This window comes from Aulostomus chinensis, chromosome 21 (genome assembly GCF_037954235.1).
Source record: "Aulostomus chinensis isolate RoL2024-O1b breed Wild chromosome 21, RoL_Achi_v1.0, whole genome shotgun sequence".
Taxonomy (NCBI): Eukaryota; Metazoa; Chordata; class Actinopteri; order Syngnathiformes; family Aulostomidae; genus Aulostomus; species Aulostomus chinensis.
The window spans coordinates 15,024,516-15,151,350 of NC_141340.1; the positions used below are offsets into that span (position 1 = coordinate 15,024,516).

The 126,835-nt window shown below is 45.2% G+C and overlaps 7 protein-coding genes and 3 non-coding genes across 12 annotated transcripts in view; 6 read left to right on the forward strand and 4 right to left on the reverse strand.

The window, feature by feature from the left end:
- Positions 1-3,135: 3,135 nt before the first annotated feature.
- On the reverse strand, positions 3,136-3,241 carry LOC147241825 (U6 spliceosomal RNA). The gene has a single exon (XR_015111098.1). It is a non-coding gene; the product is annotated as a U6 spliceosomal RNA (small nuclear RNA).
- A 6,946-nt stretch (positions 3,242-10,187) lies between these two features.
- trnaa-cgc (transfer RNA alanine (anticodon CGC)) lies at positions 10,188-10,259 on the reverse strand. Its single transcript has one exon. It is a non-coding gene; the product is annotated as a tRNA-Ala (tRNA).
- Positions 10,260-12,872: 2,613 nt separating this feature from the next.
- trnas-aga (transfer RNA serine (anticodon AGA)) lies at positions 12,873-12,954 on the forward strand. Its single transcript has one exon. It is a non-coding gene; the product is annotated as a tRNA-Ser (tRNA).
- A 17,433-nt stretch (positions 12,955-30,387) lies between these two features.
- Positions 30,388-32,300, forward strand: LOC147241828 (uncharacterized). Its single transcript, XM_086192361.1, has 5 exons — positions 30,388-30,614; positions 30,872-31,199; positions 31,287-31,514; positions 31,605-32,042; positions 32,247-32,300. Exons 1-5 carry the CDS (start codon positions 30,388-30,390, stop codon positions 32,298-32,300), a joined length of 1,275 nt encoding a protein of 424 aa, XP_086048487.1.
- A 46-nt stretch (positions 32,301-32,346) lies between these two features.
- On the forward strand, positions 32,347-33,179 carry LOC147241829 (uncharacterized). Its single transcript, XM_086190903.1, has 3 exons — positions 32,347-32,459; positions 32,551-32,840; positions 32,921-33,179. The coding sequence occupies exons 1-3, from the start codon at positions 32,351-32,353 to the stop codon at positions 33,065-33,067; spliced, it is 546 nt and encodes a 181-aa protein (XP_086047029.1). The 5' UTR covers positions 32,347-32,350; the 3' UTR covers positions 33,068-33,179.
- A 6,528-nt stretch (positions 33,180-39,707) lies between these two features.
- On the forward strand, positions 39,708-95,578 carry hecw1a (HECT, C2 and WW domain containing E3 ubiquitin protein ligase 1a). Of its 3 annotated transcripts, XM_086190915.1 has the most exons (30): positions 39,731-39,863; positions 47,730-47,787; positions 53,313-53,628; positions 53,866-53,973; positions 56,753-56,847; positions 61,583-61,658; positions 62,798-62,967; positions 68,064-68,206; positions 68,554-68,654; positions 70,032-71,014; positions 71,702-72,281; positions 74,825-74,923; positions 77,028-77,181; positions 77,979-78,082; positions 78,217-78,323; positions 79,301-79,486; positions 79,577-79,711; positions 81,081-81,195; positions 81,880-81,976; positions 82,255-82,338; positions 82,471-82,577; positions 85,234-85,348; positions 85,853-85,966; positions 87,009-87,161; positions 87,624-87,722; positions 88,742-88,871; positions 89,269-89,415; positions 89,504-89,618; positions 90,213-90,411; positions 91,145-95,578. In XM_086190915.1, exons 2-30 carry the CDS (start codon positions 47,761-47,763, stop codon positions 91,254-91,256), a joined length of 4,971 nt encoding a protein of 1,656 aa, XP_086047041.1. In that variant the 5' UTR covers positions 39,731-39,863; positions 47,730-47,760; the 3' UTR covers positions 91,257-95,578. The 3 variants fall into 3 exon arrangements, with proteins under 3 accessions (XP_086047040.1, XP_086047042.1, XP_086047041.1); XM_086190914.1 differs by lacking the exon at positions 47,730-47,787 and having other exon boundaries at positions 39,708-39,863; XM_086190916.1 differs by lacking the exons at positions 47,730-47,787; positions 74,825-74,923 and having other exon boundaries at positions 39,708-39,863.
- A 3,683-nt stretch (positions 95,579-99,261) lies between these two features.
- Positions 99,262-108,922, forward strand: vopp1b (VOPP1 WW domain binding protein b). Its single transcript, XM_086191249.1, has 6 exons — positions 99,262-99,499; positions 99,891-100,126; positions 103,423-103,481; positions 104,361-104,438; positions 105,055-105,188; positions 105,983-108,922. Exons 1-6 carry the CDS (start codon positions 99,262-99,264, stop codon positions 106,207-106,209), a joined length of 972 nt encoding a protein of 323 aa, XP_086047375.1. The 3' UTR covers positions 106,210-108,922.
- Positions 108,923-109,243: 321 nt separating this feature from the next.
- lancl2 (LanC lantibiotic synthetase component C-like 2 (bacterial)) lies at positions 109,244-118,100 on the reverse strand. The gene is made up of 10 exons (XM_086191958.1): positions 117,883-118,100; positions 116,845-117,049; positions 115,498-115,615; positions 115,182-115,389; positions 114,944-115,091; positions 114,273-114,419; positions 113,351-113,533; positions 112,979-113,155; positions 112,059-112,131; positions 109,244-111,455 (listed from the first exon to the last, which is right to left on the reverse strand). The coding sequence occupies exons 1-10, from the start codon at positions 118,014-118,016 to the stop codon at positions 111,379-111,381; spliced, it is 1,470 nt and encodes a 489-aa protein (XP_086048084.1). The 5' UTR covers positions 118,017-118,100; the 3' UTR covers positions 109,244-111,378.
- Positions 118,101-120,353: 2,253 nt separating this feature from the next.
- Positions 120,354-121,200, forward strand: LOC147241833 (uncharacterized). Its single transcript, XM_086191729.1, has 2 exons — positions 120,354-120,921; positions 120,967-121,200. The coding sequence occupies exons 1-2, from the start codon at positions 120,477-120,479 to the stop codon at positions 121,080-121,082; spliced, it is 561 nt and encodes a 186-aa protein (XP_086047855.1). The 5' UTR covers positions 120,354-120,476; the 3' UTR covers positions 121,083-121,200.
- A 5,146-nt stretch (positions 121,201-126,346) lies between these two features.
- LOC147241834 (uncharacterized) overlaps positions 126,347-126,835 on the reverse strand; it is a 983-nt gene continuing 494 nt past the window's right edge. The window contains exons 1-2 of the mRNA XM_086191614.1: positions 126,624-126,835; positions 126,347-126,578 (exon numbers count right to left, since the gene is read on the reverse strand). The exon at positions 126,624-126,835 is cut by the window's right edge and continues 494 nt beyond it. Of these exons, the coding sequence (XP_086047740.1) occupies positions 126,463-126,578; positions 126,624-126,835 (328 nt within the window). The 3' untranslated portion in view covers positions 126,347-126,462. The remainder of the gene's footprint in view (positions 126,579-126,623) is intronic.

Here is a 126,835-nt window from a genome sequence, read left to right on the forward strand (position 1 = left end):
TTCTACAATTCTACAATTCTACAATTTCATTTAGCAGACGCTTTTGTCCAAAGCGACGTACAACACAAGCAAGAATTTAGACTTAATTAAGGAAAAGTCCATAGGAAGCGCAAAAGTGCTTCAGTTGTGATTTGGTCACAAGAACAAATCAATACAAAAAAAACAACAAAACAAAACGCAAATTCATTCATTATGATTTGAATCACAATGCATCAAAGCTAAATGACTAAACAGCTCTTACAAATTTTTAACAGCATCCTGAATATAATAATATACACAATACCTTCAAGGATTCAAGGATTCAAGGATTCAAGGATCTATATTGTCATACCGCTTACATTTCCATGTTGGTGGTACGAAAATTGAACTCAGGTCCCGGGATAGCAAGAGATAGCATAATAAAGAGACTGGAGGACAGAAATAGGAATTTACAGAAGGATGTAAGGAGAGTTTCTGCACCAGGGTCTGTGGGAGGATGGTGTTGAAGGTGGAGGGAAAAGTCCAGGGAGAGCAGGCGGACGTAGGAGTTCCTACTTTCCAGATGGGTGAGGGCTGTGTGGACCACTGATGAAATGGTATCATCAGTGGAGCGGTTTTGCCTGCAGGCGTACTGGTGGGGGGCCACAGAGACTTCGATGGAGGCCTTGATGTGGGCCTCAGAGGTCCCAGCCTCTCACTTTATGACTACCGGGGTGAGTGCAGTGGGTCGGTAGTCATTTAGGCCTACAATTCTACAATTCTACAATTCTACAATTCTACAATTCTACAATTCTACAATTTCATTTAGCAGACGCTTTTGTCCAAAGCGACGTACAACACAAGCAAGAATTTAGACCTAATTAAGGAAAAGCCCATAGGAAGCGCAAAAGTGCTTCAGTTGTGATTTGGTCACAGGTACTGCCATCTAGTGGCAGAGGAAGTGTCGCCCCCCCTCCCTTTTTTTTTTTTTTATATAACAGACATACAACATGACACAACACAGTTAGTGCTACATAATCACCAAGTGCTGGGTCTTGGACCCTCTGACTGATTCTACCCCACAGGACAAAGAGGAGAAGAGTCAGGTTCAGTGCCTCGGTGCCCGCTGAACAATTGAGTCTTCAATTGTCTCTTAAAAGTAGAAAGGGACTCAGCAGAACGCACAGAGTTCGGTAGTTCGTTCCACCATTTGGGAACAACAGAAGAGAAGAGTCTGGCTAGAGATTTGGAGCAGCGCTGGGCTGGAAGCACCAGGCGTCTTTCGCATGCAGAGCGTAGTGGGCCAGAAGGAGACTAGACCTGGATCAGGGATTCCAGGTAGGCTGGAGCCCTTCTTGTGATTGTTTTGTAAGCCAAGAGAAGTGCCTTGAATTTGATCCTGGCTGCCACTGGAAGCCAGTGAAGAGAAACCAGCAGCGGGGTGACATGTGACATGATCCAGAATGCAGCAGCACGTCTGGTCTTCAACCAGCCCAAAAGGGCACATGTCACCCCGCTGCTGGTTTCTCTTCACTGGCTTCCAGTGGCAGCCAGGATCAAATTCAAGGCACTTCTCTTGGCTTACAAAACAATCACAAGAAGGGCTCCAGCCTACCTGGAATCCCTGATCCAGGTCTAGTCTCCTTCTGGCCCACTACGCTCTGCATGCGAAAGACGCCTGGTGCTTCCAGCCCAGCGCTGCTCCAAATCTCTAGCCAGACTCTTCTCTTCTGTTGTTCCCAAATGGTGGAACGAACTACCGAACTCTGTGCGTTCTGCTGAGTCCCTTTCTACTTTTAAGAGACAATTGAAGACTCAATTGTTCAGCGGGCACCGAGGCACTGAACCTGACTCTTCTCCTCTTTGTCCTGTGGGGTAGAATCAGTCAGAGGGTCCAAGACCCAGCACTTGGTGATTATGTAGCACTAACTGTGTTGTGTCATGTTGTATGTCTGTTATATAAAAAAAAAAAAAAGGGAGGGGGGGCGACACTTCCTCTGCCACTAGATGGCAGTACCTGTGACCAAATCACAACTGAAGCACTTTTGCGCTTCCTATGGGCTTTTCCTTAATTAGGTCTAAATTCTTGCTTGTGTTGTACGTCGCTTTGGACAAAAGCGTCTGCTAAATGAAATTGTAGAATTGTAGAATTGTAGAATTGTAGAATTGTAGAATTGTAGAATTGTAGGCCTAAATGACTACCGACCCACTGCACTCACCCCGGTAGTCATAAAGTGAGAGGCTGGGACCTCTGAGGCCCACATCAAGGCCTCCATCGAAGTCTCTGTGGCCCCCCACCAGTACGCCTGCAGGCAAAACCGCTCCACTGATGATACCATTTCATCAGTGGTCCACACAGCCCTCACCCATCTGGAAAGTAGGAACTCCTACGTCCGCCTGCTCTCCCTGGACTTTTCCCTCCACCTTCAACACCATCCTCCCACAGACCCTGGTGCAGAAACTCTCCTTACATCCTTCTGTAAATTCCTATTTCTGTCCTCCAGTCTCTTTATTATGCTATCTCTTGCTATCCCGGGACCTGAGTTCAATTTTCGTACCACCAACATGGAAATGTAAGCGGTATGACAATATAGATCCTTGAATCCTTGAATCCTTGAATCCTTGAAGGTATTGTGTATATTATTATATTCAGGATGCTGTTAAAAATTTGTAAGAGCTGTTTAGTCATTTAGCTTTGATGCATTGTGATTCAAATCATAATGAATGAATTTGCGTTTTGTTTTGTTGTTTTTTTTGTATTGATTTGTTCTTGTGACCAAATCACAACTGAAGCACTTTTGCGCTTCCTATGGACTTTTCCTTAATTAAGTCTAAATTCTTGCTTGTGTTGTACGTCGCTTTGGACAAAAGCGTCTGCTAAATGAAATTGTAGAATTGTAGAATTGTAGAATTGTAGAATTCTTTTTTCAGGATTGTTGTGCTTTTATTTATCCACAAGATGGCGCGTCAAGCAAAGCAAACAACTCTGGACTGAATGAGATGAGGCTTTGATGTAGGAAAGATATGTTGTTTGTAAGATGTATTATTTTATAAATCGTAAAACACAACAAAGTGGTATTAAATGCAAACAAAATGAGCTTTACAAATCAGAGAAGTCTACTGTAGTAGAAGTCTCCTGCTTTTATTTTACCACAAGATGGCGCCTCAGGCAAAATAGAAAATGAGGAACGCTTCACGAATTTGCGTGTCATCCTTGCGCAGGGGCCATGCTAATCTTCTCTGTATCGTTCCAATTTTAGTATATGTGTTACAGAAGCAACACGGTTCTTCTCTGTCGCCGCGGCCATACATAAAGGGCGCGCCTGCACAGGCCATCTGAGTCAGGGTGATGCACACTCAACCTCAACAAACCACATAATCTACTGAGATGAATATGTAGACATCAGCGATACATATAAATTTGAGGTGTTCGGTTATTATAATTGATCTTTAATGCTTGAAAATACTTTCAAACGTTGTTTTGCAAACGTAATCAGGCAGCTGCAAGGAATGATGGGTAATCGGTGCAGCCGCTCTTCCCGAAAGCCAGCCACGACTCGCTGCCCCTCCTCCCACTTCCCCTCGCTGTATCTCCACCCTCATCGAGGCGGAGCAACCACCCCCGACTGAACTGCATGGGTCGCAGTTCACACGCTGCTGATTCAGAAAGAGACAGAGGAAGACAACATGGCTGTCGCTATTCTGCCAGTGTCCTTTATCAGGAACTTCACAGTGTCAAATGAGCTATCCGAGACGTGAAATAAAAGGAGGAACGTGAGGATTTTTTTGAAATCACTACTTTATGGTGAACAGTGTTACCATCATCAAAGCAAACAGCAAGGATTCAAGGATGCAAGGACTCAAGGATCCTTATTGTCATACCACTCACATTTCCATGTTGGTGGTACAAAAATGAAACTCAGGTCCCGAGATAGCATAATAAAGAGTGTGGAGAACAGAATAGGTATTTACACAACAGAACAGACAGATATTTACTGAACAGAATAGTATTTAAGGGTATCGACCATCGAGGAGATATATACCATATATATATATATATGTATATATATGTATATATATATATGTGTGTGTATATATATGTATATATATATATGTGTGTATATATATGTATATATATATGTGTGTGTGTGTGTGTGTGTATATATATATATATATATATATATGAAAAGACAGAATGTATATGTACAAGTTCAAGTTGAGGGATACTGTGGGTGGAAGAGGGTGGGAGACTACAGGGCACGGCTCCAGTTCAGCAGTCTGACAGCTGCAGGGAAGAAACTGTTCCTGAGCCTGGTGACGTGGGGAGTGAACACCGGGGAGCTGGTGAAGAAGGCCCAGCGGAGACTCTTCTTTCTGCGGACCCTCAGGAAAACCGGCCTACCACAGAAACACCCCACAAACTTCTACCAGTGCACCGTAGAGAGTGTCCTGAGCTATGGATGCACTGTGTGGTTCTCCAGCTGCACCTCAGAGGAGAGGACAGACCTGCAGCGAAGCATCAAGGCTGCCCAAAAAAATCATCGGCACACCCCTCTCCCACCCCTGGGTCAGATCTACTCCGCCCGGCTGGAAAACAGAGCTGGAAAAATCAGGTCTGACTGGACTCACCCTGGACAAGGTCTTTTTGACCCCCCTTCCCTCTGGCAGGCTCAGGGTCATGAGGGCACGGACGGAAAAACTGAGACACAGCTTCTTCCCCAGGACTGTGAAAGCTCTGAGGGCAGCCTGAACCGCGCTGTTCTTGCACCTCTCATCCTGCACTTTACTTGTGATGGACGTTCAATTCGCGAGCCTCCATCACCACTGGACTCACTGCGCTATCCTCTATCCTTTATCCGTATTCTTTTTCTATCCTGTTACTGATTTTCCGTTCTTAATGATCTACTTATGCTGCTGTGTGTCGGACTGTGTCCGACTACATGTCATTGTACAGAAATGTTCAACCTTCAACCTTAAATGACACTCGGGTAGTCATCTGAATTCATGTCGGCCTACTCAAGGGCCCCCTGCACAGTTTGTGCCTGTCGTTGCCTCTCTGGCACAGAACCACATCTGTTACTGGTCGAATTCTGACAAGCATTGGTGAACTGTGTCACTCTTATCAAGTCCAATTGATATTTTCAACAACTATTTTCACTTCTCACAAAGGTTGGTGAGCGCGTACACTGGAGATCCCATCAGACACCGAAGGCAGCCTGTCGGAGGCGCTTCGTAATGTTACCGTTTACACTCTCTCTCCACTACAGAGCGGGGCCAGGTGAAGCTGGGCCAGCAGGAGACTGGACAGGTGTGTGGAGGCGTAGGGTGGCCATACGTCCCGGATTTAGGCAGGGCAGTCCGGGACTGAGATGCCTTGTCCGTCAGGACTCTCATTTGTCCTCTTTTTTGCCGTTGCATTTGAACGCAACGCAGCACATCGTCCAATGGTGTGAGAGTGGTTAAAAATGATTGGCTAAAAACGGTGTCACTCAATCATCTGACTTCTCGTTGGTTGAAAATGTAAACAAGCCGCCCCCTTTTCCCACGTGCTAGCTGTGCCCGCGGCGTCTCTTCTCGTTAGCGGGACGTTGACGAGCCCAGAGGACGCACCTCGTTCAATGCCCGAAAGGTCAAGAGAGCCCACGTCTGTCAGCAAATGTAGCAAAGACGATTCGCGTGCGTTTTGCTCACTTTGTCGCTCTGACGCGGACGTCAGCGCACAAGGAAAGACGGCGATTGAAAGGCAAAACAGTTGTTGTTTTTTTTATTTGTTAAGAACTGAAATGTGCATTTTTGGAATTTATTTATGTTTACGTATATTTCATTTGCACATTAAAGGCCATCGGTGTGCTGCTTTGCCGCACTGCACTTTGCCAGACAGATGTATCGAACAAATACTGTGAACAAATACTTTTTCTCAGGAATATTTGTTCCTCTTCTGTCTCACAGACACCCTGATATGTCCTACATTCATTGTCTCGAGATGAACACGCTGTCTCAGAATCACTGCATCGTCATACCGTCGTTATCGTGTTCGAAATTGTATCCTATTGTCACACTCCAGATTTGGATGATGCGATTCTCCTGTCCTCGCTAGATGCCGCAAAGCGTCCTCCTTTTCGCTGACGAGGCAATGGCCACCCTAGAGGAGGGCAGTGGTGCATCTCAGGCACTTGTGGCAACGTTCCCTCCTGCCGTCGTCCAAGGAAAACCACATGACGGAGACTCAAGTGTCAGGAGGCTACTCGGGCTCCAGTGCCAGCAACTTAGCTTGACAGTGCCTGCACTGTTCTTGATTTTCCCCGATTAGACTACAACAATGCCTGTGCATTGCACATAAGATGTTGTTGTTGTTATTATGATTCACGGTGTAATGCTTGGCCTAGGAGATTATTGCTCCAACAAGCTAAATCTCTCGGCGTAGCAGCTAGCGTGAGTGCGACAGCGTGGTTGAAATGGGCACAAGCTAGGCCGACATGAAGAATTCCATCCGTCGTCTTCCACTTCTTCCCGTTTGTTCCGCTGACGACAAGTTAAGTTTCCAAATGCGGGTCGTTAAGTTTGACGCTATCAGAACCAGGAGAAGACGAATGTACTGTGAGGGAAGAAACCAGTGCTGATATTCAACCGGGATCGCCCACAATATCAGATGAACAAGCGTCGCTGCCACCAGGTCCCACGGCGGGAAAGGGGCCCTGCTTCCACTCTTCCCCGATGTTCTGACGGCTGTTTTTCCCTGGATGAAATGCGGAGATGGGCGGCAGCCACTTCCCAACTGCGGCGAACGCTGACTCGTCTAAACGAAGTCGCCCTGCTCTCTTCTTCCTCTCGCCTGGGGTGTGAAGCTGACAGAGCGCCTCCCTCATCATCCTGCGGGGTGAGAGAGACCAGAGAAGTCACAGTGGAAGGGCAATGAATCAGCGCATGTTCTTGAGAATCCCAACTTCGTTCACCCGCCAATGACGTGACAGCAGCAAATGTACATCACTCCTCTACGTCACTCTCCTTGTTCATTCGTTTACTCGGTTCTCTCTTTATCTACTTGACCGGTGCAATGGACACTCATCCACTTCCATCCTTCGTACCTGGGCAGGAAGTCCTGAAATATGAATTCTCCTGTTCAAAGCAGATACCGGGCTTTCATCCCCGATCTTCAGGATCACTGCATTTTTCCCTGGTTTTTGTTGCCAACGTTCACAGCAGCACAGCTGCCGCGTAGTTCAAGACTCGGGTGTGTTCTTGGTCTCTTTGGAAAGGCGACATTCTCAGGTGTTCAAATAAAGTCGTTTGAGTTCAGCCCGACTGCTCTGTCTGAATGTTGACGATGACAAACTAGGTCCATGACCCTCTAGGGCCAAACAGACATCACCCGTCCACAGACACAGGTCCTGACTTCCTTCCGTCCAAATCTGAAGTCAAAATGTCCAAAAATGAACTGTAGACAGCGTTTGGCACACAAAAACTCCTATTTGGAGACTCCAAAAGGACATCTGGATACCCAAGCAGTAACGTCCCGTCGTAACATAATCTTGGTCTCTAATGACAAAATTGACAAATTGAAAAGCAGATGTGTGTGAAAAATGGCCCCTCTTCCTCTTACACAGACCTGCGTAGCCGCCAGGCTTGGTGGAATTCAGCCTGCGTCCCTACCCGGGAACTCCTGGGTGAGCTGGTTGAAGCCGTGCTCCATCTTGGCACTGGAGCAGCGCAGTGTCTCCTGCTGGCTGCACTGAGGCCCTGGCCCAGTTTCGTTCCACCTCACCAGTCTCTCCAGCAGGTAAGCCTGGAAGTGGAGGAGGAAGCAAGAAGTTAGGTGGACAGAGACAAAGAGCGCACAAGCGGAACACAGTGAATGACTTGTCTCACCTGGGATGAGATGGCACTGGTGGAGGTGGAACATTTGGCGCGGTGGAAGATGAAGAGTCTGACACCCCCCACTGGTGTAAAGGCTCGCTCCCTCTGGATCCTGGATGCAGGCCAGGGGATGATGAGTCCTCCACGTCTCCTCCATCCAACAGCAGTCAATGAGGTTGCCCGTGGTTTCTGTCTGTACCCGGAAGGAGTCCAGCAGCTCCATCTCCCGGGCTCCCCTGGTCCAACAGCAGCAGTGGCGGGCCAGCTCCCCGAGTGTCGTGTCTCCCCAGCGTCCCTTTCTTGACGAGACTGCTTGGCCTCCACCAGGCGGCCATGTCACTCCCATCCCACTCCGAAAAAGAAAAGCCAAAAGCCAAGCAGGCCATGAAGGTGGCGCACAGCTGCTGACACCCCTCATGAAGCGGTGACACACAAGCTGATCCCAGTCAGCCAACGTTGCTGCAGAAAGACAAAGAGTTTTCAAGAGCAGAGCAGCCAGTGTGGCCTCCACGGGGCAAAGCCACTTGAGTCTGGGGTGAGGACTGGCTTCCCTCTTGGGCCCTGTGTGAGGACTAGCCAGTCCTGGTTCTCCAGCACCGTCTGCCTCCAGCCCTTGGGCAGCAGCGGGAAGCTCACGCTGATCAGCAGTTTGGTACATAAATAAATGGTAGGGGTTTATTTCAGTTGTTTACATGCATGCACACTGACACTGAAATACCTGTGCACCAGAGGAGGATGAGGCAGGGGTCTTGGGCCGTCCTCCTCAATTCCCAGAAGGCTCGCCAGTGGTATGGGGGGGGGGGGGGGGGGGGGGGGGGGTCCAGGTGGAGTGACACCTGCCCTCTGTCACCAACCTATGTACCTCCTGCTTGTTTGACTTACAATTTCCAAACAATGTAGACATCCAAAGCCAAATAATGTTTTTGATTTGTTTTTGTTTTTTTTACCAGGGAAAAACTTCAAAACTGCGATGATGTGTCCGACTTAAAAATTGAAAATCTTTCAAAACAAGTCAGTTTGTAAAAGTCTCCATCCGGCTGGATTTTGTTCCTACTGTCGTACAGGTAACCCGCCTCCGTCGCTGCAGCAGCCCTGTACCGCTGACAACGCCTCGGCGCAGGTTCAGTGGAGGGTATGGCCACAACATCCACATTCACACACACCCAGAAGGTTGAAATTCAAAAGTCTTCATGTCAGCACAGACCAACTTTTTTTTATCTTCTCACAAACACAAACTCTGTGTGTGTGTGTGTGTGTGTGTGTGTGTGTCATTGGTTTTGAATGAGAAGAGAAGAAGAGGACTTTTTGACTCCATTTTTGTCGTCACTCTTCTTTTCATTTTGTTTCCCTCATAAAAATGAAGCTTTGACATGTTTATTTGTCTTGTGTGTCAACAACTTTGGTCTTGAAAAGTCCTGACAAACACACCCCATGTCACACGTTTGGTGTATTAAGGACATAAATAATAACATCATCGTGTTTCAGGTTAGATGGCGTCATGGCGCTGAGGTCGAGTGGCTGTCTAGCAACTGAATGGTCGCAGGTTCAGTCCTCACTTCCTCCCGTGAACATGTTGAAGTGTCCCTGAGCAAGATACTGAGCCCCTAATTCTTCCTGATGGCCCTGTGACAGACTGGGGACCTGTCCAGGGTGAACCCCGCCTCTCGCCCAGTGTCAGCTGGGATAGGCTCCACCCCCCACAACCCTGGAGGGATGAGCCGGACACTCAGATGAAAACAGTATCCAGTAGGGATGTAGCAGTCGCGGAGAGACCAAGGAATGAACAAAGAACCGTGTGTCATTGTCTGTGCTCAGGGGGGAAAAAAGACAACAATATTTCTACAGAGGAGAAAGGACAATCCTGGGCAGCCGACCAGTCACACACACAGAGGCCAACACACACACACACACACACACACACACACACACACACACACACACACACACACACACAGCTGAGATGAACAGGTGATTTGTCCAAAAGTCAACATCAGATTCATGTCCAATCTGTGGAAGCATTTTCATCTTGAGGTTCCAGGTAAGAACAGCCGGCTGTGGGCTGACACAAATCTTTTCAGGAGCACTTCTATGCACCAAACCTGCCAGGTTGAATTGTGTCTGTATTCTGAGGGCAGCAGGAGGACGGAGGAGTGAGGACTCACACATTTGGGAACTGACAGCAGCTGTGTGTGGGATTTCCCCAGCAAAGATAAAAACAGCTCCTTCATGCTGACGATGAAGGCTTACAGTCACACTGACTCAGCTACAAATACTGTGATAGACAACAGACTGGTTTCTCTTCAGATAGTTTGTTATTCCACTTTTGTCACATTGATGGATCAATTTAGCTGATAAGATGGAGGCTGCAAAGGAACTGGAGATGCCGGGGATTGAACCCGGGGCCTCATACATGCGAAGCATGCGCTCTACCACTGAGCTACATCCCCGCTGTTAGAAGTGAAACTTAACTGATCCATCAAACACAAATACAGAAAAAACTTCTTTTTCTTTAAGTATTATTCTTAATTTTAGGGGAAAAAAAGGAACTCAGCCTGTCATCTCAAGGGCTCTGTGATCTCAGTCGTCTCACTGTGATGTCAGCCCTCACAACCTTAGACCACGGAGGCAAGTCAGGCTCCAGGAAGCTGAGCGCTGCTCCGTTCTCAGTCCAGTCCAGAGTGAATGTTTCCCTCTCAGAAGCTTTACAATCCAGCCCAGATCCTCTCTGACTCGCAGGAGACTTGGACCAAGAAATAATCACGATATTGAACGTCTGATCATCCTTAGATTGACGTAAAAGTATTTGTGTTCCTAAAATAATCTACAGATGCGAATATCAATTATTAACATTGATTGACAGCTCTAAACTGACCCATCATCACTGTACAGTTGCAAACTGAGAACTGGAATATTAAAAAATATTGCAAGGAAGCAGCAGGGCCCTCATCCGCCCCGGTCCACCCGACTGTGTCCCCTGAGACAGAAGACAGCTCACTTGTGGCAGAGGCAGTTGGGTTGAGGACCGGTAAGAGACAGGATGGTCATGGACATAAAATAGAGGCCTAAGAATGCAAAAGAATGGTTGTCCTGACTGAAGTTGAGCTTGAGCTTTTTAATTTGTTACAAAAGGAAGTCTTTGTTCAAGTAAAGGCAGGTGATCTTTCCACAAATGTTCAAAATGAACTTTGACAACCAAAAGGTGAACCAAGACAACAAAATAAAAAACACGACAGTACAAATGAGATGGAGATTAACAATCATAGCAAAATAAGAATCTGATATGGACATAATTTACTGTTGTCATTGGCAGGTGGCGGCACGGTGGTGCAGCGGTTTGCACTGTTGCCTCACAGCAAGGAGGTTCTGGGTTTGAGCCCTGGCTTTGTTAGACACTACTAAGTCACTGACTCCTGCAAGGAAAAGCTCTGTATTCCTCCACCCATAATTGCAGACTGGATATTTGTTTTGTACGTATGCAACTCTGTATAGAATGTTCTTCTCCTCTCTTTGGATATATTCATCTTTAACTTTCTGTCTTTCTTTCTTGTAATTGAGCTGTGGTAACACACAAATTTCCCTGTTGTGGGTTCATTAAAGTATCTATCTATCTATCTATCTATCTATCCATCCATCCATCTATCCATCCATCCACCTATCTATCTATCTATCTATCTATCTATCTATCTATCTATCTATCTATCTATCTATCTATCCATCTATCTATCAATCTATCTATCTATCATCTATCTATCTATCTATCTATCTATCTATCTATCTATCTATCTATCTATCATCTATCTATCTATCTATCTATCTATCTATCTATCTATCTATCTATCTATCTATCTATCTATCTATCTATCTATCTATCTATCTATCTATCTATCTATTTATCTATCTGTCTATCTATCTATCATCTATCTATCTATCTATCTATCTATCTATCTATCATCTATCTATCAATCTATCTATCTGATGTAGGAACTGAAAAACGTAGAGCTCCGGTCCTTCGTTCCTTCCGACATCGAGCAGAACAAACACAGAATGAGAGCAGTTCCTCCTACAGTTCTTAGAAAAGTTCCCTCCATTCTGAGGGCACCAAAAGATAGCTGGGAAATGCAATCTATGTTTAATTAATTTACAAACACATTATTTATCAATTCATTTATTTCATTGTATGTTATCAGAGGTAGAACTCAATAAGCTGCCATCGACCTTGATGACGAACTCCTTCACTGTGGGTGTGTGGTTCAAAGTCCCCGGTCTCCCTGGAGCTTTGAACTGAGCCTGTGTTCCTTGACATATCCACTAACAGGCGGACACTTCATCACACCGGGGGACAAACATCAGCTCTCGTCACACAGCAGCTCCTCTGATCAACAACAGAAGGAGCTAAAGTCTTCCGGAGAACAAGGGCATCAGTCCCTCCACCGCTCACACGCTAAACCAGCACTCTGCTGTCTGAGCTAATTCCCTTTCTAACGTCGCATACCAGGTGATGCAGCTTCGCCTTCAGGCTGCTGAGAGTTCAACAACTGAAACATTTCAGGAATCCCCTCGTCTTGTTAGAAACGATCTGAGGGAAGAAAACCTTGACACGTGACGATGTTATTATTTATGTCTTTAATGCACAGAAACCTTTATTGTTTTCTGGGGTTTTGAGAGGTTCTGGGAAATGAATCAAAGTTTAAAATGGACAAAAATGTCATGCAGGGTCACTGGGGCCGCACGTTTCACGTCATCAACAGATTAAAACTACAGAGTGTGTGACGTGTGGTGTGTTTGTCAGGAGGTTTCAGGACCAAAGTTGTTGACACGCAAAAGAATGGAACAGGTGAAAGATTGTTCATTTTTATGAGTTAAACTAAAAATTCGTTGCAGAGTGACGACAAAAATGGAGAAATCGTCCTCTTCACTACTCAGTCAAAACCACTGACACACACACACGCGCGCACACACAAATAGTTTGTGTTTGTGAGAAGATAAAATAAAAATCTACGACGCTTGAATGAAGATAAACTGTGGACTATGAATCCTCTACTAATGTACACTGGAGTGTGGTTGTTGTGGCCGAGTGGTTAAGGCGATGGACTAGAAATCCATTGGGGTCTCCCCGCGCAGGTTCGAATCCTGCCAACAACGTGAAACTGTTGGTGTTCTGGAGGAGACATCACCCGCTCTCACTTTAGGTCCCTGTGTCGAAGGGTTACTTTCAAGGGCTGCAGCAGCTGACGATGAGGGAGTAGTGGTCTGAGTTGAGTTTAGGTTCAGATTAGGATTAGACATCATTTGGTGAGGATTAGGATTCAGGTGAAGCTGTACATAAAATGGAAATTAATGCAATGTCCTAACTGGGATAGCTGTGCAAACCTGTTTGTGTGTTTACATGCAGACTTTCCCTTGTGTGACAGCCTCCTGTATAGCAGGGCCTGCTGTGTGTGTGTGTTTTGTCTTACAGGTATCCTGTTGGTGGGCGGAGTCCTCTAACTGGGAGCACCTGGCCAGTCTCCCAGTGGAGTATTTAGAACCGTCCCCTCAGCCCTTCGTGTGCTTTTTCCTCTTGATCCTGACGGCACCATTTTTCTGTTAGGTTGGCTTGGGCCTGATTATTGACTTAGGTTGCTCCATCCAACACTCTACACTCACTATTTTCCACTAATCCATCTACAGACACACTGATGATACTGATTTACACACCTCATACCTTTAAGATAGCTATGTTGCAATTTTCTTTATTAAATATCTTGTTATCCTATTTTTGATCCACGACTGCGCATCGCCATCCTTCGTCATGGCTTGTGAGCCGGGTCGAGACACTCGTGACAGCTGATTTGGTTTGGAAACCATCTCAGTCAGGACATTTTGAGAAAATTCTATCATTTAGTTGCAGTTATTTTGATTTACAACACAACAACAAACAAACAAAAAAGTCACCTCCCCTCCAAAAAGCCTCTTCTTCAACTTTGTACTCGAGTTGTCTCCTCATCAGGCACCACAGGATCCAGGATGTTCAGTCAAAACAAATCATTTGTGATTTAAAAAAATGGCCATCATACACAAAATAAGGCTTCAAATAGGTTTCCAATCTTATTTTGCGTCGACACATTTTGTCCATTTGACATCAGGGCTGCTCCCAGATCATCTCCATGACCTCATCCCCTGCACCAGAGTACCGCCTAAGTTCATCAAGGATGGCCAACATGAGCAGGTCTCGATTCACCTCCATCTTTGTGGGTTGTTGAATTTCCTCCTGAGGACCGTCGGGCTGTTTCCTTACTTTGCTGTGACACAACAGCAGACAGCAACAAGGACTGCTGTGGTGCACTTGGTAAAATCACCATCTGTAGACTGGACCAATATGCTGATGTGATCCTTTGATTAGTTTAAGATCAGGCAGAGATCAAAGACTGAAGCAGGAGATCAATGCTCAGAACCTAGAGATCAAAGACTCCTGGAGCTTTGCCTTCTCTTGTCTTTGGGCCTGGATGTTACTGAATGTTTTACTCCGACAGTAACTTGAGCCACATTGGACCGAGAAAATATAAACATAAACAGAACAAAATGAAAATCTCTAGAGGACTCAAACCAGCACAGTCAAAGACATTCCATTTTACATTCACACACTTCTTCACACTGTCCACTACTGGTGTGAGTGTGCCTGGAGCCTTCAAGCAGCCCTCTTCCTTCACCTCCTCAGGCTCCTTCACCTGCACCTGAGCCCACCCCTGCTGGTTGCCCACCCTTGCTCAATGTCAATCTCAAACAGAGAGACTCAACACAAAGTCAAAGATCCATGATTCACCAGGAGTTGAGTTCACACTGAAGGACTGGAAACATGGAGAGAAACACAACCTCCACATGATGAAACAAATACATTTGAATATTTGAGCTCGTAGGTCTTCCCTCTTACTTGACGTGCACACATCTGACTTTCACTATGACGCTGGACCTCAATCGGGTCCGGAAAGTTATAACCAGGAAGGAATGAAAAGTTACCGGTGCAACATGTTGGTGGTCGTGTTACACTTAGACAACGATGACAACTTTCATCCAGGTGCACAGCAAACACTGGGAACAGAACATAGAAGCAGTCTTGTTTGAGTCTCGGCTTTCTGTGCCGCCATCTTGACCATCTACGCTTTGCGACTGAGTTTGCTTCCTGCTACCATAGGATTACAGCGCCAGTCACCCTCATTACCAAGCCAATACTGACCCCTTCTGACGCAAATGGGTATTGCCCTACAATTACTATACTTCAGGTGAAGCAGGTGAGTCTTTTACAAGTGACACAAAGCGTTTAATGAGAAAAAATAATGGTGGGGGGACCGAGTGAATTACAAGAACTAATCAGGAAATACTTTTGGACATAATTTGAACCGTAGGGTGCCACAGTTGCACTTTAAGAGGATTCCACTGATCGCACTAATATTCACTCCAAATGTGCAAAATCAGCCATTTACAAGAGCTGCTAATCAAGCAGCTGAGGGATCCAAAGACTGTTTTAAAGGAGCAACCTGAAGTACAAGAGGATTTGAATCTCCTGGGGTCAGGCAGAAGGAGAGCATTAGCTGCGCTTTGAATGTTGAAACAACTGTAGATGTTGCCTCCAGAAATGAAACAAACACCTTGTTCTATGTGATGTTTTTTTTTTTCATTGTAAAATTGTGCTACAAGCTCAACGTTTTTGTCCCTCGTGTTGATTTTGCAAGAGAGAATCAGAGACAATCAAAAGCATGGTGGACTTGAAAGTACGAGGTTTGAACAAGAAAAGAATTCTTCAGTTTGACCTTCACGGGTGTTTCTTTTACTGTCTAAATGCTGCAGAAAGAGCCTGAGCAGCTCAGATGGTTGAGCATCAGACTTTTAATTTGAGGGTCCAGGGTTCAAGTCCCTGTTCAGGTGCTGTGGAGTATCATAAGAGAGTCTGGACTTAGGAGTAGGACACACTCACTCACCAATGATTTGCATCACTGCCGTTTTGTGCCAAGGGAATGGTTCCTTTGCTCGCCATCAACTGGTTCAGTTTATTTCTATGCCTGCAAACTCCTGTCACCCCAAAATCATACATTTATCAGCGGATTCTGCAATTGGAAACATCCAGAAAGGATCAGTGATCACGAAAAAGGTGCAGAACATAGACAAAACATGCTTTCTCTATGGCCTAAACAGTGTGAGGCAGAACAGCAGGATTGGAAAGAAGTCCTTAGACGTGTGGTTGCTGTTATCAAATCTTTGGGAGCGAGAGGACTGCCATTTCGAGGCTCCTGCTCTTAGCCTTTTGCAGTCACTGCATTCATACGTCGGCACTCAGCGAGAACAGTTTGCAGAGCTTGAAGAATCAGCGCACGCTGCCAGTGCTACACAACGCTACCAGTTTGACACTCGACATGTGAGAAAAAGAAAGGAGTTTGAGTTGAGAGTCTGCCGATGACAGCGAAGTAGCTTTCACTGATAGCAGTCGAAATTTAAGGTTGAAACATATAAATGTCATTATTGACAGACTTTGTTTGTGCCTGTCCAAGCGCATTGAGGCCTACGCACTTGTGACCTCCTTTTATTTTGGAGGGACTGTGAGGATTGTGATGTGCGTCAAAGAGCCGCGAAGTTGAGCTCCACTTATCCCACAGACACGGCTCTCTCCTCTCTCTCTCTCTTTGCCGTCGAACATGAACTTGTTGGTGGCCTTGATTCCGAAGATATTGTAAACCAGTTTGCACATTCAAAGTCCAGAAAAAATCCAGTGTAAGAGGCGTTGTCAGTGCCAAATGAAATCTAGCATTCCAAATGTAAACACGCTCTTCCCCATTATTTGGGATAAAAACTGGGTGCAGATTGTGTAGCATTTCTTTTTGTCTTGTCTAATTGAGAGAATGATGGATTTCTAAATGTTCATGTTGCACTAAAATGTTTGACCCTTGCCTTTCTTGTTGAATTGGGGTGTGGCAGGTTGTTTTCTTTTTTCTAGCACGTTAAAATGGGTTTAGGACCTACACGTTTATTGGAGCAGATGATACTGTATCTTATTTATTTTTGTCCTTGTGGTGGCTCCATGACAATGTTGTAAATTGTTGTTGAGAGAATGCCAGATTTCAAAATGGTTATTTTTTTTGCACGATAACTTGATTGTCCTATTGAATTCTGAGGTGAGAGGGTGAGATCAGTTTAAAATGAGCTGAAGACCAGAATGTTACTTGATTCTATCAGATTATGGATTATTATTTGTGTCTCATCTGTGGACTTCCTCTGCGATGGCTACCAATTCAATATATTTGTGTTGGGAATAAGTTTTGTTGGTAAATAAATATTGGATGCATTGAAAGTGGTTACTTATTTATTTTTTGTGAAAATGGAGGAAACTTCCCTCCCTCTCTATTTCGCGTCAGTTTAGCCAGATTACACTGATGCTGATGTGTTGTTATCGTAACATCATATATGTGAGTGGCCTTGGTGAGAGGACCTAGCGATGCATTTGTAGTTCTATGAGCATCATCTGCACAGCTCTGTCTCAGCTCTGATGGAGCGGCAGAGGAGGAAGAGGATGAGGCTGCTGCTGCATTGGCACTCGCGATGAGGGAATGGAACAGGGCTGGTGCCAGGGGCCCACGGTGAGTGACGGCCTGACCAGGAGTGCCCTCGGGCTGGTGGAAAGCCAGAGGCTGGTCAGGCTGCCGTGGATTCTGCAGCAGAGCCCTGGCTGTAGTTAGAGGCCCTGTTGCTGTCTTCTGAGCACTAAGGCCAAGCACAGCCATGAGGACGGTCTCCGCCTCCATGCCCTTGCTCCGTTTGTTGTGCCTGACATGGACAGAGAAGAGGAGGTTGCCGATGATGGTGATGGTGTCTCAGTAATTATCAGGTGGACATTAAAGCCCATATTTACCACTGTTCAAGAGTCGGCTGGCTCACGCTGAACAGGGGGCGCCTGTCATGAGGTTGTGGCTCTTGAGCACATTGTCTCTGATGATTAGGTAGTCCCTCATGTTGACTCTTGCACAGTGGTAAGTATGTGCTTCACAATGTCCTCGGTACATTTGCTTCAAAACGGATAACGACCTCCTGTCGCCTTGGCGCCGACGGACCAATAGGAGCGCGGCTATTCAGACTTCACTCTGGGGTCGTCAGCCTGCTGACCTTTGACCAATCACTGTACTCAGAACTTTTCCGTGGATCTTCCTGATTGTTCTCTCACCTCTGCAGGCAGCACAGCGGGGGGCAGTCGTTCGGTGGGGCAACTGCCATCTCCTGGAAGAAAAGGTGTCGTTCAAGACAAAGACATTCCTAGGAAAGTGCCCGTCAGGTTGTTGGGTGATCAACTCAAAGTGCGAGTACTGATTGTTTGCAGGAAGAGAGGGAGGAAGGAAGACAGGGTGTGGAGCACCTTCACGGAGCCAAAGGGCTGCACAAGTGTCAAACCTGCTTGACAGCCTCTTGCTGTCAGTGCTGTCAAAGATCAGACTGAAACTGTCACACACTGTAAGGAAGGAGCTGTCAGCTCGGTTGATGGGGTCCCAGCAGCAGAGTTTGACGGAGGTGGGAGGCAGAGTGGGACCGACTGCGTTACTTCTGCAGATGATGACAACTACAACAAACAAACTGTTGGCAGTCAAATTAAAAAAGAAACAACAAGAATATAATTTTTGTAGGGTTAATCAACTAACTCACCTTTTTGGGATCCTCTTCTCTATAGCTGAGACGGCAGAGGCGGCGGAGGTTGATGTAGCAGCAGCATCGGGGCAGAGGCTGATGGAGTGGTGGCAGAGGCGGAGGTTGATGGAACAGCAGGGGTTACGGAGGGGGAAGAGGATGAGGCTGCTGCATGAAACATGTCCGGTGCCAGGGGCCCACGGTGAGTGACCGCTCAACCAGATGTGTCCTCTGGGTGCTGTAATGCCAGAGGCTGGTCAGGCGGCGGTGGATCCTGCAGCAGAGCCCTGGCTGAGGTTACAGGCTCTGCTGCTTCCTTCTCTTCACTGCACCCTGGCACAGTTACCAGGTCAGTGTGTGTCCCCATGCTCTCACTGCGTTTGTTGTACCTGCCACAGAGAGAAGAGCCGATGATGGCGATGAGGAGGTTGCTGGCGGTGTCTCAATAATTATCAAGCGGACATCTTGAAGCACAGGCGTCCTACCACTGTGCAAGACTCGGCTGGTTGACATGGAACAGCTGTATGGGGGCACCCGCCATGAGGTGTTGACTGTTGAACACATTGTCTCTGATGCGAGAGTAATCCCTCATGACGGCCCCCCAGCGGTTGACCCGTACCCTGGCAAAGGTTCTGCCCTCCTGATTGATGCGGCACAGCTCCAAAAAGATAGCTTCCACTATCCTGCTGACGTTGGGAAGCTGCGCCGCACCTGCCCTCCGTCTGAGGTAGGACCTGAACGGGGAGCAGAGAGACAAGAATCAGAGACAAGAATCTGTCAGTTTGATGTGTGCAATGAAATTATTGTGAATGATTGTTATCATTGTTATTATTGTTGTTTTTGTTCATAATATTGTTTCATTAAACTGCTGAGCAGTTTGTGAATAAATAGACCAAACAAACGTCTGACAGGAGGAGCTAAAATCAAGAAATGACCCGTGAAATTCTCATGACAAACCGCTTGATGCTGTCCACACCCGGAAGCCGTTCCTGGTGGCGGGGAGGGAAGGAGATAGGGTCCTTATCATGGTCCCAGAGCTTCTGCCACAGCGCCACTATCTCTCTCACCTGTCTCTCCTTCAGAAAAACCCTGTGACACAGCTCCACCAGGACTTGTGCCAGATGCACTACGTGTTGGTAGCCTCCTCGGCCATCAGGCCCCAGGACTTCCTGCAACAAGTGGAGCAAGGGGTTCTTAAGGCTTTTGAAAGTGCAGGGCCGCCATGTAAACACACAGAGGCAGGCAGGCGGCGTATCTCTTCCTCCTCAGCAGGCTTGGCACCGATGATGTGCTGGCAGCTGGCAGGGGTGCGAGAGACTGTTTGGCAGCAGCAGATCCATAAAGTGGTCGGAGAAGGTGAGGTCTCCCAGACTGTCCCCCTCCTCCTCTTCCTCCTCCTCCTCCTCCTCCTCCTCCTCCTCCTCCCTCTGGTGCTCCTCCTGGTAGCCCTCAGCCGTCATTTCACTCCACTGTTCCGCCTGGTCCAGCTGGTCTGGACTGTCTGGATCCTGGCACTACTTCAGACGTACTATGATCCTGTGGAGGCCTCTGCAGTGTGCTACGCCATTGTGTGCTACACCATCGTGTCCTACGCCATTGTGTGCTACACCATCCTTTGCTGGGGTCGTGAAGTGACGGACCGGGGCAGGAAGAGACTGGACAAACTTTTGAGGAGAGCCATCTTTATCCTGGACTGTTTACTGGACTCCATCCAGGAGGTGGTAGACAGAAGGATGTCTGCCAAGATGACATCCATCATGAACGCCCCCCACCCCCTGCACCACAGTGTGGTGACCCTGAGCAGCTCCTACAGTTTCAGACTGCTGCACCCTCAGTGTAAGAAGCAGCGCTACCACAGGTCATTCCTGGCTGCAGCCGTCAGCGTGAGAACATTCACTTGTGTGTTTTTCAGCCATGAGCAATTCATGGTGAAACAACATATTCCTATTTTTCATACTTTCAATACTTTTTGGGAAATTATCCAATATAAATGCTAATTTTTATTTATTTTAGCTTTTGTTTGTTTCTTATTTCTTAAATATTTTCTTTCTTTTAATTGATATTATTCTTTCTTCTTCCCTCTGTAAATGCTGCTGAAACTATTTAAATGTCCCTTGGGATTAATAAAGTATCTTATTATTATTCTAAATTGTTCTGGGCCTAGCACAACAACTTCAGCTTTATCAGAGTTTAATAAAAGGAAAATGTGTATCATTCATGTTTTTTCACTTCCTAGTTTAAACCAATGGTACCTGGCCTTTTCCAACTCAGCGCCCACTTTTAAGTCTTGAAAATTGTCCCTGCCCTCCTCCAACAGCTGTTGATTCACCACCAGTGTCTTTTCTCTCTTTCCTTTTAATTCTCCGTTACAAGCCAGCTATCCACCCTTACACTCAAGCCGCAGCCATCAGAATCGAACGTAAACAAGTCAAGCACAATGCATTCCGCTGCATAGTGGTCCGGCCAATAAACACACACACCACTTTCATCTTTAAAACAACACACACATATACATATATTTACATATAAATAAAGATATACATATATTTACATATATATATATATATATATATATATATATATATATATATATATATATATGTATATGTATATATGTATATCTTTATTTGCAATTTACTTATCTACAAAAGCCACACAGTTACTAGTCCTGCCTTTACTTCTTCTTCTCCTCTTCCTCCTTCTTGTCACGGGCTCTCTTACGAGCCAGCCAGAGCTCAGGGTCTTGTCCAGAAAAGAAGGCACAGAATTTCTGTCCAACACCTGTGCGGAGGTGTGTGACAAGTGGCCATAAGTCCTTCTTGTGCCACAGTCCTTCTCCTCACTCTTCCTCCTCAAATGTATGGTCATTCAGGTGGGGTGTCTGGATGAGGAGAAAGAGGCAGATGGTGGCTGCTGCTGCTTCTGGCTGCCGCTGTACAGGGGAGGCAGCAGTCGCTGGCTTCTTCCTCCCTTTTGCCCAGTTGGTACTCCTCCTCAGGTTGTGGACTCTGCAAAAGAAACAGGCCCATGGACAGAGAAAGCGATCATTAAGGCTTGAAAACTCAAAAGGTAGCCACACAAACATGAACGGGCAGCTTACAATTTCCTCTTCCACGGGCTCTGCATGAGACAATGGCGAGGTGGTGACAGCGGGCAGGGGCATGAGAGGTTGGCCCTGCAGCAACAGAGGCCCAATGTGGTCTCCAAATGCCATGTCCCCCAGAGTGTCTTCGTCATCGCCATCCTCCTCCTCCTCCTCTTCCCGGTAGCCCTCGTTGACAAGTACTTCCACCTGTTCCCCCTCGTCCATCTCATCTGCCGTGTCTGGATCCTGGTCTGTCAGAACAGCGCCCGTCTGGGAGTACAGGTACTCCACCCCAATGAGTTCTCCTGGACGGAGCACACGTGAACAGATGCCATGACATTAAACATGAGAACAGATGCGTGTGTGACAAAGGAGTGCTCTTCCCTGACAGCATACCTGTGTACTTCCCAGGCTGAGTGTAGTTTTCAACCAGCGTCTGACCCAGAAACTCCTGGGTGAGCTGGTTGAAGCTGTGCTGAAACTCTGCACTGAAGCAACGCAGCATCGTCCTGCCACCTTCCTGCACTGCCGCCCTGGCCCGGTCCTCATTCCACCTCACCAGTCCCTCCAGCAGGTAAACCTGGAAGTGGAGGGAGTTGGCACTAGTGCCTGTGAGAGGAGGAGGAGGAAGACCAAGAGTAAGAAAGGAGTTAGACGGACAGAGAGACAGAACACAAGCAGAACACATAGTGAATGATGTGTCTCACCTGGGATGAAGAGGCACTGATGGAAGTGGAATGACTGCAGGGAAGAGGAACCTCTAGCACAGCGAAAGATGGGAAGCCTGACCCCCCCCCCCCCCTTGTCACTTCCCCCACCTTTGCATAAAGGTTCACTCCCTCCGGATCCTGAATGCAGGCCAGGTGATAACGCTGTGTCCTCCATATCTCCTCCATCCTGGCGCAGTCAATGAGCGGGAGGCCTGTGCTGTCCGTCACGTCCCAGAAGGAGTCCAGCAGCTCCTGGATGAGCCGCTCCGTCTCTTGGGCTCCCCTGGTCTGACGGCGGCAGTGGCGGGCCAGCTCCTTGGCTGTGACCTTCACCTGGGCATCTCTCCCCTGCTGGGACTGCTTGGACTTCATCAGGCGGTCCATGTCACCACTGTCCCACTTGAAAATGGCAACGGACAAACGGGCCATGAAGGTGGGGTACAGCGGGTGGCTGTTGGTGGTGACGCCCCTAGCAAAGCGTCGCATGAGACCGAGCACATCGAGACGCACCACCAGCTGTTCCCAGTCCGCGAACATTGCTGCCACCTGTGGAAAATGTGGAAAATGCATTTGCACTTTGTGTGGGAATGGAAACAGTGCTCCTCTCCCTCCCCCCACTGTGAAATGGCTTCTTACTTTGCAACGTCCTCCGCCAGTGACACAGCAGTCCTGGTCCACGTACAGGACCCGAGGTGGGGCCTTCCCCGCCTCCCGGTATCGCCGCATGAGCCCAGCCGCCATGGGCCAAAGCCCATTCCCCTTGGCGGCTGTGAGGACAGACATGAGCACCTGCCCCTGCTCGTTGCCCACGTTGGTCACACACTCCGCTGTCCCGGCTGCATCACCTGCCAGCTTCTTGATCATCTGTGATGGAAGAGAAATTCAAGTTATTCCCTCATGGTGTCCAGTCACATGTCAGCACCCAGACTTTATACAAGCAAAAAAGCTTGCCTTCTTGGTGGATTCCCTCTTCAGGATGTCACCAAAGATGGACGTGACCCTGGCTTTGGACTCCGTCAGAACTACAAATCTGTTCATTCGTATCTCACATGTTGTATTATCTCACAGACACTCAATCTCACAAACCTTTTCGAAAAACAGCATCAACATACTGAGAACTAAATACTTAAAATTCCCCGCAACTCCTACAACTAAAGAAATTCATTTTTGAATCTCAAAAGTTCAGGGTTTCCAGCATTTCACAGCAATTTGCAGCCACCACACAAAACTGCCTAGAATCATCAGAAACTCACGTGGGCCTTGCTTGGCCAATGACCCCCCCCCCCCCCCCCCCCTCAAATGCGAATCAGGGTAGCAGGAGGAGTTTTCTTATTTGGGGAGGGGAGTACTTGTACACTGTGTGACGCTGTCAGTCTGCTTCATCCACTGTACTGACAGCTGTTGTCAATGGAGTTTGACACTTGTGCAGATCTTTGCTTCAAAGTAGTTGTTGCATTGATGGACTTCCTGCATACACTCAATACTCTCACTCTGAGTTGATCACCCCACATCCTGCCTGGCAATTTCCCAGGAAGTCTCTTTGCCAAGTCTCTCATGACATCTTTTCTTCCAGCAGATGACAGCTCACACATTTCCCTTCCTCCTGTGGGGACGATGATGTCAAGTCGGCTCCCCTACTTAACGACTGCCCCCCGCTGTGCAGCAGAGGTGAGAACAGCAAGATAGTGGTTGGTCAAAGATGAGCTGGGGACCCCAGAGTGAAAATGGTGCAAGTAAAGTTGAATGAGAAACAGGCAGGTTTAAATCCATACAGAGTAGAAATAATCAAGATGAACTCCCACGATGTACAACAAAGCTCAGTGGTGAGATACGATGTTGAAACAACAGTTTCTTTTGCAGTGTCTGCAAGATGTTAACATACATGTTTACACATGACTGACAACTACTGATATTATTTGACTTAAAAATATTAAATATAAGCACAGAGAGAAACATGGGTATTGGAGGTATGGGTAGAGTGACATTTCGTTATTGCTGAGATACCACAGGAAATGGATTTACACACCATATTAAATTCACTGGCTCACACAGGGAACTGGTGATGAGACAAGGAGTTTTCTGTTGTCATGAGGCGACCTTGTTTGTCAAAGAGATGCCTAGAAAAGATCTGCCATGTGCCGGCCAGGACGACATGAAGAGGGATTTCTTCCTCACTGAGATAACTTGATTATTCCAAAACAGCTCCCTGTGTGGTGAAAAGTTGCGGACACGGACCAGTTTCCAAGATAAAAGGACCCGTTGGTGAAATTTAGACAATTTAAGGGGGAGCTTTGAGAGAGAGTTGTTACATTAAAGAAGAAATTAGACCTCCGTGTTTGTTTAAATAAGTTACAACTAATAAAATGCCATCAGGAGTTCTCACCACTGAGGAGACATGCAGATGATTTTGAAAGTGTGATTCGTAGCAATAAAATCAATTCCCTCAAGGACACCTTCGGATCAACTATTAGATTAAACCGACCTCTTCAATTTGTCCAAATCAAGTTTTTTGAAGGTGGAATTTGAAACAAATATGGAAAGAGAACAGAGTACAAAGCAGGACAAACCTTTTGACTTTCCAGTGATGGACAGATCTCCTTGGGGCCACATGTTACAGATACTTCTGGTTATTTTCAATCAGGGTTAAATTTTAAATCTTGTCGAGTGGAAAGGTTTTTACAAAAGTGAACACCTGAGTGTTCGATCGTGTCTTTCACAGGATTTCCATGTTCAAGTTTGTTGTCAGGGTTGTGAAGACAAGGGGCTTCACAATTCCTCGGATTCAAACACGGACCAGAGGCAAAGGAGAAAGATCGATTATTTTGGAGCGTTAAAGGAATTTGACCTTTGACTCTTAACAGTAGCGCTGCCGTCTGCTAGCTGGGAGATTTTAATGTCTCTGTCAAGGATGGGAATACCCTTCAAATGCACGTCGTTAAGGACAGAGATGGACATGAGTTCTATTATGAAGAGGAGAAGAAAGGCAGGGGTGGGGCGTCCCTGTCTTACACCTCTATGCTTATCAGACTAAGGAAGCAAATAGAAAATTCTGCTCTGCTGTGTCCAAGGCTTTGCAGAAGTCTAGAATCAAAATAACAGCGTGTGAGTGGATGAAGTCTGCATCGTCAGGAGATCCAGCACAGGCCTTATGCTGCAGCTGATATGAGGACCTCTCATGAAACCTGCTTGTGTTTCATTAGCGAGACGTCGTAAGCCTGTTTTGAGCCTGTTAGCATAAACTAAGGCAAGTCACTTGTATTCAGCAGTTAATAAACCTACTGGACGCCAGTTATCTGTCAGAGAGGAGTCTTTCCCAGGTTTAGGAATGAAGGAATTCACTCCTTGCTTCATTGTAGTCAGCATTTCTTCTTTCTCAAGGCATTCATGGAAAAAACAAAACATAGGTTTCCTCTGACAGGATCCAAAAAAAACACCGACAGGAAGGTCGTCTATGCCTGGAGTTTTGCTCTTCTTCATAGATTTCATAGCTTATTTCAGAGTACCAGCATCACCTTGCAGTGACAGGGCAGGGCCAGACCCTGAACAGTGTGTGTGTAGAGGGGAGTGGAAATAAGTAAGGAAGTGCAAGAGAGCCAGGAGACCAGCATTAAATAAGGACAATATGACATTCAAAAATATAACACAAATATAACAAATAACATAACATGTACAACAAATATGCCACAAAAATGCATTCAAAAATATCTCAACTCTGGGCAGTGAGGAGTAAAACTCCTCCTGCTACCCTGATTAGCATTTGTGAAGCTCACAGCACTTTCATTTACATGTTAAAGCCTCACCCAGAATTAAGCTTGGTTTGTGCTTCTGCGTGGCGGCGACGGCGTATTGACGGCGTAGACCCTACGCCGTCACTGAGCATTCAAAGTTATGCGTCGAGGAAATGCGTTGCTCTGCAGTTCACCGCCAAGCCGCTCGGGGTGTGTGGCTGTGTCTTTGTATGGTTTCGGGGGCTCTTGTCGGATTCCAAAACAAAACTATTTAAAGTAAGTCCAGTAAAGAAAGTCCAGTGCTTTTCTTGGAACGACTGTTTGCTTTCATGAATCGAACTGTAAACTTTGAACATGACAAACATGACTTCTTGTGGCCATTTTCTTCCAGAGACGCACGTATTTGTCGCGGAGGTTCTTCCACCTCTTCATGCATTCGGCGACCTCCTCTGAGCGGACCAATCACAGTCCTTGACGTTCACGTCACTACGCGTCGACGTGACGCCTAGTCAGGATTTTTTGGAGATGCACGTTAGGCTACGGCGTGGGGTCCGCGTAGGTGTCTGTGTCGATGGCGTAGGCACGGCGTCGCCGCGACGCAGAAGCATAAACCAGGCTTTAGAGGAGGGGGGTCATTGGCCAAGCAAGGCCCACGTGAGTTTCTGACAATTCCAGGCAGTTTTGTGTGGTGGCTGCAAATTGCTGTTAATTGCTGGAAACCCTGAACTTTTGAGATTCAAAATAAATTTCTTTAGTTTTAGGATTCACGGGGATTTCTAAGTATTTAGTTCTCAGTATGTTGATGGTATTTTTTCAGAAAGGTTTGTGAGATTGAGTGTCTGTGAGATAATACAACACGTGAGATACGAATGGACAGATTTCTAGTTGTTTTGAGTGGAATTTTAATTTCATTAAAGTCACAGCCTCCAACTAAAAGTGGTGGGAGACAGGACATGATAGCGGTAGGATTTGTCACAATACCTTTAATTAAACAATGAATAGATTTAGGGATGGCATTAGTTTTGGGATAAAATGTTTTGTAGCTGCCAGTCAAGCCGTATCTATGGTAAAAAAAAAAACAACTTTATATGACATAATATTAACTCTACTATCAACGAAGTGCGTTACCGACCAAATTCTCCATCCACTCCCTGTTACACAAAGACCTGTTTTTAATCATAACATATCTACGATTCCATATTGGTGTATGATGTGAGGGGAAATTATGATCATACAAAAGTTTCCAGTATAACAGGTCTTGCTGGTGTAAAAAGCATCATTTAACAGGGAATCTTTGAGTTGTGAAATCATAACTAGGTAAAAAAAAAAAAAAAAATTCTATACCTCCTAATTTCTTGAAGATTCGGCTGGGGATATGAAACCAGAAGTTATTATTGTTCGGAAAATATTTTAGCCCGTTCATTTTCAAAGTTCCATTCTTAAAGTCAAAATCAATGGCTTGTAGGCCTCCATCTTTAAAGTTTTTGGTCTGGAAACCTGAACTCCCACAGCAATTTACCTGCCGCAGAGCAACGATAATCCCACTGTTGATGCAGTGGTGGAAACAGCCAATAGGAGGCCTCCCTTCGAACTGGCAGCGTCTGATTGGTCGAGCACTGTTCCTCTTAATCCGCTGCCAGCGACAGGAACGTCATTCTCTGAGAGACAGAGAGAGACAGGTAAGTTGCACTGCCCCGCTTCTCCCGCTTTAATTAGGGCCTGAGCCCGGAGGCACTCCGGGGCGAAGACCCTACTAAGTTTTTAAACTTTATTTTTCAACACCGAATACAGAATGTGTCTTATATACTAGATGATTGTTGGTACTGTCGGTCGTCTTGTTCGAAGTCATAGTTTTCCCAGTTAATGATGGTTTCACACGGAGTAAAATGAGTAAAAGTTCATTTAAAGTTCATGAAAAATTCATACACAGAACAGTAAACACCACGAGTAAATGTCGGCGTCTTATCCTGAACATTTGGTTGTGCTTGAGGTGACTTTTTGTGTTACTTTTATGAGTTCGTATCCTCACAATGGACATTCGTCTATGCGAGACTATTGGACGATGGCGGACGCTGCAAAGATTCTGCCTCTGAAAAATTCTATAAATGCCTTTAAAAAATGTATTAAGCCGCTCAGTAAAACTGAGTGGATTTACCATGAACGTCCGCGCGCACGCGTGTCAATGCGCATGTGTGTGTCGGACTTGGCCGTGAATCTGTGTGTCTACTATACTCCTGCATGACTGAGCTCGGCAGCATTTCTACATTCATACGGGTTTATGAAAGTGTAATTGAGTCAATAGAATCAGCAGTGAAGGCTTCCACAAGAAATCTAACATTATTCCGCTAAAGCTAATACCCCTTTCACACGGACAAACGCGGGTTAAAGCGGGTTTCGTATCCGCGTTTGCTCAGCATGAGAGCGCATTCACGCTTCCAGCGGACGCGCGTCTGACCTCCCGCTGTGACGGCTGCGTGCCTGTGTTTTTCCCTCTCGTACGTCTTCGCGCTGACAACCAGTGCTGCCAACTTGGCGACTTTCTCGCTAAATCTGGCGACTTTCCAACTCTCCATGGCGACTTATTTTTTGTCAAAAGCGACCGGCGACAAATCTAGCGACTTTTTCCAGGTGTTATGGGAGACTTTTCTGACACTTGGAGACTTTTGTAAAAGCAGTATCTTTGTTCCGCAACTCATGTTCTCAGCGAGCAGTGGGCTCTTCCTGCTCCGCCCGAAAGTAGTCACACACAGGCGAACACCGCCTCTAGCAGTGGGCAGTCGAAGGAAGCTGCAGTCAGGAGAGGAGCAGAGACCCTCACCCCTGTGCGTCCAGGCAGCAAATGAATCGCGCATGCGCTAAGTCGCCGAAGAGTGGGCTCGGACAGCGGGATGTAAACGTAAAGGTTCATTCAATTCATTCGTTGCCACCAAAACACTGCAGTATGCAGTGTTATATATGTATATTATATTATCTATACTATGTAAACATTTAATATAACATTTTTAGTTTTAGACACTTTTTGTCTCTACTGCGAAGTCTCGTCGACATCATCCATTGCGATCCCTTGCACATTATGCAAATTCGGCCATGACGTCATTTGGTGACTTCTGGCGACTTTTAGGACAGCCAATGGCCACTTTCCTGAGTGAGGTGTTGGCAACACTGCTGTCAACGCCATCGTCGGATCTCCTCTTCACTGCGGATGGCGATCAGCTGGCGGACTTCAGGATCTTGCCAGTGCGCTGCCATGATCGATAAAAAAGATGTGAAGATCGCGATACAAGTTGTTAGAAACAGGATGTCGCTTGCTAAGTTCACGTGAGGGTTCTCCGCTTGGTGGGAGTTCCAAAGCATAGATTACTTCACGGAAGATCATACACACATTGTTTGACAATAAAAAGAGTGAAGTAGAGTCTCGGGGACACCAACAGGAAGATTGGTGTAATGGCAGAGGCCAAAACTTAACAAATGCCAGTCGACACTTTTCCAAACACCCAGGTTCTCCGCGTTTTTGGTGCAGTGTGAAAGGTGCCTAAGATGACACAAAAAAGATGACTTAATCGTGTAAGTTACCCAATCAGTTCACCGCTAAGTCACATTTTAGTCCCTGCTCGGCTCCCTTGGAGCCCCAGCAGAGTAGGTACCGAAATGGTAACTATGAGTACTGTGTTGGGGCTGTTGGAAACGGGGCCAAGAAGGAATGCGCTCTACAGAAATGAGTCCATTCACCATTAACGTGTGTTTGTGTGTGTGTGTGTGTGTGCGTGTGTGTGTGTGCATCTCTGTGCATGTGTGAGTTTACAGGAGCTACATCGATCAACCCCTCCAAGATTGAAGATCACCTCACTATTGCCATGGAAGACACATCTCGTGAGTGAATAGTAACTGAAATGTTACTGTTTCAGCAGTTCTTGTTTATGATGTATTCGTGTGTGTGTGTGTGTGTGTGTGTGTGTGTGTGTGTAAAATATACAGAGGTTGGAGATAGCAGGCCAGTTGACACTTCATCTGGACCCTCCCACTCTGGTGCCCCCCATCCCGCTGGCCAGCCGGGTGTTGAAGGAGGACAGCCTGCGACCCCTGCCTCTGGTGCTCAGGTACAGATTCACTGTTGATGTGTGTGCTTGTAAACAGCTGAATCAAAACCTGAAGGTTTATGTCTTAACATAACTGGTGATCAATGTGACGGTCGCAGCTGCTGCCCAAGGGCTGGAGGCAGACGCTTCCAGAGGAGAACCAGGATTGGCTGGGCCGGGCTCTCTTCACATGTGGTGCAAGAGGGCAGCGGGTCCTGACCACAGACCTCCGCATGTGGTGGTTTCCCCCTGGGCCCCAGCCTCTGTACGCACAGCCCCCCACAACAAACCACGCCTTCTACCAGTGCCGGTTCTTCCTGTGGCTGCCATACAAGATGTGGGCATACAAGCTTGTGTGCCCCAGCTGTAGCCGTAAACTGACTGGAGCCGGGCTCTACAGGACGGTCCGGAGGGTCCTGGACATGAGCGGGTGGTACTTCATGGGCACGGAGTATCTGGAATGCCGCTCTTGTCGCAGGAAGTATGCGGCGTGGGCACAGACCATGGTGAGCCAGCTGAGCCTGGCCCACCAGACAGTGTTCCCAGCGGTCCTCACATATAAGTAAGTGGACAGATGAGACACCAGACATTTGGAATTCTCCTTTAACGCAGCTCTGCTTATTTACAAGTGTTATTAACGTTAAAGTTGTTCCATTCCAGTTTCTTCAGTATACATTGGTACCAGATTCTTATTTTCCCAAAAGCTTAAGCTGATGGTGTTGCTGTATCAGCATATTTTATGCCAAATGTCAGTATTGTCTGTCACGTGAGAATGCATTTTGAATATTTATTCTTCCATCCTCCTCCCCTCTCTGACAGGCTGTCCTGTGACAAGGTTGTCATCGGGCAGCTAAAGCAGCGCACCCTGGGCAACTCTGTATCCCGCCTCCATGCCATCCTGGAGGAGCAGCACACCACTGAGTGGATGTCACGGTCGATGCAATACCTCTCAGTGTTGCATGGGCTGCGGGTTCCGGGTTTTCCCCAACAGCCAGGGCATGTGTCAGTCCCGCCTATGCACCCGGTACCCTCTGTCCACTGGCTGCTGTCTGTCTACGTGCGGGACGCCCTCTCTCGTCTGACGGAGTCCAAAGCTAGGGTCACGTCCATCTTTGGTGACATCCTGAAGATGGAATCCACCAAGAAGGCAAGCTTTTTTGCTTGTATAAAGTCTGGGTGCTGACATGTGACTGGACACCATGAGGGAATAACTTGAATTTCTCTTCCATCACAGATGATCAAGAAGCTGGCAGGTGATGCAGCCGGGACAGCGGAGTGTGTGACCAACGTGGGCAACGAGCAGGGGCAGGTGCTCATGTCTGTCCTCACAGCCGCCAAGGGGGATGGGCTTTGGCCCATGGCGGCTGGGCTCATGCGGCGATACCGGGAGGCGGGGAAGGCCCCACCTCGGGTCCTGTACGTGGACCAGGACTGCTGTGTCACTGGCGGAGGACGTTGCAAAGTAAGAAGCCATTTCACAGTGGGGGGAGGGAGAGGAGCACTGTTTCCATTCCCACACAAAGTGCAAATGCATTTTCCACTTTTTCCACAGGTGGCAGCAATGTTCGCGGACTGGGAACAGCTGGTGGTGCGTCTCGATGTGCTCAGTCTCATGCGATGCTTTGCTAGGGGCGTCACCACCAACAGCCACCCGCTGTACCCCACCTTCATGGCCCGTTTGTCCGTTGCCATTTTCAAGTGGGACAGTGGTGACATGGACCGCCTGATGAAGTCCAAGCAGTCCCAGCAGGGGAGGGATGCCCAGGTGAAGGTCACAGCCAAGGAGCTGGCCCGCCACTGCCGCCGTCAGACCAGGGGAGCCCAAGAGACGGAGCGGCTCATCCAGGAGCTGCTGGACTCCTTCTGGGACGTGACGGACAGCACAGGCCTCCCGCTCATTGACCGCGCCAGGATGGAGGAGGTTTGGAGGACACAGCGTCATCACCTGGCCTGCATTCAGGATCCGGAGGGAGTGAACCTTTATGCAAAGGTGGGGGAAGTGATCAGAGGTGGGGTCAGGCTTCCCATCTTTCGCTGTGCTAGAGGTTCCTCTTCCCTGCATTCATTCCACTTCCATCAGTGCCATTTCATCCCAGGTGAGACACATCATTTACTATGTGTTCTGCTTGTGTTCTGTCTCTCTGTCTGTCTAACTCCTTTCTTACTCTTGGTCTTCCTCCTCCTCCCCTCACAGGCACTAGTGCCAACTCCCTCCACTTCCAGGTCTACCTGCTGGAGGGACTGGTGAGGTGGAATGAGGACCGGGCCAGGGCGGCAGTGCAGGAAGGTGGCAGGACGATGCTGCGCTGTTACAGCGCAGAGATGCAGCACGGTTTCAACCAGCTCACCCAGGAGTTTCTGGGTCAGACGCTGGTTGAAAACTACACTCAGCCTGGGATGTACACAGGTATGCTGTCAGGGAAGAGCATTTCTTTGTCACACACGCATCTGTTCTCATGTTTAATGTCATGGCATCTGTTCACGTGTGCTCCGTTCAGGGGAACTCATTGGGGTGGAGTACCTGTACTCCCAGACTGGCGCTGTTCTGACAGGCCAGGATCCAGGCACGCTGGATGAGGTAGATGAGGGGGAACAGGCACCTGCTGCCCAGGGCTACCGGGAGGAGGAGGAGGAGGAGGAGGAACACAACGATGAAGACACTCTGGAGGACATGGCATATGCCGATTACATTGTGCCTCTGCTGCTGCAAGGCGGATCTCTTGCGCCGCCCCTGCCCACTGCCACCGCCTCGCGGTTGTCTCATGCAGAGCCCGTGGAAGAGGAAGTGGTAAGCTGTGCCTAACTATGATTGTGTGGCGACCTTTCGAGTTTTAAAGCCTAAATGATCTCTTGCTCTGTGTGTTGCAGGATGTGTCTTTTGCAGAGGAGGAAGATGCCAGCACCAGCTGCGACCGCCGCCTCCCTCGTACAGCAGCAGCCAGCAGCAGCAGCAGCAGCCACAATCTGCCTCTTCATCCTCATCCAGACTTCCCACCAGACTGGCCGCATATATGAGGAGAAACGTTTCCAGCCAATCCTGGTTCTCCTCAGAAATTCTGTGCCTTCTTTTCTGGAGAGGACCCCAAGCCATGGCTGGCTCGTAAGAGAACCAGTGACAAGAAGGAGGAAGAGGAGAAGAAGAAGTAAAGGCAGGACTAGTAACTGTGTGGCTTTTGTAGATGAGTAAATAACAAATAAAGATATATTAATTTATTTTTTTTCAAAGATGAAAGTGGTGTGTCGTGTTGTGTTTTTTTTTTCTATCTTGTCATATTTTTTAAACACTGAATGCTGGCAAAATCTAATGCACACACATGAGGAATTTTTCAATCTTGATATATTGATGATATGATATGCGATTCATGATCCTCCCTCCTCCTCTACCTGCGTTGCGGTAAGCGTGTGACCTCACTTCCTGTTTGTGCATTGCTGAACGTAGGGCCTTGCTTCGTAGCGCTCGCTGAAGTGTGATCGTCCCCGCTAATTCCTTGTTCTTTGACAAATTACCTTCCCAAACTAAATATCTACTTGCTGTATTTGGTCTAAGTTTAAAGACCATCTGTCTTGCAGCGACAGCCTTTATTTCTGTGAATTCTCCCCTCCAAGCTAGCGATGGCTTCCCCCTCTCGCTCCCCTCTCTCCTGCCCAGTGTGCCACATGCTCGGTTACTCCTCAGCCTCCTTTAGGGAAACGGAGAAGTGCGTTAAATGTAGTTTGTTTGAAGCGTTGGAGGCGAGGCTTAGCGAGGTTGAAATGGACCTGCGACGGCTCCGCACCGATGGATCCAAACAATTAGCCGCTCTAGCTAGCCAGTCCCCGTTAGCTGGTGCGGACCGTTTTAGCTAAGCCACAACTACCGTTCCCCCGGCAGCTCCCGAGCAGCCGGGAATGCAGGACGGCTGAGTGACTGTCCGAAGGAATCATAGTCCGAAGCAGAAGCCTGCTGTCAGTGGCAAACCATCGTTTCACGTCGCGAATAGGTTCTACCCACTCGGCGACACACCCGCTGACAAATCTGGTAATTGGAAGTTCCATCCTCAGAAACGTGAAATTAGCGACACCGGCGCCCATAGTCAAGTGCATTCCAGGGGCCAGAGCGCCGCTGTTCCAAGATGTTCTTGCTGATGGAGAATTGTTGGGTGTAAAGTCATTGAAGGAGTGTGGCACTAGAACTGCTCCACTACTTAAGTGTCATGAGAGAACTTAAAGTTGTGATTTGGCGCTACTTAAATAAAACTGACTTGACCTGACATATATTGCTTCAGACTAGATCTGCCTTTCAAAAGGGACCATTTGTTCATCAGCAGATAACATTCGATCTAGAGGGAGATCCTGACATTTCTGGAGAAGCGAATAAATCAGTGGTCTGACTTTGAAAAGCTTCTCTACACCGATGACTGCCAAATCCCTCTCCTCCTGCCGACAGTTGGCACCACATCATCTATAACCTGAAAGGCAGCTTTAGAACCGGCCTTAGACCTGGATAGCTTTTCTCCTATGAACCTTCAAGAATTCGCACAAGAATTTCCTTCTCCACCCATTTCCGAGACCCGATCCCAACTAAGCTGCTTGAAGACTCTCTACCCCTCGTAAGCCCTGTTAAATTGTTACATTCCACAGTCCATAAAAGTAGCAGTAATTAAAGCTGCAAGCAGCGTTGTTAGGGCCTGAGCCCCCGCGCGGCCGTACACCGGCCCGAATCCAACGGTGTAATCGGCAAATCCCTAGGCCTTGTAGTTTAGGAGATACGAGCCTCAGTGCGCTGCACAGCGTGACTGCAGAGCTGAGAGCTGGCCCTTTAAGAGCCCCTCCCTTCTCTGCTCGCTCTCTGCCATCTCTGTCAGAGCTGAGAGCAGAGCTGAGAGCAGAGCTGCCAGCTGGCCCTTTAAGAACCCCTCCCCCGCTGCACTGTGTCTGATCTGTGCTGGAGTGGAGAGAGTGGAGGATTAAGAGAAATGTAGTGTGTAAAAGCTGAATAAGTCGGCATACGTTGGTCAAAAGTCACACAAAATACCATATTTCTGTAGGGATTTTTGTCAGGAATACAGTGGTGTGTTTTTAAAAGCTGTGGAATGTATGGTGTAGATGTGAGAAGCATTTGTTTGAGAGTATGTACCCTGAGAGGACACGCTCTCCCCATAGACTTCCATTGTAAGGCGAAAAGTGTCTCCCCCACTTTGACGGCTCATAAAATCCAAACCGAGCGCGTAGTATATTAACCTTGAACAACTTTTAATCAGCACAGTTGGGAGAGTAATGTGTGAAAGTTTGGAAGCCCTGGCATTTACGGTTTAGGAGGAGATAGATTTTGTTCGGGGCGCAAAATTGTCCAAAATTAGACATTCGTGTCCAAATTGTGGACATCCTGTTACAGTTAGGTCAGGGGTGTGAGTGTATGATTTATCCGTCTTGATGAGACAAGTTCAATGGTGTTTGTCCCATGTCTGTAGGACATTCCTACAGTCTGTGGCGTGGTTTTTTGTGTATGTAGGTGGCGCTATTGAGTAGAGCGCCTCTTTTTTTTTTAATTATCGAATTTTTCGCCGCACCCGATGTGCTTACCAAATTTGGTGAGTTTTCATGCATGTTTAGGGGGTCAAATTTACTTTTTAATTGGCGAGTGTGACTTCGAAACATAATAGGGTCTTCGCCAGGGACTGGCTCAGGCCCTAATTAAACCCCTCCTTAAAAAAAACCCAACTCTGGATCCAGAAGTTTTGGACTGATACTGACCAACATCAAATCTTCCTTTTCTCTCCAAAATTCTGGAGAAAAGGCGGCACGGTGGTGCAGTGGTCAGCACTGTGGCCTCACAGCAAGAAGGTTGCAGGCTCAAGTCCAGGCTTGTGCATGGGGTCTTTCTGTGTGAGTCTGCATGTTCTCCCTGTTCCTGTGTGGTTTCTCTCTGGTACTCCAGCTTCCTCCCACAGTCCAAAGACATCAAGAGGGGACGAGGCTGATTGATACTCTAAATTGACAGTAGGTGTGACTGTGAGTGTGAATGTTGTCTGTCTCTATGTGTTGGTCCTGTGATGAACTGGTGACCTGTCCAGGGTGAATCCCGCCTCTCACCTGAAGGCTGCTGGGATAGGCTCCAGCCTCCCTGCAACCCTTATCAGGAATAAGTGGAAGACAATGGATGGATGGAATTCTGGAGAAAGCAGCACTTAAACAACTCTGTGACTTCTCCACAGCAACAGCCTATTAGAGGATTTCCAGTCAGGTTTCAGGGTTCATCCTAGCACAGAAACGGCACTAGTCAACGTTACCAATGACCTCCTACTGGCATCAGATGAGGGACTCGTCTGTGCTGATCCTGTTAGATCTTAGTGCAGCTCTTGATACCATTGACCACCATATCCTTCTCCAGAGACTGGAACATGACATTGGCATTAAAGGAACCACTCTAAACTTGTTTAAGCCATATTTACTAGGTTGATCTCAGGTTGTACTCACTAATATAATCCCTCTGAAACCACTACAGTCAGCTATGGTGTTCCACAAGGGTCCGTGCTTGGACCGGCCCTCTTCACTCTGTGTCTATTTCCACACTGATCACATTAGTAGGAAACACTCAATTAATTTTAACTGTTATGCAGGCGACATGCAACTGTACTTATCAATGCATCCACATCAAACAACTCAGCTGACTAAACTGGAGACATGTCTGAAGCAGTTATTCCCAACCTGTAGGATGCTGCCCCCTGGTGTGCCACACTGGTATTGTAAGTGGGCTGCGAAATAATTTCCAAAATTGTATGATTTTTTGTGGGGGGTGAAAATCCATCCATCCATCCATTTTTTTCTGCTTATTCCTATTACGGATTGCAGGGAGGCTGGAGCCTATCCCAGCAGCCTTCAGGTGAGAGGCGGGGTTCACCCTGCACAGGTCACCAGTCCATCACAGGACCAACACAGAGAGACAGACAACCAGTCACACTCACAGTCACACCTACGGTCAATTTAGAGTATCAATCAGCCTCGTCCCCTCTTGATGTCTTTGGACGGTGGGAGGTACCAGAGAGAACCCATGCCATTTAACCCTGATTTTATTAAACCTCAAATTACTCCTACAAACACTCTCTGTGAGGAGTCTGCAGCCTGCTTCATGAGAAAGATTACCGCCATCAGACACGACACTTTATCCAGTCAAATCACTGCTTTGAACGCGTCTGAGAGTCTGTCTGTACCTGAAGAAACACTGGACAGTTTTGTTCTGGTTAATGCTGAGATGCTCGATGAAGTCTCTGTTTTTTTTAAGTCATTTTATGGAACTTTTAGAGACGAGCTTTGAAATTGCTCACTTCAGACGGGGGTCTTTCCCACTGCCTTTAAAGCGGCAGTGGTGAGGCCCCTGTTGAAGAGGCGCAATTAAGACTTTCATGATTTTAACAATGACAGACCAGTGTCTAACTTACCATTTCTCAGTAAAATTCTAGAGAAACTTGTTTTTGTTCAGCTCAGTTATTTTTTTAAGACAAACATGTTATTCTTGAAGAATGTCAGTCTGATTTAGGGTAAACCACAGTACGGCGACTGCCTCGACGAAGATTTTAAATGATTTTGGATAAAATTGTGATTCACAAAAGGTGACAGTGGTTTATTGGTCAGCCATTATCTGTCTGACTGGCCTCCTTTGGTGGCAGCAAGTGTGACCATTTGTGAGGGATATCGGTAAATTTTGCTGCTCCACTTCTCCCACTATAATCGAAATACTTAAAAATGCTGTCAGTGACAGCAGAATATGTCTAATAATGGCGATACTTGTTGGTACTGTTGGCCATTTTGTCCAACATCAACGACTTCTGCTCATGATGCTGGAGTTTGTACAGGTTTCAGACCGTTCACCTGGTGCAAAATAAATGAAAGCTCATTTAATGTTCGTATAAAATCCATCCATAGCACAATGAACACATATATAAACGTCAGTGGCGTATCGTGAACATTTGTTGTTCTTGTGGTGAGATTTTTATGAGTTCTGAGTGAGGTCATGGACGTCACTGCATGCTGCCGTAAAAGTTCTGCCCCTAAACACCCTTTGAAAGTCTTTTTTTTTTTACAATGTAGTTATTCAGTTCGCATCAATTAGATTTATTCTCGACTATATTGTACATATCTGAGCATTTGACACACTTGTGGATGCTCGTGCGTGAAGGTGGGTTGGTGGGCTTTCATCAGCCGATTGTGATACTCTACTGTAAATCAGCATCATTGATGCTAGCGGTTACTGTGCTCCTCCGGACAGTTGTTGAGAGTACACTGGAAGTTCAAGTTTATTGTGTGTGTGTGTGTGGTAGTGTTGCGCATGGTTGTGTCTACTCTACTACTGTGTGACTGAGCTCAGCAGCTCATGCAGCAGCATCTTCACATTCGTATGAGTTCATCAAAGTGGAAAAGGTCAAGTCAGGTCAGTTTTGTCTGTCTTGCGCCAAATCACAACAAAATTCTCTCATGACACTTTACAGTACCACACTCCTTCAGTGAATCTACACCCAACAACTCTCCATGAGCAGCACATCCTGCAACAGTGGTGATGAAAACCTTCCTTTTAACAGGCAGGAACATCAAGCAGATCCAGGATCAGTGGGGACGGACATCTGCTTTGACTGCTTGGAGGGAACAACCATCAGTCCCATCAGCTACTTGTGTTCACCCAGTCCAGAATCATGCAACGGTCATGTTTCTACACCTCAACACATGTTTGGAGGCTACGGAGTATTCGGATGTGATAAGGTGTTGCACTGGGTTCAGCCACTAGGGGTCAGGAGTGCACAGTTGCTAACTAGAACTGTCATTCTGGATTCATTCCTCTCTCTGACTTCAAGGCAACGTTTTGATAGCCCCTGAGCTCTTGAGGTTGAAACTCATGGAACACACTTCATCTTAACTTTCTAGCTTTTAGAACATGAATCGCCCCCTTGTTGGAGATATTTTAAATAAACTTGGACACTTACTCCAATATTATATAGTGGATTTGCATCTGGGACGCGTTGAAATGTCAATTTACCATATTCAAACATGTGGTGTTGCACCAAATGTATGTGAATAAATCGGTCAAGTACACGACGCGTTTTGTGATGTACAATGACACTCATTTCTGCTCTGTTTCCAAGTAGCCTCGTCGTCCTGCAGATGGAAGGAACAGAAAGTGAAGCTCTTCATTGTTTGGCTGTCATTCGGAATTGAGATTTTGAATTTCAAATTCATTCACTGAGGTTGGGAGGCTGTTAAGGGTGCTTGAAGTGCTGTTTGTTGCCACCTAGTTTCAGACAGTGTTCATCAGATAAATAAATAACGTGCATTTCTTACAGGAGTGACGAAGAGCCACAGGCGGGGAGGGGGCGTTCCCTGATTGGCTCCCTGATGTGTCAAGCGCGTCACCTTTACCCTGAACATGACCAGAAGTGACACTTTCAAAATAAAATAAATACGTTCCAAACACTCTCAGCGCTGTCGACTAGAAAACAGCGTATCTGACGAAGCTGATTGTTGCATACATACTCCGTACTGAATGTTGATAGGGACAGAGGTCTTCGTGAAGACAAACGTGCTCGATGACCACCCAAATCTTCGCGTGTCCCTGTCCTTTATTCTGTCTGTAGCCGGAACACACTCATGTCGTAATTTTGCCCATCTTAACTTTGGTCCAGAGAAAGGAAAGGATGTGACCACAGTCTCCTTCTCGGTCCGCTGTTTATCTCCTGTCCTTCCCGTCAAAATGGGCCTCGGTGGAAAGTAGCAGGCGTGTAACTCTTCGAGTCTTCAGATTCCGGACCGGAGGATGATCCACCGTCACGTTCTTATATCCCAGGTAGGTCGACACCATTGTTGCTGTGTAACGGGAGGTGATGCAGCCCATCACATCAGCAGCGGCCCAGCGCTGAGCTGGTAGCCCGCATGTGTCATTCCCTCCGCTGGGGAGGAAATTCATGTGAATGATATTCAGAATTTGGGAAGATGAAGTGATGTTTATCTGCTACAGCAGACACTGATTTTAAAAGGGGTTCTGTCCTCGCTATGCAGCACATAAGAAGAGCGAAGTGTGTACGCGAGTGTTTATTTATTTATTTTTAAATGTATTTATTTTTTTCTCCAGAGGCGCTTCACCTTAATACGTAACGCCATCCTCTCATAGTTCAGTGTTCAAATGACAACAACAGACACAAATGACTCGTAAAGGTTGAACAAGAGCGAGACAGAAACCGTAATATGAACCTCCATCCACGGGATCAATGTACGGATGTGAGCCCGTGAGGAGCTCGGGTCGCCAGCGGTGATGTACACACGCAACTACTTGTGAGTAGGATTTGGTGGTACTACGTGTCAGCGTCGAGGATGTCAGGGCCTGATGCAGCAAGGGGGACAACCCCCAACCCACTCATATCCTCAAAATCCTCTTAAATGCAGGAGCAACACATGACCTTTTGTTTTGTAGCCCCAATTCCGTTTGTTCTGCTCTTGCTATCTTGCATATAATTAATAATATAGACAGAAATGCAAACCATGGTTTGAAAAATTCGAAACAAATGTATTTTGTCTAGCGCTTACAAGCACAGGCCTATCAAACAAATCTGCCACATATTCGTAACAGCTTCATGCTCCAGAAACAAATGCAAGTCATGTCAAGTTAAACTAACAAAAAAACAAACAAACAGAGAGGCTTCCTAGATAAACAAATATCTCACCTTTTGGCACATTTGCTCTCCCTTTAGAAAATCAGTGACTTGACTTTTCTCTCTGTTCAGACCCATTTTTGGTGCTTCTAGTAATTGATCACTTTGGTTTTGTATTTTTACAAATAAATGTTAATTCAAAAATTATTATTATTATTATTATTATTTTTTTACTGTAGTTTGTTTTGACTGGGAAACAATGAAAAGTAACTGCACCGGAATTAGCAAGCGGCTGAATCACAGTTGTTGTTCCTGGGTACTACCTCACTACTTCATAGTGCAATTAGGCTGAAATACTTTGTAAACCATCTTTGTACGACTGCAGTCAGGAAGATGCATGGTTGTATGTACGTGCATCTTTGAGTCATGTTTTACTTTTCTAGAGGACTTGTGTTAAAGCTGTAATGTCAAACATTGCCCCACGGACTCTGGGCTCCTTCTTGTATGCTAGCTGTCACAATTTACATCAATTTGGGATGCTGACATGTGGAAAGTGACAGGAGCTGCGCAGCTAAATCCTTTATTCTCATTTAATTTAGCGGACAGCAATCGGGGAGTAGTCCTCTTGCCTGTGACCGGAATGGTTTTACTTTCAGAATTTGATCCATTTGGTCCAAAAAGATTTGGGAAGTCTCCAGAAAAACCACGTGTAAATTATTAATCCACACTGGAGTGGTCAGTTAGAGAGGACGACGCAGAGGCAGCTGGGTCGGTCGATGCATCCGCCACCTCCCTGTAGGGTGGATTGCTGCCACGTACACAAACAGCGTCTAGATTCTGAGAGATTCATTTGACCAGGATTAGCTCAGTGAGCAATGTGGGAGTAAATATTTAAATTTGATCTTCGTGTACTGCTGTATTCTTACTTTGTTTCATGTCAGACAGATATTTGTGGTCACTTTGAAAAGGCAGGTCGGAGTTTGCCTTGGAATTCTTCAGTTTCTCATAATTGAGTTCCAGTGGGTCAGGGCAGTCCTGGCAATGGGGGTCAAGAAGTTGTCACCCGCTGTCTGGAGGTTACCGAGTGGGTAATTGAGACAATATTTCAGGTATCAGGAGAAAGATTATTCAGAGTGTTGCGTGCGATAAGGGGCCCCTGAGGTTGATTGATTGCCCTATTGGGAGCCAGAACAGGTGTTGAGGGGTTGCTGTGTTGTGCTCTCTGGCACGGGTGTGGGTGAACGACCGGGCAGCTGAGTTTTGAGATCCAGGGTTTCAGGTACGCTGAAGCGACTGTGTGATCATGGATAGTGAGAGATTGTGGGCCGAGGAGAGGAGGGTCTGGGATGATGATGATGATGATGATTTCTGACTTGCTGCTGCTGCATTCGTGGGAGTTGTTATTCATCGAGTTTTTCTTGAATCGAGGTAGTTCATGATGGCGGAGAGAGTGGCTGGGGTGATGGCTTTAACGGAGATTTAGATGAAGGCGTCATCGTCACATCAGTTAACCTGCACATCATGGAATCTTATGATGTAGTTGATGAAGAGAAAGGGGGCCAAGCGGTGATGCGTTCAAATACTAGACCGGAAAGTTTCATATCACTGGTTGGTAGGGTCCAGAGTCAAAATTTGATTCCAACTAGGAATCAACAAGCAAAACTAGACTTGATTCATAAGAAATGATTGTAACTGCATTGTAAAGCAAAGGGTGAAGCAGAATAAAAGCCTTCACTGAAGGAGGCAGAGCTCCATCAGAGGACAAGCTCGTTCTGAGTTCTGCATTTAGGAGGAAAACTAAAAACTATTTCTCATAAACATTTCAAGGCGGCTCTGACGGAGAATACCTGGAGTGCAGACGTGTGGAGTGTGGTCGTCTGACAGAAAATCAAACTGAAATATGTTCAGTTGCATCAGAAAATTGAATTCCTATTCCCTCATGAACGATGAACTCTGTCATTCTGTCACTCACCCATCTGGTACAAATCATTATTTGTGTTTTTTCAGACATGCCCACCCCGTGATATCTCTTATTAACGTTTACTACCTGTTAGCCACAGAACCAGAAGTCATGGTGGAGTTCATAACAACTAGTAAGGCGATTGTAATATTAGGAGATTTAAATCTAACAATGAATCAAAAATCTGACTTGGCTAATGCTCAGGTATAGCAGATACATTCAAGTAGACGGACAGAGATTTATCTTGTAGATATTAATGCTCCGCCCACATAGTGAGTACTTTACGTGTTACTCTATTATTCTCCTATGACTGCTTGTAAGGATCGTTGGATAAAACCTGTATTATGGCTCAATCAATATGGCAGATCCTGCAGCAATTAAAAGAACTAGTACACATAAAGCTGTTCGGAGATTAAACAACTTGGTTTTACAGGATAAGATATTTATAGAATAAAATCTAGACCCAGATTGAATATGTTGAAATGAAATATACAGATGATATACAGTGAATAGCAGTAATGCAGTCGTATCATTTTTATATTCATCATCATTCATTCAGCAAATAAAACAAAGGCCGGTTAGATGAGCAGCATTCAAGACAACATTAAAGAAATAGCAGCTTGACTTTGAATATGCACACTGAGGTACGTACAACAGGAACGTGACAAAGGACAAGTCAAACCTTTTAGATATCTAATTTTACAAATTTAAAGACAACAGATGCACTGATTACAATTTTCCTCACCAATTTAGTTCATCAATGTGTTTTGAGTTGGAGCTGATTTCAGATTTTGGCTGATTCCTTTTTTTTTGTTTGTTTAAAATTGTCTCATATACATGTTTGACATCGTATATGAAAAAAATCAAGTAAATTGAAATTCAGTGTTTCCCAGTGTTTCCCAGTGTTTCCCAGTGCCTCCCAGTGCTTCCCGGTGTTTCCCAGTGTTTTTCGATGTTTCCCAGTGTTTCCCGGTGTTTCCCAGTGTTTCTCAGTGTTTCCCAGTGTTTCCCAGTGTTTCCCAGTGTTTCTCAGTGTTTCCCAGTGTTTCTCAGTGTTTCTCAGTGTTTCCCAGTGTTTCCCAGTGCTTCCCGGTGTTTCCCAGTGTTTCCCAGTGTTTCTCAGTGTTTCCCAGTGTTTCCCAGTGTTTCTCAGTGTTTCCCAGTGTTTCTCAGTGTTTCCCAGTGTTTCTCAGTGCTTCCCAGTGTTTCCCAGTGTTTCTCAGTGCTTCCCAGTGTTTCCCAGTGTTTCTCAGTGCTTCCCAGTGCTTCTCAGTGCTTCCCAGTGTTTCTCAGTGTTTCCCAGTGTTTCTCAGTGCTTCCCAGTGTTTCCCAGTGTTTCTCAGTGTTTCCCAGTGTTTCCCAGTGTTTCTCAGTGTTTCTCAGTGTTTCCCAGTATTTCCCAGTGTTTCTCAGTGCTTCCCGGTGTTTCCCAGTGTTTCCCAGTGTTTCTCAGTGTTTCCCAGTGTTTCCCAGTGTTTCTCAGTGTTTCCCAGTGTTTCTCAGTGTTTCCCAGTGTTTCTCAGTGCTTCCCAGTGTTTCCCAGTGTTTCTCAGTGCTTCCCAGTGTTTCCCAGTGTTTCTCAGTGTTTCCCAGTGTTTCTCAGTGCTTCCCAGTGTTTCCCAGTGTTTCCCAGTGTTTCCCAGTGTTTCTCAGTGCTTCCCAGTGTTTCCCAGTGCTTCCCAGTGTTTCTCAGTGTTTCTCAGTGTTTCCCAGTGTTTCCCAGTGTTTCTCAGTGCTTCCCAGTGCTTCTCAGTGCTTCCCAGTGTTTCCCAGTGTTTCTCAGTGCTTCCCAGTGTTTCTCAGTGCTTCCCAGTGCTTCCCAGTGCTTCTCAGTGCTTCCCAGTGTTTCCCAGTGTTTCTCAGTGCTTCCCAGTGTTTCTCAGTTTTTCTCAGTGCTTCCCAGTGTTTCCCAGTGCTTCCCAGTGTTCAGCAGTTACAGCAAAGCTCTACCACCAGTTTTAAGATGTCCATTTAAACGTAAAACTGTTGAAACAAAGGACTGAGACCTGTTTTCTAGGAAGGTTATTTTAAAGACAATGATAGAAGAATCATATTTTTACTCATCAATAAAGGCCAACATACATAGATTTTACTACAGTATACATGTAGTAGTGGGATGAAATACTAGTGTGGTGGACTTTTTGCTGCGCTGTCCCACCACCATGGCCTCCCCCGTTATTGCCGCCTCCTCCGACGGCAGCAACAGCAACCGCTTTTAAAAACACACACCTGGTGTTCAGGATCTGGTTTTCAGCGTAGTTAACAAGGTAGCGTTGTGAAGACCTTAACAGCTTGAAATACAGCGTCTTCTTTGTTGGTTTTGCTGACAGACTAAATGCCACCATACTGTATTGGAGTGTAAACATCATGCCAGTCACTGACGGGTGGACCATCATGAGGGTGAACAACTTGTGCAGCTCCAAAAATAGAAAATCAATTTGTAGTGGAAAATGTTTGTATCGCGGTGGTCGCCAATTATAAATGAATATGTTGGAAACCCTGCAATTCCCTTTATGCGTTCATTGATAACCCAAATATTCATTATGTTAGAATTTTCACGAGTTCCATGTACTCTGTGCAGCAGAATTGCTACCAAAAATAGATTTGCTCATGTCAGGAGGGCCAAATCAACAGATACCTGAGCTCATTTGTCCCATCAGCTGTCGGGTTTTAAATAAGCTACAGGCACCGTTGTTATTTTAGTGACGATAGACTATGAATTGTTGTCTTTGTGTCTCTTACTCGAGGTACTATGTGTTTGTGTAAATTGTGTATTTTGTCTGGACTTCTGTTTCAAATAAAATTGCCCTTCAGGGACAATAACGATTTTCCAATCCAGTCCAGTCCCTCGTCCGACCATATATGGTCGGTGCAAAGGCGCTCCATTTAAAAACGGTATTCGTGTTTGTAGATTCTGAGTACAAATAAATATATAAATTCAGGTAAAGGGCCACCACTATCAGAAATTCAGTACTGAAAATACAGTTTATCAATTGGCAGGTACCAATAAACACCTGTCAGCCTGACACCAGGTCAGAGGTTTCTGTTGGTGCTGGGCATCGACTGAACCTACACCTGAGTTAGTTGCTGTGCATTAAACTGTACGTTCTAAAGCCATCGTTTACTTTCCACTGTGAACTGTGCCGCTTCCATCTGCCTCGTCCCGTTTCTGGTGACGAATGCGCCGCTGCATGGAAGGCGGTGGAGCTCGGACTGAGAATGACATTCATCTTTACTCATTTAGGAACAAACCTACTAACTGTTTGTGTTGGCCCTGACAGGACAGACAAACCTGTGCTTCCCAGAGGATGGAGAATTGGGCTGCTGAAGTACATTTTTAACAGAGGATGGCTTCTTTGTATTCTCTTCACTTGCTCCCGTATGGAACTTTTCTATCCTTTCCTTTTTGTTTTGAAATGTTGTTGTTTTTTTTTTATATTTCTATTTTACCTTTGTGGCCTCCATTGCTATGTGAATATGAAGGAGGCCACAGGTTTGCATCTTGATGCTCATCACGGATGCAAGAGTGTTGTCATTTGCTAATTTGGGCCTGACGAAAAATGAAGCTTCCATTTTCAGGTAAAATAATTATCATTGTTATCGTTATCATGCATTAATAATCATTGTGATTATTTTATGCCGAGTGGTTGACCTCTCAGTCCTTCAGTTAATATCAAGCCGAAGGAGCGCTGTTAAGAGTTCATTACTGAAGTGTAGAACTAGATTAGTTCATTTCCAGGAGAGGCTTTCCAGTCCCTTCCATACTGCCGGCTCTACATGTGCACTTAATGAATCATCATGTCATCTTGAATGCGATTATACCAGTTAATGATGTGACAGCAGGGGATATTTCCCTGGGGAATGCTACATGTGTTAGCATAGCTAGATGTGGCACCGGACTAACATGGTGCTACATGAGTAATGAGGACTGTGGGGATTTGATGCTGATTCAAGCAGGAGGTTCCATAGTTTAGTCAGCGTTCATGCATATTTGCATATGTCACATCTGCTGTACATTCAGCCTTTACTCTTTTTTTTTAGTATAGGCATAATGTGTGTATTTAAAAGGCACATCAATCAGAGCAGATGCACGGCCCTGCGATGTGGTTCTATTGATGCCCAAAAAGGTGGAAACACTGGCCACCATCTCCTCCAGGCCCGCTTCGCTGCAAATAGCTTCGGTCCATTCTTGCTGCTCGCGTTTATAAGACGTGCTTGTGGCCCTTCACCTGGTGCTCAAGTCCATCTGTTCTCCACATGAAAAGTTCTCACTTCTCCAGAGTTGAAATGTGTGTGCCGATGAAATAGCAGCACGCCAAGTCCTCGCGCGCCGTGGTCTGCACTCTCATTATGCACCCTCTAAATACCAAGATCAGCCTGAATGCGCAGCGCACACGTAGCGCCGGCCGCCTGGCGTCATCGATCATTTGAATAGGGCCCTCTGACTTTATGTTATGTTGAACATGTTTTAATATTCACAGGTATTTAAACATGGATGAACACGTCTGTCCTTTATGTTTCTGTGTCCATGAGGGTGTCCAATATCCAGTAATAAATATAAAGGACACCAGGGTGGATTGAAAAAAGTGTTGGGTGACATAAATTGAACAATTTACTCTTAAACCACAGACTAAAACATTACAATGAAGCCTACACCAGCAAACAATATGGAATTACATTGTAGTGTTTGCATACACTGTGGAGCACGAGACTTGTTATTGGTGTAAATGTGTAAATGTTAACATTCTGTGTGTGTGTGTGTGTGTGTGTGTGTGTGTGTGTGTGTGTGTGTGTGTTGCCTGGCAACCAAAATAACTTATCATGCACCATGTTAGTATGGTAGCAGCTGAGCTGAGCCCAGCCTGAAGTTTCCCTTTCGTGACTTTTTATGTCACGAGATTTTCGTTTCCTCTCATTTGTCCGTCTGTGTTTCTGCTCCTTCACAAGTTGATGTTTTTATCTGAGACAGATGAAGTATGAAAGTGTGATCATGTTTATAACTGCATTCAGACGCCATACTTTATCTTCACCTGCTGTATTCATCTCCTCTGCTTTTGGTTCTGTGGTTTGTAACATGGCATCCCTCTCCTCCCGCTTCCCTCAGGTTTTGGTCTGCTTTGGGTTGACTGGTCATTATGCTGATGCAGCTCTGTAGTATCAAGGTTAGTGCCCCCGCCACCCATGGCCACCCACATCCTTCTCCATTTGTCTGCTTAGCTGCACCCAATCTCCAATCTCCTAGTGTTGAAAGGCTAGTGCCAATACCAGTATATCTACAGTATACTGGTATTGGCACTTATGGGCGAATTGGTTGACATCCAACAATTCAACATCACATATTGCTCACTTCTGATATCAGAACAAATTGAAGACATCTTATCCACAAATACAGAATGTGAAGATACTAAGACTCCTCCAGACAAACCAACAGCACAAAATACATCCCTGTTATAATGAGCCAAAATAATGTCCCATAATCATCAGATTTCCTTTTAGTTCTATGTACTCTTAGGAATAGGTGGGGGGTGGGGGGGTAGGGGGTTGACCCACTCAGCAAATTCTGGGTTTTTATGTCTGTCCAATCTCTCAAAACAAGGCCGGCTGCAACAATAAACAGTTAAATGTACACCAAGCAAAGCAGTACTCTTTCAGTAATGTAGGAGCTCGGCGTCGCTTCACATGACTCAGCAGTATCTAACGTCCATGACAAGATTCAGTATAAATTGACCGAGCCTTATCGTCATCAAAAATAAAGCACATCAGAAATCCCATGTATTGGTACATCCCCAGGCTAAATCCCCACTGATAGGCATGTCACACAGAGACACTGGAAAGCTCATGAACATTTTGCTTTGCGTGCAGATGAGCTCCCCTCATCACCAAGTACAAGCACAAAGAGCCTCAGCGTTCCGTCCACGCTGGCTGAGCCGTGCCCCGCAGCTCCTTTCCAACTAGAGCGTTCTCTGATCGGAGATCCCCGGATGGAAAATGGATGGAAAAATGCTCTCCCTCACTCAGATGCTCATTCTAATGGTGCACATTACACCATCCAAACTGAAACTACCAATGTCCCCAGGTGGCTACAGAAACCAGGACTGAGAAACCGAGCATCCGGAGGAAAACACATTGTATGATAACCTTCACCCGTGTGCTATTTTGACGACATTTCACACGGGTAGTGTTGAAGTAATCCTTAGCATTACAGTTCAGGTTAACTGCTTCATTAATAACATTATTTGTTACAGTATAACCTTGAGTATCTGCTGGCAGTTGGAAGTTTAGTGTTCCAAAAACTCAAAGAATATTACAATACACCAAGAAGTCTATTTGATATCCTGGTAATGGTTTTGTTGAGTGGTCCTTTAAAGGTAGAGTAACATTCTCTGAAGGTGTTTGTATGTAACATCTTTAACATGTTCGTGATAAAATAGATTCATTAATGTCAAATTAACTTCATTGTCCCCAAAGACACCTGGGCAACAGAACATCTCACAGCAGTAATCACATGCTACACAATGCAGGACGCGCACATTTTTCAGGCATGACTCTCACATGGAGCCGATTTGTTCGATTGCGGCGAGCTATGTCTGTGTAGGTTCTCATTCATCCAGGTCATCGTAGATCGAAGCGAAGTAAAATCTGGTCAACTGGACGCAAGTTTATCTTGAAGACGTTTCACCTCTCATCCGAGAGGCTTCTTCAGTTCTAGTGAAGAGTGTGGAAACTCCAGCTTATAAACCTATGTGGGAGTGGTCAGTGCTATTGTGGTGGAAACGACCCTCCCGAGACTCACCTGGCCTCCCCAAACGACAGTCGTTGTGCGGTGTCAGGGAGTTTCAGGGGTGGTCGTTAGGGAGTTTCACCGACCACTCAGATGCTAATGGGCTTTGCTGGCATCAGCCGTTCCACATGGGTCTTTCAGCTGAGCTCTTTGGGGAAGCTTTGAAAGGACTTGGTTGTAAATAGGTGAAAGGAAATGTCGCAGTCCACCTCCTCTGTTCAAAGATGGTTTCTCTATCCTGACGTGGATGGCTTCTTTAACTCCTCTTTCAAACCATCTGTCCTCTCTGTCGAGGATTTGGACATGGTCGTCCTGGAAGGAGTGGCTTTCCTCCTTGAGGTGGAGGAAAACCGCTGAGTCCTGTCCTCCAGAGTTGGCTCTTCTATGTTGGGCCATGCGCTTGTTGAGGGGCTGTTTGGTTTCCCCTATGTAGAGATCCGTGCAGGCCTCACTGCATCTGACAGCGTATACCAGATTGCTTTTCTGGCTGTGAGGGGTGGGATCTTTGGGGTGAACCAGTCTTTGTCTCAGAGTGTTGTCTGGTTTAAAAGACACAGGGATGCGGTGCTTATTATAGATTCTCCTTAATTTCTCAGAAACCCCTGCCACATAGGGGATCGCTATGTTTTTTCTCCTGCCTTCTTCATCTTCCCTCCTCCTGGAGCTCTCCTCCTTTCTGGACCTGGAAAAGGATTTTACAAAGGTCCAGTCTGGGAAGCCACAAGTTTTAAGTGCTCTTTTCAGATGCTGCTGTTCTTTTTTACGGCCTTGGACGCTGGTGGGGATGGTCTCCGCTCGGTGTTGCATCGTCCTGATGACACCTAACTTGTGCTCCAGAGGATGGTGAGAGTCAAAAAGCAAGTATTGGTCAGTGTGGGTGGGTTTCCTGTACACATCCACCCTCAGGCTCCTGTCCTCTTGAACGTAGACGTCGCAGTCCAAAAAGGGCAGATGGTTGTCTTTCACATCCTCTCTGGTGAACTTGATGTTGTCGTCTACCGAGTTGATGTGTGCTGTAAACGGTTGTACCTCCTGAACCTTGATCTTCACCCAGGTGTCATCAACGTATCGGAACCAGTGGGTGGGGGAGGGTCCACTGAAGGAAGTCAGGGCCCTCTGTTCCACCTCTTCCATGTATAGGTTGGCCACGATAGGAGATACGGGAGAACCCATGGCACAGCCGTGTTTTTGCCTGAAAAACTTCCCTCTGTACTGGAAGTAGGTTGTGTTCAGGCAAAGGTCCAGAAGTTGGCAGATTTGGTCCGGATTGAGGTTGGTCCTGTTGCTGAGGGTGTTGTCCAGCTGTAGGCATTTCCTCACTGTTTCCACAGCCTCCACGGTAGGGACGCAGGTGAACAAGGAGGTCACATCGTAGGACACCATGGTCTCATCTGGGTCCAGCTTGAGTTCTCTAACCTTGTTCACGAAGTCCATGGAATTCTGGACGTGGTGGGGGGTTTTCCCTACCAAGGGGGCTAAGATGGTGGTGACGTGTTTGGCGATGTTGTACGTCACGGAGTTTAAGCTGCTGACAATGGGTCGGAGCGGGGCACCTTCCTTGTGGATTTTGGGGAGGCCGTAAATCCTCCAATACTCCAAGCGATTGATGATTTCCCCCTTTTGCAGCTTCTGTAGGTGTTCCACCACTTTCTTCTTATAGCTGCTGGTGGGGTCGCGTTTTAAGGTCTCATGTGTGAATGTCACTGAGAAGAGAACTGATCTTGTCCCGGTAGTCAGTTGTGTCAAGGACCACCGTGCATCTTCCTTTGTCAGCCGGTCCCTGACACCGCACAACGACTGTCGTTTGGGGAGGCCAGGTGAGTCTCGGGAGGGTTGTTTCCACCACAATAGCACTGACCACTCCCACATAGGTTTATAAGCTGGAGTTTCCACACTCTTCACTAGAACTGAAGAAGCCTCTCGGATGAGAGGTGAAACGTCTTCAAGATAAACTTACGTCCAGTTGACCAGATTTTACTTCGCTTCGATCTGCGGCGAGCTGTGTAACATTGCAGCAGCCTTCGTAAGCACAGCGACATCTTGAATTATGGGAAGTGTCAGTGCTCTTGTCTAAGATAAAAATGAGGTAACAAAGGTAGTGGCTAAAGGAAACTGGGGCAGCTGATTGAACAGAAGAGAAAATAGCAGCTAAAACCATTTATTCTTGAGGTTTGCTTCCCAGAATGTTGTTTGTGGTAGATCATTCCTTGAAAACATTGTACAATGTTAGAAAATTGCACCAAAAATAAAAACAACAACTATAATATGACACACTTTTTTGTCGTGCTTTTGGGATATAAAATATTTTAATATTGTGAAAAAAAATAAACATGTCAAGTAAAATAGATTTTTTTGGAGGGGATTTCTGGGTTGGGGGTTGAGTTATATGTCATTTATTTTAAACTATTGCTGTCCTGTTTATTTTATTTCATTTTTTTGTTTGTTTTATTATTTTTGTTTTTATAATTCTATGATAAATACGAATATGGTATTCCACTCGTGATGAAATTAGCTTATTAGAAGAACTCAGCAGCATTTTGCTCAATAATAAACAGTACTGTGCTACAAACTACTTTGTAACTTACTGTCTAAGAGGAAATAGGACATTATTCTTTGCCATTTAGCCTAAAACAGCTTCAACAATGTGAGTTGTCATTTCAAACAGGGCAAAGATTTCTCACTAATCTTAAAGTCTGTGTGTCATAGTAGCTAATTAGGTATTCGCGTCTCAATTGTGACAGTCTCGTCTCTTGGTGCTCCTCCGTCAGGAGTACGCGTCACACAGGAAGGTGGTTTGAGACGAGTGTGTACAGAAAGTGGACAACTTCACGAATTCAAGTGCCTAACACTCTTGAGTCTGCGGCATGTCAGTCTTGAAACTAAGTGACCAAAAAAAAATCAAAAAAAAAAATCAAGGACATCATCAACTGCCTATTCAAGCTCTACCTCTTGAAGCTTGGAGTCAGCCATGTGAGGGTTCAGCAAACCAGTAGACCCTGTTGGGCAGTTTGCAAGTGTGTAAGGGGAGTCGTCATGGCGCTTGCTGGTGTGTGAAGAGCAGAAAGACTCCCTGTGATAATTACAGTTTTCCCTCTCACTGTAATTCTCCTTAAATCAGCTGCACGTGCCTGCTTTCTACGTGTACGACGGGTTGAAACCTAATAAATGCCATAGAAATCCCTGTCTTATTATGTTCTGGGTTGCTGTAACATCTTGATTTCGGTGGCCTCTTTGCTGTTTTGATGAGGAGTTGCAGATAATTACTAATAACTGTTATTTTGTCCAGAAATTGCGTGAAAAATGTCACACGGTCAGAACAGAGAGGCCTCCTGAACTCCACAGGTGTGCCTTAAACGATGTTTCCGATGTAACAGGGCTTTACTTTGTCCTGCATCCTGTTTGAAGTTGGACATTTGTGCACTTTTTGCCACATTTACATGTAAGTTATGTCATGAACCCCCCACTCTCAAAACCCTGCATGACCGTATCTGTCCTTACAAGATGAAGAAAGACAGACCCCACCCCCTCTCCTCTCTCCCTCCTCGCAGCGTGGAGTGAATCAATGGGCTTTTTTTCAATTTTTTAATCAAAGGCTTTTTTTGGGGTTCACTCGCTACATTTGGTCTGTTTTCTTTCACACTCTGAAGCAAAATGAGACCCTTGTTTCGGTGCGGACCAGAACTCACTTGTTTTGTCTGCACTCCAGTTTAGATGAGCTGTCACTACAGGGTCCACTTGAAATGAACCATAGAGCTCAGGTGTCAAAGGGATTTCATTTTATAAAGTTATTTGAAATAACAAACGTTATGATGACATTTTAATGTATTTCCTTCCTTGACCTGATTGACTCAGATCACAGGCTTGGGTCAAATCTAGAGGCTTTTTGCTGTTCTTTGTGCTTTGCAGAACTTGTACCAGAATCGGTTCTTGGGTCTGGCGGCCATGGCGTCCCCAATCCGCAACAGTCAGACCCGCCAGCGCTGTAAGGATCGTCACAGCTACAGCCCAGACACCTACGCTGTCAGTGGTCTGAACCACGATGCCTTCATGCTGGGACTGTCCCGGTCCACCAGTGACACAGATTTGGTGTCGCCAGACGCTCGCTCCACCCTCACCATCAGCTCCTCTCTCTACACCATAGGCCAGTCTGAAGACCTGGTGATCACATGGGACATCAAGGAGGAAGTGGATGCTGGAGACTGGATCGGCATGTATCTAGTTGGTAAGAGAGAGGTCGAAAGAGTACAAGATGGCATGGATTCTTCTGTACGCAACAGTAATTAGTCTCAATATTTTCCACCTTCAATCAGATAAGAGGTGTTGTAACAAACCACAGACAGATTTAGTTTTTTTAATATGACAAAGAAGCAATAATAAGATCTGGAACAATGTGTGCCACGGGATATCAAACACATTAAATATACTGTATATTCAGAGTTGTGTGCTTCCATCTTCCCAGATGAAACTTTGTCTGAAAACTTTCTGGACTATAAGAACCGCGGCATCAACGGATCTCACAAGGGTCAGATTGTTTGGAAAATTGACTGCGGCTCCCACTTCACCGACGGTGAGTAACTCAACGTTCCCCCTTGATAGAAAGTGCAAGTTCACGTCTTCCACAAACAGAGTCAGTACTGGTCTCTGCAGGTAATTTTCCCTTTCTTGCTAACTGGGAATTACGTTTTCAAGTTCAACATACGTGCACTTTTGCTTCTCAGTGGTTTAAATTCTATTTATTTTGAAAGTTCTGTAGAGGAAAGAATTAGTGTAGTCTTACTGAGATGCATGGGGGTGGGGGTGGGGTGGGGGGTGGGGGTGCAGTCACCTCCACAGTTCTCAAGCTCAAATCTGACCTCACCAATTATTATGCACTCCAAAACTGAAAAGCAGAAAACCCTGTAAACCATTTTAATCATAAATTAAATCCTGTTTCCTGTAACTTTTTGCCTAGTAACTAAATTTATCGCTTTAAGTGCCTTTAATCGCTCGTGTGAGGGATCGAAGTACAATTGTGTATATATGAGCGGTTGCATTAAGCCCCATGATTGGTTCATAATTGATATTAAAAAGAAGATAATTATTCTTGAACCTCTCTTAGATGACACATTGGTACCAAAATTACTTTAATGACTAGCAGCAGTTATGCGCTGAATAGAATTCCTGTAACTCAGTACCAATATCGCTGAATCACCACGTGCAAACGTGCACACATATTTGTGCCAATATGTAAAACATTTGTTTGCTACCACTGCTGTGTTACGGTGGAGTTTGGACAGGAATGGCGAGACAGGGTGAGACGATATGCGTTTACAAAACTGAAAACCAGACACACTGATGTGGGGTCAGTTTCAGAAAGCAGGGGTTCAATTTTAGACAGCAGGTGAAGTGAAAACTCTGAGTTAGGATGGAGACTTGGGGTTTTCGGTTTCACGAAGCCGGTTCAGCTTTACTCGGAGTCAGTTACCATGGCAATGTGCTCCGTGAACCTAACCTGCTGGCTGGCAGGTTTTCTTCAACTAACTCTTGAGTTTCTCCTCCTCTTTATCCTGAAGTGTACGGCATGTCCTTAGCTCCGTCGGGAATGGATTATTAGACCCCAGTAAGATATTTTTTTAATTTCGTGATAATTATTTGATTGCCCATATCCTTTTTTTCCCACACAATCTGCATAATGATGTCTGAAGGACTACAACGCATCTGGAAAAGCAACAGTGGTAATTCACAAGAATTTTAACCTGCTACGGCAAGAACTGAGCGCCAGGTTTTGTCAACGATGATTAGGAGCCCATCGCTGAGCTAACATTAGCAAAAGGACGAATATACATGTGACATTAATTTGAAGAACTTACTTCTCATGTATGCACTTGGGTCCTGGAGGGTCACCGGGTCTGAAGAAGTTCCCCCAGAGATACCCTTAGCAAAAGGCCGCCCTCTGTTCTGACTGAGAGCCTTTTCTTCTCCCTCTGTAAGAAGTGACGGCGCCGCACTGCAGGCCTCTGCTATATGGGAAGTCATTTTTAAACGAACACAAAAATTGGGAATTTTCATGTGTAAAAACAGTTGGGTGTTGCTTTTACATGAACAATATTAAATACTGCCAGTGTTAAGATGGCCAAAAATGTGACTTTTTCTTTTTTTTTTTTGCTTGGCTAAATATCACATGTTGAATGTAGTCACTGAATGTTGTTTCATTATGCAGGTGCAGGCTGAACAACACGGCACGAATTCCTGTTATGGAATTATACCGTACCTGTTTGAAATATAGTTGTATGTTTATCTGTATTTGCTGCCAAGTGCCCTTTGTGTCTTTTTGGTTGCACCTGCATGCACAAATACACATGGAGAGTCTAAATGATGAAGAAGTGAAACACTCCAGATTAAAACTCACACATTGACTCAGCGAGCAATTTTTCTGCCAGGCAAGCTCTCGTTCTTTCACAGCTGCTATTGTATTGCTTTTTTCTTTTTTTTTTTTTTGGAATATGTGCTTGTATTCTTCATTAATGTATTTAACTCCACTTGGGAGAAGTAGGTGGATCAAGGTTTTCTGTTTCTGGTTGCCATGGTGAATCATGTTATCCGTGTTCCAGACGCAGGGTCAAGTCGACTCAAATTTGATTGAACTAATTGTTATCAGCTGTTTTGAAACCAAGAACTCTTGAGTTTCACAGCTCAGCGTTAGTAAATGCAGAGTTGAGGTTTTAACTCAGAGTTTGTTAACCCCGCTTTCTGAAACCGACCCCTGGTAACCAAACGCAAAACTTCAGGGAGGCAAAACAAACGGGCTGCAGATCAAACAGCCAGGTAGACAAAGACAGACACAACAAGCAGATTCTACCAATAAGGCAGCAAGGAACAGGATGGTGAACAAAAGGGCAGGGAAAGAGGTGAGTGGGCAAGAAACTCGAGGGGCAGGGCTGTGACTGACGAGTACTTATCAGCTGACAAAACGCAGGTGACCCACGCAAAGGAAGGCAGGAAACAAAGACTGGAAGTGTAAAGCACACAAAGGCACAGGAGGGAAGAGAATAGCACATAAAGCAGGAACTGCAGAGGCAAATTTAGAATCAATCCACAAACAAGAAACACAAACTAAAGACACACACACACACACACACACAAAAACAGAGAAATCTTTCACAGTAGCTTGGTTACAATTTTATAACCGAGCAACATCCAGTGATCCATGACCGGCATTGGCATTGCTGGCATTGTTTGCTGTGCCGTGCACCAGGTGGGCCAGCTGATGTGGCTCGTGCCATGGCTCACGACTCGGGTGAAAGTAAAAATGCGATTTTTATTTCAATCATTGCCACCTTATTCTCTTCTCTTTGTGCTCTCCGTAGCTGATACCCAAGTCTGCTTCAAGTACTACCACGGTGTCACCGGAGCCCTGAGAGCAACCACACCAAGTGTCACCATCAAAAAGCCCTCTTTACCGGTGAGTACTGTCACGGCTTTATTTAGACACACGTCATTACTGTGTCTGCTATCAGACATGTTGTTGCTGGTGAGCTGCACCTCATGCTGAGGATATTTCCTAACAAAATTCTTCCTAGAAAGCTCAAATTCATGGTTCAGAGGTTGTCTTGCTTTTAAGTTTGAGTCTTGTTGTAAGCTTTTCTGCTGTGCCTCATAGCTGTTATGGATGATGGTCGAATTGCTCAGTTCCCTCAACATCAGGCCCTTCTCAAGTGATCTATGGAGCCACGCGGTTGACGGATGGTGCTATTTCTGGGCCGCGCTTTAGGGTGTGTTCAGCCTCATTTTTGTAGTTTTGGCAATCGGAGGGTTTGTAATCAGAGCTAAAACCATGAGGCAGAGTGAAAAGAAGCAGTCATAAGACACCCAATTACTAAGAGGTGTGTTTCAGGAGTGAAAGATCAAACCAATTAGAGAGCCTTGTGTCATTCCCTTTAAGGCCCAGGTTGTGTGAGGACCTGGCGTGTTGCTATTTCCATGACGCACCCGTTTCAAATCGGGAGAAGTGAACACTTGCCATCTAAAAAATGGACCTCCTTGTACAACAGCGGAAGTCACGTATGCATGACTTATGTTTATGTAAGAGAGCAGCAGGAATCCACAGAAGCCATTTGAGGTGAAGCAGGCCTGGGAGGAGGTGGCAGCTAGCGTTTCCACCTCTTTGAGCATCAATAGAACCACGTTGCACTGCCACACATCTCCTCATCTGCTTGGTGTGCCCTTTAAATTGCACTTGATACATAATGGCATTGCCCAAAGACCAGCCTCTTCTTGGTCTATGGCGCAAATATTTTTTGGTGTCCCAAAAATAGCAAAGCACCATGGTTGCACCAGACCAGCCTCATTAACATACTTAAGCACCTGTCGGTGCAGGTGGAGCCCAAGTTCATTTGCTAATTAAAGGGTAAGGAAGCTTGGCATAAAACCATCACTTGCGGCAGCTTGAATCTAGAAATAATGCATGTGCTTAACTGATTGCCAGCTTATACCATTCTTCAAATACGGCCCTCAGTCTCCTAGCAGGTGGACCCATCCACAGTTTCTCTTGCTAATTCTGAACAAAGCCTGATTTTATCAGTGGGTGTAATCCAACCTTTGTGTATCTGGCCCTCATTTTGAATATGCGAACAAGACTTAAACAAAAATCTGTTTTTCCTCTACTTCTATGACGAAATCACATCCCCCACAGAGACCGCTCTCATATACTGATAAAAAAAATCTGTGTTTGACCTACTCTAAAAAAATGAAGCAACTTTTTGTATCAGAATATTGCGTAGACCTAAATCCGCTGTTAGTTTTTGTTGAAAAAGAAATATTCTGTAATTATTCTATTGTTACTATTTCAGATTTTATTATGCTACATTTACATGCAGTGATTATTATTTTCCATCCATTGTTTTCCGCTTATTCCTGTTAAGGGTCGCGGGGGGGCTGGAGCCTATCCCAGCGGCTACGGGCGAGAGGCGGAGTACATGGATGGATTATTTATTTTTTCAAGACATCAGCCAATCACGGGACATCATGAGTGAGATTGTTCCTGTAACAGCAGCAGAGGTCAACTCTGCCTTTTTTTTCTCTTAGTTTAAACGTTCCAACAGTTCCTTTGGAAAAATCTGCTGTGAGTAGCTCTGTGAATGGGTTTTAAGAGGAAACTCTTCACGTGGAAGCTTTAGGCTCATTTGTAGGAGAACTCTTGTTCCGTGAGTACATGCTAGTTCTGTTCCAATGCTGAACTATGAGGTAGCACCTGCCCAGGTGATAAACTGGGTGACACTTGACCTTTTTCATAGTGCACATTTGGACAAAGCAGGAAAAGCATTCAGAATATTAACATGAACAAAGCCTCCATTCTATTAATTATCCAAATTAGCATTATCAGTGAGTGAAAACACCAGACCCATGAGTCTGGCTCACCAAAACCAAGAGTAGCCATAACCGATGCTATTAAATTCGTCTTTGGTTTTTCTGTTCGACAAGTCAAAATGTTGACAAGTTTAAAGTTTGCCCTATAAAGGGTTTATTGCATAGCAGTGCCCCGAAGCCCTTGGAAGTGCAGTACTTCAGTTTTATCATTGACATTCTAGAGTTTCTGTCAGCCAGAGCCGAGTGTCAGGAGGGTTTACAGCTGGCAGATTGCATTGCCATGTTTGCCTTCTCATTCTGCTGCTGGGGCACTTCAGAAATGCTGATGGCTACTAAACTTGATCTGTGCAGGGTCTATAGGACAATGGAGTAAAAATAGCCACTGGAGGTAGGGAGGGAGGAGGGGAGGGCTGAAGGAGGAAGACAGCCCAGAATCCAGTCCAGGTAAATCATTCAGGGTTTTTTGGAGAAGGATGATAAGCAAAGAGGAGATGGACAAACAACAAAGAAGTGGAGCAAATGGTTCAAAAGTCTACAACAACTGCTTACTGTTGCTGATGCTGCAGACCGAGAAGGCTGTCTGTGTGTGTTTGTGATGGACAGTCTTTGTCTCCAACTGGGGCTGCTGTCTCACAGTCATCATGAGAGGAGGAATGGGAAGAGGACAAGGCTCAGTTGGATAACCTGGGTAACCATTTTCTCTGTCTTCGTTTTGCTCACCCACGTTCTGGTGAAGGCCATGTTCATGTTTCATGTGTCATTGCCACTGTGCTTTAGCTCTGTTGCTGCTGCTTGTCATTTAAAACTGCTAAGAAAAAAAGAGTCAGTATCTTGACATCTTATCATAGTTCAGTCAATGTATCGACTTGGATTCATTGAATTATGGTGGCCCATTTGGGACTCTTCTATCCATGGGATTCTATATTAAAGTGGAACTTCTACACATAAGCTTGTGTTTCCAGATGTTGATACGCATTACTGGCTCCAGAGTGGGTTGTATGAAAACTGATGCTTAAAAGTCAAATAGTCACTTGTGTTTGAAAAAATATTGGGCTGTTAAATTAGAAAGTTTGTAGAGAGGGAAGGCTGCCAGACTTCTGTTGCTTGCTGCTCATCTCTATTTCAGACCAGCAGATCCAAGCACAATCAGCCATCCCTCGAATAACACCCTGCATTCTGTGTAGTACAGACACCAGGTTTTTGATGAAGAATATACAGAACAAAAGCCCCAAAAAATGTGCTTATGTTGCAGCAATGTGATCCCTTTTGCAAAGGATCCATTATAGGTCTTGTAAAGTTACAGGAAGGCATTGCCAGATCTCTGGATTTGTCTTTTGATCATATTAATTGTAAATACAAAGGACCCAGAGTTGACCCCTGGTGGATGCCAAAAGAATCATCAGAGGATAATATGAGATTAGCCGTTTCAAGGTTAAAATTAACGGATCAAACGGATGGTGCTGCTTTTGAGCTGCAGTGTGAATGTGTGTGATCATGGTGTTCCTGCAATTGAGCTTAAATCTCAGAAAACCTTACCTGACTAACTGGAGCTAAGTATGAAAGAGAGCCAGGATACTGGGCAGGATCTGCCATTCCAGAATCATGCAATGAATCAATTTCCTTGTTCCTTTCCTGTTTGGATGCAGTTTATCTTATTCCATCATTGTTTCTTTTCTTGGTCCAGAATTGGCGCATCTCGAGTATAAAGTTTAATGTCAAGTGCTGTGTGTACTTTGTTTATCAAAATGTGTCGATTTATGAACATAAAAGGCGTCAATGCATTGTAGTAGCACACACCTATACTAACACAGCTTGATTTATTCACATTTTGATCACGTGCACAGATTATTCTAAAAGAACATCTATGCATATAAAGACAATATTGAGAAGTCTGAACGATAGAGTGGCCTTACAAAGAAGATGGGAGGTAAACGGCCTGGTTTTTCTGGCTGGCTGAATAAAGAGAGCCAGATGCTACCTTAACATGTTTAATGAAAGATTGATGGGAAGGAGGAAGGACACGAGAACACTGACCTACACCTTGGAGTAGTAGGAGGAGGGGAGCCTGGTGCTTTAAGTAGGAGGAAGAAAGATATCCTTTTCACTACTGGCACTTCTTTTATGAGGACTTTGACGGTGCACATTTGCTCAGCAAATTACCATGGGCCTCCTAACCATACAGTCTTTGTCACAAAATGGCCAAATAAATTAGAGAGAACCCTCAAGTACCCAACAACTAACAAAATTCATACAAAAAAGTGCATGTCTCCTGTTTGGAGGTCAACTTTCTCTATTTTACAGGCGGTGTTGTTGTTGTTTCATTCCTAGTGCCACTTACAGGTTATAGGAAGTCAGTCTGCTGTGATTGCACTGCATTGTCTTCAATTTGTGCCGCAACATAATATATAGTGTCGCCAACTTGCCTGTACATATTTGTACCGAAGTAAACGCCTACTTACTACCAGGAAGCTGTGTGAAAGTTCTTCAGGCTTACCTTGAGACAAGATGTCTGCACAGGTCTCAAACATTCATTGTCTTCTACTGTTGGTCTGTCCTTGTCCTTGAGGATGCTTGTGGGCCAGGAGCTGAAGTCAGAGGCTGGGCTGGCCTTGGTTTGTTGTGTTCTGTCTTGAGTTCAAATTTGGCCATGCAAAGATATAACTCAAACATAACGACCAGGGGTTTTTATCAGCTCTTCTAGTCAGTCCCTCCCCTACTCTTTCACATGTCCAGTGATGCACCAGACAGCATCTGAGTACACATCATTTATAGTGAATAGCTTCACGCTGTTGTAAACAAAACGCAAACTCTGTATCTGTCACTGTCTTCAGGTATTGAAGCCAGTGGTCACTCCTGAGGTGAACCATGGACTGGGCAACCGGAGACTCATTAACTTTTCACTGTCAGGTAAGTTATCCTCGTCCTCCTTGAACCGATGTGTTTGCCCGCTTTAGTCCTTTTTTGCTGTTTTACCCATTACTTTTTGAGTTTAGAAGATCCAATTGTTTTTTTTTACTGGTTCCTAATCAGCAACCCATGCAGTTTAGTGGGGGGTGGTTGCTCCGGCTTGTAGTGAGGTTGGGCGGGGGGAGGGGGCAGCGACACGTGGCTACCCCTCCCCTCACGCATCAGCCCTTGCAGCTGTCTGCTTAAGTGTGCAAGACTCAAAGAGAGTATTTTTTAACTACTTAAAGATAAATTATACCTCAATCCTCTATGTTGTCTATCTTTGATAGCTATATATTCATCTCAGTAGACTTTGCTGTGTTTGAGTGTCACCTTGACTTAGGTTGGTTGTGCAGGAGCAGCCTTTATATACAGACCTGCCAAAAGTGCCCTCTTCCGTAACACAGATACTAAAGTTGGAACAATACAGAGAAGATTAGGAATAACGGCAACTTAAGGTTGGAGGCATTGTCAGTGTTTCACTAAGGTATGAAATGAAGAAAAACTGATGAATTTAGAAAACTGTTCGTCAGTGTGCAAGGTCATTGATTAATACCATAATGTAACCAAAAACAAAGGGTGCCAAATCACGTGCTTAGGTAGCAAACTGAGAAAGTCGGTTTTATTAATGTTACCGGTAGAAAAGTTAGTCTCGATTTCTGCCTTTTGTAGAAGTGGCAGAGGTAACTTGAGGCTTCCTGCTGTGTTGCTGTGTTACTGTGTTAGAACTTTTGCAGGTGCAATCGCAGCAGGGTGAGATTCATTTGACACCATGAAAACAGGAAGACGTTTTTACGGATAACCACTTCTCAACAGCTTAGGGGCTTTGAGCTGGGTCAAGGAGCGGGCTTCATCTTTCTGAAAGAAAAATGAATTTAAAGCATCCCCCTTGATAGAAAAAGATAATCTTCTTTATTAATATTCTCAGGATATATAATGTTATATATACACACACACACACACACACACACACACACACACACACACACACACACACACACACACACACATGTATACACAGTATATACTGTATATATAGATATAGATACATAGATAGATAGATGTATATGAAATTTATAAGAAATATACCTCCACTCCAGACCTCCAGGCCGTTGGTTTGAAGAAGGGGATGTTCTTCAATCCAGATCCGTACCTGAAGCTCTCCATCCAGCCCGGAAAACACAGCATCTTCCCATCACTTCCACATCATGGCCAGGAGAAGCGCTCCAGTGTGGTCTGCAACACAATCAACCCACAGTGGAGCATCGAGGTACACACACACTCACACACACGCACACCAGCGGTTTGGACCCCATATGTATAGTTCCTGGATATCAGGCCTCACATAGTGAAATGAAAACACACACATACCACAACCACAGGCAAACCCATTTAACTCCTTATTCTGTGTTGTTGATCAGGGTAACACAGGGAGGAGCCCAGTTCCACAAATACAGACTTTACATTCACAAAAAACATCATTGAACAATTTGATGGGTGCTCATGTTTTTAACTAGCATGCACCTGTCTGTGTGCCCAAGGGTCTGGTCACTTGATGAAGGGGTGTGGGAAGGCAGTCTGTCTGCTCTGCTATCTTGAATCAGCGTTCGTCTTGTCAACCAAAAAAACCCAGATCTAAATTCTGAAGTCTTCCTCCTTTAGGGGGCGCCTCTACGCATCTTTGACATGTTATTTGGCATCGTTGTTTGCGCTGGATGGCCTCCTGACACAATGCTTCCTACTTATCTGGGTGTGGGACCAGCACCAAGGCTGCACTGGTTTGTGCATCCTCTGTAGGAGCAATTTAAGGGTCACTCTTTTTGCTGCCTCTGCTAGACGTCAAAGCGGCGATACAATGTATAAGGAGTACTGAGGAAGGAATCCCATAGCAATACAAATACCGAGAAATGATGTCAACGTAAGTACCACAGCACAAGGACATGCGCTGTTTGTACACACACAACCACAAGCTGGAGTAACAATGTCAGCATCAGACGATGCGTACAGACACACATATGCAAAGATAATAGAGACATCTGACCAGGAGCCATGCTGATTGTGATTTTCCAGCATGAGCTAAGCCGCACGGATGTTTTAACATGTAGATGACATGGCCTGTGTTACATGTTATAACACTCCTTGTACTGTAACATGTCGTTGTACGTGGATGATAAAACATGGTGGTTTGCAGTGAGGACAGTTCCCACATCAGTAGTGTCTATGAGGAAACATCAAGTGTGACGTGATATTAACATGACTATCCAGTGTGCGGACGCTATTTGGCAGCTTTGAACCCTTCTTCAGTTCTGCACATAGAGTTTAGCACTTGTATTGGCTTTGCTCTACCACTGAGAGGAAGCTAACGTGTTCATCTCAACAGACACGCACAAACCACCACTGAAGGAAAGGATCTGGTCGTTGAAGTAGTTGATTTATTAAACTGGAGGATGACGCACCTGCAGAATAGAGAACCTGTTCGGATTAATGGGTCCTATGTGGAGTGAATGAGATCTCTCTGTTGAGGGAAACATAATCTGAGTTAGAAAAATGTAATTCTGAGTTATTAGGGTTCTGCTCACAGGCGTAGCTTTGTGTTCTCTTACATAAGAATAAACCGTATTTATTATGTTGAAGATTTTTGTGGTGTGGCCCATAAAGAATAGAAGAGCATATTAGGCTCATATTTAATGTACAACACATTTTTACTTGTTATCAATGGGCAGTAGTTTGGAGGTCATTTAGAGAACGTCTAAATTCCAAGTCTTTTAGTTGTAGAATCGAGTAATGCAGAATAAGGCATGAATAAATGCTTTAAAATGAGTAATAAATGGCTAAACATGCCCTGATAGAGCGCAGGTAAAGACAAAACTACTCCCTTAATAATGCTACCAAGTTTTTTTCATGCCATTGACAGCACTGGTGATGTGTAGGGATATTTTGAATACTCCTGTAATTTAAGGAGACCATTAAACTGAATCGACTAATAATCCGGTGACGTAGACGGGCTGGACCATAACGCGATGTGCATATTCGTATGAGACTCTGGTGTATATCCCAGAATGCTGTGCAGCCAGTTAGTTTCTCCTCTTTATTCTTCTCAGGAGACTCCATCCATTCACTGATTTAAAGCAGCATTCTTCTTGGCAGCATCTACTCAGCTCAAAGCCACTTACCTTTCCCCAAACAGCTCCCATGTTGAGTGGAGCTGAGCTCGCGCGGCGCTAATGCACTATATAACTCTAATGGCTTTCCATAACATGCTGCCTCAGTCAGGATGCTAACTGTGCTGGAGTCCAGGATTGAGCAAATGTAGAAATTAATTTTATACTCACTTCACGCTCGCATAAAATGATGGCGGTAGTTTTGAAAAAGAAAACCTTAATAATTCGCAAATATTTTTATCTATAGATACTGATACAGATATATGATGATATTAATTTAGGGCTATGTTGTATGCATCACTGTGTGGAAGAGAGCGATCCTGCATCTATGTTTATGACAAAAATAAATCTTGACTTGAATACTGCTTTCCTATCTTTTGTAATGAAAAAATTCAAACATGTGAATAGTATACATGTATAAATGTGTAGTGTTAAAATCGCAAAGTATTAATGAAGTGCAAGTAGCACGTGAGAGACACTTCCAAACTGCTGAGTGTTCGCTTTTAGCTCCCTCCATGCGGTCAACTCTCTTTCAGGTAAAGTGTAGCTTTTAGCTGTACGGATGCGCTCCACAATGTAGGACTTGTACGTACGAGGAGATGGACTTAGTTTCATGATTAGTAATTCCAGGTGTTTCTATGCTGTTATGTCACATCTGGTCAAAATCCCTCAAAGCAGCCTCTCTGATCTTTGTAATATAAGAAACCGCAATGTATAAATACGATGAAGAAAGCATGAAATCTCCCGCGTCATCGACCCTGTCAGAAACCAAAATGATCAAAGCCGTTGTCGCTCCTTGTGAACAAGCACACGGTAATATGAAAGCATTCAGGCTGTCTGCCGGAAAAGCAGGAATCCACCATAGTTCCCTGACACATTATTTACAAAAGTACTGGACAAATAATGGTTTTCAATGTTTGCGCTGCTGTGTGTCCTTGTGGCAAACTCTGTGAACGTTCTGCCCTGGAAATAACACACACAAAACTGCAGCATGGGCTTCCCACTGCACGTTGAGGCTCAGTGGTGCAGACGCTCTGCTCTGTCTCAAGATAGGAAGCAACCAACAAATCATCCGACCACGCCTCTCTTTCAGATGAACGCAGCCCCGGGCACACGGATGAACGCATGCTCGTATCTTGATAACATTCTAGCACAGAGATGTATTTACTCCCTGCACCATAAACATTTGTGTCGTCTAAGACTGTAGTTAACTCACAAAATGTGATTAGATGACTCCAAACACACCCAGGAGTGTGTGTGTTTGGCAGTCCCTGAAGGAATTCGCTTGTCTCTTGTTTGATTATTTGATGAATAAGTCAGCATAACCCATTTTTTAATTTTTCTCTGGAAGTCAGTCTCATCCTCTGTTCTCCCTGATAAAACTTTTTCCATCCCTTCCTTTTTTCATATTTTACTTTCTCATGTTCCTCCTGTTATGTCCTCCTCTACAGCTTCATCTCACTGCTCCTCCTACACACTAACGCACTCTCCCTCAACCCCTCAGTCCTTCCGCTCTCTCGTTTATCGAGTTTTGTCCCGCATTCTTTCCAGCACACAAACACACACTTTTCGCCCTAGTTGCTCCCTGCTGGCTCGTCTTGTAAATTATTCAGTCCGACTCCTTTTATCAGCCAGTACACTGATTTGCCAAACCCAGCCTTTCTTTGTCTCTCTTTCCCTCCTCTCCTTTCTGCTGTGTACCTTTTGCAGTGCCATGGAGGAATTTGATCTCTATTAACCCTAGAATGCTAACGTTAAAATCAGTAACACCCTCACTGACGTTGGGTGTATTTTAGCTGAAATAATATTCCTGATTAAAATATAGTTTTTAATCAAAATATATTAAAGCACAATGCTGTAGGCCAAATTGAAGTACTCTTCTTTAATTTCCCAATATGCAGTTTCACATAAAATGACAACGGTAGCATGGGGGACCCTAAGAAATGACTGCAAGAATCGTGTGGGTGAAAATCACCCCGACGTTAGTGTTCTAGGGTTATGTAAGAAGTGTGTGTGTGTGTGTGTGTGTGTGTGTGTGTGTGTGTGTGTGTGTGTGTGTATCTTTTCTCGTTTCACTCCAGTTTCATGCCCGTTTTCCTCCTTCCTTGTTTGCTGTTGTCCAGCACCAGGATTGAAAATCAAGCATCACAAGCCCTGATACCTGGAGATTAAGTACACGAGACACACAAAATTAAGTGCATTGAGAGCGGCATCGTACTCGCTCAGTTGTATCTAAAAGCAGCTAAACGCTTAAAGTACCGCAATAATGCTTTATTAACTGAATCTAATTTTGTTCTCAAGTCTGTAGAGATATAAGCAAGAAACTTAAATCTACTTAGCCTGTAAAAACCGTGGCACCTCTGAGAGCTTTTCTGAGTGGAGGAAACCTGATATCCTTCCACTGGTGGCACCTTCTTGGCTCGTACTCCGGAGACACAAGTTGATATTTAACACTGTCCGTTACTGAACTACGCAAACATTTGCATCTTAATCTTTATTAGGTGTTCTGAGATACAACTGTTTAGGGTCGTTTTAGATTTTGTAGTTTCAAGAGCTTTTATTTGAAAGTTATAACGAAGGTGAAGCTTCTAAACCGACACATCAGCCTGGTGTACGCTACAAAAATAGAAATGCGTCACTTTGGTGTTCACTCTGATTTTTCATGGGGTCAAGCAAACTATCTTGAACTTCAGTCGGGGATCCAGGGACGGATTTACACAGGTTTTGACTTGGAATGCTGTGTGAGCCAGTGTCCATCGCTACTCAGATCATCAGCAAATTCACTTTTTTTTCTGCACAGAACAGAACTTTGCCCTGTCAGACTTCATCATATCAGCATAACCCATGATCTTTTCACCCTGGTCAGTGGTCAGTTTATGGGTAATTTATGGATTATTATTTTAATTTGACCACAATTGGCCGGCTAGCAAGCAGGGCTAGTTAGCTAGCCTAGCCTGGCATTTGCTGATCTCCTCCAAAGTTACATTAGTGTGAGTGAATGAGTGATTAGGTGCTTCCAGACAGCGTGCCTTGCCTTTACGCCCGGACGGTGTGAATAGACACCAAGGATTTCCATGTAGGCCTCTACCCAGGTTTGGTTGTGACTAGTGGCCCCTCTTTGTTCGATCATGACTTCAATATCGGCTGTCACCACAGTCCAAAGACACCCTTCGCATACTCCCTCTATGCTTCTCTGTCTCTCCAGAGGTTTAACTTTGTGTCTTTACCCACTGACGTGCTGGAGATAGAAGTGAAGGATAAGTTTGCCAAGAGTCGGCCAATCATCAAGCGTTTCCTGGGAAAGCTGTCTGTCCCCGTCCAGAGGCTGCTGGAAAAACACGCCATCGGGTAAAACACACACATCATGCTCATGTAATATTATTGTTGTTGAAAGTGCAGTGTCGTGGGACTGAGTTTGCACTCAGTCCCAATATTACTTTTTAGTGCTTAATGATTCCGATCTGCGGAGTTGTGGATATTTGCTCACAGACAGAAGGAGAATTTGCATTTGAGCATCGGGTTTAAGGTACACCGTCATCAGCTATCTACTCATACATGTGTATGTTCTGGCTCTCAGAATAAATACTAGCATAGCAAATTCTGCATTGTCATTTCTCCTATTTCTCCCTGTTTCTCCCCACATACTTTCTCTCTGTCACGTTTGTTTTTTTTTTGTTTGCTTGTTCTGTCCACAGAGATCGTGTCGTGAGTTACTCTCTGGGTCGCAGGTTACCAACGGATCATGTTTGTGGCCAACTACAGTTCCGCTTCGAGCTGACCTGCTCTATTCACCCAGGTGCTGTCCTACTGTCCCTTCAGCTCCATAAGCTCAAGTTGAAATGGTTGAAAAGTTGAAACTGTCAATAATTGCGAGAGGACTGAGGAGTCAGAGGAGCAAATCATCTTTGGGGCAAATATACATGGTTTATAGCTCGTTGTGTCAGTTGAGTGTAAACAGCTTGTATGAAGGTCTACAAATGTAAGTAGAGTGCATCTGTTGTAATATCTCAGATGATTATTTAATCTTTTTTTTTGGCTGCTTTTTCAGGTTATAATTTTTTGGAAACAAACAAGAGGCCTTTAAGTGTGCAAGTTCACGTCAGACCTTGAAGGCAGTGGGGACGATTGAAGTGGTCTGCAGGACATGCTGTCGTAGTTTCGTCCTTAAACTCCAAAATGACGAGATGAAACATTTCTTAATTCAAATATCACTATAGTGAACGACAAACGGGGGTTCTGAGAACAGGAAAAACTATTTGTGACTTCTGCTCAGTGCATCATGGGGGATGAAGTCCACAAACGGTTAGCTTGAAGCACCTGGCCTCTAAACCACTCTCTGCGTTTCTAATCTGTAATCAAATATTGAAATGATGGTACGTTCTTCTTTTAACTCCCATTAACTGTTTTAAATGTAATATTGACTTAAATGGTGAATTATTAACTTATAAATCCTCAGGAAGAAAATATTTTCCTCAAACAAAGTTACAACACATCCTTTAAGGCTCATGACATTGAAGTATTCAGGTCATGTCCAGTCTAATCAAATGAATGTTATTAGTATTAGATGTAGATGTTCTTTAAACGATGCATGAAGTGGATGTAAATTCAGACTTTGTGTAAAGGGGGTTGTCTTTTTCCAGAGGAAACAGCTGGTTTGTCGCTAGCTGAAAAGCTAAAAGCTTTTACTGAGCTCTGTCAGTGAGGTAACTGAGAGTCGACAAAGTCTCCATTAATGCTTCCTTCCCCCGGCTGGAGTGCAATACTAATGAACGCAGAGTCTGCTTCAACAGAACCCAATCAAATACCGATGTTTACGCAGCAACAGATAATTGCAACACATACAGTGCTGGGGTAATGTGTGTCTGGCAGCCCTCAAAGTACTTAAACCACAAGACATTTGCGACTGCTCACGTTGACACCGCGCTGGACGGTGATGAGAAGACATGGCCCAGCTGTAATGTTAGGGTTTTGGTTGAGTCTATGGAGAGCAGAGATGCACAAACCTGAAAACCGCCTTTAATGTTCGCTTGTCGTCAGGTTGGTTTTGGGATTAGCATAGCGATTTACATTTTCTCACTGTTGAAAGGTCATTTAATACCTTTTTATGTCTTGAGTTGAGTTGTTTTCCACTGTGGTCTCGTCCCTCCGTTAATTATAGTTGTTCTCTTCTCAGACGATGAGGAGGTCTCCCTGGTCATAGAACCAGTGTGCCCTGAGGGGGGAAATGCAACCGATGTCAACCATGTTGCTGAAGTACCCGATGATGACACGCTAAGTTTGGGACCTGACATGCCTGAGCTCCCTTTGGATGCCGCTCCTGACCCTGAGACCTCCGTGCCACTCGACTCCACACCCAACGGGGTCCAACCCCCTTTGACAATGGAGACAGAGGTGTCCGAGATAGAACAAGGCACCATGGACGAGGAGAGCACGGTGAGGGAAGAGTCTCCTTCTGCTACGCCTCAGGTAGAGCAAGAGGATGGAGCATCAGGGGAGCAACAGGAGGAGAACACTGGAGAGCAGGTGGGAGAGGAAGAAGGACAGGAGAGGCTGCAGGAGGAAGAGGACAAGGAGCCAAGAGAAGAGTGTGAACCACAAGTTGAAGAAGGGATACCAGTAGAAGAAAAAGAGGAAGGGGAGGAAACACAACCAAAGTCTGACAATACTGTAACAGGCACTACTGAGGGTGGGGCTCCACCTGCAGATGCTCCTGTAGAGGGCAACATCACATCCCAGGAGCCTCCGTTAGAATCAGCTGAAAGGGCCGCACAGGAAGTGACAGGAGGAGGAGAAGGAAGCAACGCCCCCTGTGCCTGCCAATCCCTCTTCACAAACTACAACTCCCATGGTCCCTCACGCCGTAAAAACCGCCCCTGCTCCCTACCAGTGTCTGAGCTGGAGAATGTGATTGCGTCAGCCTGCGGTGAACCAGAGACGCCACGATCCCACTACATCCGCATTCACCACCTCCTCCACAGTCTCCCCTCCGCACAACAACGAGCTCCAAGCCAGGACGAAGAGGATTTCAGAGAAGGAGAGAATACGAGCACAACTCAGGACACCACCTCCACATCACCTATATTTAAAACCTCAAAAGATAGAGAGGAGGAGCAGGAAGATGAGGACGAGGAGGATACGACCCAGTCTCCCACTCAGGTAGGACCATGACGGCAAATAGGATTCACACACTGTTTAACAATCACGCTCCGTCAAATAAGAAAAAAAACCTTAATTTAGTAAGATATTTATTAATTGAATGTAAAACACACAATGTTTTGCAAATTGTTGTAATGTGTTCTTGAATAACATTGGAAGACCGTCTGTTTCTGTGGACGCTTCAACATTGTTTGGTCAAAGGATTTCAATTCAGAAAAAAGCAACACTGAAACTTTTGTAGATATTGGTGGTACGGTCCAGCCCTGCTGTACGCGCAGCAATGTTCAGCGCTCTTGTCATTTCATGCTCTCATCAAACAAACAAACACACAGACGCACACATACACACATGCACGCACGCACAAATGCATGCAGATATGTCTCTCAACCACACACCCACGAATATTGGTGTAAAATCAGCTCTCTCCATGTGCGTCCACAACAGACCTTGATGGTCACTGACAATAACAAAGCCAACATTTTGTCATTTTATTTCCTGTTATTGTTTTCGTAACCGTCTCTTCTTAGTCACGGGAATTAATCCATAAAATGAACAATAACATGAACAATAAACTACTAGATTTCTAAAATAATCGATAGCTGCAGCCCTAAAATATTTCATCCTACCATCAGGCAGTGAAACTTCACCCACTCCTCCCCGAATCCTTCTGCTATTGTGTCTGTGCAGGTTCCAGAGTGTCCAGGCCCCTGCTGCTGTCGCTCCCTTCCACGCAGCCTCTCCATTGAACGCCTGTCTGAGCTGAACCAGCTCCTCGAGGGTGAAGGAGGAGGTGGAGGACATGCAGCGGTGAGAAGAATCTCTCTCTCCTGCCTGGAAAGTGAAGAGGGGGACTCCAGCAATGGAGGGGGAAGAAGAGTTGGAGGGAGCAGCCACAGGCTCCTGGGTGAAAACGAGTGTGAGTTCTGCGACACCTCCTGCTACAGCACCTCCTGCTACAGCACTTCATGTTATAGCACATCATGCTACAGTAACTCAGGTTATGAGGGAAGGAACCGCTTCTGCAGCCACACCCGCCTCTCCTCAGTGGATAGTAACCGGCTCTCCGGCAGCACAGTGTTCTCATCTCAGGATGAAGAAGAAGATGAAGAGGGCACCTTTGATTCAGTACCAGATGCCAGCCATAGCCCTGAGGGCCAGGAGGTGAGCGGGGCAGAAGGAGAGAGGAGGACAAGGAGGTGGAAGGAGGCCAGAAGGGAAGAGCAAGGGGAGCCAGCTGGGGCCGGGTCCAGGGGCACCAACATCATTGGTGAGATCAAACAAGCTAAAACTCTGTCCTGCTTCCACAAAGATCTGATTCAATCAAATATCAGCGAACAGGACGAGCAGAGGGCAGGCAGATGGCTCATGGGGGCGCTGGCATTTTATTAAGACAGTAACTTCCCTCACTGCTGTTCATTGCGTCTTTGGGCATTACTTGGAAGTGTTTTTTTCTATTTGCATTACATCACACAAAGTCACACAGACACCAAATTCTTCTCTGAAACGCAATTAAAGTGGCTCCCAACAACTCGGGCTCTGGCAAAGATTCTCTTTTGTTTTCCGTCACGTTCCCACTAAAACACACTTAGCTCTTTTTTTTTTTTTATTCCTGTGGCGCCGGTACCACTTCCGTTTTGCCTGTCCTCTGTCTTCTCATGTTCCCATACAAGAAAATAAATCAAACTTTACACTGCAGTCCAGGCCTGACTTTCCTGTGCTGACTTCGTAGGCCAACAGTCCTAACGATCGGCTGCTACAGCAAACGTCAAAATTTTAAGATTCAAAGCAAATCAACTGTGGGTGCTACAAGTTTTTAATGTACTGATTGCAGAACGTCTTAGAACCTTTCTCCTCCCATGTCTTCCAGTCAGTTATCCACTCAGTATTTTGATTAAACAAAAACTGAGCCAACAGCGCTTTCAAAGTTTTAGCCCAAACGACTGAAATCAGGTGCTGCAAATAAACTAAGCGCTCCCACTGTAAAAACTTTCACTGCATTGAAGATGCGGTGCGGTGCGGAGGAACTTTCTCCAAAGCTGATTATATTTATTTTTTCATGTTTAGTGATACAGACTTTCACATCGGGAAAATTAATCATTTCTATGAAGTACACAAATTCTTTATTGCACCGGTCTGAAATCTGCTGTTACGTGCAACAAACAGTGTGAAACCACAATGCCCACAATCCCTCTGCGTTCTGTCCAACTCGACACGGCTGTTCTTAATTCGCATTTGCTTGATTAGATGGACTGGAGTTGTCCCTCACGCTCACACGAGGGGGTTATTTAGCTCAGGAGGAAGAGCGGCGGTCTGGTACTCAGTAGATCCATGGTTCCTCTGGGTGAGAAGCATTTTCCTCTCAGGCATTGCATCCTCATTGCTTCAGTCACCACTCCTCCTTTTTGAGGATCTGTGTGTGTCTGCCGCGGTGTCATTTATCTCGAGTGTATCTGTTTATTAGTTTTGGTTCATTTTGATTTATGATCCTCGCCACATTTGATTCACAGGTCCCATCTCTGATTAAAAAGCCCTGGGTGAGACATGTTAAACGTGCTAATTCCCTCCCTGTCATTGTGCTGTGTGACGCACAAGTTCAAGGTTCTGGATTCTATCAGGCATCACTTCTGGACCAGTTTTGGTGTTTATTTTCCTTGTAACATGTGATTCCATTGTGATGCACTTACATTTTTTGCAAAAAGGAATAAATGTAGGTGCTGATTTGCAGCCGTCAAAAGACCTCTGCATTCCAAGAGGAATTTAAAGCTCCATGCCGAAGCTCCTAACATTTGCAGCTTACATCAAGTTGAAAAGGACCACGGTGACGCACAGACACTGGACGCACCTCTGGACCGTCACACACCTCTGTCCTCTTGTGTCATCAGTTCACTTGTACTTTGTGTCATGCCGTCTTTGTTTAGTTTATCTGTTCAGTCTAAGCCATTAGTTTGACTGTGCTTCTTCAGTTCCGTTCTCTGCTCCTGCCTTCCGAGTCTTTGTTGTTGTTATGTTTTCGGGTTCTGACTGATTCTTGTTAAAGCGATAACTCTGCCTTCGTCCAGCCCCCGGAGCGTTCCAGTGACTCCCCCAGCTCCATATCACTGCTCCCAGACCGCTTGTCTCTGACTGTTCCTGTTTTGGTTTTTTTTTTGTTTGTTTTTAGAATGAACAGGGGACCAAAAGTTAGAGAGAGACTGAGGCCGACCTTGGTAGAGGCCCACACAAGTCCTCTCATACAACCTGTGCGAGCCTCTGGGACTGCAGCCCAACTGAAATAGTGTGGGCAGAAATTAAAATGAAAATCACCGTTCATCATGTTTTCAAATCCCCACCCGCATATTTTTTCCAACCAAATTTTGTGCTTATTTTCTTTATGCCTAAAGCTCCATAACCCTGCCAGTGTTTACACATGATTTTATTTATTTGTTATTTTGGCGCCTTGGGAACATGAAGTGGTGTTAACCTCCAGGCGTTCTGCATAGCATGAAGAGTAGAGTCTCTGACCAAGCGTTTCTATTTGAGGAGCCTGAGGTGCGAATAAGTTGATCATGGCCACATTTGGAAACATAAGCCATCGGATTGTAACCGCATGCAAGCTCTATAAACTCCCTTGTATGGAAGTAAGCTACATCCATGCTACATCCCTGCTATATCCATGCTACATCCATACATCCATCCAACAAACACGCTGCCTCCTACGTGCTGAAATCTGAGAGTTCCAGTGTGTGCGACATCACTCGTCTTTTCCTTGTCTGACAAGTGGTGGAGCGTAACCCCAGTTCCCAGTAACCTATCCCGTAATGTCTCCTGTAGGCTCAGGCTTTTCACCTCCTGCTGGCCATCCTCCAGTCCTCCGACCCAGCCTTGACCTAAAGCATTTTCCTGCTGCCACTGACCAAGCCTTACCTCCAAGTAAGAACCAACACTTCCCAATCTTACTCTGGAGGCACATGCTGACACATTGGCTTGCTGTGTGTGCATGTCTGTTCTGGTTCATACTGTCGTGTCTTCTTCCTTTTCAACATTCAACCCCCCCCCCCCCCCCCGTGTTTGACCGCCTCTTCTTCCCTTCATGCGCACCTCTTTAGCTTTACATGTACAGCTTTCTACTGCTCTGCAATCAGTAGTTGGAGGGCATGCTTGTCCCTCCTGAGTCAGAATGAGATCAGCACTCAGAAGATTCAGCACTTAAACTGTCCAAATTAGCACTCAAACTCAAGTTAAAACGACACGGCCATTACAGTCATCAGGTCAATGTAATGGCACGGTGGTGCAGTGGTCAGCACTGTCGCCTCACAGCAAGAAGGTTCTGGGTTTGAGTCCCGGCTCCAGCACAGGATCTTTCTGTGTGAGTCTCCATGTTCTCCCTGTTCCTGTGTGGGTTCTCTCTGGTACTCCAGCTTCCTCCCACAGTCCAAAGACATCAAGAGGGGACGAGGCTGATTGATACTCTAAATTGACCGTAGGTGTGACTGTGAGTGTGAATGGTTGTCTGTCTCTGTGTGTTGGTCCTGTGATGGACTGGCGACCCGTCCAGGGTGAACCCCGCCTCTCGCCCAAAAGCCACCGGGTTGGCTCCAGCCCCCCCATGATGAGCAGAAGAAAATGGATGGATGGAAGAATGACGTCAATGTAATGAATGTCACAGAACACAAATTGCTGTCTAATCTGGATTACACACAACACGACTGATTGGCATCAGTGGGTCCCATATAAAAAGATTATTCACCAGAAGAGACTGTGTAGTCACCAACCTGCGAGGCGAGGTTTATTGTAATTTTTTATAGTGAAGTTTTGTAGTTGTCCAAGAGAAAAAAACAAGGTATCCAAGTGTTGACTTTGCTGACTCGCAGCAATTCATTCAGTCAGAAGAAACTGAAAAGACACGATTGGGTTGCTGTCATTTATGATTTATAATGATCGAGCCAACAAAGACAAACAAGAACATCCATGCTCACACATCATTATGAACATGACCTGGGTCTTAGGCAGCACGGTGGTGCGGTGGTCAGCACTGTCACCTCACAGCAAGAGGGTTCCAGGTTCGAGTTCCGGCTCAAGCACAAGATCTTTCTGTGTGAGTCTCCATGTTCTCCGGTTCCTGTGTGGGTTCTCTCTGGTACTCCAGCTTCCTCCCACAGTCCAAAGACATCAAGAGGGGACGAGGCTGATTGATACTCTAAATTGACTGTAGGTGTGACTGTGAGTGTGAATGGTTGTCTGTCTCTATGTGTTGGCCCTGTGATGGACTGGTGACCTGTCCAGGGTGAACCCCGCCTCTCGCCCGAAAGAAGCTTGGATAGGCTCCAGCCGCCCCGTGACCCTTAACAGGATAAGTGGTAGAAAATGAATGGATGGATTGAATGGATGGCCTGGGTCTCCATCAAAATGTGTCATACAGCATCATATATGTGTCTCCCATACATGCAGTCCCTGCTTCCATGTATACTCCATGTACAAATCTGCGCCAGTCTTCAGACTCGTTTTCTCAGAAGTGTCAAAAACATGACTTTGTCCTGAATTGTTACAGTGTTACTGGTAGCTTAGCTGCATGTTCAGTCGTTCAAATGTATTGAAATATGCACTGAAAGTGACTTTTTAACAGATAAATGCTCACTGGGTAACCTAATGTTTATTGATCCATCTTCCAAAATACTTTATCGGTGGTAATTTGGGGTTACATTTATCTTCAGGTGTTTTTTTGTATGTGTTTTGTTTTGGGTGTTGTTTGTTGCGATTGATTGGTCTCTGTGTGCATATTTGACTCTGTGGTTTTACAACATCAGTTGTAATGATTTGTTTGGTCATTTTTTGTTTGTTTTTAAAATGTAATTTATTTTCATAGTTTTTATTGCTATATTGTTGGTGGGGGGGTTGGGGAAAAAAACGAATGTACAATTGTATAATTAATTTCCCTTTGTAAGTATCAGTTTAAAAAGAAATATATATTTATAACCCTGAATGAATTTAACAGACAGCTCATCAATGTGTCTCCTCCACCGCTCTGCTACCACAGACTGGGAAGCTCGCATTGACAGCCACGGCAGAGTTTTCTACGTGGACCACGTCAACCGGACCACAACCTGGCAGAGACCGAGTCACAGCAGCAAGTGTAACCATGGTATCCCCCGATCAGGATCCACCCAGCAGATGGAGCAACTCAACAGGAGGTCGGAGTTGGGGTTCCTGTCTTGATAAACGTTCACAGAGAATGAGATGACGATGACTCGGGGGTAGAAAAGTGTGTTCGTCCAGTACTTGAGTGCGGGGCTGGTAGAGTGTAGCTCTTCAATATTCCCTGGGTGAACTACAGCGCGCCAACAACAAGGGCAGCAGTTTCAGGAGATATGGAGCTGTTTGATATTTGATGGAAGGACTGAACTACCAGGGGATGGAGTACATCCCGTTAAACAAAATCATATTCAAACAACAGGAGAGACATCGTCTACTGGGCACAATTTATATGTAGATACTGTATGGGACTATTATTAATATGTAAAATACAGATTATTAAATTAAATCTAAATTGTTAAAAGCATTTGTTTCATAAAGGTAAACATGATTGGGCAGATTTAGACTCAGAGAAGAGGAAATGGAAGATGCCAGCCATGAAAACTGCCGGTCCCTCACTCCTATGAGATTTGCACATCTCACAATTTCCAGAGCAATCGTGCGATGCGCATCTCAAAGGTGGCTTCAATCTGTCATCCGCTGCTGTAACACACTGAGGAGCCTGTCGTGGAGACAAATTTCTAAAGACACATGAGAATCAAAAGTCTTAAATTTGATGAGGAAAGATCAGCTGATCACATTTAGAAGTGGGAAGAATGATTTGAATTGGAAAAAGAACTCAGACCATCAGCCTGTCTTTGCAGTTCCAAATATATCATGGAAAATGTGTATATCATCCATTCATCATTTAAAATCTGACTACGCTGACACAGTTGTATTCTCTTAATTACTGCAGGTACCAGAGCATCCAGAGAACTATGGCCACTGAGGAGGAGAATGGTGGTCCGAGGTTAGAGCGGAGCAGCAGTACCGAGACAGACCCTGACCCTCCTCAGACAGGTACGGTTCACCTAGACCTTTTCACAAAGAAGTCATCCCTGTGCGTCTTTGTCGAACATCCGGTCCGTCTAAGACATAAATACAGTAGTAGTTGTAGATTGAATAGAACCAACGTACCTGTTGTTCGTCTCCAGGCCCCGCCTCCCCCCTCAGTAACCAGAAGATCGGCCATCTCCTTCAGTCGCCTGCGGTCAAGTTCATCACACACCCAGAATTCTTCACTGTGTTGCACAGCAATTACGTGAGTGCTACAAACCCCTTACACCTTCCTCCCCCCAGACTGTAATGTGTAGAGGTGGCCAGTGGGTGGTGCTGTGCAGTGAGTAACCTTCACTCCCGGGCACCTAAAGACACCGGTGACTGGCCCGAGTGGCCATGGGCTCCAGCATGTCTACCTTCTATACTGGTGGTGTGAGATTGAGTCCAGTGGTGACCCTTGCTCCCACAGTGCAGGTCCACTGCTTCACAATCACCTTTTGTACATGAAGGAAAAATAAAAAGGGTCACAAATCTATATTACATGATCTATGGAGCAGGGTTTTCTATTGCTGTGGGCAACAGGACGGAATGCAACCGCCATGAAACTTTAATTTCCACATAGCGTTATTTACTCAAACCCAAATTTGCATTTCAACAAAATAAGGAAGGAAAGAAAGAAATACAAACTTAAGTTTAAGTCAGAATTATCAAATAGCTATCTAGAGGGATTAAGGATGATACTCTAAAGTGAACTGGGTGTGCACAAAAGAAAAAGCTTATGGGAAACTAACTGCTTACCAGCACCCGCGCCTAATGTGATGATGGAGAAAGAGTTAGTAAAAGGGTGTAGGGTTTAATTAGGGAGTGAAGAGTTGAACCAGATCAGGTGAGTCAAATGAGTGAAGACAGGATGAGGAGAACCAGTCAGTGCTGGTGAAGGGAAGGAAAGGAAGTCAGGCAAGTCAAGAAAAAGTGTGAAAATAGAGGAACCTTCACTTCATGATCCACAAATGAAGAGATTTTGACATGCACTTGCAATTTGGGGTACTCACATGTTCTGATCCGCGCAGGAACAAATGGAATATTGATGAAGGCGGTATTTGAGGATCATTGTAGGGCCAGTTAATTATGAGATCATGGTGTTTGATGCAATGCTCTCGACACTCGGAGACTAATTCACACTCATCAGAGATCAAACCAGCATTATGTCTGTAACGAGTAGATGATCTCTCCCTCCAGTCAGCCTACCGGATGTTCACCAGCAGCAGCTGTGTGAAACACATGATCCTGAAAGTGCGTCGGGATGCTAAAAACTTTGAGCGCTACCAACATAACCGGGATCTGGTGGTCTTCCTCAACAAGTTTGCAGATACTCAGCTTGAGCTGCCGCGAGGGTGGGAGATCAAGACTGACCCTCAGGGCAAGGTAGGACATACCGAACCTTAACATATCCCTCTTATCTGCTGCTGCCAGCCCAGGAAGTCTTTTTGAGTTGTCTTTTGTTCTGTCTTCCAGTCTTTCTTTGTAGACCACAACAGTCGAGCCACAACCTTTATCGATCCACGCATCCCTCTACAGAATGGCTGTCTACCGGGCCACCTCGCCCACAGGCAACACCTACAGAGACTACGCAGCTACAGTGCTGGAGAGGTATACACACACACACACACACACACACACACACTCACTATGAAACATCAGCGCACAGTTACAGGGTAATAAGAGCCGAATCCACATACAGTAGCTTAATCTAGCTAACGGACAACTCCAGCATGACTCGAGTTTTCCTGGGTCACACTTGGTGACTGTTTGTTTTCTGGAGTGTCAGCAGGAAAATGATGAGTCTGGCTCCTGCCTGTGAATCTGAGTTTTTCAAATCTTTGAAAAATGAGCAATGGGCAGGAAAGGCCCCCAACCAGAGCATCTTCCTGTTTGGAATTCTTATTAACCATTCAGTGTCTCTTGAATGTAATGATGCAAGTCAACCAGGGCAGAATGAGACAGTTGAAGGAGGAGGGATCTTTGCTGATATCCCATCTGGATTTGGGAAAATCAGCAAAAGACAGCTGAGAGATTTGTATTCTGCTGTTGCTGTCTTTCACTCTGAAGAAGAATGTTAAGTACAAACCACACAAGTGTTCCTTGGTTCACAAGAAACTGAAAAAAAACATCAGTTGTTCCCTTGCAGTGGTGATGCTAGAGGCACCCACAGATAGGGAGTGATGCTAAATTAAGTTTGACTTCTCCTAAAAGGGATGAAGGTATATCTCATTGTTAACCGCTGCAGGAGTCATCTGAATGATCTGGCGATGTGGGGCTGTTTTTGATGTCGGTTCTGACCACAGTAAGGCACGGCCTCACTGTTTGACTGCAACCAGGCTGGTGGACACCGGTTCGTGTCTGAGCCAATAGCCTTAGATAGTGAACCATGCGGCATGGCTCAGAGGTTGAGTGGCTGTCTAGCAAGCGAAAGGGTCTCTGGTTCGATCCTCGATTGTGACCATGTCCAAGTATCCTTGGGCAAGATACCGAGCCCCTAATTGCTCCTGATGCCCCTGCGACAGACCTGTCCAGGGTGAACCCTGCCTCTCAGCCAATGTCAGCTTCAGCCCCCCACGCCCCATAACAGATTAGCGGTATAGAAAATGGAGGGATGGATGTAGGGAGGGTGAACCAAGTTGAGGTGAGCTGCTGGCTCAGATGTCTGAGGCGGTTAACTGTGAGATGTGAGGTCTTGCCAGCGGGATCCCTACTCTTGATCAGTGGGATTTGTGTGGGCCTCCCGTGTGCTTTGGCTCCTTGTGAAACTCCTCGCTGTCAGGTGATTAGATGCAGCTAAGGACTCCACATGTGACAGAGGAAGCATATGGTGGTCTGCTGTGCGGTTTGTTTTCATAGATCCAAAGTTTTACTTGGGAAGTGACGAGCTCCTCTTCCAGGACCTGTTTTGTACATGTGTAACAACTGATGAGGAAGCTTGTCTCCATAGCTAAGATGTCCTGTTGGTGTTTCTCCCCAGGCCTCAGACGTGTCCCGGACCCGTGGTGCTTCTCTGATGGCTCGGCCTGGAAACAGTCTGGTTGCTGCCATTAGAAGCCAGCATCACACTGACTCGCCGCAGCTGACGGCTCCATGTAGGCACCGTCATAATACCTCACGCATATTGAAAACAGTCTCAGTTGCATTTGTTGTTTCAAGCTAACTCACTAGCAGGAGTTGACATTTGTGGGACGGGGAGACCTGACCAGATGAGGGTTAGGGTGTGGGGTGAATACAGCTTTCACAGGGTCTCTTTCTTCTGGAAAAAGTAACAAAAGATGCATTGTGTTTGACATTGTGTTTGGAATTTGTCCAGTGTGACAAAGACAATGCTTCTGAAAAGATATTTATTAATACTGAACCTTAAACTTTGGTCACGTTTTGGTTATTCGGGTTAAGAAACTTCAAACATCTTGTCCTGTACATTCTCTGTGCATAAAGCCTGCAAGGTAATGAGGATAGCGTGAGATCCCAGTGCTACACAAGGAAACTGAAACGAAGTGGATGGATGGATGGATGGATGGATGGGTGAATGGAGAGCTCACATTCCTTACATGTAAATCCAGATAACTGTAGCCCAGTTCGACCTGCTGGCTGTTGAGAGGCGTCTCGTGAATGTTATCACCATGTAGGATCCATTTGAAACTTTTCTTTGACTGCAGCGATGAGTTCACTGTACGTGGAAATACTGTGTAGGTCAGGAGTTCAAGGAGTTCTTGTGGAGATGATGAAAAGGGAAGTGTGTCTCATGTTCTCTCCGTTTCTATCTCTCTCACTAGCTTACAATGACAAGATTGTAGCTTTCCTTCGACAGCTGAACATATTCGACATGTTGCAGGAGAAACAACCCAGCCTGAGCAGAAACCACGCTCTCAGGTATGCGCCTTTAATTATGGCTCACTTAAGTTGCTATGTATCAATGTATAGGGTGAGTTCTTGGTTCACAATCCTGTCAAAAAAAAAAAACGATGCAATCCCAATCTCTGCTTTTGTGCTTTGAGATGAGCAGTTTTGACATTTTATTTAATATCATCACCTCAGCGTTCCACCGGATGAGTGACCTAAAATCTCCTCTGTTAGAAGACATTAATGTACGTGATATTTGTGATCCCCTTGCAGGAAGCTGAAAGATTCTCATTCGTCTGTACTTTTAGGGAGAAGATCCACTACATCCGTTCAGAGGGAACCCAGGGTGTGGAGAAGCTGTCCTGTGATGCAGACCTGGTAATCCTTTTGAGGTGAAGACCACCACATCTATCCAACCTGACATATAGTTCATCCTAAAGCATCATCAAGACACCCACCTTAGCTTGGACCAGTGTAAAAGAAAATATATTTTATGGGTTTTGCCTTTTTGCCTTTTTTTGCAGTTTATTTGAAGAGGAGATAATGTCCTATGTTCCGCCTCACCCCATCCACCCTGGCTTCAGCTTCTCCCCTCGCTGTTCCCCAGCCTCCTCGCCACAGAACTCTCCCGGTAGGTCCTTCAAACTTCCCACCAACAACCAGACTGCTCTTGTTAAGGGTTCCCGACACACATACCTACACAACATAGACCAACGCACTCAGTAGAGAAAGTCTGACGAGGAGAGTTGACATGAGTGCATTAGAAATGGAACAAAAGTAGCAGGTAAAGAGCCTTACACAGAGTTCTGGGATTCACATCCTCTCCAAAATGTCATGGGCTCCTTCTTGACCAATTTTACGCCCCCCCCCCCCCCCCCCCGCGCGCACACACACACACACACACACACACACACACCTGATATCATGAAAATTGGATGATGTACTGAGCAATAAGTCCTCGCTTCTTGTTTATGTGGCGCCACACGTGACACCTGTGCCATCCTGAGGTAAACACATCACCTCTAATTTAAAAAATAAATAGAATTTAAAAACTATGACAGGGTAACAATTTTCTTAAAAATATGAGCTGTTTTAACATTATGAGTAACTACATGGCGGCACGGTGGTGCAGTGGTCAGCACTGTCGCCTCACAGCAAGAAGGTTCTGGGTTCGAGTCCCGGCTCCAGCACAGGATCTTTCTGTGTGGAGTCTCCATGTTCTCCCTGTTCCTGCGTGGGTTCTCTCTGGTACTCCAGCTTCCTCCCACAGTCCAAAGACATCAAGAGGGGACGAGGCTGATTGATACTCTAAATTGACTGTAGGTGTGACTGTGAGTGTGAATGAATGTCTGTCTCTATGTGTTGGTCCTGTGATGGACTGGTGTCCTGTCCAGGGTGAACCCCGCCTCTCGCCTGAAGGCTGCTGGGATAGGCTCCACCCCCTCCTCCCCCCACGATCCTTAACAGGATAAGCAGAAGAAAATGGATGGATGGATGGATGGATGGATAACCCCGATGTTAGTTTTACAGATTACTCATCGTTTCACAATGTTGGGAATTCCATCAATCTGGGCCGTCCTCAGTGCCTCAGGCGTAGCTGCGAGGGTGAGGTCAAGTAACGAAGCCCAATGATATCTGAATCTTCAGGTCTGAAATCCATTCTGTTAAGAGTCACACAAGACACATTCAGAATGTAAAGACGCCTCCACGCATTTGTTGACCGCTGATACAGGGCCATCAGGAGCAATTAGGGGCTCAGTGTCTCGCTCCAGGACACTTGGACATGGTCACCGGGGGAAGTGAGGATGGAACCAGCAACCTTTTGTTTGCTAGATGGCCACTCTACCTACAATGCTACAAGCCATGCAGGCCCTTTATTACATCAAAATGTATATGAAATATGATCAAAGGGTCAAGGCAATACCCAGATCTGTATTATTATTTTTAACAAGGTAAAATAAGATGTCAAAGATGAAACATTGTGCTTCTACAGATCTCATTCTCTCTCAAATGTGAAGGAACATGTTTTTTTTTGGTGCAGGCCAACGGAAAAATATCCCCTCATTTGAACGTAATATTCAGTGTAAATGAAAGGCAAAATAGCCTTTTTCACTATAATCACGAGTCATATTCGCCATGTTGTTCAGCTTTTACTGAAGTGATGGAAGTAATGTTACTGATCTTGTTACATTTAAAACGACTCGCAGCACCAAACCAGGGACTCGTCCCTCAGGGTCCATGGTTGGTCCCCCCATGGTCGGGGTGGCCGGGAGCTCAGCGACACCTCATTCAAACTCCAAGGCTTGGTCCTGTCTGTGAGACCCCCCAACACTTTACAGAACAAACACACACACACACACACACACACACACACACACACACACACACACACACACAGTCTGCTCTGTTGGCTGAAACTGATTCTAAGTGATGTCACACTTCTATTTTAGAATTTATGGGTGCTATTCTAAGCATGGGGAAAGCTGGTGCTCAGTCTCTGCAAGCATCAGTGCTCGTTTCAAGCTGGCACAAATGATGTCTTCACACCAACCGCCCTCGCCCTTCAACGAACTAATGAGCCTGCACTCCACCTGCATCGACAGGTGTTTATGCATGTAAATGAGGCTGGTCTGGTGCAACCATGGCGCTTTGCTGTAATGGAACAGAAAACATTTGGGCCATGGACCAAGGAGAGGCTGGTCAATGGTGGTACATGTGAAGTGCAATTTACAGGACGCATCAATCAGACAAGCAGACGTGCGGCATTGAAATGCGGTTCTATTGATGCCTGAAAACATGGAAACACTGGCTGCCACCTCCTCCCGGGCCTTTTTGAATGAATGCCTGCTGCTACCTCATATAAACGTAAAACGTACACACACCTTCACCTGGTTTCAGGGAGGTCTTCTCTTCAGATGAGAAGGGGTGGGCTGTAAAGGGATTGACACGAGGATCTCTGATTGGTTTAGTGATGTCACGCCTGAGTCATTTCTATTGATAATTAGGTGTCTAATGACTGCTCTTTCAACTGTGGTTTAACCTCTGATTGCACGGCCTCTAAATACCCAACTGAAGATGAGCACGGCCCGAGCAGACGCAACACTTACACCACCATCTGTCAGCTGCCCGGTGCCATGAATCACTTAAAATAAGGCCTTGTGGTTTGTGTGTCCTCGTCAGGATGGTCCCCATCTCTTAATCTCACGCTCACAGAATGACTCTCTACTTTTAAATCAGTTACTTTTGTGTAAACTTTTATTATTTTCGGACATGTGTTCCGTGTACAGGCTTGCAGAGAGCCAGAGCTCCAGCTCCATATCGCCGTGACTTTGAAGCCAAACTGAGAAACTTCTACAGGAAGCTAGAAGCAAAGGGCTATGGCCAGGGACCAGGCAAGATCAAGTAAGACAACTGCACTTGTCAAAAAAAATCTTCCATCCAATAAAATAGAAAGATCAACAGATGAACTGATGAATAACAACTGTCGTAAATCTGATTCATCAATATCACACTCCTAAGCTTAGATTTGGCGGAAGTACATTTTGCTTTGTGTGTATTGTCTTTCATTTCAAAAAGAACCATTATTTCATGCAACTTTCAGCTTTAATAAATGGTGGAATTTTTGACATTGGCATTCAAGTTCTTAAAAATGATCTTATTGAAAAAAACATTATTATTATTATTCATCAAAATGTACATTTATGTTCAGAATATTTTTGGAACGTTACTTCCATTTGTGAAGTGAATTATTTTGCATCGTGTATGGGGACAAGTGGATGGCTACCATTGAAAACAATGAATCACGGGGAAAAAAGGGTAATATTTCTGTGCGTTTGGGAGACATTCATACACTCACATCCTCCTTTCTGACAGAGTTCCAGTGATAAGCTGTCTGGGTTATTGCAGGTTGATGATCAGGAGAGAGCACCTCCTGGAGGGAACCTTCAACCAGGTGATGGCGTACTCCCGCAAAGAACTGCAGAGGAACAAACTCTACGTCACTTTCCTGGGAGAGGAGGGGTGAGACACACACCCGTGATCACTCATTCACACTACATCGTTGGAGCAGCGGGTGTGTGTTGGTCTCACAAGGTTTTGAAATCAAAATCAGATAAATCTGCCCTGTTTTTAGTCTTTTTCACAAAATCCCGCAAAATCCTGCTCCAGATTCTTTGATGAAAGTAGAAATGTTCTCTGTCCTCAGATTTTAAGTCTCGTTCTTCAAACGTGAGTTGTGACATAAATTCATACAATACTCAGATTCATTCAAACCATTTACGGAAACTTCAACCCTTCATTTCACAAACTCAAAGCCTGGATGGACTGTAGTGAAGCAAAACACAGCTTGTGTGATCGTGTATGGAGCTTTTAATGAGACTCAGAGGTCAGGTCGCATTTTTGGGATTTGAATGTGGTCATATTTATTTTTCATGGAAAATTGTTGTTATGAATATAACATTTATTATCTTCGTTTCTGATGTGAAGTTTCTTGTCTGTCTGTTTGAATTTTCCACAGTCGTACCAGTGACAGTTTTCACGTAAACAATAAATGGACTCAGTTTATGTAGCGCTAGTCTACTGAAAGCGATTTACAGTATCATCTCATTCACGCACGCACGCACACACACACACACATGGTGGAGCTGCCATGCAAGGCACCAACCTGCTCATCAGGAGCAATTAGGAGTTCAGTATCTTGCTCAAGGACACTTCGACATGGTCACCGGGGGTGAGGATCGAACCAGCGACCCTTCGGTTGCTAGACCGCCACTCTACCTCTGAGCCACGTCACCCAATGTGTGCATTCGGGAAGAACTCACACCGAATTATTAGCCAACTCTTCTTTTTTTTTGGCATTCTTAGCTCTTTGGGGCAACCCTCTGTGCTCTACCTTCACAGCACCACTAGACCATCACAGTCTCCTTTTCTTATTAATAAGAAAAAAGCCTAAGTTTGCTCTGTTAATTGGCCCACAGGGATATTCATTTATTTGAAGTCTAAATATTATTCAAACCAAATGCATAAAACCGTCTGCTCTGTCTGTCTTGTCTTGTCATCTCAGGTTAGATTACAGCGGCCCCTCCAGAGAGTTCTTCTTCCTTTTGTCCCAGGAGTTGTTCAACCCCTACTACGGCCTGTTTGAATACTCGGCCAACGACACGTACACCGTTCAGATCAGCCCCATGTCAGCGTTTGTTGAGAACCATCTGGAGTGGTAAGTAGCCATGAAGGTCTGCAGATAACAACCCTCTGTGGTTGCAGCCTCTGCTGCAATAATGGCGGGGGGGGGGGTCACAAGAAGATAAATAATCAATATCTAACTTTGACGCCGACAGAGTCTGGCTTTCATCAGCTACAGGCTCTTTTTAACCAAAATTTTGGAAAAACTGCAACTCCTGAATAAACCCTGGTGTCCTAGGTTATCTGTGGATGTGATGGAGCAGTGAGGAGCTTGAGATGTGTGGTTATCAAGTCGCAGATACATCAATAAAACTGCCTGTTTTTTTCTCAATTGCTGCATGAAACAAGCATTATGCATTTTGGTGAAATGTAAAACAGGCAAAAGGAGGTCATGTAAAGTTCAATAAAAATGTGAGCTTGAAGAATGCTGCGCTCCATCCAAATGGATCTTTTATGTTGTTATGTGGACTAATGGAGTCATAAATGTTGTGCGTAGGTTCCGTTTCAGTGGTCGTATCCTGGGCCTGGCTCTGATCCATCAGTACCTGCTGGATGCATTCTTCACCCGACCTTTCTACAAGGCGCTGCTCAGACTGTCAGTTCACACATCCTCCTTGCATCATCATCAGTTTAAGATTACATCCTCGAGAAAAGTGATTTCAAATGTGCATCTTAAATCATTTCACTTTTAGATTCTGGCTCCAGTTTGCATGAGTTCATAACCGTAGTAAAAGTCTCATTGTCAGTGAGCTTAAAGCTTGTCGCTGAGCCTTGCCAGGCTCTTCCTCCATAGCAACAGTGACTTAAGGCTCATCGCCACTAAATAAAGTGAAAGAGTAAAAAAAAAGATGATTATAAAGAAATAACTCCTGTTCATATATCAGTTCATATTCTGATGCACCAGATGGTGAGACTGGAGAGTGAAGACAGTAGTTTGTTTGACGCTCTCATTCTAAAGCAATGGTAGGTGGACACCTTAGTAATTGCTTTTCCTCTGAGGAGATTTGGGATTTCTTTTTTTTATATCTCCACAAATCACAAAACATCGATTCTGATCATTTTCTGACAGGCGTTGAGAAATATAATAACAAACCGGTGCAGAAGAACCTTCAGAGGATCAATAGGAAAAAAAATAGTAATGTTTTATGTCTGAATGCCGCTGAAGTGGAGGTTTCTGGCTCAGAGGATGAGAAAACAAACGGTCTGGTGTCTTTCATCCAATTTTATGTGATTTGTTTATGAAGTAAACTCATAAAATGGAAACAAGGCTTGCCATGATTCAGATACGCTCCAGTGCTGTTTCCTGTTGTGACCACGTTGTCAATCAATCAGCTTCACTGTTGACCAAAAACCTTTTACGTCAGGCACTCTTTGCCAGTCAGCGACTGGGATTTGTCAATTATGATTAAAACATTTTTGATGCTTTTGACAAAAGACAAAACTATGTTAAGAACTAGTTTGATCAGTTTTGATGATTTCTAACTGTTTTTCTCAGTGATAATCAAGAGGCAGGTTACAGTTAGTTTTGGTTACTTTTTTACAGTGTTTCAGGATCTAATAACTCAGGGTGTGTGTGTGTGTGTGTGTGTGTGTGTGTGTGTGTGTGGGTCGTAGGCCAACGGACTTGTCTGACCTGGAGTATCTGGATGAGGAGTTCCATCAGTCCCTGCAGTGGATGAAAGACAACGACATCACAGCCATCCTGGACCTCACCTTCACGGTCAATGAGGAGGTCTTTGGGCAGGTGTGTATGCGCCATCTTGTGCGTACGATGTTGTGCAGGCCTGGATTCTGAGGTCGGGGTTGAGGTTATTCAACCTCGACCTCTGAGGATGTCTTTTTCTTTTTTGGAAGGCAACCTTTCTATCCCAAACAGGAAGCCGAACAGTGTTGTTCATCGTGTAACACTTAAAACCTATTTGTCTGGTTATGTTTTATAATAACTGTTTGAGTTATTATTTGACGTGAGCAGCTGGTAAACATGATGGTGCCACACCACACCCCAAATGCTCGGTCTTGCACGTCACTCACCACCAGTTGTAGGTAACATTGACGGCTACACAGCAGCATGCTGAGGGATGTCACCGTAGCATCTTATTTCATCTTATCTTATCTTATCTTAAATTAATTTAACTTACCAGGTGACAGAGCGGGAGCTGAAGTCAGGTGGCGCCAACCTACAGGTGACCGAGAAGAACAAGAAGGATTATATCGAGCGAATGGCCAAGTGGAGGGTAGAGAGGGGAGTTGTGCAACAGACAGAGGCGCTGGTCAGAGGCTTCTATGAGGTAAACACAACAATATTTGAGCTCTTTGATGATAAATAACATACAGCATACATGCATTCACGTGTGAATACTCCATGTTTTGTCCCAGGTGGTGGACTCCAGGCTGGTGTCTGTGTTTGATGCCAGGGAGCTGGAGCTGGTGATCGCTGGGACGGTAGAGATTGACCTCAGTGACTGGAGGAGCAACACAGAGTACAGAGGAGGTCCGCATGTGCATAAAACTGTGCTTAAATTTGTCTCAAACTGGTCGAAGAATTTGAATCACAATGTATGAAATGGTGAAGGAAAAAGTTATGCTAAAGGAAAAAAAGAATTGATATGTTTTGTTTGTTGACAGTTTTGTAAAACCAGAACTTTGTCTCTGGCACAGTGTGTGTGTGTGAGTGTGTGTGTGTGTGTGTGTGTGTGTGTGTGTGTGTGTGTGTTGAGGAGCAAACTAATACAATATGGTGCATACATCTCTTCCTGTGTCCACTCGGTGACGCTAGAGAACATATGCTGCTATATATCGTGAAAAAACAAGGGGTTATTTGGATATAAATCAAATATTTCTTCAATCAGGCTTTCTTCCTGTAACCACTTGGTGGCGCTACAATGTAGGTTTGGTTTGTAAATGTCATCAGACCTGCAAATCCAAATTGGCCGCCTCGCTGCGGTAATCCTGCCTCACGAAAACCCTCAGTCTTCGTCATCGTCATAGTCATCCATGACTGAGTTCTGATGAGATCTCTTTGGTCCTGTACATCAATGATGTTGACTTGACCTTCCTGCTGTGTCAACTGCTTGTTACCCACCAGGTTACCATGACGGTCACATCGTGATGCGGTGGTTCTGGGCCACTGTGGAGCGTTTTAACAATGAGCAGCGTCTCCGCCTGCTGCAGTTCGTCACCGGGACGTCCAGTGTGCCCTATGAAGGCTTCGCTGCCCTGCGGGGATCCAACGGCCTCAGACGCTTCTGCATCGAGAAGTGGGGCAAAGTTACCGCCCTTCCTAGGTACTCGACCCCCCCCCCCCCCCCACATCACCTCATGATCTCTTCATTCCACCTCTCGGACACATCACCACATGTTGATTTCTCTGCTTTCTTATTCTTATTCTCACCCCTGAACTCGTCAGTGGGTCCTTTTATAAACACAAACTGTAACTTCTTAGCACTCACGTGTGCAGTCCTTCAAATACATTTGGTTTGAGAACCGACTTTACTAAAAGGCGTAAAGGTGTCTCTTCAACAGTTGTAACGATGATTTTTATTTATTGTTTCGTTATTTTAGCTCAGAAACATCTCGCTGTAAGAGACACTGCTGCAGGTTAATAGCTTGGTGATATATGGAGTTATGTAAGAATGACACTCTGCCATATCATATCACGCAACAAAAGGATATTGGTGGTTTTTAAGATATTATTGAGGGAAAAAAATACACATTTAGGCGTGTAATGATCTCCTGTGCATTTTGTAACCAAGGACATGAAGATGTATGAGCATGATGATCGGTGTCTGTACTCGTGAATGTGTTCATCTATTTTTAATTGTGTTACGTTGCTCGTGTTTTCTTTCAATCTATTGTGGTGTTTTCTGTGTATGGTGGTGCAGAGTCCATCCATCCATCCATCCATTTTCTTCCGCTTATCCTTTTAAGGGTCGCGGGGGGGGGGGGGGGGGTGGAGCCTATCCCAGCAGTTTTCGACCTCCGTACTATAATACGGCTGCTGGTCTCCTTCTCTCTCAGGGCTCATACCTGCTTCAACCGTCTGGACCTGCCTCCGTACCCGTCCTACACCATGCTGTATGACAAACTGCTGACGGCTGTGGAGGAAACCAGCACGTTTGGTCTGGAGTGAGACAGACAAGCACCACTCACGCTCCTCCTCACACAGGCTGAGCCACTGGAGAGGAAAGCTCATCCTGGATTGTGTCAACTCCTCCACCAACAAAGACAACGGTCCTGTGGATTTGTGTAAATCACTGTCATGGTACTATGTGTCACTTTACTATCATGGGATAATACACACACACACACACACACACAAACCAATATTGTATTTATTATTATTATTGTGATTTTATGTTGAGCAGAACTGCTCATCAGACTAAATGGCATCACACTAACAGTGTACATAGGAGAAAAGGCTGTGTAGTGTGTGTCTGTGTGTGTCTGTGTGTATGTGTGTGTCTTTGTATGGAAGTTTATGTCTGCCATCAGGTCTGTAAGTCAAATCACTTGGTGACTTATCACCACCATGGAGCGGTGGACAGTCGCTGCAGCCTGAACCAAGAAGGAAGCCAGCGTTGTAACACAGACACACAGAAACACACACACACACACACACACACACTCACACACAGAAACACACACACACAATGAAGAGTCTATTGTCACTTAAGGGACTCAGAGAAGACAGGCATCCATCCACAAGCATGTTTTCATTGGTTGACACATCTGACCTGAGCGAGAGGAAGCAACGTGACCTTTTCATGTGACTATCATTTGACCCATGTTAAGTAAAAGGGTTTGTTAAATTTTCATTCAGTGTAGTGAGAAGCAGTTGGACCTGAATGGTCTCGGTGGCGGGACAACGGGTGCCCTGCTGGGTGTGGGAGCTGTTTAGTTTGAGCTTCCCTCCGTTTGCTCCTCCAGCCCAGCACCTGTCCTCTCTGCTCTGAATGTGCGAGCGGATGTTCATGTATTACAATCAAATCATTTCAATTTGCATGTATGGAAATACAATAATAGCACCTACTAACAAAAGCACTAACAGCAACAAGAGCCATTTACTAAGATGTAAAAGTAATGTTACAGAAGCATATAAATACGATGAAAACAAGAACTTTGCATAGAATCTATGACATCAGCAAAAAAGTCAAGGTTTAGATGTCTTGTTATGTTTTCAGTACGCTCACACAGACGTCTGTCACAATGCGATACTTTCCAACTAAAGAACAAAAATGTCCACATCTGTCAGTACAATCGATGGGTTCTTTCTCAGTTCCTCCAAGTGTCAGGAAAAGCAGGCCGACGTCCACCGGGGGAGCGTGTGCTTCACCACCCAGCAGATAAATCACTAATGTACAAAGGATTGACACTTTTACACTTTTTCTTGTTATGCAGTGGTGATTAATTTGATCAAAGTATTTTCAGTTGACACTATTGTGGAATACTTCATTGGTGTACACATACATGCAGGACATTGGAAAACCTCAGAATAATAATACTGCATGTCCCCGACACTTATCCTTCAATAGGCAGGTTTTCTATTGGGGAATTAAAGACTTGCCTACTAAAATACTTCAGCTCTGGTTCTGCTGATGAATACACGAGATCCCAGTGATCTATCTGCTGATGAATACACGAGATCCCAGAGATCTATCTGCTGATGAATACACGAGATCCCAGAGATCGAGTGAGGGAACCTGAAGCTGCAGCTTCTGTTTCTCGTCTCCAGCAGCTGGACATGGGGATTTCTGCTCCTCCTTTAAATTGGCTGCACTGTTACTGACAAACAGCTCGAACGGTGTGTCTAAGCTTACTTGCACTGCAATACTGTCAAAGACGATGATGTCACGTGTCATCTGACAAAGTAGCCATGAACTCCAACAAAAGGGCTACTGACTTTCCCTCTGTGCAGACTGTGGGAGATGATGTTGACCAAGGACCCAGGCAGATCTTTCAAGAAGGGGACAGTTTGTTTCCGGCTGGCTCAGGAGGAATGTAACCTGTCAGCCAGGGTGGTGCTGTTACTGTAAACCATCTCTGATCCTGCTTCTACTCTAATTCAAGTCTTCCACTTCTGAAGTTCTCGTGTGTGTGAACACTGGTGTTGTTTGCATGGAGCAGGTACTCCGAACCTTTACTGTCTCTTCTGAAAAACACTGATGCAAAGCAGGATCCAAGTCTCCAAAGACCTGGGCTCGTTAGTCTGGCTTCATGACCTCATCTTGGCCTTTTGGTACAAACTCTTGATGTGGGGGGAGGGGGCGGGGCTTGGATGAAGCATTGTAACATATGCAATAGCAAAGACCTCCAATCTCTTCATTCTATCATGTTCCTTCAGTGTGTGTCAGCAGTGTATCCTCGGACCTTTGTACCCAGCTCTAGTCCAGTCATGTGCTTCACGTGTGACCTGTGGGGTCACCTGACCTTCGCAACTGTTCCACTAACACTTCAAAACCCTGGTTGGACCGAGATCTTAACGGTTTTATGCACCACTGTTGAAAACACGGGCTGGTTTAGTAGATATCACCAAGGTTTAAAGAACAAGAACCTGGTCCATGTTGGGCCGTGAGCATCTGAAACAAAACCTTCGGATCACATCCACACATTGAGGAAGACACACATCAATACTCCGTTGTGTCCTAGAAAATTTGTCCTGTTTTTGCAGAAAAAAATATTCAATTACCACATTAAAATCCTTCAAATGCCACATGATCCTTCTCCCTCTTTAAAAAAATTCAAAATGTGTGAATGTGCAAAACAAAAAAAGGTATAACCTCTGTCTCTGACTTCACTCCAAGCCCACAAACTCTGCACATACACACACACACACACACACACACTCCACCTCACTCTCACACTCGTGTGCAGTGAAGCTCAAACAGCTCAACTGGAGGAGGAAGAAAAAACACATTTTTATCTTTACATGCTGTCGATCTTCATCGGTGTTCAAGCCCGTAACAGGTCTCATGGTTAAGGTCTTCCTTACAGCTCAAATTAATGTTGGGCTTTGTTAAACTTAATCCTGATCTCTTGCAGTTGTCTAACACTATCCATGCCTTAACCACTGTCTATTTGACTTTCACCTTCACTTTAACTACAACTGGCACAGGCAGGGTTGGGTCAGTGTTCACATAGGAAATAGTGGCTTCGGTTACAGTGATGATGGGCATTTATTCGTTCGTTTGCCTCCTTTTCTATCGGAAGCTTTCAAGCAAACTTGCCTGGCTGAATCTGACCGAGCGCGTATAAAGAGCAGAGGTGTTCACCGCGTCAGCTGAGAGGATTCGGCCGTAACTGAACTTTCCACACGTATTCACCATCGGCCGCCGGATGTCAGGCTTCTTTGTCCCGCGTATGATGAGAAATACAAATACACAGCTTCAGATTATATTTCATCTAAACAACATCCTGGTTGAATTTAATCAGAACCACTCTGGCAGTCAGACGACGAACCCTGCAGTCGTTCTTGGCAGTGCCGAGGTCTTGTCTGCACAACAAGCGATAGTAAAACGTTCATTATTTTGTAGATTCCCCGGATTTTTCCTTTTCTTTGCGACTGTTTTTTTGTTTTGTTTTTTTTACTGTTATTTATATTGTATTTATACGTAAATGGAAGTGCTGAAGCTTTCCTTGAATGTTGAGTTTGTTTGCAGTTTTTGGAGGAAAATATCAGTTTGCCTTCACTTTTGAAGCCTTTGCATTTTGATATTAATGTCTTTTCTATTATCGACGAAGCTCGCTGATTCTCTGTTGCTCAGTGCTCTCTTGGTGTTTTCGAATCCTTTCAACTGTGTTTCTCTTTTTCTATCAACTGCCTTTATTACTGAGGTTATTGTTGTTTTCGGGATCGTTCTATTTCCATGTCTCGGATGTCTTGAGTGTTCTACCGGAGCCGCATGTATCTAGTGAGTTCTATGTGCTTTTGGCAGTCTGTGACAACAAACGACATGCGTCAAGAAAATGCACGTCCAGCATTTGTTGACTTGAGTCTTGTTTTTACACAAGACCTTGTTGAATATATATTATAGATTTTGAAGACTGATATTTCTTGTGGAAAAAGACCATTCTTGCAATGACCTAACATAGAAATATTTAAATAAGCTTTTGGAGAAAAAAAATTAAGAGTCAGAATGTGTACAAAATGTTAAGGATGTGGCAAATGGTATCAGGTGTTTGGTATTAGTGTCTTTTTAAAATACGGATCTATTTTTATTTTTAAAAGGGGATTATCTGGAAACCTGGATGGATGGTGCTGGGAGGTCCGTGTAGATTATACAAATATGTACATAATATGTGGACAGTTACAGTTCTGAGAAGGGGCTGCTAATGACTCTGGCTGTGTTATCGCTTCAACATACCATACCACTGTCTGTGAATCTCAGTTAATGGTTCACTTGGTTATTTTGCTGCCTTTGTGTGACGATATTGTAAAGGCAGTGCTTGACACTGTTGTACAAAAATAAAAATGCAGTTTGTCAAAAATGGCTCTCGAAGTTTGCTTTTCCACATTTCTGGGCCGTAACCAGAGACCTTCATTGGTGGAGGTGTGTATTAACAGGTTTTAGCGGTGACTGAGGTCATTGTGCTGGGCCCTAAACACCTTAGAGACACCCTATCTAATGAGATAGGTACCCTGGATGGCATCACCTTGGCCCCCAGCACGACCGTAAGGAACCTAGGAGTTCTCTTCGATCGGGATCTGTCCTTAAACTCCCACATTAAGCAAATTTCTACGACTGCTTTCTTTCATCTACGTAACTTTGCTAAGATCAGACACATCCTGTCTCAAAAAGATGCAGAAAAACTAGTCCATGCCTTTGTCACTTCCAGGCTGGATTACTGCAACTCCCTCCCATCAGGCTGCACCAGCAGGTCCCTAAAGACTCTCCAGCTGGTCCAAAATGCTGCTGCCTGCATGTTGATGAGAACTAGTTGAAGAGACCATGTCTGTCCTGTACTGGCCTCTCTGCATGGCTCCCTGTCAAATTCAGAATAGAATTTAAAATTCTCCTTCTAACATACAAAGTCCTCAACAATCAGGTTCCTTCATACCTGACAGAGCTCATAGTCCCCTATTACCCAGCTGGAACCCTTCACTCCCAGGATGCAGGGTTACTGCTGGTTCCTAGAGTTCTAACAGTAGACTGGGAGCCAGAGCCTTCAGCTATCAGGCTCCCCTCCTGTGGAACCGTCTCCCAGTTTCAGTCCAGCATGCAGACACCCTCTCTACCTTTAAGAGCAGACTTAGGACCTTCCTTTTTGATCAGGCTTATAGTTGGGCTGCTTAGGCTGGCCCTTAGATATGCTGCTATAGGCTTAGGCTGCTGGGGGATCTCCCATGGTGCACTGGGCTTCTCTCTACTCCTGTATGTGTCATATATAAATCCTACTCATATGTGTTACCAACTTGTCTTCTGCTGAGCCTTCAGCCTCCCCTCATCCCACATCCCAGCCTCCCTGCTGGAAGAGGCTGCAGACCTGAAGAGGCTCAAGCTGCCACCCGTAGCTCCACCTGCTCACGTCCTCGTCTGTCCATCAGTCTCTTCCCTGTCTCTCCCTCTATTTCTCTGTCCCTCTCTTTCCTTCTGTATGTCTGTCTTCCTCCATTATCTGTCTTCCTCCATTATCTGTCTTTGTCTTTGTCTCTGCCCTGCTCTCCTGCTCTCTTTCCCTCCAAGCAGTCAAAGCAAAAGGCCGTCCCCACTGATCCTGGATCTGCTTGACGTTCCTGCCTGTTAAAGGAAGGTTTCATCACCACTGTTGCAGGATGTGCTGCTGATGGAGAGTTGTTGGGTGTAGATTCATTGAAGAAGTGAGGTACTGGACCTGCTCTACTTGAAGTGTCATGAGGGAACTTTTGTTGTGGTTTGGCGCCGTACAAATAAAACTGACCTGACTTGACGTTTAGTACAATCCTATAATAACTGAGTGCTCACTCCATAAATTTAATCTGTGAAAATAAAATCCCCAAAAAAGGACGATATTCATTCATAAAAAGATCAGCTGCTTTTGGATGTCTGCTACTCACTTCCCCAGCGTGCAGAGATTCGTTGGTGAATGTGGATTTTTACTTGATAAAAATCTTACTTATATGACATGGAGAGGAGAGAAAGGGAAATGTGTTCCCACCGATTCATCCAAGCCAGATCCATTGTATGGCATCTACATTTCAAAATAAAAAGAAATTAAGAGGGGCTGGAGCCTATCCCAGCTGGCATTGGGCGAGAGGCGGGGTTCACCCTGGACGGGTCACTAGTCAGTCGCTGAGCTGTCAGGAGCAATTAGGGGTTCAGTATCTTGCTCAGGGATACTTTGACATGTTCACCAAGGGAAGTGAGGATCAAACCTGCGACCCTTCAGCGGCTAGACGACCACTCTCCCTCTGAGTCATGCCGCCCCCGAGAAATTATGTCAACAATGGAAACATCAGAAAAATGATTGCAACCAAGAGTGAACATTCACACCAGCAGCGTCATCGTTTCAGTTTCTAAAACTGGTACTGTGATGAGCTGCTACCTCCATTCTGAGTTCGCTGTGACTGATCAGAAAATTCATGTGTAGAAAAAGCAACGTTATGCAGCATGAGAGAAGTCAGTCGGTTGACATCACAGCAGGACAAGGTGTGGTCAGGAGGTGGCTCAGTGGGTGCGTCACCATTATCTGCTTCATGTCAGAATATGTGTCCATAATTCAAACTTTTTTAGAAAAAGGCAGCGGGAGCTTTCACTCAGGAACATCTCAGATTTATGGCTCAAGTCTGGTCTTCGGAGCCTCTTACCACTGCAAGTTTTGACTTTCAAGAAACTGTAAAGACGAGAATATTTGATAAAGTAACAGCTCAACTAAAAGAGACTGTAGGAGGTGCAGGGATCACGTGTGGAATCAACGTCCCTGTCCTCCATTCATGGAATGTCCCAAGTGCATGGATGAGTGATCCTGCGTTGAAATTTAGAGGCCAAAAATAAAGTGTTTGGACCCAGGTTGTTTTGGAAGGTCATCGTTAAAGAAGAACCATTCAGTCTAGAGAAAAAAATTGATCAGATGAAGAATCTAATCCAGCAGCACATTAATACATAATAATTTAAGACTTCCTGGAGTGGACAAAGATTAGACCGAGCGCCGTCCTCGCCAGGTCACAGAAAGATTCATGGACTATGTCATTTACTGATATCTTGATTGCAGTGTGTGAGGTTGGCTTTGACTGTTGTCATGGTAACTGCATTTAAGGAGACAGAACCTGAGCTCATTTCTGCAACTGGAGGACTGACGTTATCTTACTGACCAGCTCCCTCAGGGTTCAAATGCTAGCTTTAGAATGTTTCATTTATTGATTTCTACAAATTTGGGAGTGTCGGCTAAAGTTGAATCTGACCGGTGTCAACATTGACATTTGATAGAAAGGGCAGTGCCTGAACAAGGTCATTTCATCTGTTAATACATTTCATCTGTTCTTCGTCTTAGACATTCAGGAATTCAGATTCCGGGGCTGGAGGCTGGCCACTGAGTTGCTTCAGTAACATCACGGTTACGCCTGCTGCAGTCACATGATGGTTACACCCGTTGCAGTAACGTCACGGTTACACCCGTTGCAGTAATGACCATGATGACGCTCACTGGCCATCAGTAGTAACTACAACAGCTGCATGTGGTGCACGATCAGGACCTCTAATTATTAGAACTTCAGTCACCACATTGAATGGTTGTAACTACTGAAACGTTCAAAGTTCCTGTCCATGTTATTACATTTAAGTCAATAATTACCAAATATGTTCCTATTTAAGTCTGTAACCTTGTATTTTGCTTGAGTTATACCAAACTACATGGCTTTCCAGTTTCACTAAGGCAATATTTTTGCATGGATTAAAGTAATGCATGCACATGAAGACAAATATTACTTCCTGCCTCCACTAGGCGGGGCTAGAGATGAGGCTCTCCCCGTGTTGCATTCCTATACATGACATGAAGCCAGCAGAAGACTGCTGATGTAAATCTGGTGTGCGTTTCATCAGGCTTACTTCCTGTAACCATTCGGTGGCGCTATGACTATGACATGGATTCAGCTCGTTGAGTGTGTGATGGTGGGAGGGAAACAGGGGTAAATGAGCTACAGGAGCAGAGAGTGGCCTTATCGAATGATCTACAGTACTACTGATGACGTCATAGATCATGCGGTGGTGCGGAGATGCTTGGCTTGTCCAGGCGGATTTATTCTGGCTAGGCTCACGGCTAATATGAGGCCAGGTGCCCCACCAAAATCAGTGACCCACTCGTGGACCCGCGCAGAGGGACAGCGAGGAGGCTCACGGCCGCTGAACCATCGCACTGTGACTTCGCCCTCTGAACTCCCGCTGCTCTGCAGCCGCAGCGCCGGTAGACGCGCGTCCACTCCTGATCCCACAACGTTCAGAACCACTGATGGTTCCAGTTAATGAGCTATCTGGACTTTAGTTATACTGCAGTTAAATAAACGAGGTTGTTCGCCTTTTCTTTTCATCTTTTCACTGTCCAACTGGTAACTGTCTTTTAGAACTGTGTCCCGAGGATGTTAGAAGTTACACGGCTCTGGGGCGCGTGTCTGCGGGGCATTCATCTGCTTGCACGCTCTCCCTGCGGGACCTCTCTGCCTCTCTCTCTCTCTCTGCCCTCTCTTTGTGTGTGTGTGTGTGTGTGTGTGTGTGTGTGTGTGTGTGTGTGTGTGTGTGTGTGTGTGTGTGTGTGTCAAAGTAACATCTCCCGGCTAATGCAGCTTCCTACTATGCAGCTCATCTCTGTCCGCCTGGCCGTCACCCTGGTGGTCCTCTAGTTCCTGCCGCCCGGAGGTCTCTCCGTCCGCCGTGTCTGATCTGTGGAGGTCTCTCGCAGCGGGATGAGACCCACATAGGGATAAAGGAGCGCCCCCTCCCCGTCCTCCCCTCCTTGATTTGGGTACCACACGGCAAAGGAGAAATGAGGACTCAACTGGCCGACTTGGCCCTCACATTCTGGCTCTTTCTGGAGGTGAGAGATGGTCGCTCTTGTTCTTTTTAACGACGTCAGCTTCTCCGGTGTACATACGAGTGTAGATGCGGTGTGCTGTTGTTCCTGCTCCTCCAGCAGGCTGGAGCACCAGCGTGTCCTGGCATTGTTTGTGGAGCGATGTTCGCCAAATTCAATTGAGAATTTAAACAAGTCCACATTCCTTCGCTTGACGCCCAAATCGCGCTCGTCCTAGGTGGCACACCGGGGTCGCAATGAAATTCAAGGCACCACCCGGTAACCTCGGCATGCAAGTTAGGCACCAAAAACCAGAGAATGATAATAAAATCGTTTGGTTTTGTGGGCTTGTACCTCCTCCGCCTCCTCGGTTGCGATGTCAATAGTCTTTGGATTGAGAACAAGAACTAGTGTTTACCGAGAGTAAGAATTGCTTAGGGAGTTCTCGTGTGGAGAGAACGTGAAGTGGCTGAACAATAGAACCTTTTAATGAATCCTTTGTCTTTACGCCCAGATCCTCACTAGGTTACCGGGCCTGTAGGACAAATACTTTCTGTGTATCCAAGCAGGGACTTCAACCAAATGTAGTCCAGGATATCTAAAATGACTGTGTTTATGTTTTTTCTGCTGTTTTATTCTCAGTAGGAAGAGAAATGGGAACACAAGCGTTTTCACCGATTGTTCTCGTGAAGCTGCAGGGGGAATGTGTGCATCCTCGGATGAGTGTGATTGTCAGGTGATTTTAGGATCATTCACAGGGGGGGAGGAGGAGGAGGAGCAGCTGGTGAGCTCAAACGTGATTCTTTAGAGCGCACCAGTCTCCACCGCTCCACCTCTGACACTCTTTATATTTTATGAACTCACATTATTATTATTTGATTTCATTCGGCTGATTTAGTGAGCTGGTCTGTTTCATAGGAAGAGGGGAGGGAAACAGACGGTGTGCTGCTGCTGCTGTGGCTGCGTTCACTAGGATGAATGCTTCTGGCCTAACCTGGCAGTGTTGGATGAGGCTGCTGATTGCTGATGTTTGGACTCACTTTGAAAAGCTTCAATCGATTCAAAACAAAACAAAACATTCAGACCGCGGCGTGAAACGACAGCGTGTGACGGGAAGGGTTAGGATTTACATTTTCTCCTAGTATGCAAAGGGTTGAGAATAAAGGTTAATGTTTGGCACAGGAATCAGCCGAAGAAGCAATTGAATAGCAGCTTGACTGTAGACATCCCACTGTGTGTGTGTGTGTGTGTGTGTGTGTGTGTGTGTGTGTGTGTGTGTGTGTTTAAGTGTCCATTAAGATCTCTTTAGTCAAGTGTATCTTGAGGCTGCTGCAGGCATCAAGAACGGCAGTTCGATGCTGCTCACTTCATTTTGTTTCCTACCCCACCACCCTGACCCGCATCAGTCTGGACGTGATCCAGACCCGCAGGTCAATGGCCGGGTCCGGGCCACAGGTCTGTTCGTGGAAGGAGCAGCTGGTACTCTTTGAGTTCTGTTGGCAGGTTTTAAACTGCTTGTGTATAATCAGTCAAAAAAATAGGATAGGATCAGAGGATCAGGTGTAGGCAGTGAGACCTGCCGCGTAAATGTTGTTGTTGCTGGAGACTGGAACTCCACCCCCCTGACAGCCGTGGAAGAGGACAGGAGCCCAGATACCAGTTGGTTACTGGGTTTATCAGACGGCAGTGAGGAATCAGCTGGCGTAACGCAACGTCAGAGCAGGAAACGAAGATCACCTCTGTGGCTGTACATTCCACCTGATATTCATCAAAGCAACGCAAATGTAGGATTTTTCTTTAAAAAGAAAGACAGTAAGGCAAACACATCTGATGAGTAAAACCGTGAATAGTTCAACAAGCTGGTAGGAGAGTGATGTCATCAGCTGTGCCTCGTCGCCTGCTCACCTGGACCTCTCCTCCCCCGTTATTGTGTGGGTTAAATGTGTCCTCTGTGCCAAATGAGGATTTTAATTCAGAGACAGAAACTTAGGAAGATCCAGATGCTGTTTCAGGCTTTGTGTGGCGCCTGTGGAGACTAAAACGACGAAGGCTCGCCACCTCCCAGCCCGGAGCAACTCATCTGTTTGTGATTAACAACGATTCTGCACTCAGATGTCATCCTCCACTTCGGCTTTGGAAATAAAACAACGGCTGTACGTTCCTGCAAGTGAAACTTCCTCAGTGTCGGTTTTTCGGTTGTTTCATGAAAGCAAATATCATTTGGTTGCAGGAACAAACCACAAGCAGGTCTCTCCGGGTCAGGGTGGCCCCTGGAAACAGACAGGTGTGCAATTCAGCTTTAGGATTTGTTTTTTTTCTTTGGCGGTATCTTGATTTAATACGGTCATTTTTACACGTTTAATAGTGACTTCCTCAACTCATTGTGATTTGACTTGACCCAGACTGGACTCGCTGTGTGGCCTTGGAGGCTCCACGTTATCAGGACAGTGAGTCTCACTCAGGAAAGGCTCCTGTGCTCAAATCTGTTCTTTCCTGCGAGATCACGTTTTGAACTCTAAATTAAGTCTTCAAGACGGGAAGAAAAGCCCGATGGCTGTTGGTAACATCTTGATGACACCTATCGTTTACATCCAGCGAGCCCCCAGACATGGACAACATCTTAATAGTAAAAATCATAAGATGACGAACAGCCGAAGAGTGGACGAAGCATCAGAACATCCAGGTCAAGACTCAGGCTGCAGGGTTTAACTGTTGCAGTTAAAATGTCCATCATTCTGCTCGTCAAAGCCTCAACAGATATTTAGTACCTTTGTGCGATGGAAGAAAAAGTTTAAATATTAATTCCAACCAATACCAAACTTTCCAATTTCTGCGTGTCCTGAACTCACCAATTTCAACGTCGCATTGGTGAGTGATGAGGTTCGAGTTTCAGTTGCATCTCTTGCAAAGTGTCACGAGACACACAAACAAACCCGACTCGACTCGACGAGCTCTCGTCGATCACCGTAATTATCAGTTCCACATTTCAATTCCAAAATTGTAAAAAAAATCAGGTCCACACGATCCTCTTTGATAGTTTTTAGATTTCAAAACAACAGCAATTGTTTGGTTGGCACGAGTTGGTTTCGTCTCTGGATTCTCTCATGGCAGCGAGACAAAGTTGCAAATACTTTTTCTTTATCCGAATTTTGTTTTTTTTTGTATTCCCTTTTCTCATTTGGAAGCCAGAGTCTGCTTTAACATTTCCAGGTGTTTTAGGTTCCTGGCTTCCTTCAGTGAATTATTTGGGATGTTTAAACAACAGACGAACTTCTTTGGTCTGCTTGTAGTAAGAACTTGATTTGTCTTTGTCTTTTTAGACTGCAGAGGCCAAGAAGTACTGCTGGTATTTTGAGGGAGGATACCCGATATACTTCATGTAAGTACTCTGCCGTGGGGCGGCATGGCGCGGAGTTGCTGTCTAGCAACCAAAGGGTCGCTGGGTCGATCCTCAATTCGCTCTGGTGACAATGTTGAAGTGACCTTGAGCAAGATACTGAACCCCTGATTGGTCTGGATGAGTAGGTTGGCACCTTGCAGCTCCACCGTCAGTGTGTGTGTGTGTGTGTGTGTGTGTGTGTGTGTGTGTGTGCTTGAATGAGACAACATTCAAAAAGCTCAAAAGTTTAGAAACTAAACTGAATTATGACTCAACCAACAAGAAAGGTGAGATCCATGACACAGACACACAATGACCTGTGAGGTTTTTGTCATGTGAGCTGCTCCTATTCTTTTTTTCAGTTTTTTTCTGTTTTTTTTTTTTTTTTTTTGGTGTTATTTCTTGTTTTTTGGTAAACTGAGAACAAATTTGCAGCAGCTTTTACTCTCAGGTTGTTGTAGCGCTGCGGTGGCGGGGAAGAGCATTGCAGACATGAGAAATGTCTTCTACTGCAATGGGCTGTTGTGACAAACCACAGACACTGATTTGATTTTGATGAGGCAAAGAAGAGTATTATTTCAATATGGCAGGATCGAAATCATGCATTTATTTTATGTGGGTTTTGTTTTTAGACTGTTTTGCAAGTTACTGATCATTGAAACCTTGGGACCCCCCCCCCCCCCCCCGTCAGAATTCTCTTCAGTGAATGGTAGCATTTCCTTATTGCTGCTGATTTAAATAAACCTGAGTAAACAGGAGAGTTCAAACCCAGGAGCAGCAAAAGGGTTCGGTCGCAGGCGCCGACGGCTCCAGGCTCACACTGACGGGGGCGGTAACCCTCCTGCATCTTTTTACTGACTCCGCCTCTTTTTGTGACAGATGTCGCTCCTACGAGGACTGCTGTGGGACTCGCTGCTGTGTCAGAGTCCTGTCCATCCAGAGACTCTGGTACTTCTGGTGAGTACCTCTCAGGAGTGGAAATACTACCAAACCAAAGTACAAACCCCTCAGAAAGTAGCAGGGCAAATATTATCTTATCATGGTAGCTTTGTTTAAAAAAAAGGAGAACTCAGTGATTGCGTCCTGCCAGCTGAGACTTTTTCCTAATGTTCTCTGATGATGATCACGATGATCATTTCCAGCTTTTCAGACTTCACCAAGAGTTACAAGATTTTATGATAAGACATGTTTGATACTTCAAATGACTCACTCACTGCACCATAGTGTACCATGTCATTTTTTTTATTGAATCTGAGTGAGATGATGTTTTATTTAAGACTTTGGAGGCTGGAAATTGTGGTGGTACTGAAATGTACTGGGTTAAATCAGTGAATCACTGCGTGAGTATTAGCAGTACTGCAGTAGCAGTACCTGGTGTACTGCATAAACAAAACAGCCCCTGAATTACTAATAATCAGTAATGGCTCAGAAAAAAAGGGATCTCTTTTCCATTTTGTTTATTCGAGGTTTCGTCACTTCTCACACCAGTGCAGATCCATCCATCCATCCATCCATCCATCCATCCATCCATCCTCTCGTCTCTCCTCCGTGTTTATTTTTCTGTGTCTCTCAGGGTGCTGCTGATGATGGGGGTGCTCTTCTGCTGTGGTGCTGGATTCTTCATCCGCAGGAGGATGTACCTGTCCTCCCTGACAGACGAGCCGTCCTTCAACGTCTCCTTCACCAGGCACCCTGTCACCACTCCCGGTACAGCCAGACTCAAACTAACAAACGCCGTGAAACAAGGAGGGAAAAAGAAGAATTCGATAAATACTCGGCATGTGAATTGTAGCCGATCATTACAGCCAAACCATTTGTTTTAGAGAAAAGCAGAAACCACCCAGATGTATTTGAGAGAATATCGTGCGAAAAAGACCACTGCAGCTGGATATGTCCGGGGTTCATGAGAGAATACGGACCGCTTCATTGCATATCCTGCGTTTTGTCGGTCAAGTGAGATCCATCTTATTTGCTCGTGTGTGTGCGTCATGTATCCATTGACAGCATCTGAGATAACATGAACTCCACATTCTAGCGTAGAAGCTGTACATGCACCTGAAACCCACAACACTCACGAGCTATGTGGATATCGTCATACCTGCATCACAACACTCACGAGCTATGTGGATATCGTCATACCTGCATCACAACACTCACGAGCTATGTGGATATCGTCATACCTGCATCACAACACTCACGAGCTATGTGGATATCGTCATACCTGCATCACAACACTCAGGCAAAAATATCCCTGGATTCTTGGGGGTGTGGCACAGTCATTTTTAATGCTGGACACAGGTTGGTGCCAGGATGCATGACCAAAATGTATTTTGTGTAATGTCTAATCTTTTTTATACTTAATGCACACACCAATTTTGCAAAAGACAGCTGACTACACAAGCCAACATACTGGCTATTAACCACGCATTGACAGCACAGGGATGATTTGAGAGCTGATGGAGTTAAATCAGTTCACACTACAATAACTGTCTTCTCTGCAGTTTCCCAGCAGCCTGGAAATATTCAGAGCCTCGGGGTCAACAGGATGACAAATGGCGACCCGGTGATGACCATGACCCACCCAGTGTTCCCAGCACAGCCCGGCTCCACCCATATGATGGTGGGCGCCTTTCCACCGCCTCCGTCTTACTGCAACCATCCGCCACCACCCTACGAACAAATATTCCACAACAGTGACAAGAAGGAATATTCACAAGGAGCAAAGTAGATGAGAAGAAGGACCGTTGGTGCGAAGCTACGGATACGGGAAAGAGTCTTGTGTCCTGGGGGAGAAACTAAATTCAGTAACAGAGTCTAGATGCACACACACACACACACACACACACACACACACACACACACTGCTGTTGACATTCACTCTTGATTTGTGTAGATTGATGTGTAGTGAACCTGCCGGCTGTGCTGGACTGAGGCTGAGCAGGGACCGACCCAATCGCTGGGCTCCTCCACCCTCCCAATGCAAAACTGCACAATGTCAAATGTCATTCAATCTCACACTGTAGTAGACAGACGGATACTGTTTATGTCAATGGGAAGTGATTTAATAAGAACTATTTTCAATTGATTGGTCAAAAAGCACATCGAATTAAAAAAGGCGATTTTAAAGATGACACCCTCTCTCAAGTATGGGCTCTCACTACAGTAGGTGTCACTCAAGATGTTAAAGCAGCCGTGATGATGCCAGGACCTCAGTGACCACTGAGAGAGTGAGTGAGTGAGTGAGTGTCGGCTTTCCCTCCTAATTGCTGTGCATTTCTGTGAGAGGAAACACAGCAGCAGCAGGGTGCAGCCATCTCACCCATTCCACTCCTGAAAACACCGCCTAAACCCAAAATAGGAAGTCAAGAGAAGTCCTGGACGGTCACGTCATTCTTCGTTTTGTTTCATTTAATGAATATTTCAAAATCAAGGCCCACGCAGATGTAGCTGTGAACCCGTTTGCTACACCTACTGTAAGTCATTCCATTCTGAGTCATACTGGTTGGTAGGAAACATCCTTTTTCCACAAAAAACATGAGCATTCGTGCAAAGAATAGTCTGAGGCCATTCTGAGCTTCCCATAATGAGGCGACCGAATTATTCCACCTTCCGAATTCATGAGTACTGTTTCCCAGCGAGACCAGCGAATCCAATCAACGCTGAATCTACACCATCCAGCTTACGTCCCAGCACACACACTGTTGGACACAGTGGGAGGTTTACGTTCAATATTTTGAGAAAAAAAGAAGCACACATTTAATCTAAGTCTTCTCACCTCTAGACAGAGACACAGTTGATACGTGCAACCATGTCAGCAGGAGTCTGGTAGGCTTGTGCGGGCCGATATATGACCTGGAACATAAAACCTTCATCTGCATCCTCGCACAGAAAGTTCCCCACACCCACTTGTTCAGTCACAAATAAAGGACATCAGCGGCGTGATAATCCACACCGGTCGGTTGGCTGTTGCTGGGGTGGTTTTACCAGTGGGTGCATCTTCTAATTAAATATCATCCATATTTCTTAATACAGAGATTTTTAAGTTTGAAAAAGTTTAAAAGTTAAGGTTGAAATTGTAGCTCCAGGAAGAAGTTTGAGTTCAATTTAATCACGTTTTTTTTGTTCCAGCTGTGACAGTGAGTTCTTCAATGTGGGACAAGAGAGCATGGATGACGTTCCTCATTAGTGTGACAGAGTTCTATAGTAGTTCTAAAGATTCCACCTGAACCTCAAATGAAAAATGAGAAATACAAAAATAAAACCTCCGTGTGAGAGTTGGAAATTGATTTTTGTGTGACGCCCGGCAGAAGTTGTTCCAAAAATACACTTTCACAAATGGCGTTGCCACATTGTTGTTACAACACAAAACGCCGTGGCCGACGTCTGCATCTCAAACATGGCTTCCTGTCGCCGATGGTAATGACTGACAGCGTTGGACTACATCGCTCTGTTGTTTGGACCCTTGGAGATGTTTGGGATCCTAGTAACGGTAGCGAACAGCCTATTTGCTGCTAATAGCGGATGCTACCGTGAAGGTACCAGACCTACACAAACCAAGCAACACGATCAGAGGATGGCGTTGTAGTAAATGCGGTGATGACACAGCAGGACTGACAGCTCCTCAGAGGTGGCTCTCTAAGGGCCCTCGCAGCATCTTGATCCACAGTATCGCTAAGCTGTCCTGATGATTCCTCCGTATTTTACATTGACTGCTCTTTACCACACTTGGCTCGGCGGTTAGACTTAAACCTGTGATGTCAAAGCCAAAGATGTGACTTGGTCCAATGGCAGTGGTTAGGATCCATTCTGAGACCACAGACTGAACCAGACGAGAATCCTGTCCTCCGAGAAAACAAATCCTGCAAAATCACAACCTGCAAGATCAGACCGCGACACTTTGTCTCGAGTTTCCTCCTCATAAGTCTTTGTTTTTAAAATGTTGATGCCAGAATAAAAGCATCACAGTGTCCTGTTTTGTGAGATTACATGTGGACGCAGACTTGTTAGGGCAATGGATCACATGAGACCAGCAACCTGCCAGATTAAGACAACGCCCAGAAACCGTTTACATCAACAGTGGAATTGTGAATGTGCTCATGAAACCATGGACTATGTAAGAGTGTGAAAATAAAGTCCACGTATGAAAAATGTCCATCTGAGACACTGACGCTTTTCCAAGCTTTTCAGAACAGGTGCATCTGACTGGAGGCTATTGGACTACAAAAATGTTCTGGAGGTAAGAAGAGGAAGTGCCGACCCACGTGAGGTTGTAATAATAGTATTATTTTACTCGAAGGTACACAACATTGGCAATTCCAACCAACCGGGTGGGCTACTGTTCTGATGACTGCAACTGATGTAGTTCTTTTCATGCGAACTGAGTTAAAGGTGAGACCTTTTGCTGTATTTGTTTTTTGTTTTTTTTTAATTATCATGGAAAATAATAAAATTGGCATTTGGAAATGGACTTCGTTAGGCAGAACTATTCAGAAACTTTTTCACGGTACAGTTGGCATCACGGAGGAGGGTCTTGAGATCTTTGCGCCTCCGGTTCAAGTTTGTGTCATCGCCAAAAAGAACGAGAAAGTAAAACAGCGACACGGTGGGGGAATCATTGACGTGAATAACAAAAACGTACTAGCAAGGTCTAGAATTATTATTTTCAAGTTGTCTTAAGCCATCCACGTTGCACGAACATTGCTAAAATGTTCAAAGATTATCGAACACTTTGGTGAAAATAACATCCACAGTCATTTCCAAAGTCAGTGTGCATAATGACACATTTTTATTGAAGCATGTATTTGGTGAAACAACTTGTACAATTTAAAAATATTAGAACAGCTTTTCACAACAGGTCACCAATAAACTGAAAATAGCACATGCCACAGGGATAGGGTAGGACTTCAATGAAAACATTTCAAGCCAAACAGGAATTGCTATATAATACGAAGCCCATGAGCAACTGCTAACATCAAAACCTCTCTTTCTCCTGCAAACAAACTCACTCATGCAAGATGCAACTCAATTTTATTAGAGAGTTTGGCAGTGAGCCATTTAAACTTTGTTAAATTTAAGAAAATTGTATTTAGAGTGACATTTAACCCAAGTTGACAAGTTAAGTGTTCTGTTACTTCTTTAACTTAACAGCCGTTGCACCAGAGCAGAGTTCCAATCGGAGAAGCTCAGTTAATTCTTCCCATTTGATTTTATTTCCTGTTTAATTGTAGAGGGACACGCGTCCGGCCAATTCCCAACGGACACTGCGCATGTCGCTCAACAGACTGGTTCATAATAATACAGACCAGAGGTTCCAAACTTCCAGTATCCTCCTGTTGTGTGACCCCTCTATCTCCACGGATGGTGCTCACGCCCCCAGTGGCTCAGCACACGTGGCCAGTACCAATGCTAACATTAACGCGAGCTCTGCCAGACACAGCACACGAGGGTTGTGACGAGGATTTAGCCATATTTGGGTAAGTCAGGGCGACATACTTGTGCGCTAAGGCTGGATGCCCATTCCTGAACTCACCCACACAACTATCGTGCCTCAGCCTGTGTGGAGCGACACGGATCAGGGTCAGAGCCAATCAGGGGGGCAAGACAAAGTAGGTATTTGCAGAATGAGTACGGAAAACCTACGTCTCTGATTTATGTTTGATGGAGGATTTTGAGAATATACTACAGATCTGAGCCCCTGGTGCAAGAGCGCAAACTCCCGGGTCAGCTCGCCACCGTTAATAACAATGAGTCTTTGCCTCCGCTGGGACACACTCCTCTTCAGGAAACCCCCAAAAATAATAAATAACAATATCAAGAATAAAAAATACCCTCATGAGGGCGACCCAGGCTGGAAGCTTGTGTGTGTGTGTGTGTGTGTGTGTGTGTCTTGCCAGCTGTTCATTCACAAGGTGAGTTATATCTTCTGCCATTCAGTCACGCCTTCAATCTATGACTCATGGCAGCCTCGCACCTGAACGACGCCAGCGCCATCTGAGATCGCTACTGCTAGAGTACAGTGACGATCAATAATCGTCCCAAGTAACTTCACCTTCGGATGCTCTTCCTCTGGTGCTCCGCTGCTGAGTCTGAACTGAAACAATTTTAAAACACTGAAGAACAAGTAGCACTGCTTTTCTCTCCATTTTGCAGGAACTTGTGAGTGAATTTGTTCGCAAAAGAGAGGGCAAGGCCAGAGGGACAAATGGAAAAAAAAGCAAAAACTAGCACGATTCTACAGGAAATAAACAACAGGTAATGTGGCTTTACTTTAAAGCAACAGAAATTTATACTGATATTAAAAAAGACACAGAGAGGCTTCAGTGTTATATTACTGTTATATGGCCACAATCGTTTCCGTGCGTGAAGTCTGGGGGTCTCTGGGGCCAACGAGGACTCAAGTGACACATCATCCCCCACCTGGCCACAAATGAACCCGTGTGGACTCAGCCGGAGGAAGGCATTAAATCAGAACACAAAGGAGCCCATGCAGCCACAGAGCTAGAAAACAACACTCCCAACTGGACGACCCACTTCAGCACATTTTGACCCAAATTATACAAAAGAGTCTCAACACAAACGTCCATGATCAGCACTGGGCTCCTACCACTGAACACTGGGTCTAATTTCTGTCAAGCAGCAGGAACTTGCTATTCTTTTTTTTTAGAGCTCCAAAAGACTCTTCTCATGAAACAAATCTGTGGTTTAATCCATTGACAAATTGCACTCACCCTGCTCGAACCAGTGACAGGTTCATGTTCCGTCCACTTCGATCATTAATCAATCATTTTCAAGGTTGAAACTGTACGTACGGCTACAACCTTGTCCCACCTTCCAGCAAACATTCGGCTGTAGCTCGTTCCCCTCTTCTCCCTCACCCCCAGGGCCAGCAGCTGGCAGGTCAAAGTTCAAAGGCAGGGAAACAGGCTGCTTCAGGTGTTGCCAGTTCTGACAGGTAGTGAATGGTCCCCGCCATACCTGAGAGGAGGAACACATCGCTGTCCGTCATTCAGGTTTGATAGATGCGGACAGTTGTTCTGGCGGTGCAACTCTCCAGTAAAAATTCTCCAAAATCCAGTATTTAAATCACCATATTTCTCTTTTCAATCATATTTTTTAAGCAGAGTTTACGATTATTGTCCTCGGCCTCATGGAAGAACATCAGAACCTCAACTACCTGCCTGCGAGCTAGAAAGCTGCAACCCGGCGAGAACGTAACTTGTCAGTTTTAATATTATTTAACACATCAAAGGGCTGTTAGCTGAAGCTAACAGTAAAGCAGTCATATTAGTCATGCTGTGGTTAGAAGTATTTCTTTGGTGGTACACGGTGACGGGGGTCATCAGAGTGAAGCCTGGACCAACAGTCGGTGGTGAACTTCAACTCTGTCCTGTTCTGTTTTGGCCCCAACTCTTTTATTACCGGCTAAATGAACTGGAAGACCTCCACACAGACTGAAACTGGCCATTTTCCTGCATAAATGACAGCACTGTTTCCATTAAAAGGATGTGACGTGGGGGGCGGGGGTTGTCAGACGGATTCATTCGATCTTTCTAGAAAGAAATAATTCATATTTGGTACCTTCAAATAGAGAGTAGGGTCTGTCTGGGATGCGACAGCCATGAGTCCCGTAGTCCAAGCACCACTCGGCAAACTAGATAAAGGGAGTAACCAGGTCATGTTTACAAGTCAACAAACACCATTTATTTTGATGACATCTTAGTGCGCTTGATCATGGTCTTCATTTAAGGTTTTTTTTTTTACTCAGAGTGTCAATGTTCGCTCTGTTGGATTACTTCCCTAACAAATAAATCACTTACGAAGCTCACTGATACAAATGCTAACACCAACTGAAACGATATCCCTGGTTGACCTCGGGAAGGCGTTCTAATGACAGCCCTCACTGGAGGAACCAGTCAGAGAGAGGGAATGATCTACCGACTGATTGACAGCGCTTCTGCCTTGAAGTTACACGTGCGTCAATCACGCTGGTGGGTGAGTGGAATTAATCCGGCGCTTTACTTGGTCAAATTCCTTCCTCATCTCCCGTTGTTTTTCCGCAGGCTTGGCGTTAGCGAAGATTTATGCACAACAGCTCTCACAACGAGTCCCCGTCTTTCTGTGACGGAATCACGGTGGCAAAGTTTGACGTCAAGAGGGCGCTCTGTCCAAGGGGGCCGGCGCTCACTTAGGAATTGCTAGTCCAATCAAAATGATTAGAAATATGGAGCTGACTGGAAATGGGGAACAGATGAATCCAATGATGATATTTTGAAGAAGTAAAGTACTTTGGAAAAAGCAAAACAACTATCCTTACACATATTAATCTTTTACTTCTAACCACGACCATATTTATTTCTCATTTTGCTTTATTTCCTATTCAAACTCATTTTATTAAAAAAAAAAAAAAAAAAGATATTTCCAAGTAACCCCACAAATTTTTAAGTGCCTTCCAAAAACACACCCTTGCTTCTGATTGGTTAGCATCAATACAGCTTTACCTTGCAGGCACGGTAGAGGTATTTCTTCTCCTGCGTGAGCTTGTACAGGGACAGGAAGGCGTAGCCATTTCCGGCAGTGCCGTGGCAGATACCATAGCCTTTTCTGAGCAGTCCCCGCTGCCAGATCACCTCTCCACATTCTACAGCTTCCTTTAAATACTTCTCATCTTTGAACACCTGGGGAGGCACAGGTTTAATCATCAAAACTGGGACAAAATTTGAAACAGATGAATGGGAAAAAAGTCTTTAATATCATAAGCGGGAGACCAAAAATCCGGTAAATAAATATTCACAATATTCATCTCTCTCTCTCTCTCTGCCATTTTCATCCTGTTAGTTATTCTGGTCTGGTTCATAAAGCAGAAATCTCACCTTGTAAGCCATTAGGAGCATGTGGATGACTCCAGGCGCTCCGTGGCACCAGTGAACCAGCCGGTCACTCTCATTGCTCAGTGAAGACGGGAAGTTACCCGAACGAAACTTCTTGTGACGGACATAATCGATGGTGGGACGAACCAACTCTGACAGAGAGTCTGGCTGCATCTTTGCTCCTGGCTGGGGAGGGGGGAGGAGAGAGAGAGAGAGAGAGAGAGAGAGAGAAAGAGAGAGAGAGAGAGTGCGAAAGAGAGTCAAGTTAAATGTAGCAATTCCTGGTTAAAGGGAACTTCATTTTTTTCAGCCTAGAGCCTATTTTATTTTAAGTTTTTTAATCTAAGCAAGGTAATGGAAACAACCATTTTGGAAATCGCTCCAGTATGGAGCAATGACAGAGCTGCCTGTGGTCCCAGACCACTTATAATGCGATCCAATGGGGCGACTGGCTACCTTTAAATTACCAAATTACGCCCAATGAAAAGAGTTTTTTGGCCGCACTGACAGATTTGAGACTGCTTTGTAGTACTGATGTGATTCAGTCAGCCCTAAAGGGCACTGACCTTCAGTCGCCGGCCCTGGTAGTTGGCTCCCGCTAGAAAAAAATAGATTCATCCTGCGCTTTTCTGCTTATGAAATTAACACTGCGATTGCTGGGCTAAAAAGACTTGGTCAAACGAGAGCATAGCAACCAATTAATTGACCGGTCCAGACCAACAGAATGACATCACATTGAGATTGGATGGCTTTGATGTTTTCTGAGGTCACGTGACCCATGGCCATGCCCCTCAAACAACAGGCACAAGACTGCTTTGTTCAACTGAAGAACACAAGTGTTTCAAATATTTCTAAATGCAGAGAAGGACTCCATGAATCAGAAATCCCATGTTATGAATGCATTAAGCCTCTTGTCTGCTCTCACCTGCATGAGCATGTATAGGATCCCAGCCAGACCGTGGGCAGCGCCAACGTACTGCTTCTTGTGCCACTCGTAGAGCAGAGGACAACGTTCAGTCTTCTTCTGCTCCGCTGACAGATTCTTCCCTGATTCTACTATGGCCGTCACTACCTGTGTGACAGAAGGAGAAAAGCAACAACCCCAGTGTGTGACACAGAAACACAAAACAGACCATCTATGAGCCTTTTTACTGCATTACACCACCTCTGCTAAAACATGTAGGTTATGCTTAGTCATGCAGCGCTCTATCACAGCTATCACCTCACTCCTGTGCCTGAGAGGAAAGGATCAAACCAGCAGTACACATTTCACATTTTTTAGAGAATTGTCATTGGACACACACACACACACACACACACACACACACACACACACACACACACATACACACACACACACACACACAGGCTCTGTAGGAGGAGACTGGCACTGGAGGAGACTAGCTTGATTCATTTGGAAAGAGAAGCAGGTGATAAGAAATTTGACTGCTGCACAAATGGCCCAACTATGATCCCTCAGCAACAAACTCATTTATAAAGCTGCACCTCCAGGAAAAAGAAAGAGAAAAATTAAATGAGGAGAAATAAACAAAAGCATACCAAGCTCTGTATAAAGTCCTCAAAAATGTATCTCACTTTTGTAATGGTGTCATCATCCACCGTGTCGGCTCCGATCTCCTTCTTGACGTAGAGCAGAGCGTACAGGTAGCCAGCCCGTCCATACAGCAACTCATCAGGCATCTCAGAGTCGGGACTGAGCAGTGAGCACTGCAGCTGGAGGAGCCTGATGGACAAAAAAATAAAAATCTCTGATGTTACATGTACTCCAAGTTTTACTTTTAGACATGCAGAGAATGAAAATACAGCCACTCACCTGGAGAGACTATCTTTGCTGTCAGCAGTGTTGCCAAGTTTGTGGTGGACCACAGCACTCACTGCCAGTGGGCCTGCGTCACCACAGAGGAAGGTCACTTTTCGGCCATTCAGGATCCTCATGGTTCTCTTTACATAGTCCAGCGCTCTTTGTAGGTGAGACGCCTCTTGGGAGATGCGGTGCAGCTGAAGGTACAGCAGGGCAATCCCTAGGGTGAAGAGAGTACCTCGATGTTAAACTCTTGACTGCGCTAGCAATTCTTGACTCAACTTCACACTTGGGATCAGAACTGTTTGTCAGAGCTGCTGGATCAGACCTGTCCAACCCGTGTAGGTGGAGAAGTCATGGGGATCGGCGGTCCTCAGGCCCTCCTCCATCTGCTGGAGCAGGTCTTTGATCTTATTCTGGACCTTCCTCTGGAAGGCTGAACTCACCTGAAGATGAGAGACCTCAAGAATTAAATTCAGCGGGATTTCAACCCACGATGTTAAAATGGCAGCGGGCTCAGTGGTTGTGACTGACAGCCATGAGTGATGGACGATGTCATCAACCACGATGAATATCGCAACTGCTGTGTTTAACAGCCACTCAACCGCACGCTTCAGTCAGCGCCTCCCTGCCTCACCAGACAGCCTCGCTCCACTGCCCTCATCTCTTCCCAAGTTTTAGCTTTCGTGCGACTAATCAAATATCAGGCTTGGGAATTACTTATGAAAAATGTTTATTATCCCATTGAAGTTCAATGAAAAAGTTCTTCAAAAGGAACTTTTTTGGCAATGAAAACAAGTAAATTCAGCCTAACATGGCTGTTGAACCCACAGAGACGAAGCAGGACAACAGACAAAGAGAGAGTGGACATGAATGGGAGGGGAACAAAACAGCAACACAGTAAAATGAAAGCTAGTCACCAGGTTAGCTGAATGTCCAACACCACAGCGGGACAAACGCGCTGTTTTTGTTTCATCTTTGAGTTTATATGACTCCAAAACTTCACAGTAAAACTACACAGTAGCTGGGTATGTACTCTGAGGAGTATAACATCCATATATATATATATACACATGTGAATTATTTATGGAGTAAATGTTAATTATACCACATGAAACTAGGATGAACGTGCTTATCTATATACCATATGTGTAATGAATGTTGGCGATGCCAAAGCTACACAGTAGCAGTAGTACATGGTAGATTCGGTGTACTCTTAGAAGTGCAAAGTCTGGAAATAAATAAACAACTTATGGAATAATTGTTTACTAATTTATATCAACTTATAGTTTACTCAAATTAGGTAGCAGGACACATGCTCATGCTCAACTATGTGTATAATTTTGTTATTTGTAGTTCAACGATAATAAAGTAGTATTGCTGCATTGCGAATATCGCCTGTTTGGCCGCTCCAAGCTTCCGTACAACGACTGCCGTAGCAACATAAATAGATGCGCATCAACATTTTCGCGGTGACTGGCGCGACCGGATCTTCACCTGCAGTTGTCAAAATTGGGGGCACATTCGCAAAAACATCACTAGACTGCAAGTCACGAGTTGATACGGAACGTCATGGTTCCATTTCAATGTCCCAAATCAAGCTGTGCCATTCAGAGGTCCTTTACTGGGCCAAGTTATGATGTTTGTATGTCATCAGATGAAGGAAACCTCTCACCGTTCCCTCTGCATCCAGCGGCTCGTAATCATTTACTTCTGCTCCGTTGTGCGACGCGAGGACCCCTTGGTCCCAGTCAGGGTACGGGTTTGGAAAAGAACGCTCCTCCATCTCTGCCTCTGTGACGGAGATCAGCTTGAGTCGCTTAGACATGTTATCTCCCATCGCTACGGCGGCTCGGCAGGCATAAAAAACCTCAGGGACGCTGTGGGCCGTAAAATGAGGAAAGCGCGTGTCAAAATAAAATTGAATTATTAAAAAAAACAAAAACAATAACAGTCATCAAATCGTTAAATCTGTGTGAAAACCCGTCTCTACATTAAGTGTGCAAAAAATATTTCTACTTGTTTCTAAAGAAACATGGAAAAAAATGCTAAAATAAATGAAGTTTATCTAAAAATATGTAATATTTCCAAGACAAACAACTTTAGTATAATGACCATAATAATTATAAGTGATGATTTCTAATGCAGTCTTTGTTTTTTCCAATGATTTTGACCTAACATGAGGAAAACTCCTTACTGTAACACAAGGTTTGTTATATTATCAGGTTATTTCATTCCATTTACTAAATTATTTTAGCAGTGACTGGCTTTTTTCCTTTATTTTTTGAAAAAAGGCAGGAATGTAATTATCTAATGGGAAACAAAGAGAGGGAAAGTGAGCTCATATTAAACTTTCATTAAATAACAAATAAACTACATTTCAAACAGCACGTTTAACACCCGTCGAATAAAGCTAATGTCACCTTGAAAAGAGTAAGATTTTTATATAGGCCCTTATTTTTATATATATAATTTTCAATGGTATTGGGAATTGCTTCACAATCTGAATCTCCTTTTAATCAGTCAGTAGCCGACCACAACAAAACGTTAAGGCAGGTTAAAAAACAATGAAAATGTGAAAAAGAAATGTAAAACACTTCCCTATTAATGCTTCAATTTTAACAGATGATGATTATTGTTATTATTCGCAGCCTACAATAAGGCCCACTAACACACTGCAGACAATTACAGGGGAGCCAGAATCGGTTATTACCAGGAGGCGATATGATCAGCAGTCAGTCCGAGCTTGATGTGAGTAATCCTGGCGGTAGTTGCAGCAGCCCTCAGTCTCCCAGCAGCGTCCCAGCCTTTCCAGCCGCAGTCAGAGCAGACATGCAGTACCAGCATCCATGTGTTACCGCATCAACGGGTTTCTTTCTCATCCTCCCCACTCCTCTCTGAGCACACTGGACCCGTAGATTGCTGCTGATGCTGCTTAGCAAATCAAATCCCCCATCCCTCCCCTCCTCCGCTCTGATTTGAAAGACAGCCTGAACGCCACACCACCAACTTTCCCCAGCGTTATCCGCCTGTTTCAGTGGGGATGTGTCTGTACCAGCAGTCCGGTCCTAGCAGATGACTCCCGATGTGAGGGGAACAGATGGTGTTAGTGTGTCACACTGTGCTGCTGGGATTAGGCAATAGCCTTTGGCGCGCGCGCGCGCACGCACAACGCATCTTGCATTTTCCCTCATTTCACCTCCTGCTTTGAGATGCATTATTTCTAGAAACTTGCATTGTATCGGCATCAGATGGGTGCGACCACAGCGACTCAGGAGGGATTCAAACATTTACCGTAACAGGAGACAGTTCAGTTGATCATTCTCATTTCCTTCTTCCATAAAGCGACTGGACCACATTTAATCAAAAAATCAAGTTAAATAGTTCTGCCACACAAGTCTCAGTCTGATGTCACTGAATTGGAAAAATAAATTCATCTGCTAAATAATTTCCTGAAACAGATAAAGCCTTCCGTTTTGACTCGCTGATACTGTCCACCTGTGAGGTGCGGTGGTAAAGCCTCACCAGAACTGACATGAAAACAATTATTGATTTAGACCAATGATGAGTGATTTTTGCTGTTAGTACACTGTATAAAGTTCAAGTTACTGAATATCCATCCATTTTTTTCTGCTTATTCTGTTGAGGGGGGTGGGGGGTGGGGAGGCTGGAGCCTATCCCAGTAGCCTTCAGGTGAGAGGCGGGGTTCACCCTGGACAGGTCACCAGTCCATCACAGGACCAACACATAGAGACAGACAACCATTCACACTCACAGTCACACCTACGGTCAATTTAGAGTATCAATCAGCCTCGTCCCCTCTTGATGTCTTTGGACTGTGGGAGGAAGCTGGAGTACCAGAGAGAACCCACACAGGAACAGGGAGAACATGGAGACTCACACAGAAAGATCCTGTGCTGGAGCCGGGACTTGAACCACAACCTTCTTGCTGTGACCACTGCACCACAGTAGAATAATTAAGTTTTGTTTGTTTGTTTGTTTGATTTTTAGTTCAGGGTCAGCATTCAGGGGCGATGATGAACTTCAGGCTGAAAATGAATGGTTTATTTTTGAGTTTTGAGAATTTTAAGTTTTCATCATGCTGTCCAGTAAAGCTTATAAACCAGGTCCTGGGGCATCTAGATGTAAAAATAAACAAATAGTTTAAAAAAATGAATAGCCTTGTTCTAAAAAATAAAAAAGTTAAAGTATATTTCTGTGGGATTTAAAAAAAAAAATTTTTAGAAGTAGAAATGTTTGTTAAAAATGTTGGATTTAGGACATATAATTTTGCATAATTTGATAAGGTGACAGAGAGTGAAGTAAGAAAAAAGAAGGAGAGACAGCGGTACAGAAAAAAAGAAAAAGTACAATGTGTTTGGTTGTGGCCCGTGGAACCTCATTTAGTCTGCATTTTTGCCCTCCAAGGAAAAGCCTTTGTGCCCCCCCCCCCCCCCCGTTATAGAGTGGGTTAAAAAAAAATGTTACTCACACATTACAGGTTTACTCAGACTGAGTTACTTAAGTGGTACAACTGCAGATGTTTAAGATTAGTATTTTTCTGGTTGCTGTTTACACCGGGCATCTTCTGGGGTCTTTAGTCGTGCCATCGTCAATATTACATGCTTGCATCGACTGTTAAACAAATCGGTCGATGTTTTACTGTGAGTTAATTAGTTAACATAAGTCATGTGTGAAGGTAAAGGCAGGCAAGACCAGCTGTATGTCAACTCAATTGACCTAAATTTCAAGCGACTTCAAACCTCTCTTGAAGTAAAGGGAAACCCAACAGAGAAATCTTTACAACAAGACACTTTAAAACGTATCCCTTTGCATTTACGTTGATGTTTATCTGGTTTATCAGGTCAGCAGGCAAAGAAAAAAAACAGTGGCAAAAGGCAAAAAAATCCTTAAGACAAAACTCACTGAAAACCGTAGAGAAAAATACTGTCAAAATATCATTGGAGAGCAACGTGCACTATGGAAACAAAGACAATCTGACAAGGCCAAATCCTTGGCTGATGCGTCAATAGATCTTTTTGATCTGTGGCTTGTTTGATCTCTGTGTTCTGTCTTTGATTAATGAATTCTGTGCTTTGATCTCTTATTTCTGTCTTTGATCTCTGACTTACAAACACTTATTAAAGAACTCTCCATGAGTATATTTGTGCAGAATATTGAAGGTGACTTTACCAACTGCTGTTGTGTCTCAACAAAGAAGAAAACCTCACAGTTAAACGGAGCGCGACTGAAATCTTAACACGTTGTGTTGAGAAGACAAGAAGGAAATTCAACCAAACTACAACGATGGAGAGGAATCCAGACCTGCAACTTGATGACCATGGGCGGTACTATGGTGCAGGGGATGAGGTCATGGAGATGATCTGGGAGCCAGTCCTGGATGTTCCTGATGATGGACAGCATGGTGGTGAAATGGTTCATGCTGAGAGAAACCCTGCTCCAGCCACCGACATGCATGAGGGCTTGTACGCCATCTTTGATGAATTTCGGCGGTACTATGGTGCAGGGGATGAGGTGATGCAGATGATCTGGGAGCCAGTCCTGGATGTTAAATGCAATCATGATAGACAGTCGGGTGGCAAAATGGATCATCCCTACAGCAACACTGCTCCAGCCATCCACACGCATACGGGCTTGGAGCATCATGACCAGCCAGGAGGCCAGTCCTCCCTCATGACCTACAGGGACCACAGGGACCGCAGTTATGAGTATCAGCAGTGCTGTGGAGAACCTGGTCCCTACACCAGCTTTGAACATCATCAATACTGTGGAGAACCTGGTCCCGACTCAAACACCTATCATGAATGGATGGATCCTGACTTCTACTGCACTGATGTTGGGGAGTACTACGAGGACATGGATCCCCACAGCTCCACTGACACTGAGCAGTAGAACACCTGCTGGTCCGACTGTGTCAGCACCATCTTCTCTGTGTGGAACAAGTTTATGTCTGTGAAGAGAGGCTTCATCCAACAGCCCACCATGAATTACACTGCTTCAACGATTTGTATTATGTGAATAAATATGAAATACATTTGACATCTATTTGAACCCTTATTCTATGTGTGTGTGTGTGTGTGTGTGTGTGTGTGTGTGTGAGTGAGTGAGTGAGAGAGAGACAGAGAGAGAGAGAAAGAGAGAGAGAGAGAGAGAGAGATGGATGGACCTTTTATTGAAAATCACTGATCATCATTTGTTTTGCCTGAACATACTGGACTTTGTGGTGCCTGATGAGAAGACAACTTGGGCACAAAGTTGGAGCAGAGAGTTTTTGGGGAGGAGATTTTTTTATGGTCTTGCTACTCTACTCTTGCCTATTGTTGTGAATTGGAGACAAACCACTCCGGTCTGAATGCAGCCAAGATGGCGTATGTATCCCTGTATATCTGGATGAGGCACATTCTACACATATCAGGGAACATATTGGAAGCACTCTGCCTCCATCTAGTGGCATGAGTGTAAACTACATCCAGGTAATATCTGCAGAAGTGTTGGCTTGGCAGAGCACATGGTTTCTGGAGATCATTTCTGGAAATTTTCCAAGATTGAGGTAAACTGCTTCTGTTACTGATGTATCGAAATAGACCACATGATGAAAATTGTGGAAAATATTTGCAGACTTTGTTTCATATGGTTGCATATGAATAATATCATATCCAGGCGCAATATCAGAACAATTCGAAATCTTGGGCATATTTTTCAAATGCCTTGAAAAATGTATCTCCTAATTAATGTCTGTAATTGTAATTGTCAAGATTCAAAGTGGTTATTGTCATGTGGCACATTAAGGAAAACGTGTAACAGACTGTTATATATATATATATATATATATATATATATATATATATATATATGCAGACCGTCTTTATATATATATATATATATATATATATATATATGGGGGCTGCACGGTGGTGCAGTGGTCAGCACTGTGGCCTCACAGCAAGAAGGTTCCGGGTTCGAGTCCTGGCTCCATCACAGGATCTTTCTGTGTGAGTCTGCATGTTCTCCCTGTTCCTGTGAGGGTTCTCTCTGGTACTCCAGCTTCCTCCCACAGTCCAAAGACATCAAGAGAGGACGAGGCTGATTAATACTCTGAATTGACTGTAGGTGTGACTGTGAGTGTGAATGGTTGTCTGTCTCTATGTGTTGGTCCTGAGATGGACTGGCGACCTGTCCAGGGTGAACCCCGCCTCTTGCCCGTTGACGCTGGGATAGGCTCCAGCCCCCCCGCGACCCTTAATATGTAGGAATAAGCGGAAGATGACGATGGATGGATGGATATATATATACACACTATATTGCCAAAAGTATTTGCTCACCCATCCAAATGATCAGAATCAGGTGTTCCAATCACTTCCATGGCCACAGGTGTATAAATGAAGCACCAAGGCATGCAGACCGTCTTTACAGACATTTGTGAAAGAATGGGTCGCTCTCAGGAGCTCAGTGAATTCCAGCGTGGAACTGTGATAGGATGCCACCTGTGCAACAAATCCAGTCGTGAAATTTCCTTGCTCCTAAATATTCCACAGTCAACTGTCAACAATGGAAGTGTTTGGGAACGACAGCAACTCAGCCACGAAGTGGTAGGCCACCTAAACTGACTGGGCGGGGTCAGTGGATGCTGAAGCGCATAGTGCGAAGAGGTCGCCAACTTTCTGCAGAGACAATCACTACAGACCTCCAAACTTCATGTGGCCTTCAGATTAGCTCAACAACAGTGCTCAGAGAGCTTCATGGAATGGGTTTCCATGGTCGAGCAGCTGCATCCAAGCCATACATCACCAGGTGCAATGCAAAGCATCGGGTGCAGTGGTGTAAAGCACGCCGCCACTGGACTCTAGAGCAGTGGAGGCGCGTTCTCTGGAGTGATGAATCACGCTTCTCCATCTAGCAATCTGATGGAAGAGTCTGGGTTTGGCGGTTGCCAGGAGAACGGTACTTGTCTGACTGCATTGTGCCAAGCGTAAAGTTTGGTGGTGGGGGGGATTATGGTGTGGGGTTTTTTCAGGAGCCGGGCTTGGACCCTTAGTTCCAATGAAAGGAACTCTGAATGCTTCAGCATACCAAGACATTTTGGACAATTCCATGCTCCCAACTTTGTGGGAACAGTTTGGAGCCGGTCCCTTCCTCTTCCAACATGACTGTGCACCAGTGCACAAAGGAAGGTCCATAAAGACATGGATGGCAAAGTCTGGTGTGGATGAACTTGACTGGCCTGCACAGAGTCCTGACCTCAACCCGATAGAACACCTTTGGGATGAATTAGAGCGGAGACTGAGAGCCAGGCCTTCTCGGCCAACATCAGTGTGTGACCTCACAAATGTGCTTCTGGAAGAATGGTCAAAAATCCCCATAAACACACTCCTAAACCTTGTGGACAACCTTCCCAGAAGAGTTGAAGCTGTTCTAGCTGCAAAGGGTGGACCCATGATGAGGAATGGGATGTCACTAAAGCTCATGTGAGTCAAGGCAGGTGAGCGAATACTTTTGGCAATATAGTGTGTGTGTATGTGTAGATAGCTAGCTAGCTAGATAGACTGCTGTTGGTGTGGAGAGTTGAATCAGGTTAATGAGCCACCAGGTGGGCAGAGGAGGGTGGCTGCCCCGCCCAGCCCTGGGGAAAACAAAAGACATGGACATGAACAAGAGTGCACTGGATCCTGACACGTCTTCCCTCTGTAAATGCTGCTGAAACTGTTTAAATTTCCCCTGTGTGGGATTAATATATTCTTATTCTTCTTATTCTAAGTTGTTCTGGGCCCAGCACAATAACTTCACTTTTGTCAGAGTTTAATAAAAGGAAAATGTGGATCGTCCATGTTTTTTCATTTCCTTTAAACCAGTGGTGTCAAACTGATCCAGTAAAGGGCCGTGTGGCAGCAGGTTGCTTTTGCTTGGTTGGAATGAAAACCTGCTGCCACACGGCCCTTTACTGGATCAGTTTGACACCTGTGCTTTAAACCAATGGTACCCAGCCTTTTCCAACTCAGGGCCCACTTTTAAGACTCAAAAATTTTCGTAGCCCACCTCCAACAGCTGTCGATTCACCACCAGTGTTTTGTCTCTCTTTCCTCTTAATTCTCCCTGTTGCTAGCCAGCTATCCATAGCTGATTACAACAAAATTCCTATCTCTCTTTTGCTTGTCACATGTCTAATACCATTCATTCTTTTTTTCTGCTTATCCTGTTAAGGGTCACAGGGCTGGAGCCTATCCCAGCTGCCTTCAGGCGAGAGGCGGGGTTCACCCTGGACAGGTCACCAGTCCATCACAGGACCAACACATAGAGACAGACAACATTCACACTCACAGTCACACCTACGGTCTATTTAGAGTATCAATCAGCCTCGTCCCCTCTTGATGTCTTTGGACTGTGGAGGAAGCTGGAGTACCAGAGAGAACCCACACAGGAACAGGGAGAACATGGAGACTCACACAGAAAGATCCTGTGCTGGAGCTGGGACTGGAACCTGGAACCTTCTTGTTGTGAGGCGACAGTGCTGACCACTGCACCACCGTGCCCCCCATTACTTATATTGTTTATATCTATATTGTTAATCTATCCACTTTGCTGCTACAACATTGTGAATTTCCCTGTCGTGGGACTAATACAGGAATATCTATCGATAAAATTCTCATGATCACACTACAGAATTACAGAGCAGATCCTCAATATTTATTTTAATAATATTTACTTATGCTGTGGCCATCAAAAATTTTAATCATTTTAATTTTCAACTAGTTTGACTGTGTAAAAATAAACTGACATCTTCATCCACTGCAGGGGGCAGTGGAGCTCTGCTGAACACGCAAAGTAGCTGAGCGGCAAAGAAAGACAGATGAATCTTAAACTGGTTAAAAAAACACAAAGATACGATGACCTCACACCCAGACGAGGGATAAAGAACACTGAACAATTGCAGGAGATCAATTCTATATTTTTGAAATCGAGTCCATCCATTGATTGCAATCTATTTCCAAAATATGAGCCTAAACAGGAATAGATATGCCAGTCATTTATGTATAAACATCAGAAACGAATGCCAGAGTACTGCCTATGGTCCCCTAAACGTCATGTCTGATCTCACCAGGGGTGTGGCCAGAGAGTGGCCCCAGGTGGCACCGGCCATCACCTGAATCTGAGTGGCCACCCCAGGTGCTCCCCGTTATCCTGAAATATGTTTGGGCTTTTACCCGGTCAGAGGCAGGACATCCGTAGTAGTGACAACAAACCAGACTTACAGCTGTAATTCTGTTATAAACATCAGAGGCACTGAAACCTTAAAGTAGGGTCGAGACTCCACAAGGGCAGCTGACGGCCGGTGGGCCATCCCAGCCCGATCCTCCTCAAAGGGTAAATAAAGACTGGCGGTACTCAGCCTGAGTGAAACCTGGAAGTGACCGTCATGAAGCTGCAGCTCCTGGACACCGCAGCTTCATGAAACCACAGGCTCCCCTTTACGACTCACCACCACGGGCAAAACAGAGGCAGTGCCTTCCTCTCATTGACGGTAAGATGAATTCAGACGTGTGTCATTTGAAAACTTTCTTGTGCGCATCTCGGACAAATAGCGACCATGTGCAGGTTTGGGCGGTGCTAGGAGACATATTGTCCCACCTGTGCTGGGCCTGCAGCAAGCACAGCCCCCACTGCAACCGAAGTGGTGTCAAACTCATTGAGCTCAGGGGCCACATGGAGGAACATCCATTCCCAAGTGGGCTTGACTGATAAAATCATGGAATAATAACGAAAATAACGACAACTTCAGATTGTTTTCTTTGTGTTAGTATGGTCCAAAATAGCACAAGCACATTCTGAAAATGTATACATCAAAAATAATCCTCTTGAAAAAACACTTCAAATTAGTTGAAAATTCTGAGGACAAAATTGGTGCAGCGGTGAGCACTGTGGCCTCACAGCAAGAAGGTTCTGGGTTTGAGCCCCGGCCCGCGCATTGCGCCTTGCGCCCAAGTTGTCTCCTCACCACAAAGTCCAGTATGTTCAAGCAAAACAAATGATGATCAGTGACTTTTTTTTTTTAAAAAGCTCTCTCTCTCTCTCTTTCTCTCTCTCTCACTCACTCACTCACACACACATAGAATAAGGGTTCCAATAGATGTCAAATGTATTTCATATTTATTCACATAATACAAATCGTTGAAGCAGTGTAATTCATGGTGGGCTGTTGGATGAAGCCTCTCTTCACAGACATAAACTTGTTCCACACAGAGAAGATGGTGCTGACACAGTTGGACCAGCAGGTGTTCTACTGCTCAGTGTCAGTGGAGCTGTGGGGATCCATGTCCTCGTAGTACTCCCCAACATCAGTGCAGTAGAAGTCGGGATCCATCCATTCATGATAGGTGTTTGAGTAGGGACCAGGTTCTCCACAGTATTGCTGATGTTCAAAGCTGGTGTAGGGACCAGGTTCTCCACAGCACTGCTGATACTCATAACTGCGGTCCCTGTGGTCCCTGTAGGTCATGAGGGAGGACTGGCCTCCTGGCTGGTCATGATGCTCCAAGCCCGTATGCGTGTTGCTGGCTGGAGCAGTGTTGCTGTAGGGATGATCCATTTTGCCACCCGACTGTCTATCATGATTGCATTTAACATCCAGGACTGGCTCCCAGATCATCTGC

Bases quoted from the DNA above. Each gene is read 5' to 3' on its own strand.
- LOC147241828 (XM_086192361.1), top strand. From the start codon at position 30,388: ATGTGGGCATACAAGCTTGTGTGCCCCAGCTGTAGCCGTAAACTGACT. The intron at 30,615-30,871 runs GTAAGTGGACAG...CCTCTCTGACAG, and splicing joins CCAGCGGTCCTCACATATAA to GCTGTCCTGTGACAAGGTTG. The intron at 31,515-31,604 runs GTAAGAAGCCAT...CTTTTTCCACAG, and splicing joins CTGGCGGAGGACGTTGCAAA to GTGGCAGCAATGTTCGCGGA.
- LOC147241829 (XM_086190903.1), top strand. From the start codon at position 32,351: ATGCTGCGCTGTTACAGCGCAGAGATGCAGCACGGTTTCAACCAGCTC. The intron at 32,460-32,550 runs GTATGCTGTCAG...TGCTCCGTTCAG, and splicing joins TCAGCCTGGGATGTACACAG to GGGAACTCATTGGGGTGGAG. The intron at 32,841-32,920 runs GTAAGCTGTGCC...TGTGTGTTGCAG, and splicing joins AGCCCGTGGAAGAGGAAGTG to GATGTGTCTTTTGCAGAGGA.
- hecw1a (XM_086190914.1), top strand. From the start codon at position 39,834: ATGATCCACCGTCACGTTCTTATATCCCAG. The intron at 79,712-81,080 runs GTATACACACAC...GTTTCTCCCCAG, and splicing joins GCAGCTACAGTGCTGGAGAG to GCCTCAGACGTGTCCCGGAC. The intron at 89,416-89,503 runs GTAAACACAACA...GTTTTGTCCCAG, and splicing joins TGGTCAGAGGCTTCTATGAG to GTGGTGGACTCCAGGCTGGT.
- vopp1b (XM_086191249.1), top strand. From the start codon at position 99,262: ATGATCTACAGTACTACTGATGACGTCATAGATCATGCGGTGGTGCGG. The intron at 99,500-99,890 runs GTAGACGCGCGT...CCTACTATGCAG, and splicing joins GCTCTGCAGCCGCAGCGCCG to CTCATCTCTGTCCGCCTGGC. The intron at 103,482-104,360 runs GTAAGTACTCTG...TTTTTGTGACAG, and splicing joins GGATACCCGATATACTTCAT to ATGTCGCTCCTACGAGGACT.
- lancl2 (XM_086191958.1), bottom strand. From the start codon at position 118,016: ATGCTGGTACTGCATGTCTGCTCTGACTGCGGCTGGAAAGGCTGGGAC. The intron at 113,534-114,272 runs GTGAGAGCAGAC...CCCCCTCCCCAG, and splicing joins TCCTATACATGCTCATGCAG to CCAGGAGCAAAGATGCAGCC. The intron at 112,132-112,978 runs GTAAAGCTGTAT...CCCTTTATCTAG, and splicing joins ACCTCTACCGTGCCTGCAAG to TTTGCCGAGTGGTGCTTGGA.
- LOC147241833 (XM_086191729.1), top strand. From the start codon at position 120,477: ATGGAGAGGAATCCAGACCTGCAACTTGATGACCATGGGCGGTACTAT. The intron at 120,922-120,966 runs CTGGTCCCTACA...ACTGTGGAGAAC, and splicing joins TCAGCAGTGCTGTGGAGAAC to CTGGTCCCGACTCAAACACC.